This window comes from Sarcophilus harrisii, chromosome 5 (genome assembly GCF_902635505.1).
Source record: "Sarcophilus harrisii chromosome 5, mSarHar1.11, whole genome shotgun sequence".
NCBI lineage: Eukaryota > Metazoa > Chordata > Mammalia > Dasyuromorphia > Dasyuridae > Sarcophilus > Sarcophilus harrisii.
The window spans coordinates 106405036-106538805 of NC_045430.1; the positions used below are offsets into that span (position 1 = coordinate 106405036).

The 133770-nt window shown below is 37.5% G+C and overlaps 3 protein-coding genes across 7 annotated transcripts; 2 read left to right on the forward strand and 1 right to left on the reverse strand.

Moving 5' to 3' along the window:
- Nucleotides 1-2114: 2114 nt before the first annotated feature.
- CLSTN3 (calsyntenin 3) lies at nucleotides 2115-82208 on the reverse strand. Of its 2 annotated transcripts, XM_031938243.1 has the most exons (22): nucleotides 82135-82208; nucleotides 79572-79641; nucleotides 79104-79276; nucleotides 42325-42419; nucleotides 32243-32373; nucleotides 28873-28995; nucleotides 28255-28450; nucleotides 26925-27133; nucleotides 26403-26552; nucleotides 25899-26084; nucleotides 25130-25411; nucleotides 23945-24057; nucleotides 22704-22866; nucleotides 21982-22038; nucleotides 21144-21301; nucleotides 20883-21031; nucleotides 17148-17374; nucleotides 16653-16823; nucleotides 13032-13177; nucleotides 12673-12808; nucleotides 3218-3420; nucleotides 2115-2974 (listed from the first exon to the last, which is right to left on the reverse strand). In XM_031938243.1, exons 5-22 carry the CDS (start codon nucleotides 32304-32306, stop codon nucleotides 2834-2836), a joined length of 2874 nt encoding a protein of 957 aa, XP_031794103.1. In that variant the 5' UTR covers nucleotides 32307-32373; nucleotides 42325-42419; nucleotides 79104-79276; nucleotides 79572-79641; nucleotides 82135-82208; the 3' UTR covers nucleotides 2115-2833. The 2 variants fall into 2 exon arrangements, with proteins under 2 accessions (XP_031794103.1, XP_023360335.1); XM_023504567.2 differs by lacking the exons at nucleotides 42325-42419; nucleotides 79104-79276; nucleotides 79572-79641; nucleotides 82135-82208 and adding an exon at nucleotides 32467-32577.
- Nucleotides 73426-92203, forward strand: C1RL (complement C1r subcomponent like). Of its 3 annotated transcripts, XM_023504531.2 has the most exons (6): nucleotides 73427-73538; nucleotides 79882-80020; nucleotides 81020-81205; nucleotides 81910-82065; nucleotides 82181-82255; nucleotides 90952-92202. In XM_023504531.2, the coding sequence occupies exons 3-6, from the start codon at nucleotides 81115-81117 to the stop codon at nucleotides 91719-91721; spliced, it is 1092 nt and encodes a 363-aa protein (XP_023360299.1). In that variant the 5' UTR covers nucleotides 73427-73538; nucleotides 79882-80020; nucleotides 81020-81114; the 3' UTR covers nucleotides 91722-92202. The 3 variants fall into 3 exon arrangements, with proteins under 3 accessions (XP_003771308.2, XP_023360299.1, XP_023360298.1); XM_003771260.4 differs by lacking the exon at nucleotides 79882-80020 and having other exon boundaries at nucleotides 73426-73538; nucleotides 81090-81205; nucleotides 90952-92203; XM_023504530.2 differs by lacking the exon at nucleotides 79882-80020.
- A 21992-nt stretch (nucleotides 92204-114195) lies between these two features.
- Nucleotides 114196-127064, forward strand: C1R (complement C1r). 2 transcript variants are annotated; one of them, XM_023504529.2, is made up of 11 exons: nucleotides 114196-114296; nucleotides 114945-115173; nucleotides 117107-117299; nucleotides 117979-118131; nucleotides 118249-118445; nucleotides 118703-118850; nucleotides 118997-119118; nucleotides 122691-122769; nucleotides 123700-123855; nucleotides 125835-125906; nucleotides 126184-127064. In XM_023504529.2, coding segments are annotated over exons 1-11 (2124 nt in total). In that variant the 5' UTR covers nucleotides 114196-114294; the 3' UTR covers nucleotides 126957-127064. The 2 variants fall into 2 exon arrangements, with proteins under 2 accessions (XP_023360297.1, XP_031794105.1); XM_031938245.1 differs by lacking the exon at nucleotides 114196-114296 and having other exon boundaries at nucleotides 123700-123840.
- The last annotated feature ends 6706 nt before the right edge of the window (nucleotides 127065-133770 follow it).

Consider the following 133770-nt stretch of genomic DNA (forward strand, 5'->3'; position numbering starts at 1 on the left):
AGGCCTTCTTGGAATGCCCATTTTGTTCCATCACAATTTTCCTGTTTCTGCCATACAAATAAATGCTGAGAGTTACGGAATTAAGTTCCTATTGACATACTTCTACCCTTGCAGTTTGGTACTTTCTTTGCAATTTTCAATGGTAAGATGATTGCCTAGGACCCCGAGAAGTTGTGACAGCATCAGTAAATGTCAGGGATAGAATAGAATAAAGATCATTACAACTCTGAGGTCTGCTCTCTACTATCTGTGTCACAGTGCTTTTTGTGTTATGGTCCATACACTTAATAGGCATTTAAGTTGGAAGAAAGATAAATATTTCTCCATTGTCTCCTGTTCATTTTGAACCTGTAAAAATTCAAATCAGAAAACTGGAAAGTCATTCATTTACATATTATATTGCAAAATAAATTTTCAAGTCTAGATGAAGAATTATTTCTCAACAATGCCCCATAGTCCCTCAGGAAATTTAGTTGTTAACAGCTGAGATTTCTGCCCACGTAGGATTGCCTCAGACATTGAAAGCTTCTCTGAGTCAGGGAAAGTCTTGTTACACTCCTAGAATGTTATAGGAAAGTATTTTTTCCATTATTATTCCCCTGCGTTTCCTTCCCTCCCTTCCCCTAAAGCTTGCTCCCCCAGAATCATTGAACCTTGGAGCTTAGGAAGGACATTAAGATCATGCATTTCAATACCCTTTATAGAACATCAAAAAGGCTGGTTAATTGACATTCCTGCACCTGAAGTGATTGGAGAAACCTGAGCAGAAATTGCCTCCCATCATCCCAAGGTTTGCTAAATCACTCCCAAATTTGTCCTTCTGTCCAGTCTCTCGTCAGGTTCCTCAGATGCAGAGGTAAGGTCAGGGTACAGTCAAGAGGCAGTTTCGAATGGTGATCTGAGAGCTTGAATACCACCTCAGATACTTACTAGCTGTGTAACTAGAGTTAAATCACTTCACCTCTGTGCCTATTTCCTCACTAGGTCACTTCTCTGAATCTATTTATCTCATAACCTATGGTAGGGAGGATTGTGTTTCTAAGTCACTTAACCTTTGTGTCTCAATTTCCTCATGCCTCTGACTCCATGCATGGCAGGCAAGGCTGTGTGTCTAAGGCGGCAGTTCTCAAACATTTTGCTCACATGAGTCTTTTATATTCTTAAAAATTTACTGAGGACTCCAAAAAATTGGCTGTAGCTTTCAATGTTTACCATATTAGAAATGAAAATTTCTTAGTATTAGGAAAATATAATTTTGACCATGTGGATTCCCTGAAAGCATCCCTAAATCATGCTTTGAGAATCAATGGTCTAAGGTCTGGCCAATGAAAAAGGCGAAAATTGTACATTTTAAAATGGAATAGCTCTTCAAGGTCATCAAGTCCCCTAAACCTCATTTTACAGATAAAAAAACTGAGACCTAGAGAAGTTTAAGTAACTTGCCTATAATCATACAGATAGTAACAGAGCTGAAATTTTACTCCAGACCCTTTGACTCCAAATCCAGAATTTTCAATCAAACTTGTTCCTTTGGGAGGTAAGAGTAGAAACAAAAAAATAAAGAACTCCTAACTGTGACTATGGGAAGAGAACCTTCTTCTCAGTTCCCCTCCAGAATATCAAAATCCATTGGACATTTGTCTAGAGGTCTGTGACCTTAGTTTACTTTTTTAGACTGACATGAGGAGGAAAGCATCATTATCATGCTCCTATTGGAAGCTTGGTCAAGTGGTCTAGCATCATGGGAAATTGTCTGGAAATGATCAAGGGAAATGTTTTGGAAGTCATCAGAAGCTATTCGCACCATACAATGTAGTATCCTTGTCCCCCTCTCCACCATCCCTCCCTGGGAAAGTTGGAAGGCCATTTTTCCTTCCTTTAACCCCATTTATCCAAGATCAGGCAGGCAGGATGCAGCTCATGGGGTGGAATTTTTTTTTTCTGAGTTTTTATTTGAAAACCCCAGGAGGTGCCCCACCCTCACCCAGCCCACCCCCTTCCCAGACATGATGGCTGTGAGCTGACACATGATGACAAGTGATACAAGGTTGTGAGCTGCTCACAGGAACACAGGGGCTGTGTTCAGTATAACATTGAAAAAATATACATTATATTATAAGACACCCAGGGCACCTCTTCCACCATTCCCTGACCCATCCCTATGGAAGCAGGGAAAGGATGTAGAGAACCCCAAGACTAAAGGAGGAGATTGGGTGAAAGTTAAATGGAGGGACCTTGGAAAGAGATAGGGAAGAGGAAGGGGAAGGGGAACCTTCTCCCTCCCCCAGTGGAAACTGGGAAAAGGGAAAGAAAGGGAGTGTCCACATTGAGGGAAGAAAAGCTTAACAGGGGAGAAGGGTATGGAAAGCAGGGGTTTTCTCTTATCACTCCCTCAATCCCATTGCTACTAGTCTTTCCTGAAGTACAGTTTTTCACGTGAAATATTAAGCCCAGTTCAGCAGTAATGAAGGGAGAGAAACACCATTAATAGTGTTGGCTGCCATAGGGAACAAATAAGTAGCCCATGAGGATCCCTTCATCCCCCTTCCTAATATAAGCAAACTGGGTTCCTACAGGGGAAAGAAGATTCTTGGGGGGGGGGGCGAGGAGTGGATGTTCAAGAGGAAAAGCTTAACAGGGGAGGGGAGAGACACTATTTGAGGGAAGGGAGGAGAGCAGGGTTCCAAAAATAGCTCACTCCAGGGACTTCCCTGGAGGACTCGCTCTTTCAGACTCAATTGTCCTTCTTTGCCAAGATGTCTCTTTCTTATTCTGTGTGGGTATCTCTTGCCTCTTCTCTCCTGGGTGGGGTGCTCTCTCTAGGGAAGGGGCTTCAGTAGCGGTGTGGGGCTGACTCAATGATACACCTCTCATCATTGGTGGGAGAGTCAGCTGCTTCAGAATCACTGCTGTCCTCATCCTCCTGCTGCCCTCCCGCAGCCCCTGCCACACATGCCTGACGATTCTGGTAAGACTGAAGGGGAAGAAAAAGCATGAGGGAGAGAAGAATGAGTGCTCCTATCCTATACTCCAGTGCCCTAGTCCACTTCCAGCCTCCATCACAGTCAGGATGCTCCCCTCTCCCCTTTCTTGGTCACTCTGGGTCGCCAGCTCTTGGCCCTTTCCTTTCTGAAGAGCCCAAGTTCCAGCCCCAATCTTTGTTCTTTAGAATTAACTTTACCCTTGAGCCCCCCCCCCCCACAGCCTTAGCCCTCACCTCCATGGGGTTAACAATGATGGTGAGGGCTGAATCATCCCAGAAAAGGTCAGGGTCTTTGGGGTCATCTGAGGCTCCCGGTGAACCTCCGACTCCTGAGACACGCTGGTGCAGGGAATGGATCCGTACCAGGCCCAGGACAACCATGAGTGCCAGGAACCCCACACATACCACAATGATGAGAGTTGCTGCACTAGGAACCACTGTGGGGAGAAAAGGGAAAGAAGATCCTGGAGATGGAAGCATGGGGCAATTCCCAGAGTCAGAAAGATATGAGGTGCCAAAGGGTAAAGGAAAGAAATACTGGTTTGAAAAAAAAAAGATAAAAGATAAAATATAGATACAGAAATGAGTTTGAATCCAGGTTCTATCAATAATTACCTCAGTTGGGCAACTTGGTTACCTCTCTGGGACTCAGCTTTCTCATGTGTAAAATGAAGTGATTAGATTAAATGATCTCCAAAGTCCTTTCCAGGTCTAGATGGATGATTCTATGACCTTCAGCTTGAGATGCACAGATGTAAATAGGACTAAATTAGAAAATAAGGTGAGCTAAAAGACAGGCCATAGCCACTGCTGAATCAAGATCTCATTGTTGGAAGGAATCTTGGAAATTTTCTATTCTAAATGTCTATCCAACACAGAAGTCTACTTTACAATCTCCTAGATAGATAATCATGAAGTTTCTGCTCAAAAACCTCCTTTGATAAAAACTCACCATCTCACAAGGTAGCCTACTTTGTTTTTAGGTAATGCTAATTCAAGAGTTCTTAACTTTATCTTGTGTTATGAACTTCTTTGGCAATTTAGTGAAGTTTTCTTGGAATAATATTTTTAATGTATAAAATATGTAGAATTATAAAGCAAAGCCATTATCTTGAAATACAGTTTTAAATAATAATAAATAGAAACAAAAAAAAAGTCCACACACTTCAGATTATGAACGTCCTTTACAAGGACTCATATGTGCAAAAATGTTTGTAGCAGCTCTTTTTGTGGTGACAAAGAATTGGAAAATGAATAGATGCCCATCAATTGGGGAATGACTGAAAAAGTTGTAATATATGAAAGGAATGGAATATTATTGTTCTATAAAAATGATGAACAAGATGATTTTAGAAAGACCTGAGCAAAACAAGCAGAAACAGGAATATATTTTACACAGTAACTACAACATTATACCATGGTCAAATATGAAAGACTTGGTTCTTCTCAGCAGTTTAGTGATCCAAAGCAATACCTTTGGATTGAAAAGGGATAAACTTTGGATAGAAAACATCTACATCCAAAAAAAGAACTAAGGAGATTGAATGCAAATCAACACATGCTATGTTCACTTTTTTTTGTTATTTTTTTCTTCTGTCATGGTTTTTCCCTTTTATTCTCATTTTCCTCTCCCAATATGATTCATAAAGAAATGTGTATTTTTTAAAAGTTAATATACATGTAAAAAATAAAATAAAATACATGTGTGGTGGTGGTGGGGAAGAAAGTCCTTTACATTGAGTAAAAATTTCCTTTCCTCTAACTCCCTGTACCTGTTTATAATCTGAGGCTATATAGAACTGATAACTTTTTCAACTGAAAACCTTTCATCTTCAATTCTCTGAACAATTTCTCCTCTGACATTTTTTCAGTCTTTTCACCATTCTGGTCATCCTCATCTGGATGTACTCTAATTTATCACCTCCTCAGGATATCACCATCCAGAACTAAACAATATTCTATTTAAAGGTATTCTGACCAGCTAGCTGCCCAGGGATTATGACCATTCTTGCTCTAAAAAACTAAAGAGAGCAATGATTTCAGTAGTATGGATAAGACCACAGGATTTAGGGATCATAGAGATCATCTAGTCTAAATCTCTCATTTTACCTGTCAGGAAAATGAAGTCTGGAAAGGTTAGAATATTGCCAAAGTTTACAGTTAAATAACAACAAATATTTGAAAGTAAGTCCTCCATTTTTCTCACTATGCCACGTGACTCATTCCTTCCCCGTTTGGGGTATTGTACTTCTAATAAAGCAAACCAAAATTTAATGAGCTTTTTTGATAGTCATAATCACAACTGATTGAACTTTTGATCAAATAAAATCCTTAGACCTGTATCTTCTTTCCTTTTAAATTTTCTTTTTTATTCTGAATTTGACAAACACCAGCAAATATGAACTAGTCTATGTAGGATGAAGAACAGGAAAAAAAGATTATAAATAAAATGACAAATTGCAATTATGTAAAGTCTAAACTTTTCTTCTTACAAACTACTAAGTCAAATCTTCCCCCAGCTTGCATATACATTTAAGCTTTAAATTGCATTAAGACTTTTGGGACATACTTCATAGAGCTGATTATTAAAATTTAAGTTCAAGATCTTATATTTGTTCATATTTTTAGATCTGGACCATAATTCTTGCCTGTATAGATTTTTTGAAATCTTAATTTTCTCAAAGGGAGGTAGGTGGCACAGTGGATAAAATATTGGGTCTTGGAGTCAGGAAGACTTGAATTCAAATTCATCCTTAAATACTAACTGTGTGACTCTGGGCAAGTCATCTTAACCTTAGTTTTGCCTTAATGTGCTAGAGAAGGAAATGGTAAATCCCTCCCATATGTTTGCCAAGAAAACCCCAATGGGGTCACAAAGAATCAGAAACACTGAAAAAACTGAACAACAACAATTTTGTCAAGTCATATAAGCATTATATCATTTACAAATTGGTGGAGCATGGAAAGTTAAATCTTTATCTAAATCATTGACAAAAATACTCAATAGGGCTAAAAAGCAAAAGAGACAGACAAAAAGAAAGCTGAAGAGCTTTGTGAGCAAATGAAAGAGGAAGAATTCCCAATAGAGGAACACCCAATCCATCCAATTTTCAGGGTGTTTATGAGCTAAGGAGGACAATCACTTCCCACCTCTAAAGATAGACACAGCATCAGTTTTTCTGTGTCTTCTCTGGAGGTGGTATAGCACAGGAAAAGAGGCCGAGCAGAGTGGGGGAAAAGGGGAGGCAAGCAAAAGTACATGTTACTTTCTCCTCAAGTCAACGTCGCCTCCACATAAAACCTAGCTAGAACTGAGGGGACTGGGAGCAACTTTTGACGTGAATGGAAAAATCAGGCTGAAGGTATCTTCAACATGAGAAGGAACACAGCTGGAGGAGAAAGAGAATGGCAACTCTAGGTTGAAGAAAGGAAAAATAGATGTGTACAAGACAGGAAAAAAATTAAACAATGGAGCAACAATCCATTCCATTCACCCACCTGAAATGGACTCCCTCTGGAATCTTGATGGTTTCTGTTTTCTTGCAAACTGGGGATTTTCTGAGATCTGAAGCTCCTGGTTACCCAAGGAGTAACCCTGAGAAGTATCCAGCTCCCTTCTGTCTCTCCCTAGCCTTTTGTCCCTTCGCCTCAAATTGACTTTCAAGTTCACTGGGGTGTGGAATCTGAGGGGCAGTGAGAAGCGGATTGGGGCATGGACCCTCACTGAGACCTTCGAGCTTATAGTAGCAAAGCACACGTGTAAGCTTAGGCCGATGCCCACCAAGATTGTGTGGACACACATCCCAGCAAAGAGCAAGACTGGCTTTACCTGGGACAAAATACATATGGAATATCTGCTAACCTGCATGACTGTCAAAAACAGCTGGGCTATAACCTGATTAAAGGAAGACTTCATGAGAAAATCCTTGAGTGATCTCAGCATGGCCCAGCAGATTTGTAAATGCAATATCATCAAGCTTGTTAACGCCTGGATCACCCAGGCAGTCCCTAGCAGGAACATGTAGATACAGCCAACATGGGTCATGTGGGCCACATGATAAATGCTCAAGCCCACAACTCTAGCTCCTGACCGTGCATATGCATATGGCAGATGAAGAAAGATATAGAAATACAATCTCCCTACCCACAGCCCCAGGTCCCAGAGTTTCATACACATTTCTAAAATCCAAAAATGGGGAAGCATAATGCTTGTGAATCCACTCGGACTCACAGAGACCCAACTATTTGCAAAGGAATTCATTAGGCCCAGAATTTAGTCCTGTAGGGACAGGAGACACAACATATATATTTCACCCCAAATAAATGGGCACACAGACCTATATATAAGTAATATACATTATATCCTAGTACACATCTATACCTTGAGAAGCAAATTCATAGAGACAGAGGTCTGGACAGACTACCCCTTCCCACAGCGCCTGCAAAAACTCACTCAGCAACACACTTCCAGATCAATGGATGCAGCAGAATATAGGAAATAATCCTCTGCAGTCTTGCCCTTGAACACACATGCTCAGTTCCACACCATGGGGGAACAGCCAGTCAAGCCAGGTAAGATTTGACCCATCCCACAACCCACAGACATGTCCTTCCTCCAGTTAGATTAGACTCTTCAGAGGTAGCTCCCCAGGGCAGTGATATCACCTCTCAGACAAGAGAGCAGATGGATAGATCAATATGTCCTAACTACGCTGTGATGTGGGGGAGGGACTAGGAGGGAAGAGTTACTCTTTTCTGGGGCCTCCAAGAAAACATCAGGATTATTCAAAAATGTTTAAATGTTCTGATGGACCAGGCCATCCTCAGCAACGAGATCAACCAAATCATTTCCAAAGGAGCAGTAATGAACTGAACCAGCTATGCCCAGAAAAAGAACTCTGGGAGATGACTAAAAACCATTACATTGAATTCCCAATCCCTTATATTTATGCCCACCTGCATTTTTTATTTCCTTCACAAGCTAATTGTACAATATTTCAGAGTCTGATTCTTTTTGTACAGCAAAATAACGGTTTGGTCATGTATACTTATTGTGTATCTAATTTATATTTTAATATATTTAAACATCTACTGGTCATCCTGCCATCTGGGGGAGGGGGTGGGGGGGTAAGAGGTGAAAAATTGGAACAAGAGGTTTGGCAATTGTTAACGCTGTAAAGTTACCCATGCATATAACCTGTAAATAAAAGGCTATTAAAAAAAAATGTTTAAATGTGGCTTTGTAAGATCCATGGGATTTTTCCTCCCCACCCATCCCAACCAGCAGCAATTTTATTCTCACAATGTGGTTTGGCTTGAGCCAACACCAATGTATTTGCTCTCTGACTACACATAGCCACTGGATGGTGACAGCCTAAGAATGTGTTTGATGTGTTCAAAATATAACTCATTATCATTCCACCCCCTTCTCCAAACCCTCTCCTCTTCCAAACTTCCCTTTGTTATCAAGGCTATCATTATCCTCCTAGTCTCCTAGGCTTGAAACCATAGTGTCTTCCTTTACTTCTCATTCATTCTCATCCCACATAACTAATCAGTTTGCCAAATCTTGTCTTTTTATAATTCCCTGACATCTCATATATATATCCCACTTTTCTCCCCTCAGAGCCGCCTCCATGTTTCAGGGTCTCATCACCTAGAGTACCACTTTAGACTTCTACTGCTCTCTCTGACTCATCCTCCATCCTTGATTCAATTACCAAGATCATATTATTAAAGCACAGATCTGACCATGTCACCCTTCCCCTTCAGTTCACTGGGACAGCTCCCATTTACCTCCAGGATCAAATATAAAATCCTCTTTTTGACATTGAAAACTCTTCACAATCTGGCACTTTCCTAATGTCCTGTCTTCTCACACTGTATGTCCCTCTGTGGCCTCTATGATATAATAACCACACTGTCCTTGCAGTTTCTCAATCAGGAGACTCCATCTGTGTTTTTTCTGGATCACTCACCTTTCTCATTCCTACCTTCAACTCACCCTGGCTTTCTTCAAGACTCAGTGGGAATATCACTTGCCATAGGCCCATCCTACTGTTGGGGCCTTCCCTGTGAGATAATCTTCCATTAATGCTTTCATTTATTTTTTAAATGTACAGTTTTTTCCATGTCATTTTTTACCTTAGAATGTCAACTCCTTGAGCACAGAGGTCATCTTTCTGCCTTTCTTTGTATTCCCAGCACCTAGCACAGTTCCTAGAACACTGTTATTGTTCAATCATTCAGTCAAATCCAACTCTACATAATCCCATAGACTTTTGTCCATGGGATTTTCTTGGCAAAGACACTGGAGTGATTTGCCATTTCCTTTTCCAGTGTGTCTCCATTTTACAGATAAGGAACTAAGACAAATAGGGTTTAGGTACTTGCTCAGGATCACAGAGCTACTGAGTGTCTGAGACCAGATTCAAACCCAGATTTTCCTGATTCCAAGTCCGGTGTTCTATCCACTGTACCACCTGACTGCCCAATCTGGAACACAGTAAATTCTTAATTAATGTTTGTTACCTGACCTACTAAAAGAAGGAAAATAATCATCAGAAGTAATCATGGACTGACCAGAAATACAAAAAATAAAATTTTTTAAAAGTTGATTTATTTGTAGATTCTCAGGATTTAATCATCATAAAAATAGATTTATATTACCTCTAATCACATGCAGGGGAATGTGGAGAGAGGTAGCCAGAAATATGCTGAGTAAAGGCAAGGATGATAACAAACTTTTAAAGTTGGCTATAGATAAGAGTTTTAAAATCCACAATTGCCCCCTCTGCCCATAATATGGAGTCTGAACTCCTAATTCAAAAACTTATTCAAAATTCCTAATCTTAATTCCCACCACTTTTCAACAGATGCCCTTAGCTTCAGTCAGAGAAGGGTCCTTCCTGTTCATTACCTTCCTCCTCACACACATTACACTTGTTCTGGCCTCTATGATACTGCTCCACTTAGACTGAACAATGAGCTTCCATTCACCACCTTTTCCTATCTGTCCAAATCCTGCTACACATCAAGGCCCAACTCAGATCCTATTCTCCTCCCCAACTACTCTAACATAAATCTGTGATGACCAAGTTAGCACCCTGGATGCCTTAGACTCAGCCGGAGTCAGGATAAGCAAAAGTCCTTGGTCTTTATTCTTGGTCTTTAGATGTAGGAGTGAAGGGGATGGACACAGGATCTCCATGACCTTCCTTCTCTTCGTCTACTGCCAAAGTGACTCTGGTTTGTCTTATTCCACCCCCAATCCCTCCTACAATTCTCTTTATACACCAAAAGATAGAGCCAGCACAGAATAGTGGGAAGGGCCATTTTCCAAGCATATGCTAATAGAGTATTGTCCAATCGGTAATTAGCCTCAAGTGCTCCATTGTTTGATTCTAGTACATCAACTCAGAGTTTCATCCCTTTACATAAATTGACTCTTCCCATTTCTGAAGTTCCTACAGTATTTAAAAGTGGCTACAAGTACAGGAATAAAACCAATTTTTACTTTTTAAAATATTCTATAATTCTTGACTCTTTATCATGAACTTATCTCAGTGAAGTTGTCATGACTCAAAGTTCTGAAACTCACTTTATGCAATTGCCATCAAAGTCCTTAACATGCAATTTTAGAATCAAGGAAGATGCAGAAGCCATCTAATTCAATTCATTATTCTGCTTCTAGTAAATTTTTATCCCTTGGGGTAGTTTGTTGTTATTGTTGTTTTTAAAAGATTCAAAAGTCATTTATATCTTAATCCAATGGGAAAGGTAGGTGATCAAGCTAATATTATTTTTGGATAAAAGACATATGAAAAAAAAAAAAGAGGGTAACTGTGTGTGCATGTGTGCAACTCATAAACTGATTCTAAAAGCAAATCCAAAGAGAAATTATTCCAATTATGTTTTGAGTAGTGGCAGATGTTTAATCATTTTTTTCAGTCATGTCTGATTCTTCAAGACCCTTTTTGGAGTTTTCTTAGAAAAGATGCTGGAGTGATTTGCCATTTCCTTTTTCAGATCATTTTACAGATGAAGAAATGAGGCAAACAAAGTTAGTTGACTTAAGCTAGTTAGTGAAGTTAGTGACTTCACACTGTCAGAAGTCAGATTTGAATTCAGGTCTTCCTAAATTCTGGTCCAGCAGTCTATCCACTGAGCCACATAGCTGCCCCTATCAGAACAGGCCATTTAATCTAACCTGTATTAGAGGATCTGAATTTGAATTCTAGCTCTACTATCTGTATGACTTTAGATAAGTCATTTCCCTTCTCTAAGAGGATTGGAATAGAATAATCTCTAAGGCTTTTTAAAAAAAAATTTATTATTTGATAAGTATATAGCCTCCCAGGTTTGAAGGACAACAATCATTCAGATATATAAGTTTTGGTTTGTTTTACAAGTCTTTCATATCATGAAATAGGGTAAAGAAGGAAGAAGGAAACATTTAATGTTCTCTCTGTCTCTCTCTAGATATATATAGATATAATATATAGAGAGAAAGATAGATAGATAATATATATAGATAGAAATAACAAATAAATTATATATATATATATATATATGTACTATATGCCAGATTTGCCAAACATGTTACAAATATTCTCATTCGAATTTTACAACTAGGGAGAGAGGTGCTAATAATATCCTCATTTTATAATTGAGGAAACTGAACCAGATGGGGTTAAATGACTTACTTAGAATCATACATCTAATAAGTGTCTGAGGCCAGATTTGAACTCTAGTCTTCCTGAGGCCCAGCACTCTATCCACTGTGTTACCTAAGCTGTCTAGGAGACATTCATCATGTCAAAATGCCATATGCTCAGCACTTGATCATTCTCTATTTCTTTTTCATGTGTCCGAGTTTTATCTTGAATGTGAACCTCTTAAAGACAGATTTGTTAAGGATGAAACCCCTAAGCTGAAAAATGTGTTGCTTGCATCCCAAACTGGACTCTGGATGTGTTTTTGGGAGTCAACAGATACCAATCCGTTTTCCACTAGGTTGAGAAATCATTTGTGCAGTTGGGACTCTTGTAGATAAGCAGACAGACCATTCTACCTAGCCAGCAGTTCCCAAGGGGAAAGAATGCTAATTTTGCTATTACTTGATCCTCTCCTTCAGGAAGGATTTTGTCCTTTTCCTACCTTTACTGCATCTTTCCCCCTTCCTTGCAATGTCCCTTTAGGTAGAGATTTATGTTTCCTCCTTCTCCCTTTGTTGTATTGTCATAAATATGCAAATTTCTGTATGCATTGTGAACTCTTCATTTCTCTTATAATAAACCTATTTTTTCCCATAAGTTGTGATTACCTATTGATAGATCAAACTTTATCTTATATCTCTCCCTAAGGAGCAGGTTCAGAGCACATATTAAGTGTTCAATAAATATGATTGATGGGAGATTTTTCCAGGTCAAGGATTGTCATAATCTGATGGAGGGGAAACAACAGCAGTAATAAAGAGCTCGAAATCCCAACCAGACCTCATTGTTCTAGTGATGAAGACAAGGGAAACTAATGACCCAGAAAGAGGAAGGGTTTGGCCCAAGGTTCCAAAGTAAAACAGACCCAGAAAGGATGAAAAATCTGGACATCCTCACCCCCCCCCCAACAATTCCATCACTTGTCACCCAGTATCCCCCTCTATTCATCCTATCCCACCCTTTCTTACTTACTGGAGTTTTGGTGAGCACTGGCTATGCTGTGTCCAGCCATCTCTGCAGGTGGTTGGTGCCCATGATGCAGAAATTGCTGGGAGCTTAGTACATGGCTGGGGTAGGCAGCCCGATTCATGCTGTGTAGTACATTTGCCTGGAGATAAGGAGTCAATGACCTTTGAGTGTCCTTCCTCAGACTTCCTACCACTCCCTAGCCCAAACCCCAGCTTATATTGTCTCAACTCCACCCAAAAAAGTGGTAGGACTGACAATGTTAGGACTCCCAACCCCACTAACAAAAGGGTTAGCCCATGCCATCCAACCCCACTAGGCTCTCCAGCTAAGAGCTAAGAGAGGGAGGGAAAGTCATCTTGTACCTCTACAATGAACTCATTGCTGGAATATCGGCCATTCATTTCAGAACAGGAAAGCCTGAATTTCCTTGCATAGAGGGCAGCCCCATGTTGTAACTTGTAGCGTGTTTGTCTAAGCACCTCCTCATACACTGTGATGCTTTCCACTCCTGGAGAGGTAGACAGGTGATTTGACATAATCCAGATGGAACTTACCAGTTTAGCAACCCAAAGGTGATTCTTTAGCTCATATGTATAATTCCTACCCACAAGGGAGGGAGGGAGGGAGGGAAGGAAGGAAGGGAAGGAGGGAGGGAAGGAGGGAAGGAAAGGAAGGAAGGAAAGGAAGGAAGGAAGGAAGGAAGGAAAGGAAGGGAGGAAGGAAGGAAGGAAAAGGAAGGAAGGAAGGAAGGAAGGAAGGAAGGAAGGAAGGAAGGAAGGAAGGAAGGAAAGGAAGGAAGGAAGGAAGGAAGGAAGGAAGGAAGGAAGGAAGGAAGGAAGGAAGGGAGGGAGGGAGGAAGGAAGGAAGGAAGGAAGGAAGGAAGGAAGGGAAGAAGGAGGGTAGGAAGGGAAGAAGGAGGGTAGGAAGGGAGGGAGGGAGGGAGGAAGGAAGGAAGGAAGGAAGGAAGGAAAGGAAGGAGAGGAAGGGCAGGAGTATAGAAGGAAGAAGGGAAGGACAGAGGGAGAGAGGAAGGAATGACCTCATTGTACAAAGAATTTATAAAAATACATTAGAGTTATGAAGCAAGAAATCCAAAGCAAGAAGCTCAAGATCTAGCTGTCCTGGAGGCCATTTAAAAACTGGGGGAGCCCTGCAGGTGGAGAGTTTTTATGAGACCTAATCACAAGCTTGAACCAGCTTGAGTAGCACACCTGTCCCCTTTTTTCCCAGCCTCTTCCTGCCTTCCTCTGAACCATTACCCTGCCCTATTTTGCTCCTCTTACTTTCTCTTGCCCTTCTGACTTTAGAATTTGTCACACCTCTCTTTTTAATGAGGCTGAAGTCCCTTACTGACTTACCCTGACTTTGGAGTACTGTTGCATGACTAGAGCAGCATGGAGCTGCCCCTGGGCTGGTGGAAATGAACACTTGGTGCTGGGCCTCCCTTAATGTTTTTGGAAATTTTATATTTCATTGTAATGCTTTTCTGCCTAGTTTCTACTGATTTGACTTTATAGAAAAACAGAAAGACCCAGGCAGTAGTATGTGCATGTGTAACGTCTGCACCTGGAAGGGCCATCAGGTTCCTGGCCAGCCATGAGCAGGCTCTGACTGCTCTTATTCCCAGCTTCCCCTTCTTTGGCACTGCCCATCTTGAATGAAAACATTTGTGGGATGGGAGAAGGAGATGAGTCACAGCTGCCTTGAGGCTCCAATGACCTTAAGCACAGTCCTAAAGGCCTTATGAAGCAGTGTTTTCCACTGTCCCAGGAGAAGCTGGGCTGCCTCTCCTAGTCCCCATCCAACGTCGCTCGCTAGTGGAGGGCAAAGAGTATCAGTTGTATAAGAGGAGGAATGATCCAAATGGTGACCTCTCTGAACTCCTTAGGAGGGGAATCATCCCTCCTAAAACTTTTTCTCCACCTTATTTCTCTCATTTTCCTTATGATGTGAGTTATATTCTGAAACTTCCTGAATGAGGTCAGAGCCCCAGGACTCTCTTTCACTTTTAGGTAGTTTTGCTGCTTGGAGCCTTATAGTCTTTCCCTAACTCTGCTCAGTACAGACTACATATTCTTAATTTTGTATCAAGCTGACTGACACAAACTTTTTTTTTGTCAGTGGAACTTCATAAAATATGATGGGGATACATGATCTAAAGGGAGTAAAAAAAAGGAAAGAGAGAGGGAAGGAGGGAGAGAGGAAGGGAGAGAAAGAAGGGGAGAGAGAGAGGGAAAGAGAGGGAAAAAAAGAAAGAAAGAAGAAGAGAGAGAAAGAAAGAAAGGAAAAGAGAAAGAAAGGAAAAGAAAGAAAGAGAAAGAAAGGAAAAGAAGGAAAGTTAGAAAGGAGGGAGGAAAGAAATGAAGGAGGGAGGGAGGGAAGGGAAGAAACAAGTCTAAGTTACTAACAATGGATCTAGGATCTAGGATACAATGTTCTGTTTCCATTATTCTGCATCATACTATCTTTGCAGCTGTGAATGCTTTTTGCAAAACTCTATTTGTTATAGGTGTTATTGGGAAGTGACAGTGATGTTTAAAAAAACCTGAAGCATCAACAAAACACAAAAAGCAGTATGTTTTTGAGACAGATAAACTCTACTGAGTTGACAGAAATGATAGATTAATAATTCTTTGACCTCAAAGAAGAGAGAGAAGGACTGGAAGATGAAAGAAAAATAGCAAAAAATGAAAAAGAGGATAGTGAGATGAATTAATGAATAGGGAGACAGGCTGATATGCTGGTTGGTCCCTGGAGAAACAGGAATCTATCTTCAAAAGTCACAATGCTGTGCCTTTTTAAATTTTTGGGATTGAACTAATGACTCTATTGAAACAAGGAAAGCCCAATGAGGAAACTCTTGCAGATTGGCAACTGCTCTGCAATTTATAGTCTTTGAGAATTAACTAGGGCACGGAGAGATTTGAATCAATCAAAAAGCATTTTATTAAGTGTTTGCTAATACCAAGCACTATGTTAAGTGCTGGGGATACAAAGAAAGGCAAAATAAAACCTAAAACTATAATCTGTGTTTCTGTTAATCTGTAGGCAAGATTTGAACTCAGATATTTCTAATTCTAATTCTAGTTCTCTTACCACCATAATATCCTACTGCTCTGTATTTCTGCCTTTAATCTGAGACTACGGCTATAATTTTGGGTTATGCTATAACAGATCCTTTCAGTTTTATTAAAAAATCAAAGATAAATAGGTAGACTGATATAAATAGGTGGAATTTATTAGATAATGTAACTGATATGGACCAATGAACTGAGCAAAGGAATAATAAAATTTTGTAGCTGAAAAGGACCATGGTGACCCATTAGACCAACTTTTTTCTGAGTAAGAAGTCTACTTGGCCTCGTGATCAACAAGTATTCCCATCCAGTGTTCCCTTAGGATTCTCTAGTGAAGGAGGCCCCTCACTACAGCAGGACTCCTATATCTCTTAGCTCAGATACTATTCATTTTTTAATGCAATCTGCCCACACATTAGTTTTTTCTGGATGCCACAATACCCTCTTGACTTATGGCACTTGCAGTCCATTAAGATACTCAGATCTTTTTTATTTTTATTTTTTTCTGAGAAACTGCTATCTAGCCACACTCCCTACCTCACCCTCTGGTTGTATTTGTGATGCCGGGTTTTTTTTAAGGTACGACTTGAAATTGATTCCTATGATTTTCATCTGATTTGATTCAGTCCAATATTCAGAGCCAATATTTGGCTCAACCTAAAACCTGGTTGAGGTTTTTTTTTAGATGCTGACTTTTGCGTCAAGCATTATCTCTTCTAGCACTGTGTCACCTGCAAATGTGACCAGGGAGAGGGAAGATGAAAGGTGACTGATGAAATAACAGATTGTTTTGCTTTTGTGTTTGTGTCCTTGGGATCTGCATTTTGTCCTGAACTGAATCTATCCCCAGGCACAAGAGTTCCTGGTTATGATTCTAAGTAGAAATAATCCAGGGACGCCACTGACCAGAAATGGTGATGTAGGCAGAGGTATTGCTGATCTCCAGTCCTCGCTGCTGCAAGGATGCTGCATCTAATAACAGGCTTTCTCTCTCTGGGTCCAGGTCATCCCCAACCAGGGAAATTTCACAGCCATCCAGATTGTGCACAATCTCATCAGACATTCGAGTGTCTGTCACTGGAAAAAAGGAGAGTTCACAGATGAAGGAACTCCAGAAGCATGGATGCCTCTAAATACTATGGAGACAACTCTCCTTTCATGGCCTGATTTCTTCCTAAATCATTTCTTATGAAGATAATCACCACCTAATGTTTTCAGAATCTTTTCCAATCCATGGCACTCCCTTCAATCCTCTTCCCACCATTATTTCTGAGGGCCACTTGCTCATGCTAATTCCTCTTTTAAAATCAAACTACTTTCTTTTTATAATAAATTTGTTTTCCAAATTTACTTAAAGACCTTTCATTTTTATTTCTGACCTTGTCTCCATGGCAGCCTTACCTGTACCTTGCCAGCTCTCATCTTTTTTGGTCTCCACCTGGTGGGAGATGGAGCAAGTAATCTGGAGCTCAGGGAACAAAGGGACTCCCTCGGGCCCCTCAAAGTCCACAGCAGGGTGTGCTAAATGGGTCATACCACTCAGCAGGATCTGGGGGGCATCTGGCTGGAGGACCACAACATAGCCCTCCACATCAGGGATGGAGACACAGGACTCCTCACTGAAACACCTATGTCGAGAGGGATGGTAGGAGAGAATTAGCTATATTACAGTTCTTTTATATCTTCTTTCTAAACCCTGTCCCTTCTGGGGAAGACCTCTCACAAGGAGGAAGAGTTAGTAATTCCATCTACCCTTATCAGTGTAATAAAGCTAGGGAAAGAGACTTCCCTTCCTGGTATCATTCCAACTCTAGGAAGGTTCTAGCCTAGAATTTGTCACTTGCTTCACCACTCTAGCCTTCACAGGGGACCATGGCTGAATGTGCTTTCTTTCTATTTCTCTTCTATTTTCCTTATATTAACCTTACATAAGCCTAATAATGAAACCTAATAATTCTATCAAACACAAGTGAAAAACAAAATTGGCTTAACACTAACCTGAAAAAATAATATGCATACATGTTTAATAGATATTGGATTATCTGCTTTCTAGAGGACAGGGAAGGAGGGAGGAAGGCATCCAGTCAGCATGTTTGCTATTTAAAAGATTCAGATAAAAAGGTATATATCACCCCCTTATATTTTCTCAGAAAGTGTCTCATCTTCCTGGGTATAGTGAGTTTGTTCTGGTGAGGAGGGACTTCCTGTGTGCTAATAGAGGCCATTTTGCTTAGAGAACAATTATTGCTCGTGTTTCTAAACAGGTTTGATGTAACTGCTAAAGCCAATGGAGAAAGGGCAAAGTAGGGCAAGAAACAAAGCTTGGAGGGATGAATAGTCTGGTCTTGTCTTAGCTAGGAAGAAAGAATCTTCAGTTCCAGAGTCACTGTGACATTTAGGAGTGGGATTCTTAAGTTCTAAGATCCACATCATTATCCAAGGCAGCCTAAAAACAATGCAGTTTAGGAAACAGTCTAAGATAACAGATCGGAGCCATTTGAATGTTGTTTAGGATAGGATTTTACCAAGAAGGTGAATTGGCCATTTAACTGATCCCAGACTGAGACACTAATTTCCTCCTGAGTTTCCAAAGTCACTTATTTGATCTGTTGTCTATACAGCAGAGGGAAATTTGTCAATTAGCAAACTTAGGAAATATCTGGAAAATATAGGCTTGAAGATTACTTTGGCAACTGTGAAAAAGGTGGGTTGGAGAGCAGAGACTGGAGAAAGACCATTGAAAAGGCTGTTTAACAATAGTTCAGGGAAGAGATGATGAGGATCTGGCATAAGGTGATTATGTGAATGGAAAAGTTGGGATATATAGGGGAGATATTTCTGAGACAGAATCAACAGAAGTCATCACTACAGGGGTTGAAATTTAGAGGGCATTGGCAACAGTTGTACTTCTCCAATGTAGAAACAAGTACTCTTAGCAAGTAGTTAGAGAGGATAATTAATTAAAATAAGAAATTACCAGATGATGCACTCCATCCCTTGCCCTACTATCCCAAACTCCCTCATAGTAGCTTCTTCAGCAGTAGTCTTGTAGTACTGTAGGATCATATCCCTTCCCATCTTCATACTGCTTTCAATTGAATTGCCTATATGCCAAAATAGCTAGTTGTAGCTGACTGCACTTGGTGACTTGTTGGTTGTTTGAGAGAAGTTGATTGAGAGGATAGTGGTACCATTAATAGAAATATGGAAGTCAGGAAAATGGGCAGATTTAGGGAGCTGACCTGAGTTTTGAACATATTAAATTGGAAAAGACAGTGGGACAATGGGATAGAAGTAATAATAATTATCATTCATATAGAGTTTTTAGGTTTACAAATTTTTTTATATATGTTATCTCATTTAATTCTGTAAGGTGACTGCTTTTATTATATTCATTTTGTAGATTAAGAAATTGAGGCTGGGAAAAGTTAAATGACTTGCACATAATAAGTATTGGAGGCAGGATTTACACCTAGACTTTCCTGACTTTATTGTACCATCTGCTTGCCTACAAGTAGGTACCTGGAAAAATCATGACCAAAGATAAAGATTTGGATTATGTGATTGAGATAATCATGAAAGGCATGAGAGTAGAAGAGATAATGGAGGGAATCTCAGGAAAAATACATGTAATCAGTCAGGAATCCACAATTCTAGTGACCAAAACCTTTCCTCACTCCCCCCCAAGTAGGACAACCCTAGTGTTCCCACTTCTACCTATGATATGATGAAAATAACACTGAATTTGGAATCAAGAAATGTGGGTTCAAATCTTAATTCCATTATCAATTACTTTGTAGCCTTGATAATAAAGGTTACCCTCAAATGGCCTCAGTTTCTTCAATGTATAAAATGAAGGACTAGATGGACTAGATTCCAACTTTAAAAATATGATCCATGATCCCATGATTTACTTGTAAAGGAAGGTAAGTCAAGGATCAGACCCAGAAGAAAAAAATCCATCCAACAAAGAGAAGGTTGAAGCTACCTTTGACCAGTGTGCTGGTCAAGGCTTTCATAAAGAACTCTGAATCAGGACAGAAGATATGATTTTTCCATCCCAGAAGTTATGATTTTTCCATCCAAAAACAAATTCCAAAAACTCTTGAGGGAAGAAGATAGCTTTGTTTCCAGAGACTAATTAGGGTTTGTTTTTTTTTGTTTTGTTTTGTTTTTTATCTAGAGAATAAGAGACCTCATCTTGTCCTATCCCCGAACTAAACTGAATTGTCCCCAGTTTAACTTTAACTATACTTGCCCTTGGCCAAACCTTGGACATAACCTGATTCTCTAGCCTGGTTTCCAAAAGCCCCTCCTCCCACAGCTCTAACATGAAGAGCCCACTATAAATTAAAGCCCATCCTTATTCTCCCTAGGAGATGGGAAATAGTTAGGAATGTTTCCTCTCAGGTTGCTTTTGGAGAAACTAGGGCACAGCAGGGGAAAGGGATTTGACAACCAATGGGGGTGGGGGTGGGAGCACAGAAAGGCAAGGGGGAGGGGGAGTAAAAAGCCAGTCCTTTCCACTAGATGGCAGTACATCCTAAAAATAAGTGTTCAATCGGACTCGACCATAGAATAAAACGTCCAATGTGTGTTTGGCACTGTGATCTGATCTTTCCCTTGTTTCCTATTTAAAAAACCTCCCCAAAATCCCAAGGTCAAAATGTTTCACCTGTGGGCAAGCAGTCTCACAATACATTTTATATTGATATGGTGAGGCAGGATTTATTAGAATAAATGAGGAAAAAGGAAAAAAAAAAAACAGAGTGAAGTGCCTTGTGTTCAAGGTCACACTGAGAGTCAATAGTCTGGCAGGACCAGGAGCTAGGTCTCCTAACTGAGCTCATAGCTAACTGAAAGCACCCTCCCTAATTGTCCTTTTTTCTTTTCCTGCTTAGAGAAAGGAGCAAAGAAATAAATGGAGACAGAGAAGGGAAGAGTTTTCCCCAAAATGGCATTGCCATGCAAGCCACCGAGTCCTAGTGGTGTCTAGATTCTGCCCCTAGCTACATGGGTGACATTGGACAAGTCACTTAATCTCTTGGGACTGTTTCCTATCTGTAAAATGCAGACTTAGGGCATTTCTGGGGTCCTTTCTTAGTCTAAAATTCTATGATTCATCCCCACACTCACTTGACAGCAGTGGCAAGGCGCAGGGGCCGGACACCAGGTGTTGCAAAGCGCAGAGTGTTCATGTAAGCCACATGCTGCAGGGCATGATTGAAGGTCTCCACGTCATCTCCCTCCAGGGTGAGTAGCGACTGCGAGGGATTCACGTGGACCTGGGCCCCAGACACAGACATAGCCGTGAGCAGGACCAGGGGCAGGAAAAGGAGGGGCCAGATAGGACAGGGGGCAGGAAGACATGCTAGGCAGGTGAAGGAAGGCCTGTACCTTCATGCCTTTGCCCAGGCTCTCGAAGTCCCTATAGTCCAGCCCCTCCCGACATGCATAGAGGCATTCGATAACCTCACGGCTCTCCAAGCGGCCTGAGCGCACGCTGAAACCAGCCAGGTAGCCATGGAAGTAGTGATGAATCGGCAGAGGGTCTCCTAGGGCAGGAACATAGGAGCAGGAGCAGATGAGGGAGATAAAAAGAGAGAGGAAAGGGAGAAGTGGAGAGAAAGGAAGAGGAAGACAAAGGAAAAGGGCAAAATGGAGGAGAGAAAAGGACAAAAAGGGGACATGGGAGAGGGAAGGAAGAAGGAAAAGGGATCAGGAAAAAAGATGCAAAGATACAGAGGGACTACAACTAGAAGGGAAATAATAAATTACCAAAAGCCAAAGGAGAAGCAATAGGACCAAATGACAAGTCCAATGGAGCAAGAACAAGGAAATCAGACTGAGAAGGAGAGAAGAGGGAAGGGAAGGAGTCTAAAGGTCTGCCAAGACACAGTCCAGTTCCCAAGCCAGGCTGAGCACCTCCCTTCCTACACAGCTCAGCAAGACTACTCAGGATTGTGTTAGCTTCCAAAGATGCTCAGATTCACCACCAACTCTTCCTCCTCTACCTGGCACCTCTGCCCCAATCAATGTCAGGCTAATCAGAAGACCAGCTTACCTGCTTCTGTGGAGGTACACCACAGAGATCAATGAACCCTGCACTGCTATCTTTGTTTAGATCATGCTCCCCTAGAAAGGGATGGAGTAGTGCCTAAAGGGGCTAGAGAAGACATGGGGAAAGAAGTAGACATTGTTCCAGTTGCCCAGTGAAAACTTGCACATACCATACCTTGGTTCACATCTGTGCTGTTGTCTCCCCCTTTTTCCTTCTCTTTGCTTTTTTCCTCTGCAAGGAAGAGAGCCTGTGAGCTCAGGGTGGTAACAATAGATGAACCAAAAGAAATGAAGGAGAGGTCCTGTCCTTCTGTATCCAGAATCCTAGCCCCAACCACATCCTACTTAGGAATCTCTGGACAGCTTCCAAATTGAACCCCCCACCCACTACTCAACGCCAATGCCTCAGACCTCATTGTGACCTGATGAAATTTCAAATGTGATGCTCTGGAATCCACATCCTCAAGTAAGAAAAGTAAAAGGAGAAAAGCTTTATGATGGTTTCTGAAAGGTCCTTCTCCAAAGGAGATTCTCTTCTTCATTTACACTAATGATAGAGCAAGGACCAAGCAGGCAAAAATTATAGGAGGATTCAAGTGAGGTATTAGGAAGACTTTTCTAGCAGTCTGAGATGCTGATCAATTTCCATGGCTATAGAATCTCCTTCTCTGGAGTTCTTTAAATAAAGGAGATTTTTGTTTTTCTGAGCTCAGAGTTTGTTTGCTCAGATGTAAGGGGATGCATGAGATACCTTCTGTCAACCCAGCAAGTACAGACTACTGTTTCCCTATCTCTTTTCATTAAGCCTAATTCACTGATCCCCACTCCTGGTGATCCTCATCTTGGTTTTGTCCTTGAGTGGCTTCTGGATTGGGGTAAGGATACAGTAGGACTCACCAGTCCAGCAGGCTCCAATCATGAGGGCAGGCTCTTGGCGAGGTGGGTGGATGAGGCCGTTGTCATGGATGAGAGCAGGGTCAAAAGAAATTCCATCTACGTAGAGTGTGACTGTGGGGAATTCAAGGTTCAGGGCATAGTGGTGCCATTCATCATCACAGACCTGGAAGAGGTTAACAGAGCCAGAAAATGAATTAAGGCAGAACCATCCTCCCTAGTTAGTCTCTAAGGAAATCTCAATAGCAACAATCCCTGCCTTCTGGGTAAGGAGGGAGACCTTAATTCTCAGTGATCGCCCTTTAACATCAAGTTGGTATTAAATATATATATATATATATATATTTCTGGTACCCAGGTATCACAGTGCTTGAGTTTCTACCAGTAGAGATTTCTTCTTTTAAGTATTGTCCATTCCAAGTAAGTATGAGTTCTTATATCATAAAAGTACTGACCACTGGGGTGTCAAAGGGCAAGGAAGAAGGAGGAAGAAAATGGGGAAACCTTAAAGACAAACTATCTCTTTCATACTTTATAGTTCTGACTGCATCTGGAATCAAAAGGCAGAGAGACTGAAAGATGGAGAAGGGCAGAGGTGGCAATACAAAACCTTTGAGAGATTAAGAAAGGAGAAATAGCATTCCCTATTCTCAGCCAAAGGGGAGACATGAAAAAACTCTAATTTATCCAAGGACTGAGAATCTAATTTCTAGATTATCAAGGCTTTTTGCTTTCCTTCCAAAATCTGCCCATTTTTCACAGGTGACTATTTAGCCACTTGACCAACCTATACATAAGAACTATCAAAGGAGGGGGAAAAAATAGATTCAGCTGCTTCTTGTGGTCAGCTACAGATAGATTGGTTGAAAATGGCTCTTGGCTCTAATTAGCTTTTAAATATATCCACTGATTTTAAAATTATACATGGTCTTTGTCACTTATAGTCATAGACGATCAAAGGTCAGTTGTCTGAGAGCTATATATAGAAAGAATTAAGACTCATTTGAGGTTAATGGTAATCTACTCTCTACTACCTCTCAATACAGGAAGGCTTTCTGCAGGAGTCAGTCTATCTAAGAAGAAAACAAGAGAGAATGGTGACTGTATATAAACTTCTATAAGCAGAAGATGCAGCATTGGAAGAAATGGATGGGAAATAGGGGGTGAAGAGCATTTCTTTCACAAATTTTTCCTGCTCATCGAGTGTCTCCAGAAGTATGAATTTTCTATTGTGCCATCCTCACCTGCTCCAACTTCCAGAGGAACTTGACGGGACGGGCACTTTCCAACAAAGGCCAATAAAGGAAAGCAATTCGGCAGCCGTGAACTGTCAGCCAGTAGTGAGAGAAGCCATCCTCTGTGAGGTGAGGTGAGAGACAGATTTCAGACACCAAGACTCGAGACAAGAGTAAGTTAAGATAAAAGGAGAGAGTAGACATTTGAATCCTCTCCAGGTCAGTAACCAAACTAAAGGAAATATTTTGTCTGCCGGGTGGTGAAAGAGTAAAAAGGCAGATGTATATTTATTCCTAAAGACATTCCATTATAATAATGAAGGAAAGGGTAGAGTCAGCCCATACTGGAGGAGGAAACTAAGAGTGAAAAAAAAAAATTAAATTCTACTATCTGCTCATTCATTTACCCATTTAGCTTCTGTTGTTATTTAGTTGTTTTTTCAGTCATGTGTGACTCTTGCATTTGGGGTTTTCTTGACAGAAATTCTGGAGTGGTTTGGCATTTCCTTCTCTAGCTCATTTTATAGATGAGATAATTAAGTCAAACAGGGTTCAGGGACTTGCCAATAGTCACATAGCTAGTAAGTGTCTGAAGTTAGATGTGAATTCAAGAAAATGAATCTTCCTGATTCCATACCCAGCACTCTTATCCATCATGCTACTAATTCAGCTAACATTGATTAAATATCTTTATGTACAAAATATTGGGCTAAGAAGTGCTTTGGGAAGGATGGTACCTACCTATATGTTGATAAAGGTGAACATTTCAATGTATTGCACGATTATTTGTCTCTCTACCTACATTTATAGATAGAGATGGATTGTATATTTATTGAGTTAGAAAGGACTTGAAAAACCCTTCATTTTATGGATAAGAAAATCAAGGCCAGGGCAACTAGGTGGCACAGTGGATAGAGCACAAGCCCTGAACTCAGGAGGTCCTGAGTTCAAATCTGGCCTCAGATACTTAACACTTTCTAGCTGTGTAACCTTTAAGAAATAAAGAAAGAAAGAAAAAAAAGAAATAAGGAAGGAAGGAAGGAAGGAAGGAAAGAAGGAAGGAAGGAAGGAAGAAAGAAAGGAAGGAAGGAAAAAAAGAATATCAAGGCCCAGAGAGTTCAGTAACTTGTTGATTTCTCAGTCAACTTACTACAAAGCAAGATCTAGAACCTCTGCCTCTGGTTTGATGCTCACCATTCTGGACAGTGTTGCACACAATGGTTTCCTCCTCTTTCTTGCCCTTGCTAGGGGTCACTCCATGTTTCATCCAGAAGGACAAAGTGAAATGGTCACTGAGGCCATCTTGGGAGCCAGACCCAATCCCACCACCACTGCCCAAGGGAACTTGAACAGCCTGGGTACCATTGAACCAGTAGATGAGGCTACTGTCCTGGCTGTAGTGCACAGAGAGCCCTGCTGTCCAGTTAGCGTTGGGGCCAGGCATGGGGAGCAGATCCACCTCCCCTGTGGCAGCACCTGTAGGATCCCCACCCACCCCCAGAAAGATAATTATTAGAACCAAGTTGTGAACTGAGTTGACTTGAGATAATTCTGATATTAGAGAGTGGAACGAAGAAAAGCTTTAAGTAGCTTTTCCAGCCTGCCTTACTATAGTCATCATCCTGCTCTTTTAAGGCCATCTCCACCCAAAAGCTTCCCCAGCCTTCCCAGCTTCTGCAATCCCTGCTTGCCTTCAACACACTTCAGCCACTGGCGTGTTGTATTAGAATTGCCTCTATCAATATGTCCTTCTCTCCCATCTCAACTTTTTAAGAATAGGGAGTAAATCTAATCTTTCCTGTATCCCAAGCACCTAAAATCTATGAATGGATACTTAGCACGAACTTATTGACCCCTAATGGATGATTCAAGGAAGGATTTTTAGGAAGAAGGAAACAAGGTCAAGGGGTACTGAGGAAGAGCAAAAGAACATGACAGGGTTGGGGTGGGGAAGGGGGCACACCACAAAGTTTTCGAAGGGCCCTTTCTGAATAGTTGTCCCGATCACAGCCCTTGGCCACATGACTGGTCTGCAACTCAATAGTGGCCTGGATGTTCCACAGCGGCTCATCACAGGTTTCTAGACGGATGCCAGGAAATAAGGCCAGACTCCCAGCTCCGGGTGCATACTCAATTCTTTTGCTCCAGCCTATAGGGAATAGGGAGCAAAGGAAAGTAAGACATTTCACCCAAATTTGCCCTCCTATTTCCAATTTCCCACAGCCATGTCCTCATATGCCATGGACTGCACCTTAGTCCATGGTTGGCCTGCTCAGTCCATATATAATACTGCAAAATCCCAGGCTATTGCCATTTATGCTTTTTGTCCCTCTACTTGCGTGTCAGGCTTCCCCAATGTGAACATCATGAAAGCTCAGAGATGGGCAAAGTGAGCCAAATATTAAATTTACTTCATTCAAGTTAGGATGTAGGGCCAAAGGATTATGATAAGGTCTAAGTTGCTCACCTTGCCAGCTGGGCTTGCATGTGGGCTTCACTTGGATCTCTACCTCAGCATCATCGGCTGCCCTTTTCTTCCCACAGTCATATGCTGTCACTGTGAATTTATAGAGCTTCTCCCCACTGTATTGCAATTTCTCTGTGTTCTCAATGTTTCCTAGAAGATAAGAAGGAAGAAAGGCAAGAAAGAAAAAGAGAAAGAGGGAAAAGGAAAGAGGGAGGGGAGCAAGAAGAAGGGAAAGGGAGAGAGGAAGGACGTTGAGAGGAGATGAAAGAGGAAGAAGAAAGGGACAGGATGAGAGGAGGAGGAGGAGGAGAAAAAAAAGAAAGAGGAGAGAAGGAGAAGAAAGGGACAAAGAAGAAAGAAAAAGAGAGAGAGAGAGCAATGGACTCAATAATGAAGAATAAATTGCATGATAGGAAATTGTCTAGGAAGATAGAGAATGGAAAATGGAACCTGGGGTAAGCAAGGAATTTTGATCCATTTGAGAGATCTGAGGGACAAGGATAGAAGTAGGGATGAACTCACCATCGTTGTCAATGAGAAAAGGAGTGTTGGGGGTGAGAATCTCATAATAGCAGATCTGACTGTATTGTGGGGAACAGTCACCATCAATAGCCTCCACTCTTAAAATTCGGTCATACAACTTCCCCTCTGTCACTGATGCCCGGTACAGCCGCTCCACAAACACTGGGGCAAACTCATTTACATCATTTACTCTCACATGCACAGTTGCCCTGTTCATACCAGAGAAAGGAGAAGGGTTAGCATTGCCCCAACATCCAGAGAATGAAGGGTGCAAAATCTTGGACCAGAGAAGGAAAGTTATAGAACAGAACTGCATCAAAGCAGTTTTGGGCCTGTAGTAGGATAATATTCATTCCCCACCCGATCTCTAAGTGTCCAGTCTGTGTTACCATAACCCTTAGTCAGACTCTATTGTAAAGAGCATGAGCCCAAATGGAACAGATGCCCAAGGGAAGAAGTGAAGCACCCACCTCAGGGGAAGGGGTTAAACGGTTTCCTAAGAGATGAGGTACTTAGCCTCACAAGGGGATCATGGAGAATCTGGGCTCCTAATATGAGGCTGGAGATGCCAGACAATGAACTGGAAAGAATTAAGAGTTCTCCTAAGGCTTCAAAGCATTTGTTCTCATGAAGAGTTGATAGTGAGATAGCATAGTAAATAGAGTGCTGGGTACAAAATCAGCAAGACTCATTTTCATGAGTTCAAATCTAACTTGAGACACTTACTAGCTCTGTGACTCTGTTTGCCTCAGTTTTCTCATCTGGAGAAAGAAATGGCAAACCAGTATCTGCTAAGAAAACCCCAAAAGGAATCATGAAAACTCAGACATGACTAAACAACAAGAGTTGACAATCAAGTAACTCCATCAGGAAAAGTGTGATATAAAACCAAGAATAAAATCCAAAGTGAAAAAAGTAAAACTAACTATAAAAAGTGATGGGAAATGTATATATGTATATATACATATTAGGGAAATGTGCTGTATAATGTGTATGTATATATATATATATATATATATATATATATATATATATATATATATATTATATGTATGGGGGAAAATGTCAGTAGGTCATGTATTATAGATCTGTGTGCTTTGCATGTATAAAGTATATAGTCTATGGGACATTTGTGCCTATGACTGGAAGCTTTTGAGGACAAGGACCATGTATATCACCAAATGTTCTGATCATCTGTCATTATTGTGAATATCTCACATTCACTGAATAGAAGTCGTATGGAGGTGTGCTAGCTTAAGCAAGGAATCAATATGATTTCAGGAGAAGGGACAGAAGAGGGCTCTAGTAGTAAAGTGAAAGGCTCCCTCACTTGTGAGATTTCTTGGTATTGGCTCCATCTGGACCTTCGCCACAGTCATAAGCCTGAATTGTGAAGCTGTGCTCTTTCTGAGCTTCACAGTCCACTGGTTCCTTGGCTCGGATCAACCCTTCTCCAGTCGCCTTGTCCAGGATCACAGCCTCAAAGGGAACCCCAGCCCCATGCAGTCGGAACCCACAGATTTCACCTGGTCAGAAAAGAAAAAGGAAAGCTGTATTATTCCCATCAGCTTCTTCTCTAGCTTACCCCTCCTACTTTTAAGCTCTGTGACCAGATCTTTATAATTCTAGTCCTTTCTCCCCTCCTCATGTTAACAAGAACCCAGTCCCCTTCTTCCTGGGCTTCCACAATGGAGATCTTCATCAGTCATACTGTCTCCAACCCTACCTATGCCCTTCCCTCTAATCCCCCTTTCTCCTGCTTTTTCCTTAAGTTCCCCTTTCCTTTGCCTCTATTCCCTCATCTTTAAGTTCTCCTATTCTATTCCTTCTACTCCCTCTCTCCTTTCCCCCCCCCCAATGCCTTTCAGTTTCCCCCATATATATTCCTATGTCTGTTTCTGCTCTTCCTTGTCTCTGCCTAGCCCACCCCTGCTTTTCCCCCCATTACCAGCATAACGAAGAGGAGCATCCTTGTCAAGGGCAAAGAGCGGTGGATTGAGTAGGACAGTGTTGTCATTCTCCATAACAATGCCCTGGTATTCTGCTTCAATCCATGGTTTGTGTTTGTTGGCTGACACCCCAGGGAACAGAGAGGAAGACCATGTGAGTCAAGACCCCTGTTCTATGAACAACCCTTCTAGACCCAGGCTTTGGCTACCCTTAACCACCTTCTTCCCCCACTCCCAGCCCTTGCCTCTATTGTCAACCCTCTATATTGGCAAATATAATCTTTTTTAGAGCTGGAAAGGGACCTTGAAGTCCATTTAATTCATCTTTTATCATTTTTCTCCTAAGAAAGCTGAAGACCAGAGAGATTAATTGATTTCTATAGAGTCAAACAAGTAATAAGTAGCAAAGGCAGTATTCTAATCCTATCCAGTGCTCTTTCCATTATACTATTATATCCTGCTGGAAGGGCACCAGCCCAGCCCCAGAGAATGGAGTGAGGACATGACAATAACTATGGAGGTGAAGGGCAGAACATATAATCTGTTCTTTCTATTTCCATGGCAACCATCTATACATTGGAGACCCAAAGTCTGCTCTGAATACCAGGGACAAGAAAATGGGGGACTCATCTCTATAAGACATCTCAGATCCTTGGGAGAGTAGCAGGGAGGGGGTAGATGGGATAAGGAACACCAGGAATTATGAAAAAGCTCTGAAAAGAGCATAAGGAGAAATTGAAGTCATAACAGAGAGAGGGAAGGGGAGAGGAAAGAGTTCAAACTCCACTTCCTCTGAATTTCAAATTAAATTACCTCATTTAATGTCATGTCATCTATCCAGCCAACTCTCAATCCAGAACTATACTCTCAGGGGAAAATAAAAGGGGATGTGGAAAGAAAAGGATTTAGGGCAAAGGAGGAGGGGAAATTCCATTTTAAAGATTGGGAATAGAGCAGAGAGATCAATGCCAATGATTGGACCCAATGGTAACAGCATCCTAGAGAATTATTGAGCTGGCCTACATACATCACTAATCCTCCCTGCCCCCACTGCTAAACACACTCACTCAGTACACATCTGCCAGTCCTCAGAATGGTAGATCCCACAACTCTTGTATCTAACCCTAGTCAGGAGTTAGGATCCGAGTCCTATAAACTTTTAGTAAGCCAGTGCTCCTGCTGTTTTGTTTCTTAATCACACCTACTGTTTTGTTTCTTAATTACACCCAACATCTAGTCTTCATTCTTTTTTCCCATCTGAGACAATTCCAAAAGGGACATAGCCTTTCCCCGCATTTCAACCCAAAGGGCTCAGGGAACATTTCCCCCAGTCCTCCCTTAAAGATCATGCTGGCTCTGCAGTGAGGGATTTAAGGCATAAGATAGGTCTTTTGGAAGAGCCATATCAGTGTCCCAGTGGGCCCAAATTTCCTAACAAGAAACTTGGTTTAGAATTTCATCTTCTGTCCAACCTCCCTCACTCTTTACTCAACCAAAATACTCCACTGAGGAATAGGCAGCTCTATCTGTGTTTAGCCCTTCTTCACCATCAAATCCTTGGCTCTTAAATTATATTAATGAAGTTACAATTTCCCTTGCATGGGAGGGAGAGATGGAATTCGTGTCACCAAAGAACAATTGAGTCACTCAGAGGAAGTTTATCTGAAATGTCATATAGGGAGTATGCTGCTGAATCCAGAATTCCTGACTGCCAGTATTTTGAGGGGGCGAAGCAGTCACCTGAGAATAGAACTCTCATGTACTGGACCCTGAGTCCATGTTCACTGTAGACATCATGCCCCTCCCTATTCCCCTCCTCAGCTGGGGGATGAACCACAAGATGGTGAACAGGAAAGAAAAGGATATGGCAGGACACCAAAAAGCTGAGGTTGAGACAGGAGATGAAAAAAGAAGAGGAATAGCAGAGCACAAGAATAGGCGAGGCAGAGATGGAACACAAGATGGAGGGGAACAGGTGGAAAAAGGGCAATTTCTCTCCCTGGTTCTCCCCTTTTCTTCTCCCCCTTCAGTTCTCATTCCTTTCTTCTTATTCCTTTTTAGCTATTTTATCTTTTTTCCTTCCTCCCTTCCCCACTCCACTCTCTCCTCTTTCCTTCTTTCCTTCCTCCTCCTGGACCCCCATTTCTTTCCTTCCTTTCTCTACTCCCCTTTCTTTTCTCCTCACCAGTTCTTCCCTTCCCTTTTCCCCCTGTCTCTTTCTCCCCTCAGTTCTCTCTTCTCCCTTCAATTTTCCACTTCTTTTTTCTCCTCTCTTTTCTCCCTCCCCACTCCAATTCTTCCTTCCCTTTTCAGGTGTCCCCTCCCTCTTTCCTCTCCTCTCCTTCATTTCTCCTTTTCCCTTTCTTTTCTTCACTTCTCATCTTCTCCTCAATTCTCTTTCCTCTTCTTTTCTCTCAGTTCTCTCTTCTCTTTTCCTCATTCCCCAGGTTTTCTCCTTTCCCCTCCCCCCAGTTCTTCTCACCCTGTATCTTTCCTTTTCTCTCTTCCTATCTTCCTTCTGTACCTCAACATGTCTACTCTGCTAAATGAGTGTCTACCCTATCTCCTAATTTTTCCCTCTGTTTTTTTCTCTTATCTCCCCCTCTTTTTCATTTCCCTTTCACCTCTGATAACTCTTTTCTCCCTTTTCCTTCCTCAGATTTTTCCCACACCTGTTTCTCTCATCTTCCTCCTACGTTTCTCCATTAGCTTTCTACCCAAAACCTCACCTTTTCTTCTTCCCTCCTCTTTCCCTCTCTCTTTTTCTCCCTCCCTTATCCAGCTGAATTTATGAATTTATCATCTGCCCTTTTGCTAAAGGGCTTCTGGGCTCTGATAACTCACAGCCCAGCTGTGTGCCGGCAGAAGAACATATACGCACATGAACATGCAAAAACATACGTGCTCTGAATGGCTGAACTACAGAGAACGGTTTCTTCCTGGGACTGGATAGAGAAAAATCAAATAAATTTGCCACACACATAAAAAATACACCCCCCCCGAGAATTGTATAGATATGAAGAAAGATATGTGTCACCCCTCAGATACAACTTCTCCTGAGAGCAGAGAAATCAACATACAAATACAAGAAGAGACAAGCAATTAATATAGTATGATCAAGAAATAGAGATAGGGAAGGACATTGGGCTAAAGAAGAAAAGAACAACCTAGAGGGAAAAGAAGGGGAAGAGTGAGAAACACATGGGTCTAGAGCATGTGAAGAAGCATGCAGCACTGGGGAAAGGGATGGAGAGAAGGATGGATGGAAGGAAAGACACAGGTCATACTCAACTAGCCTTAGCATCTCTTGCCCACCTCCCAACTCCCTATACCTCTTCCCCCACCGGTGCCCACCCCCCCATCACTCACCTTTATTACAGAAACTGGTGGGGAGCAGGGAGGTCAGAAGGAGGGGGAGCAGCAAGGGGGCCATGGTGTGGGGTAGGGCAATTGCTCTCCCTTGGGAGCTTCCTTCCTTATTCCACCTTCAGGAAAGGATGCTGTGGGGAGGAGGGTCAAAGGATAAGTAAGGGAGTGACAGTGGAGGGGAACCTCATGGATTAATCCTTCGGAGCAGACCAGGGCAGACCGACCTGTGTAGATAAGGTGGTGGGGGAGGGGGGCTAGCAATGGCTCTCTTTCCCTCCCGCTCCCCGGGTTTTCTCGATTCCTCACTCACTCCCACCCCATCCCTGCTACTGCAGAATGATGTCAGCACAGCCGGGTGGGGATTGATGGTAATTCCAGCCAATGAGGTGACTGGGGGGGCTGGCGCTGCAGGGAGGGAGGGGACCAATGGTGCTGGAGAATGTGGTGGAGCTTTTTTTTCCGTGACTGCAATTTGGGGAGTAGGGGAACTGCAGGGAAAGCAGGAGAGCCATGGAATGAATGGAAAATCAGAGCAGCGTGAGATGAAGGAGCTGTACATCAGGGGGTGGGGATGCGAACCTTTGGAAGATTGGTGAGGGAGCTGTCTCCTAAATATGGCCCCTCCTCTTCACCTATGCTCCCTCTTTGCCCCCTTTTTCCCAGTGTGATCCTTTTCTATAAACCACAGGGACTAAACCCACAACTCCAGTCAAGGAGACCCCAACAGCCCAGCTCCCAACATCCTGGAAGACATCCTGGGCTTTTCAGTATGGAAGCAGAGAGAGAGAACTCCAGGGTTAATGTCAGAGAAAAATGTTCCCTTTCCTACATCCTCCTGCTGGGACAATTCACCTGTAACACCTATAATCCACCTAGAATGTTGGGAAATTCATCCTGTGGATCAAAAATGGACACAGACACAACGATATCTATGAATATCGACGTTTTTTTTTCTTTTTTTAAGTCAAGGCTCCCTTCTAATGCCTTACCATTATTTCCTCCACATTCAAAACTAATCTAATATCAAATCTTGTTTACTCCAGCACTTAGGAGTCTGGGAAAAGCCTATGTAAGAACTGAGGTTGGGACTCACAATAAAACTCACAGCTTGGATATAAGAGAGATTCTAGGGGCAGAGATGTATAGACAAGGCTAAAAGAGGAAGGAGCCATTGCTGTGGGAGGGGGAGACAGGCTTTTCCTTGTGACAAAAGGGAACCCCTGTGTTCCAAGCTGGAAAGTGGAGAATTCCTTTAAACACCCAGCCAAGCTCATCATTCATCCTTTATCTAGGGCACTGGAGCTGTGGCCCAATTCCTCCTCAAGATGCAGGTTTCTCCTTTAGGGTCCAGTGATTGTCACCATTCCCCATAGCCTTAACCAAATGGAAGGAGGAATTGTCATGGTGAGGGGGAGCTGTGTGATGAAGCAGATATACTGATTTCAATTCCCCTCAATAATAGCTGGCATTATCTTCTATATTTTGATTCTCTTGGATCTATGACTCAGTATTGGACTGTCAGGATCTTGTTGTCCCACATCCCAGTTGAATGCTGGGTGGTCCCATGAGATTCCTCTGTGCTAGCCACCTATACCCAGGAATAGCTGTTCTGCCTACGGAAAAGTCATACTCAGCCTTCTAAGGCATTAGTGGGAAGAAGGAAAGACCAGTTTTAAATCAAGAAAACTTCAAGTACTCTACAACTGGCACTAACACCCCAAAACTTATTACCTTTTGCCTAATTTCTCAGGAAAAACTGAAGTCAAGAATAACTTGGCAATATCATAATTAATCAATAAGTAAATATATCTTAAGAATCGACATGTTGTAGACATATTGCAATCCGATTCCAATCCCTAGCTGACACTGGCTTCTGGTTTACTTGTGCTTTCCTTTAGAAGAAATCTACAAGGAGACCCCCAGCCTCCATTTTATCAATCCTATTTATATAATAAATAAGAATACTTCACATACTCCCATCTGTCTGTCTGTCTGTCTGTCTGAAAGAGGGGTTTTCTCCATTTACTCCTTTTTGCTTTATCATCCCTACCCCTTCTACATCTTCCTTCATCCTTTATTCTCTTGGACTTTTAAATTACTTTCACCTCCCCTTTAAGGAGCATTCCCCAAGTCTTCTTAATATCTTAATTGGGATAGATAAATTTCTTTCAGTTCCCTTCATGCCACTGGCTATTAGCACTGGAGCCATGTAGATTATTCTAGAGCTAAAGGGACAAGATGGAACTATTGACCTATGTCCTGCATTCCTAAAGCTAGGAATAAATACTTTTTCAAATAAATACTTTTATTCCTAGAATATGTAATACCTCTAAGTCACATAAAATACAAAGGTAATTTTTTTATCAGTGCACAGCATAAAAACTCATCAGTTGCACAGTACATAACATTCATGTTATAATTACATGTGGAAGACTAGATACACTACCTGCTGAAACATAATATATATAATACATAGAATTGCATATTACAAACCAAATGTATCAATCACTTGTATTACATACCTCATAACATATTACATAGCCAGATGACATCTTGCAGACCATATTCATAGGTCACATGCAAATGTACAGCATTCAGAGACAAATTACCTACTGTAGATCAAATATAAAGTTCATATGTGAAACACAAAGTGTTACACATTGAAGCTATGTGCATATTACATGCTGAACCAATGGGAATTATCTGATTATATGGGTAACTTTTTCTATCATTATATTCAAAGTATCACAATTTATCCTGGTCACTGACCAAATAGATGCCTTAGATGTAGATAGTGCCTAAGATGTAACCTGCTTTGCTGAGATACAGTAACCCATAGTCCCAGCCCTATTCCATGGATGGCTCAGTCTCTCTCAGATTTCAGTCATGCACAAAACAATTTTAATAAGCATACTCAGGTGTCTTTAGGCCTCTATAGAGGAATATATTCAGAAAAGAGGCAGCTCTAGGAATTAACCAATTCCAATTTGTGCTGTGGTTCCCCTTTGATCAGGGAGTCAATTGAATTTACTGACTCTCTGAAAGATTCCATTGTGCATTTTATTATTCAGCTAAGTGACATTGTGGATCCTCTCCCTATGAAGCAATATCTGGCATGCAAGTTTTAAAGACTAGCTGTTAGTTATACTCCCCAGGTAAGTAATACAAATTGGTAACCAAGCAAACTTCTTTGAACATTTCACAAGCACAGTCTCATGCTTCCTATTAACACGTGAAGCCAAATTTAGCCAGTAGCATATATTTCTTACCAGCTCCAGAGCTATCTCTTGACCCAAGTGACTAAAATCACCATGACTATGTAGTAGTTTGCTCATGGTAGAACAAACTATTTTTTTTAAACATCCTATGTTGAATCAATCAACATTTGGCATAGTGCATAGTTCCACATCTGCCATTCTCTCAATAGTGAGCTGTCTTCTAAGGAATAAAGCGTGAATACTTAAGGGTCATGATCCCATTTCTTGGCTTGTATAATTTCCCAAATGCCTTCATTACACAGTTGCTCTTGTTGCCAGCCATCCAAGAATAAATGGAATAAAAAGAATGGTACGATGCAATGAAATTTACATCTACTGATGATATACTTCCCAGAGGAAGTCCTCAACATACCTAGTCATACTATGTCACAATTACCTTCACCCCTTCTATAGGCACTGCCATAATTTTGGACATATGGAACCTATTAGCAATGGTTTCTGCGTTCACTTTAATCTTCTCTGACAGGTAATGAGTACTGAACTTATTATTGGCTATTACCACTGACTACCTGACAAGCAACCTTACAAGATATAATAAAGGTCAGTGGGTTCTTTTATACTTAAAACTGAACTTTGTATGCAGACTTGAAATTTATCAGTGAAGGTCTACTTCAAAACCAATATGGGGATAGAATAATGAATATCATTATCTAGTAAGTATTCTATTGACATATGCAATTGGTGATTAGCAAACTGCTAAAATAATACTGGAGGCAACTAGATGGCTCAATAGGAGTGCTGGGCCTGGAATCGGAAAGACCTGAGTTCAGATACTTCTTCAGACACTTACTGGTTGTGTAACTCTGGGCAATTCATTTAATCTCTTCTTGCCTTAACCCACTGAAGAAGGAAATTGCAAATTACTCCAGTATCTTTTCCAAGAAAACCCCTTGGACAGTATTGGTGTGATATGGTCTACAGGTCAGAAAGAGTCAGACATGACTAAATGATTGAACAATATCAGCAACAACAAAATAAAACTGCTCCCCAGCCCTCCCAGGCATGTGTTAGTGTACTACACAAAGGATGTGCATTTACCCTGGTTTATGGGAAAGTTAAGTAGTAACCTATAATATAAAATGCTTTAGATGAAACCAACAAAGGAGAGATGGGAAATTCTCAAGGACTAAATTCTGAAGACACAAAGGAAAACAATTCCAATGAGAAAGAAAAATGAGATTTGTTTGAAAGTACTTATGTGGATGCATGGAGAACTCACCAACCAATTTCAGTTTTCAAAAGAAGATACACAGAAGTCAGAAGCAATATCAGAAGCATAAAGGGAATCTGAGTACAGAACAGTCTTATTTAAAAAAAAAAAGTGTTAGGCATACGAAAGCTCAGAATGAGCTAAATTGGCAAAGGAACCTAAGGACAACTAAAAAGTGTGTGTGTGTATGTGTGTGTGTGTTTAATCCATATTGGTAGGAAAAAGAATTAAATAAGGTAAAGTTTTGGATTGAGGTGAATGAGACAACTGACAATAAAAAGAAAGCAGAACTGCTCAACTTTTACTATATTTCTATCTTCTTTCAAAGAATGACAATGTTTATGTTAGAAATGACAGGATAAAAATGATTCATATAGACTTGATACCTATAATAAATAAGGAGTGAGAGAGTACCTCATAGCTTTTGACATATTCAAGTAACTTGACCCATATGAACTACATCATTAGATCCTGAAAGACCTAGTAAATATGATTACTTATCCATTGCCAGTGATATTTGAAAGAAATTAAATAGACAAGGATTTGCAGGACAAATGTTCTTCCATTTTTCAAAAAAAGGGAAAAGAATAGAGCTTGAAAATTCTAGGCCATTGACTTTGACTTTGATTCCTGGAAAAACTCTAGAATGGATTTAGATGGGAAAGTGGTGATTTTGTGAGGAATAACAGGTCATTCCAGATGAATCTCATTTCCTAGTAGATGAGAAGAATTCTATAGATAGAGTTTATTTAGGTTTTAGCAAAGTTTTTGATAAAGTATATTATGCTATTCTTGTGAAAGATATAGATTAGAGCAGAGTTTTGAAAGAAATGAGGGATTCTAAAAAGCAAAGGTGAGACTGGAATGCATTCCAGGCTTGGGAGTCAGCTAATGTAAAGGCACAAATATAAAGTGTCACATGTAAGAAACAGCAAGGAAATTCACTTGACTAGACTGTACAGTGTAGAAAGGAAAGTAATGTATAAATTTGAAAAGATAGGTTGGGGCCAGGCTGTAAAACACTTTAATAACTGAAAAGGAGTGCTTGTATTTGATCCTGGATGCAATAGGGAGCCACTGGAATTTATTGAGTAGGAGAATAGAATTGTCAGACTTTAGGAAATCATTTGAAAGCTGCATGCAGGATGGATTAGAGAGGAAGAAATAAAGGCAAAGAGAACTTTTAGGCAGCTACTGAAATAATACAGATGAGAAGTGATAAGTGACTGAGCTAGACTAGTAGCCATATGAGTAAAGAAAAGGGGACATTTATGAGAGATGATATGGAGGTAACAACAACTGATTGGGCATGTAGAATAAGGAGTCAAGGATAATACCAAGTTTTTGAACTTAGTAATGGAAAAGATGATGGGAACCTGGACAGAAATAGGGAAGTTCAAAAGTGGGGCAGGTATAGAAAGAAAGAGAATGAATTCAGTTTTCAACATGCTGGGTTTGAGATGCCTACAAGACATCTGGTTGAAATATCCAATAGGCAGTTGGAGAGAGTAATTAAGACTCTGTGGGTGAATGAGTGGGTATACATATATATGCACATAAATGTATGTGTGCATATGTTTATATATACAATAGGGTATACATATTATATATGCTTGGGAGTCAATCCATAGGAGAATGAGGTCAATAAGTGATAAGTATAGGAGAGAAGAGGGTTCAGGAGAGAGTATACCCACAATTAGAGAGTATGGACAATGAGTCAGCAAAGAAAACTGGTAAAAATATTAAGCAGGTAAAAGAGAACAACATCCTGAAAACCCAGAAAGAAAAGAATGTTCAAAAGGAGAATATGGTCAATAGTTTTAGATACTGTAGAGATCTTGAGAAGGATGAGAATTGAGATTGGGGTGTTTGATTTGGCAATTAAGAGAAAACTAGTAAATTTGGAGATTAATGAAGTTGAAAGTCAGAATTTCAGTCAAGAATTGAGAAGTGAGTGAATAAGAAGAGAAGTAAAGGCAATGGAAGTAGACAATTCCTTTTTTCTATGAGTTTGGCTGAAGTGGAAAAAGAAATATAATATTAGATAGTGGTTTGTCCTCTACTTGATTCTCTGTGAAACCCCCCTGAGGGAATTGACATGTACTGAGGAGCTGTTTTTTGTCATCTTTACATATTTCCCATGTTTTTCAACAGAAGGGAAGAATGGAATAAACATTTTTATTTAGCACCTAATACAAAACTGAGGCAAATAAGAAATTAAATTATTTATTCAGGATCTCATAGTAGTAAGTGCCCTGAGTCCAAATTTGTAGTCAGGTCTTCCTAACTCCAGACTTTTCACCACACCACCAGCTACCTCTGATACCTCTAGAATAACCTTCCTCTATTTCATGAATTGGCTCTATCAGTTCTGAGTAGCTGGGGATCTGTTTTCTCTAAACACTAATATCTAATAATGATGACCTATATCACTTTTCTCAGCATTTGAGTCAGTATAACATGATCTATGTATTTCATAGCTACTGTAACCACTGGATTTTTGACCTCTCTGTAAGTTTCTCCATTAGAAGGAAGTTGTATTCTTTCTTTTCATTTTAATAGAACAGGAATTTCAAATGGTACTTATTGGTACTCAGTACTTATTGAACTACCAAAATGTTTTGTCAGCATCACATTATTCAAATAAAAGCTATCTACATTCATTGTCTTGAATTACTCTCCTCTCAATCGTTCCACAACCCTTTGAAATTTTGTTTCTGACCTCAAATAACTCAACTGAATCCACTCTCTCTAATGATCTAATTACCAAACCTAATGGCCTTTTCTCAATCCTCATACTTCTTGGCCTCTTTGCAGCATTGGACATTCTTGACTACTTTTCCCTCTACACTTTCTCCTTTGGATTTTCATGACATTGTTCTCTTTTGATTTTCCTTCTAGCTGTCTGAGTGCTCCTTCTCAATTTCATCTGCTATCATCATCCATATCATTGTCTTTAAATATGGGCCCTTTTCTCTATACATACAGTTTCTCCCTTAATGACTTCATTAGTTCCTAATTCCTACAGATTTAATTGTTATCTCAATGTGGATAATGCTCAGATCTATATATCCAGCGTAGGAATCTCTCCCAGGCTCTAGTTCTTTATCTTTGGTTGATTATTTGATTTTTTTCCAACTGCTCTTATATCTTGGAGACATCTCAAACTCCACATATCCAAAACAACTTATTATTTTTCCACTCAATTCCAACCTTTGCCAAGCTTTCCAAATTTTTGTTTAACATCTCCTCTCTTCTGGTTTCCCAGGTTCCTAATTTTGGTATTATCCTCTACTCCTCACTTTCCATTTTGCTATTTCTACCTTTACATTGTTATGCTTTTAGCTGCAACATTTCTCCCTTTGGATCCCTTTTCTCTACTCACATAAAATTCTATCTTGTTTCACATCCTTATTATTTCTTTCCTGAATTCTTGCAATAGCCTCCTAAATAGTGTCTCTGCCTCAAGGGTCTCCTATGTCCAAACTATATTCCACATAGCTTCCAAAGTGATTTTCTTAAGAAGCCATCAAACCATATCATTCCCTTAACCAAATAAACTCCAAAGTTCCCTCTTTCCTTTAGGATCAAATATAAACTTCTTTGGCTTTTAAAGCCACATCTTCCACAACCTGGTCTCAATTTCATTATATAGTATTCTTCTTTCTGCATTTCTAGTCCAACCAAATCAATCTTTTCCCTAATTCTCACATAAGGAGAATAGAATTGTAGACCAACTTTTAGGAAAATTACTTGGAAGCTGCATGCAGGATAGATTAGAGAGGGAGAGATGAAGCAAGAGGACCTATTTAGAGTCTATTGAAATAGCACAGGTGAGAGGTGATAAGAGACTGAACTAGAATAGTATGAGTAAAGAGAAGGGGACATATATGAGAGATATCATGTAGGTAAAAAGGATAAGACTGAACAACTGATTGGGTATATAGAGTAAGGGAGGGTAAGGAGTCAAAGGTAATACCAAGATTTTGACCCTAGTAATGGAAAAGATGATAGGAACCTGGACAAAAATAGAAAAGTTCAAAAGTGGGGTGAGTATGGCGGGAAAGAGAATGAGTCCAGTTTTCAACATACTGGGTTTGAGATGCCTACAAGACATGTTATTGAAATAGCCAATACACAGTTGGGGAGATTAATTAAGACAAGTAAGACTGTCTCCAGTGTCCACTTCTCCTCCACTTCATAAAATTCCTAACTTCTTTTAAGACAGCTCAATGCTAGCTTCTATACAAGCCCTTTTTTTATCTTTCCACCCACTAATGCCCTTCATCCCTAGCTACCTGGAATTTGCTTTATGAATGTAACTGGCATTTGATGGGAAAGAAGCTATATATATCCAAACTATTTATTCAAGGCTTAACAGTCTCCCTATCCAATTCCAGTTCCACAAATAATAAGCATAGCAAGTAAACCCATTTATCCAAGATGATAGAAAGCAGAAACCAAAAAAAGGAATACACAAATGAAAAATATATGCCACACAAGAAGATAGGGAATAATTTCTTCCATTGGGAGCCAAATAGCTCAATCAAGAGTATCAAATCTCATCTAAGAGGAAATTCCCAATGTCTCTAGTGTAGTAAATTTAGGATAAGAGACATAATAGAGGTAAGAGCTCTTCTACATGTCAGTTTCTTCCTAGCATCTTTCTCTTCCTTCAGGAACCTAAAGAGAATGTGGAAACGTCTTTTCTCTGGAAACCAGAAAATCAAAATTTCTCTTTTCCCAAACTTTCACCAACTCTTTCTCTCATCATACATAGGACATTAAATAATATATGTCACCAGTCAGGAGAATCTTATGGAATAGACTTTGAGGCAGAGGTAACATTTATTCTATAATAATATTGTATATAATGTTTTTTCTCCTGATCGAATATAAACTCTTTGAGACCAAGCACTGTTCATTTTCCTTTTTGTGTTCAAGCAAATTGTCCATCATATAATAAATGCTTATTGATTAGTTGGTTGATTGGCTAACATCACAATCAAAATGTTGTCAAAAACAGATGCCTGGAAGCTCTCTAATAATCATAAATGTTTGTCCACATAAGTCTCCTAACGCCTTTGTATCACATCAATGGTATCTTCCAACAAGATATTAAAGGCTTCCTTTCCTGGTGGGCAGAGACTCACCCCTGAGGACAGAAAATTTCCATATTGAGTTTCATGTAGCAAAGTAGTTAGGCTAACAATATATCATCATATAATAACTATCATCAGAGGAGAATTCTGGTTGCTGGGGAAAGCATAAATCCAAAGTTTCCCAGTTATCCAGGCTCATTTCTGTTATCTTTGACTCATTAGTCTAACAGTGAGTGTCTCTCTACCACTCCATAAACTCCAATGGATTGCTCTTACTTCCAGGATCAACAACAATAAACAATTATTAAGCTCTTGATGTTTTCCAGGGAATAAAAAAAAAGACAGAAACATAGTTCCTGCCCTCAAAGAACTCACATCCTAATAACGGAAATAACATACAAATGACCATTAACATGGAAGATATATACAAAGTATATGGATGGTAATCTCAGAGGGAAAGCATGGCAGCCAAAGGGAAATGGAAAGACTTACTGCATAAGAGGTCATGTGAACTGAGATCTGAAGGAAGCCAGGGAAGTCAGAAGGCAGAGGAAAAGTGGAGGAGCACTCCAAGTTTGAAGGACAACCTATGAAGACAGAATCGAAAGACAGAATATTGTGTTAAAGGATCAGCAAAAAGGCTAGAGTTGCTAGACAATAGAATACTTTTGTTATTAAGTCATTTCCCACTCTTTGAGACCCCATTTGGGGTTTTCTTGGCAAAGATACCAGAATAGTCTGCCATTTTCTTCTCCAGCTCATTTTACAGATAAAGAAATTGAGGCAAATAGGATTAAATGATTTTCCCAAGGTCACACAGAGAGTAAGTATCTGAATCAGGATTTGAACGCTGGAAGATTTCTTCCTTATTTCAGTCCCACTTCTCTGTGCATTATGGCACCACCCAGTGTCTCTATTACCATACAGCAATATTGTCTTGCTGCCCCTTGCAAACAAGATTCCATATCCCAACTTGGTCTTTTCACAGGGCTTTTCCCTGATACCTGGAATGCTTTCCCATTGATCTCTGTCTCCTGACTTAGTTCTCAGCCCAAATGTCACCTCCTTTAGGAGGTTTTTCTCATTCCCCTCCACTGCTGTGCCTTCTTTCTGAGATTCCCTCCCATCTACTCTGAATATATCTTCTAAATTCATAGTTGTTTGCATGTTGTCTCTTTCATTATGATTGTGAGTTCCTTGTTTTTGCTTTTTTATCACCAATGCCTACCATGATGCCTAATAAATGATTGTTGATTGACTATCTTGGAAAGTGTCATTGCTCCTAAAAGCACATCATCTTCAATTACTTCTCTCACCAGGAATTTTTAAAACCATCTCTTCATCAGCATGAGGAGATTGTTAAATAACTAGTTTCCCAGTCTATTAATAGTTATCTCATTGGGGATGCTAGAATGTACTACTATTTCAGGAAATTTACATTATACCACTATAATGTCTCATTCCTAGATTTCTTAACCCATCCATTACATTCTTCCAAAGTATCCATATAATATTTTCACCATCCCAATCAATAGATATTACCCAAATGAATAGTTTTTGAAAAGGGTCATATCCTGCTTAAAAAAACAGTTTTTCAATATCTGTGTGGCTACAGAGACTTTATCTTCAAACTCCAACATGCAAAAAATATATAAAAATATAATAGTGTAACAACACACAACCCCTTTCATTAGCACACAAAAACTTGCTAGCTATCATAATTAATTAGTTGGTGAGGGGGGTCAAGAACAAGCATTATTAAATACCTACATGTTTCAAATATTGTATTAAGCATTTTTATAAATATTATCTCATTTATTCCTCATAATAATCTTAGAAGATGAGTGTTTTTATAACTCTCATTTCATATTTGAAGAAACTGAGACAGACCAAGGTTAAATGACTTACTTAAGATCACACAGCTAGTAAGTGTCTAAGGCTGGTTTTGAACTCAGGTCTCTGTGACTCAAGGACCAGTATTATAGTCACTCCTCTGCCCATGTTCAAAGTTCAACATAGCATCTCTTCAAAACCTTTGATTCAAGACCCATTGGATGTATATTTTTACAGACCGGTAAGTCAGTAAGCATTTATTTAGTATTTACCATTTTCCAGGTACTGTGCTAAGTGATGGGGATACAAAATAAGCCAAAAAATAGTCCCTTGTTTCTAGGAGTTCTCAATCAAATGGAATAAACAGCATAAATACAATTATGTAAAACAAAATACATATAGGATAATGGAGATAATCAATAGAGGAAGCCTTCCTCAGGGAATCAAGAAAGACACCTCAGAAAAAATCAGAGTTTAGTTGGGACTTTAAGGAGAAACCAAGAGTTAAAAATGGAGATGGAGAGAATTCCAACCAGGAAGACAACTAATGAAAATAGCCAGAGTGTTTTGTTTGAAGAAAGCAAGGAGGCCAACAATATTAGAGGGGGAAAATGTAAAGTATAAGAAACAGAAAAGTTGGGTGGTGGGATATAAAGATCTTCTGAATGCCAGAGGATTTTATATTTGATTCTAGAAGTGATAGGATGCTATTAGATTTTATTGAGTGAAGGGATTGCTATGATCAATATTTTGCTTTAGGAAGATTAACTTGATAGCTAAATGGAAAACAAACTGAGGTGAGGGGAGAGTTGAGGCAGGCAGACCCAGCTGTAGCTATTGCAATAATCCAGATGTGAAGTGATGAGTGCCTGCACTAGGATAATGACAGTGTCAGAGAAAAGATGGGGGCACATATGAGAAATGTTATCAAAATAGAAATGAGAAAATGACCCTTAATTTGGATATGGGATGGGGGGAAGTGAGAATGAGAAGTCAGGATAACTCCAAGGTTTCAAGTCTGGGTGATTAGAAGGATGATGGTACCCTGAACATTAATAGGTGAGAGAAATTATTATTAATAGCCAATAAAAGAGAGAGGGGAATATGCATGGTTTTTCCCCCATTCAGCAACCAGACCCTGCAGGTTATCAGGCAGTCTCTGAAGGACAGGGCTGATGATGATATTGGGCTAACTTTCTCTTCAGTCTTTATCTGGCCTCTACCCAACTGGGAAAACAATCCAATCAAGGTAAATTCTGCCATTGTTCAATTATATTAGAAGATTAGGTGAAGATGAGTCTTTGGTTAACTACTAAGTGCAAGTGTCTTTGGTTTCTGGAAGAGCCACTGAATCTCAATTTGTTGATTATTTGTTAGCCACAATTAACAAATTAATTATTAATAACCCAGAAACTATTTCTCTCAGACTTTTCATCAATAACATAGGGAATTTAGAAAGAGGGGAGGATTTTGAGAAAAAGTTCAGTTTTAGACATATTGAATTTAAGATATTTAAAGGAATCCAGTTGAAATGTCTAGTTGGAGATGTGAGATTGGAGTCAGAAGAGGTTAGGGCTAGAAAAATGAATCTGAGAGTTATATACCTAGAAATGATAATTGAAACCATAGTTAATGAGGTCATCAAATGAAATAGAACAGAATGAAAAAAGAAGAGGGTCTAGGAACGGAGCCTCAGGGAATACCAATATTAGCAGTCATGACATCAATAAGGATCCAGCAAAGGAAATAAGGAGCAGTTGGACAGCTAAAAGGAGAACCTAAAGAAGGTAGTCATGAAAACCTAGAAAGAAGAGAGTATCAGGGAGAAGGGGGTGATTTATAGTGTCAAAGGCTGCAAAAAAAAAGAATCAAGAATCAGTCAATAAGTCATTTATTTTGTGCCTAGTGTCTACCAGGATCTATCTGAAATTCTAGAAAATATCAATACAAATAAAAAGACAGTCTGCCTTCAAGGAACTTAGAATGTAACAGGGAAGATAATACACAAAAAGGAAGCTAAAGGGGTTGAGGAAGAAGGGGGAGAAAGTAAAGAAGGTATCCTATGGAAGCGTGTTGTTGTTGTTGTGGTTGCTGTTTGTCCTTCATTCTCTTGAAATGGTGGTACCACTACATGCAAGTGGAGGAGACTAAAGTCCAAAAGCAATATACCCAGTGAGAAATGGAGAGAAAACTATGTTGAGAACCCCTCCTTAAAAGGTTTTGAAGCTCATGGCTGTGCCCTACAGTCAGAGGGATGAGGATTGGAAAGGACCACCTGATATATAACACTAAAGACTGAATTAATAATTTTGGAGAGAAAGGCTTCAATTGGCGCTCCACAAAAAAAGTCCATCATCTTGAAGACACAAAGACCCATAGATGTGCATAGAATATAGGTCAGGCAGACTGGTACAATGGGCACTCCTGGCCCATTATCTGGACATGGCTATATAACTACCTTCTGTTACTGACAGCAATGAGATAAATATAGTTCATAAAAATCGGGGACACAGAGGCGGAGTACCAGAGATTTCAGAGGAAGACTTATAAGATCATGACCTACATATTCACAAGCAGATCTACTCTATAGAAAACTCTAAGCATGCCAAAATAGGCATTGGGGGTGGGGAAAGGAGAACAAGCATTTATTAAATAACTACCATGTGTCAGGCACTGTGCTAAGTGCTTTTATAAATATTACCTCAAATTAACCTTACAACAATCCTATTAGAGAGGTGCTGTTATTTTCACCACTTTACATTTGAGGAAACGGAGGCAGACAATGCTTAAATGACTTGCCTTGGATCACACACCTAGGAATATCTGAAACTGGATTTGATCTCAGGACTTCCTGACCCCAAGTCTAATGTTGTATTCGTTGTGCCAACAGATACTTCTATCTCTTGAGTATTATAAATAATAACTAGCAAGATAAAGAACTCACTTGTGGCTGCCAAGAAAAATTTAGAAGGGAATATGGAGTTAGACAATTTTGTTTAAAAAATTCTGATTCTGCTACCTGTATGACTTTGGGCAAGGTATCATAAGATGATTCTAAGATCCCATTTGACATTGAATCTACTATGATATGCTACATACAATGCTACCATATGTATTATCACCATGATAGGTTGAGACTTCTATGATACTGGTTTATTTTCTCAAAGCATCAGATACCTGAAGCTTCTGGGGCCTCAGCTATGTCAGCACCATGGCCAACATACCATGGTTTACTTAGCACTGTGTAAGGAATTAAAGGGGACAGAAAGAATGAAATGAGGACTATCAATGATCATGATTTTAATGATATGACTAAGTCAGGAGGGAGTACAGTGGACCACTCCTATGATGATTATAGATAAGTTAGGATACAGAATTTAAGCATACACAAAATGCCAAAATTGCAAAAACAGTTTGAATCAAGTTAACAGTCAACTGTTAGAGTACACTCACCATTTTGCTGTGTAATTTTTAATCCTTCAGACTCTTCAGTCTTCTATGTTTTATCTTGGTCCTTTGCATTTGGGTCCTTTGAAATCCTTGCCCCAACCTGACCTTTTGGTTTAAGCTTCCTAAGCTCCACATCCCCCCTTTCCCACCTACTCTGTTTGCCTACTTTTCAGCATCTATTCTTGGTTACCATCTCCACCTTACCCCTAGTCCAAGGAGCAGAAAGAGCACACAACTGAAATCCTAGAATAGTATGTCCAGTGTTACACCTTCTGCCCTCAGGATGAGTGAGTTGCCCTATAACCCAGAGAATTCTTTTTACTAATTAGTTTCCCCTCATCTACCCTTCTATTTAAACAAATTTAAACTTTAAACAACAAAATATCTTTGGTATTTCACTCTACTTAGGCACTATAATTCTTAGAGTCAGTAGCTATTGCTTCTGGCATACCCCACAAGCAGCCAAAATCAGTTATAGATAGTGGGCTATCTATTGTTATATTCCCAGGGGAGACAAGTACATTTGTATATGTATATGTATAGTCATAGGTATAGATATATATGAATGTGTATCTATATAGTAGATAGATATTATGTAGATTATTTGCATGCACACATTTATACACATTTGCATGTGTGTGCATACATGCATTGTATATATATATATATATATATATATTATACCATTTATTAAACTCCTACTATGCTGCAGATACTATGCTAAGTGCTTTGTAAATTTTACCTTATTCAATCCTTACCCTATGAGGTAGGTGCTGTTATTATCCCCATTTTACATGTGAGGAAATTGAGGCACACTTATTAACTGTCTGAATCCAGATTTCATCTCAGCTTTTCCTTACTCCAGGCCCAGTGTTCATCCATGGGACCACCTAGTTGTTCCCTATCCATATGGAATGTATATATGCATACATGTAAATACATATATAGACATATGTGTACCAACAAAAATATACATACACAGGTGTGTATGTAAACATATAAGCCTACGTACAAATAGGGAAAGAGATGGCACTGGACCTACTCCCACCACCTAGGTTGACATGGTCTTCAAGGCATGCTTCTGCTATTATTTCTTTTGTCCCTATTGTATTTCTTCTTTCCTATTCTTAAGTGAATGAGTATCAAAATGAACCAAGCTGTGATTTTGTGACTTTTAAAAGTTTGAGAGCCGCTGAGTTTAGCAGTGTAGCCCAAAAAGGAGCTGGCCCTGATGTGTTTCCTGCTTGAGCCAGATCAAAATATAAAGGATGTCCAGTGGAGTGTCCCAATTTGAGGGGAAGATTTTATTTTTAATAGTATTTTATTTTTCCAATGTCATGTAAAGAAAGCTTTCAACATTCATTTTTGTAAAATTTTGAGTTCCAGTTTTTCTTTTCTCTCTCCTTCCTTTATCTCCCTATTCCCAAAGACAGTAAGCAACCTGATATAGATTATACATGTACAATTATTTTAAACATATTTCTATATTAATCATGTTGTAAAAGAAAAAGCAGAACAAAAGGGAAAAACTACAAGAAAGAAAAATCAAATTTAAAAAAGTTAAAATAATATGCCCCGATTTGTATTCAATCTCCACAACTCTCTCTGGAGGTAAATGACATTTTCTTCCCAAGTCTATTGGAATTTCTTGGATCATTATATTGCTGAGAAGAGTCAAATTCATCACAGTTGATCATCACATAATATTTTGTTGCTATGTACAATGTCCTCCTAATTCTGTTCACCTCCCTTTACATCAGTTCATACAAATCTTTCTATGCTTTTCTGTAATCAGTTTGCTCCTCATTTCTTATAGAACAATATTATTTACATTCATATACCATAACTTATTCAGCTATTCCCTATCTGACAGGCATTCACTCAATTTCCAGTTCTTTGCCACTACAAAAAGGGCTACTACAAACATTTTTGCCCACATGGGTCCTTTCCCAGCTTTTATGCTGCTCTTGTGTTACAGACCCAGTAGTGACACTAGTAGATTAGAGGGTATGTACTGTTGTATACCCCTTTGGGCATAGTACCAAATTGCTCCCAAAAAATGGCTGGATTAGTTCACAATTCCATCAACAATGAATTACTGTTCTAGTTTTCCCACATCCCTCCAACATTCATCATTATCTTTACCTGTCATCTTAGCCCATCTACTAGGTGTGAGGAGATACCTCAGAGTTAGGGGGATGTTTTTGTATTATGTGTATTGTTATATCTTTTCAATAAATATCCCTTTGTAGAAGCTAATTGATATTAATTAGTTAATCAATAAAAAGCAATCAACTTGCTAATCACAGGGACACTGATAATAAGGTGATATTAACTGACACTGGGTGATTGATAGTGAGAGGAACACATAGTGATTGAGGCCCTAAAGTAATACTATTAGTAAAAGAATTATCCCAATGCCTCAGTGTTGCTTCTAGAAACTTGACGGCTACATGTAGCTGTATTCTGCTGACATGGTTTGCCATTGTGCTTGTTCAATAATGGCATTATTGTATAAATTTATCTTTTGGCTCTGCTTACTTCACCCTGCATGCATTGATACAAGTCTTAGATTTCTCTGAAACCATCCCATCTGTCATAAGAATCATATGTTAATATTCCTTTTCATTCATATACCATAATTTCCCTCCCATCTTCCAACTAATGGACACTTTTTTAGTTTTCAATTCTTTACAACTATAAAAAGCTCTGTTAAAATTTTGTACATGTGTCTTTTCCCCTCTTTCCTTGGCCTTTTTCGGGGTATTAACCTAGAATTGGTATTGTTGGGTCAAAAGGCATGTACACTTTAGTAATATTTTGGGGCACAGTTGCAAATTGTTTTCTAGAATGATTGGATATTCCACCAACAATTCCACCAACAACATCTTAATGTGCCTCTTTTCTCTCAGCCTCTCCAATATTTGACCTTTTCCTTTTTTGTCAACTTTGATAATCTAATGAATATGAAATGGAACTTCAGAGTTGCCTTAATTTGCATTTCTCTAATTAATAGTGATTTGAAGCATTTTTTCATATTACTATTGATAGCTTGGATTTCTTCAATGAAAACTGTTTATTGGCCTAATGGCTTTTATTCTTTCTTTTTTATTTTATTTATTTTATTTTGAACTTAAGAAATAAAACAAGCATTTGCATAGCATAGTAGGGTCTGAATTCAAATACATTTTTAAGTTTAATCTGCATTATTAAAATTTTCTATATGGCTTTCTTTTTTAAATAATATTTTATTTTTCCAAATATATGTAAAGAAAGCTTTCAGCATTCATTTTTGTAAGACTTTGTGTTCCAAATTTTTTTCCCTCCCTCTTTATGAATCTGAACCCATTTCTCATATACTTAGAAATGAGACCTACTATTTAGACAGTAGATTGAATAAAGTCAGAGAAACTTGAGTGCAATCCTGCCTCAGATACTTACTAGATATATAACCCTAAGAAAATCACTTAATCTCTCTCAGCCTCAGACTCTTCATTTGTAAAATGGGGATAAATATCTACTTTGCCATATTGTGATAAGGATCAAAGAAGATTAACACATGTAAAATACTTTGCAAAGCTTAAAGCTAATGTTAATTTAGCTTACTGCTAAATATTGTCATTTATAATAATACTATTTATCAGGGAAACTAACTACAAAGATTTTCCCCAGTTAACTCTTTCCCTTACAATTTTAGCTATGTTGGTTTTATGTTTAATTTTATGTGATCAAATTTGTCTATTTTATCTTCTATGAAACGCTCTATTCTTTGGTCATGAATTCTTCTCCTATCCATAGATTTGAAAGGTAATTTCTTCCTTGCTTCTCTAATTTGTTTATGATGTAACTTTGTACTATGTGTATTGTTATATCTTTTCAATAAATATCCCTTTGTAGAAGTTAATTGATATTAGTTAGTTAATCGATAAAAAACATCAACTTGCTAATCACAGGGACACTAATAATAAGGAGATATTAACTGACACTGGGTGATTGATATTGAGAGGAACATTGGTATAAGTTGTTGGACTAAACCTAATTTTTTTCCAGACAGCTTTCTATTTTTTCCCAACAGTTTTTGCCAAATACAGAATTCTTACACAAGTACTTGCAGTTTTTAAATTTATCAAACACTAGGATACTAGAATTTTTTGCATGTTATGTAAACAATCTGTTTCACTGACTGACCTCTTTATTTTTAACTAATGTCAATCAATTTTATGATTAATGCTTTGTTGTATAATTTGAAGTCTGATACTGCTAGGCCCCCTTCCTTCCCAATATGTTTCATTATATGCCTTGAAATTCTTGACCTTTTCTTCCTCCAAATGAATTGCATTATTATTTTTTCTAGTTCCATAAAGTAATTCAAAGTTTAAATGTTACATGCTTCCTCCTTGTTTGTACAAATTTAGGGTTTACTGGCTAGAGCTATGTCTTAAACCTAAACCACTCTGTCTCTCACTGATTGGCCAACATTAGATCCCAGCCCAACTTCCACTTAGTCATTGTTTGGGCCCTGATTAACTGAGAGTGAGTGGAAGTAACAATTGTTTCTGTTTTGGCCAGAAACCTTGAGGGTCCTCCCCTTTCAGATTGATGTGTTGGTTTTTGTTTGTTTGTTTGTTTTGAGTAGGTAAAAGAAATTATTCTTTGCCTCATTTCTTCCTATCTAGCCTTCATCACTGAGTGGGCATTGCCTCAGTCAAACTAAGACTTGTTAAAGACCTTAATTTTAAAAAGTCAAGACCTCATTTGTGATAAACTATGCCATCACAAAATCACAGCATCTTAGAATCAGAGGCAACCTCAGAAGCCCTCTAGTTCAACCTGCACCTATATGTGACATCTCTCCCTCTGTCTTTCTTCTCAGCTCCTCCCATAATCTGGAATTTCTCAAGAAATACCTATGTCTCATGCCTATAAATCTGAGTCTTCAAGCCAAGAGAATTTCTGGTATCTGCCTGTGGTGTCAGAGACAGGGAATTAGTTTGGGAATTAAAAGGATATGGCGCAAGATGGCAAAGCAAAAGGAAATAGTGAGATGCACTTCCCTCCCAAAGCTTCTCCAAACAGTAAAAAATATACCAGACTTAATCCTGATGGGGAAATGCAGAAAAAATCACAATGAGTCATTTGTCCAACACAGCTCAGCAGAGGGACATAGAAAGGGAAGTTTGCAGGCAATAGTTTGTCAGAAAGTGGTCTGAAAGAATGGGTAAACAGAAAAAAAAAAAAAAACATACCATAATGAGCTATTATGGTGGCAAGGAAGCTTAAGGCTTTACAAATGAGTGAAATGGTAAACTGAGGACTTCTAAGAATAATAACTTTAAGTAATTTAAGACTCAGCACCAAGGATCTGTTCATCATTAAGCCTCTTGCTCTTCCAGCAGAAAATGGCTAAGAGATAACTCTTTGACCTTTATTCATCTGCTTATAGAAGAACCTGACATAATTTAATGGCCTGGAGATATTGGAGAATCTCCAAACTAGCTAGGTCTATTTGTTGATTGAAAAAGCCTGAGATAAACTAACTCTTCTTAGTTATTCTAGAAATCTTTCACCCCTCTGACTTAATTATTACTTCCCTCTAAATAAATCTCCTTATTGTGAGAGATTTTGTGATTTCTTATAAAATCATTAACTAAGGTAGATTGAACCTATAACCTAAATTTTAGTTTACGAAGGTCTGATGGGTTTGGGAAAAATGAAAATCTTTGCACAAACATTGCAATAGAAAGCTCATATCAGCTCAAGTAAGCATTTGCAAACATTGCCTAAATTTACTGTGGTCAGCTTGTTACAAACACAACTGCAGTAAGTCAACTATATTGGCTTGACTAGAATTTAGCAAACCTTTGTTACTTCCATCTGAGCAGGCAGTGAAAATTAACCAGATGAGGGGAGGGGGTCATGGGTTCCTATGACTATTGAATCACTTCTAACTCTATAATCAGCAGCCTCCTCTCTGTGAGAACCCAGTGTGATAAACTGTTCCATCACAAAATCACTGCCTGCTTCTCTGAGATTTTAATAAAACTTCTTATCTTCACTTTGAGAAATCTCTGAATAATCATTTTGAGTAAGGAATTGCATTACCATTCCACACACAAATTATAGATGAAGAGAATGACTTAAAAACACATACAAGTGATACCTCAGAGAAAAATACAAGTTGGACACATATTCAACAAAAATTCCTATTGGAGATGAAGTTAGAATTTTTTAAAAGGATTTTTAGGTGTGAGATGGTACCTCAGAATTGTCTCAATTTGCATTTCTTTTCACACCTATCAAATTGACTAAGATGACAGGAAAAGATGATGATAAATGTTGGAGAGGACTGGGAAAACTGGGACACTAATGCATTATTGGAGGAATTATGAACTGATCCAACCATTCTGGAGAGTGGTTTGGAGCTATGTCCAAAGGGCTATGGAACTGTGAATATTTTTTTGATCCAGCAATGTCACTACTAGGTCTACATCCCAAAGAGAAAAGAGGGGAAAGGATCTACATGTACCAAAAAAAAAATGTTTGTAGCAGTTCTTTTTGTAGTGGAAAGGAATTGGAGATTGAATAGGTGCCCATCAGTTGGGGAATGGCTTGAATAAGTAATGGTATAGGAATGTAGTGAAATACTTTTGTGCTATAAGAAATGATAAGCAGGCTGATTTCAGAAAAGCCTGGAAAGACTTCTGTGAACTGATGTTGAGTGAAGTAAACAGAAACAATAAAACAGCAAGATTATATGATAATCATTTATGATGGATTTGACTCTTCTCAACAGTGCAGTGATCCAAGACTATTCTAATAGACTTGGAATGGAAAATGCCATCTGTATCAAGAGAGAACTATAGAGACTGAATATAGATCGAAGCACAGTATTTTCATCTTTTTGTTTGCTTGCTTGCTTGCTTTTTTTTTCATGTTTTTTTTCCCTCTTTTGGTCTGACTTTTCTTGTATAACATGACAAATATGGAAATAGGCTTTAAAGCATTGTACATATATAACTTACAAATAGGCTTTAAAGCATTGTACATATATAACTTACACCAAATTACTTGCAGTCTTGGTTGTGGGGGGAGGTAAAGAAGGAAAGGAGAAAAAAATGGGAACACAAAATCTTGCAAAAATGAAAGTTGAAAACTATCTTTACATGTACTTAAAAAAATAAAATGGAGCAGCTAGTTGGTGTAGTAGATAGAGCACCAGTCCTGAAGTCAGGAGGATCTGAGTTCAAATCTGACCTCAGACATTTAACACTTCCTGGATGTGTGACCCTGGGCAAGTCACTTAACCCTAATCACCTAAGCAAAATAATAATAATAAAATATAAAATAAAATATTATTGAGAAAAAATTTAAAAATGCTTTTATAAATAAAATGAAAATATCTGAGAAAAAAATCAAAAAGAAATGAGAGCCATGGGGAAAAGAATTGGAAAGGGAATTCACAACTTGGCACAAGAGGTATAAAACCTTGCTCAAGAAGTAAACCTTCTCATAATTAGAGTGACCCAAATGAAAGCCAATGACTTTAGGAAGCAACAAGAAATATTAAAATAAAGTCAAAAGGCAAAACAAAAATAGGAGAAAATGTAAGTTTTCTCATGGCAAAAATAACTGACCTAAAAAATAGATTAAAGAGGAAAAAAATGTAAGAATGATTGGACCATCTGAAAACCATAACAAAAAAAAAAAGCCTGAACTTCATATTTCAAGAAATTTTAAAAGGAAACTTCCCAGATTTCTTAGAATCAGAAGACAAAGTAGACATGGAAAAACATATCAGCAATCTCCTAAAAGAACCCCAAAAAGAAAACTCCCAGTAACATCATAGCCACCCCAGTTTCCAGGTGAGAGGAACCACATGTGTACCATATAAAGATTTCAACTGCCTATTCTAGCATGGAAATTGCTGTCCTGATATGAAGGAGGCAATATTTCAGCTACCTCCCATGTCTATTAGGGATGATGGATCTGGTGACGCTGGGCTCCCCATGGTGAAAGTACAGTCTCTCCACAGAGCTATTGTTGAATCCCTCCTCCCCCCCTTTATCCTCCAGTCGTGACAACAAAGACCTAGCAATTGCTCTGGTTGTATCTTTCTCTCTTTGCCTCTGCCCCTAATGTTTCCACCCCATGTTCCCCATACCCCTTCACCTCACCATTCAAGGACTCTGTGTATCAGGTTCTAAGTCTTCTCTTGTGTGAACTAAAATGTGCTAAATAACAACCTATTAATTTTAGCATTCACTAGCCAGTCTGAGTTTTTTTTTTTTTTTTTTTTTTTTTTTTTTTGTGAAGTCCCTTTATGTCCCTTTATGGAGGCAAAGCTGCTATAATGAATTGAGACAATGATTTAAGTTTGTGTCAAACTAATTCAGTAACCTGAGACCTAGAATTTACCTATTCTGCATGGTATTTGTAATTCCAAATGCTCTCAAACTATAGTATAACCCCCACATAAATAGCCCCTCTCACACTTTTGTTACTGATACAGCATCTTTGAGAGGGAATAGAATTGTGGGAAGTGCTTCTCATGATTTTGTTCTCTCTGCCTTAAAGATATAGTATCAGTAATCAAAGTCTCTGAGAGGAATTATTTAAACAGAGGTTACAATAGCATCATTGTTGTGTACTTCTAAATGTCCATCTGTTAATGCTGTAGTGAAATGAAATAGTTGGGAAGAGCTATTAAGAATAAGGAGAAAGGGCTTGTTTTTGTAAAGTAAAAGAATAGGGAGAGATAATGGAACGCCAGCTAGGAAGCTAGGAGAATCTGCTGTGTGAGGATATCTATGAATGCTTTTTTCTTGTCATCCATGGAGTTTTAGGATCCCTAGAAAGAAGGAAAAGAGGAATCAGTCAGGTTGAGATATGTGGTTGTTCTGAGCTAGTCAATCAATTAGTATTCACCAGGTGCTTATTATGTGCCAGACTGTGCTAAGTTCTGGGAAAACTAAGACAAAAGGCAGTCTCTGATTTTAAGAATCATGACTATCACAGGGGAGACAACATGCAAACAACTATGCACAAATAAAATGTACACAGGATGAGTTCAAAATATTCAACAGAGGGAAGATGTTGGCTAACATTAAGAAAGACAGGAAAAGCTTCTTACCAAAAGTGGAATTTTAGCTGAACTAGGGAAGCTACGAGGTGGTGCTGAGGAGGAAGTATCAGGCATGGAGGAGAGCCTGAGAAAATACTCTGAATTAAGAGACTTCACATGCTCCAGTTTAAGAGAAAGTTTGGAGTTAGGAATAGGATAAAAGGATGTATATTTAGAAATTATCAGAGTTATAGGAAGAAGACATAGGCATCTGAAATAATTGTGAGGGTATAAATATGCTAGAAGAGGGAGATCACAGGTGAAGTAGTCCTGAGATTCCCTGATATCATCTGATGTGAAACTGGTAAAGAGGGAAGCTCAGAATATTATTCTCATTAGGCTTATCTTGCCCTGGCTCTAATTTGCCTCAAGAGCTTATCTATATTATGTCTCGGTGTGTATAAATTATGGTATACGTTTATACATTCTCCTATTTGTGGGAAAGGGCAGCTAGGTTGGCCAGTGGATAGAGTACTGAACCTGGAGTCAGGAAGACTCAGTTTCCAGAGTTCAAAATTGGTTTCAGATACTTCCCGGCTATGTGACTCTGGCCAAATAATTTAACACTGCTTTAGTTGCTCATGTGTAAAATGATCTGGAAGAATGAAATGGCAAAGCACTCCAGTATCTTGGTGAAGAACACCCCAAAGGAAGTCACAAAAAAATCAGACATAAGTGAAATGAATGAATAACAAAAATATATGGGAAGTTCATTTTCCCCTCCATATGATGATATTATGTATTTTGCTTGTGGAGAATCCAAATGAGAAATAGGTCACCTCTACCCTGGATCTCAGTCTCATACTAATAGAGGGATAATGTCTTCTGTCTTTTTAAAAGAGTCAGACCTCTTTCCAGATGTCTGTTAATGCCAGTATTAATTACAAAAATAAAAAAGTAGGTTTTTGTCAGAGTTTTCACTTACAATCAGAAATATAGACATATATTATAATGCAAAAAAGCAACTGACTGGGGAGATAAACAGTATGTATCAAGGCTTTTAAGTTTTCTCATCGACAAGTATTATATGTAATAGGGATAAGCTAGAAGCATTCTCACTAAAACCAGGGGTGAAACTAGGTTGCCATTACCACCACTACTATTCAATATTGTACTAATGTTATGCCACAGTCTCCTTGAACTGTTCTCCCTCAGTTTCCCTGCATTATTTTCCCTGAATTATATCTCCATTATCCTGAGTGCTGGTATGCACTCTTTTTCCTGTCCATTAAGGCTGCATTACTCCCTCTAAACATTCCAAAAAATAAGACTATCCCGGATACCTAATTGATATCTTTACTTCTGTTTATTCAGAAATCCTCACTCTGGCTTCCTAGTAAGAATTTTTCTTACTAGTTTTCCTCATATCCTGCTAGAACCAAATTTATGGTCCTGAAACTTTCCGCTCTTTGCTTCCTGCCTTTATTTTTCTTCTTACTAGAGTCCTATTAAAAAAAAAAAAACAACAACAACCCTGGGATTCTCACATTCACCACTGGATATTTTGAGATGAGAGTCCTGTCCAATCAATCAATTAAGCTCTCCAATAAATAAAATATTAAAAATCTCTAATCTCTATCTTGCCTCAGTTTCTCTGGCATTACATTATAAATGTTAGCTATAGCAGTAAGAGAAGAAAAAGAAATTAAAGGAATTAATGTAGGTAATCAGGAAACAAAACTATCACACTTTGTAGAGGCTATGATGGTATGATTTAGAGAATCCTAGAGAATCAATTAAAAAACTACTAGAAACAATTAACTTTAGCAAAATTTCAGGATATAAAATAAACCCATATAAATCATTGGCATTTCTATGTGTTACCAACAAAGCCCAGTAGCAAGAAAAAGAAAGAAAATTCCATTTAAAATAATTGTAGATAATACAAAATATTTGGTAGTGTGTCTGCCAAGACAAAGCCACAAGCTGTATGAATACAATCATAAAACACTTTTCACACAAAAAGTTAAATTTAAATAATTGGATCAAGTACATTTGGAACACAAAGTTTTATAAAAATGAATGTTGAAAACTATCTTTACATGTATTTGAAAAAATAAATGCTATTAAACCATTTGAAGAATATCAAGTGCTCATGGGTAAGTAGAGCTAATATAATAAAAATGACAATTTAATCTAAATTAATCTAATTATTCAGTGCCATACTAGTCAAACTGCCAAGAAATTGTTTTGTAGAGTTTGAAAAAATAACAACAAAGTTTGTCTGGAAGAACAAGAAGTCAAAAATTTCAAGGGAATTAATGAAAAAAAAATGCAAAGGAAGGTAGCTTAGCTGTACCAGACCTAAAATTATGTTATAAAGGAGAAGTCATCAAAACCACTTGGTACTGACTTAAGAAATAGAGTGGTGAATCAATGGAATAAATTAAATTCACAGGACACAATAGTCAATGACTATAGTAATCCAAAGATTCAGGTTTCTGGGATAAAAACTCACTATTTGACAAAAAAAACTGCTGGGAAAACTGGAAAATCAAATGTCAGAAACTATGCATTGATCAGCATTTAAAACCCTATACAAAGTTAAAGTCAAAATGGATTCATGATATAGATGTAAAAGGTAATATTATAAGCAAATCAGGAGAAAAAGGGATATTCAACCTCTCAGGTCTGTGGAAAGGGGAAGAATTTATGGCAAAAGAACTAGAGAACATTAGAAAATGTAAAATGGATAATTTTGATTACATTAAATTAAAAGAGTTTTGCACAAATAAAACAAATGCAATTAAGATTAGAAGGGAAGCAGAAAACTGGGAAGAAAATTTTAGTCAGTGTTTCTGATAAAAGCCTCATTTCTAAGATATATAAAGAATTGACTCAAATTTATAAGAATCCAAGCCACTCCTCAATTAATAAATGATCCTAGGCAAACAATTTTGAGATGAAAAAACTAAAACTATCTATAGTCATATGAAAAATACTCAAAATCACTGTTAGAGAAATATAAATTAAGGCAATTCTGTCTTAAGGCAACACTTCAAACTTCTCAGATTGTCTAAGGCACAGGAAAAGATAATGATAAATGTTATGGACCAGAACTCTGAACTTGAAACAAAGGATTCTTATAAGGTACTAAGTCAGTGGAATTGATAGAGACAATAGTTATCTAATTTAGCATGGTTCAGTATGATTGATTTAATCCTACCAGGGGATGTCATGGGCCAGAACTTGAAACAAGGTACTAAGTGGAATTGAGGAGACAATGGTTAAATCTAGTTTAGCATTGATTTAATCCTACAACAAATAATGGTTTCCTAGTGATATAATGATCGGTGTATACTCAGTATGGGGCATATAAACTAGAAACCTCAGCCAGGGAGATTCAGAGATTCAGAGACAAGTGGACAGAAGGCTGGAGGCTAAAGGTTGGAGCATAAGCTCTTGGACTCTCACAGACAGACATCTCACACCACCTTGGTGGCAGGTCTCCTCCTTCTCTTCTCCACTAAAACCAAAACTCTGGAAGGCCTCCAGAAGACTAGCCAAGCTCCAAGTGAAGGAGATAGGACTTTGAAGGAAACAATAAAGAATTTGGACTTTAACCCCTGGCTACTCGTGTGGTGATTACTGAACTGAAATGAAGGCTGCTGCCTCCAGAGATTCCAAAAAAAACTCAACAGAGAACATTACATTTTGGCAAGAACATTACAGATAAATGTTGGAGGGAATGAAGGGACCATAATGCACTGCTGGTGGAGTTGTGAACTGATCCAGCCATTTTGGAGAGCAATTTGGAACTATGCCTAAAAGGCTCTACAACTGTGCATATCCTAATCCTGCAGTGTCTTTACTGGGGCTGTATCCCAAAGAAATCATAAAAGAAGAATAACCCACATGTATAGCTCTTTTTGTAGTGTCAAGGAATGAAAAATTGAGTGGATGCCCATCAATTGGATAATGGTTGAATAAGTTATAGTTTATGGATATAATGGAATATTATTGTTCTACAACAAACAACAAGCAGGCTGATTTCAGAAAAGTCTGGAAAGACTTACATGAACTGATGCTAAGTGAAATGAGTAGAATCAAGAGAACATCATACATAGCAACAACAAGATAATGATCAACTGAGATGGGCTTGACTCTTTCAACAATGAGGTGATTCAAGGTAATTCCATTAGTCTTATGATGGAAAGAGTCATCTGCATCCTGAGAGAGAACTATGGAGACTAACTGTGGATGAAAGCATAGTACTTTCACCTTTGTTATAGTTGTTGATTGTTTGTTTGTTTTTTTTTCTTTCTGGATTTTTTTTTTACTCTTTTGATCTGATTTTTCTTGCACAGCATGACAAATATGGAAATATGTTTACAAGAATTGCCCATTCAAGCTATATTGGATAACAAGTAATCTAAGGGAGGAGAGAGGGAGAAAAATTTGGAACACAAATTTTTTCAAGGATGAATGTTGAAAACTATTTTTGTGTGTATTTGGAGTAATAAAAATCTATTTAAAAAAAAAAGAAAGAAAATCTTTGCAAATAGTTGGAAAAATAAAATACTGTTGAGGGGGAGGGAGAAATAGTAATCTATAAACCTGGGAGGGAAAAGATTTTAGGGATCCTTTACTCAACTGGCAAGTTGGGTTCTGAGAGAGAGGTTGCACATCTCTCTCAAGGTTCCATGGGTACCTTTGAGAGTTAATTGTAGAGGGTTACAGTCAGTGGGGAAACTCTGGGTAAGGAGATCCTTAAGTCCAGAGGGAACCTGCTAACAATGTCTGGTTCAGCTCCCCATCCCCTCTAAGGGCTCTCAGCCTTCCTGAGAAGTCAGGGGGTGGTGACAACCTGTGCTGAGATTGAAGCAGAGCGATACCAGGTGGCAAACTATGTACAATAGCAAATTGTTTGTGTGGTCCCATGTGCAATGTTGGTTTTGTTATATAAAGGGGAAAGCCCTTGAAATAAATGGACTCCATTTTTCCACCATCCTCGAGAGTCCCTCCTCATCACTTCTCCACTAGGAAGGTATATTTTAACCACCCTGGTGTGGGGGCTCTAGAAAGCAATGGTATGTTTTGTCACCCCAACTTGGAGGCTCTAGAAAGCAGGACTCAATATTTTAATCACCCCAACTTGGGGGCTTTAGAAAATAGAACACAACAGAGAATCTTTCTAATGCTATTATTCCAGCCTTCATTCCAGTATATTCTTCTCAATATTAATACATAAGCCTGCTAATCCTCAGCATCATCAATACAATTGATTAGTAGCCAACTATCAGTTTAGCCAATTGATATGTCCTTGACATCAAAAAAGCAATTAACATCAATTAGCTTTTACAAAGGGAGAGTTACCAAGAAGATATAGGATCAACAAAGATATTCCCTTAAATCTGTGGTGGACTCTTCCCTTTAGTATTCCAGTTCCTTGAGAGAGATTCAAACTTAATGAGGTCTGCTAATAAAACATTCACCCCATCAAGTTCCTAAAAGTGGTGTAGTCAATGAATGGAGTTATCCTTCTGCTTACAGGATATGTCTCAACTTCTGAGTCAATCCATTACTGCTGTGGGTTAAGTAGGTCTTTAATCAGACCTCCTGGTTCCTTTCCAGACTTGGTTGTTGTACATCTGGTAGCTTTTCCAATTGTTTGAGATCTCACAACACCCTGTATCAGAAAAAGAAAACATAAACAGGTCCATTCCCAGACATAGATTTTCCTAAAAAAGCCATATGCTCATAGGTTAGTCTACCGAAGTAAGGATAGGCCTCTAGGAGTCCTCTGGAGCTCCAAGTGTCATCCTAAACCTAATAGCCAGAAGAAAATAAAGAAAAATATTTTTGTGTTTTGCCTATGTACACTCCATTCCAGCTCAGCAGCCAGGACCCACATATGCAAAAATGTTTGGAGCAGCCCTTTTTGTAGTGGTAAAGGAACTTAAAACTGGGTGGATGCCCATCAATTGGAGAATGGCTGAATAAATTGTGGTATATGAATGTTATGGAATATCATTGTTCTGTAAGAAACAGTCAGCAGGATGATTTCAGAAAGGCCTGGAGAGACTTACATAGACTGACATTGTTTTACTCAAACTTGGGTGGAAGTAGTCTGAGTATAGAGATATTTTGCCTGTCCAAGGTGACATGAAGTCACTCTCAGACCTTCATTGAACACCTACTTTTGGAAGGGTAGATAAACTCTGAGCCCATTGATAAGATAACTTTGGTCTAAGAGAGAAGACCAAATTTTGTTCATGCTTTTGTTCATAATATGCTGGCCTTATTAAAATAATTAAATTACCCAGAAACTAAGTCCCTTGAATGTTTTTAATCATCACAATTTTCAAACATGCTTTTGGTGATGGGTTAAGAGTTTGAAGGCAACCCCACCAAAATCTTAAAGTATTCTATTTGATCTTGAATAGTCCTAGAGAATTAACAAATCCCATTCTTTAATTTTAAAGAGGAAGAAACTGAGACCACAACAAATGGAAGTGATTTGCCCAAAGTCACACACAAAAAAAGACTCAGACAACACTTACTGAAATTGAAGCTGAGCTGAGGGGGAGTCAAAGGACCACAGACTCATAAACTGTTGGAACTTGGAGGGAATTTAGAGACTGTTTTCCAGATCCCTTCTGATTAGTTTTGAAGACAAAGACTAAAACCCAATTCTCCTTAGTAGCGCTTTTTAAATCAGCTTGATAGAATTTGGCTTCCACCTGGAGCACTAGTCCTTCTGGCTCATCAATCCCCTAAACTCATCATTTAGGACAAGCAGATAAGCAAACTGGGGGAGGGGAAAGGTGCCAGGTACAACCTGGCACTAAGCTCACTCTTCCCACACAAACTTCAAGTTGGCAGGAAAGAAGAGGGCCAGACCTAGAAGGCAAATAAAGGGTCAGATGACTGAAGGACTGACTTCCTCTCTGCCCCATTCCAACTGTTCTACCACCACTATCACTTTTTGCCAATGGACTATGCTGAGAAGTGACTGAAAACTCCTATCCCAAGGGAAGCATTTTTCATCTCCTAAGTAGTCAGTTTCCTCTCTATAGACTTTGGACCCATAAAAACCCATTGCTTTCCCTGACCTTTGGTTTGTAGGGCACAATATTGGCACCACAGTTTCAGCCAGATCTTTCTGCCCCTTCTTGTCCCCCTTTCCCTGGTCATTCCTCCAAGATCTGAGCCAGGAAAATTTGTGCCTGTTTGCCCTCTCCCATATGAATAACTGTTCATGCTTCTTTCCAGAAGCAAATTGAGTAAAGGAATCAATCCTTTTTTATTTATGGTTCCAGTCATTACCCAATAACTATCTGCCCCCCTTTTCTGGGCAGAGCCTGCTGTGAGGCAATCTCTGAAGAGTTTTTGTATTGACACTAAGGGAACTAGCTTGCTGGGCCAGTATTGAGTCTTTGCCTCTTGCCTAAATCAAATTTGAATCCTAAAGTGCTAATCTCCACTCCACTCCTTTCCAATGTACTGCTCCCCCATCTGTAGAAGTCCTTCCTGCCCTGACTGCTAACAGTCTTTTCAGCAGTTCTGTCCCACCACAGTTCTACCCAATACCAGGTTTCCTGCCCATCTCCTCCTTTCTTTCTTAATGGACAAGTGCTGTCAAAAAGCCTTTAAATTTTTCCTGGCACACAAATACCTGTTGGCAGAGTTGTTAATTTAATTGACCATTTTGGAAAATAATTTGCAATATTTTAAGAAAAGTAATTTAAATATTTATACCTTCTGACCCAAAGAACTGACATTTTGACCAAAAGGAGATAAAAGACATTAAAGGTCCCATACAGAAATGTAGAGACTTCTCTAGGATACCACACACACACACACACACACACACACACACACACACACACACACATAACATATACTCTTCTCTTTTTTCCTCTCTGCAGTCTCTCTCTCTCTCTTCCTCTCTCTTTCTCTCTCTCTCTCTCTCTCTCTCTCTCTCTCTCTCTCTCTCTCTCGTGAGCACTTGAAAGTGTGGTAGATGTTTACTCTAGGTTCAATGTACTCTGTAAGTCCTCACAGCTAAAACTGTAGCTTATAAGCTTCCACCAGTGTCTTTACTTTTCTCCCCATTAACCAGGGAATACGATGAACTCCAAACAAAGATATCACTGCAATGGATTAATAAAAACTATAGCAACAAATCATCTTTCCCATAAGCTCCCACAAATACACATGGATCAGCATGAAGAAAGGACACAGTTCACAAAAGGAGAAGGACACACACATATACACATGCAGACAAGGAACTGAAGTGGTTAAGACACAAATGAGCCCAGGCAGCTCACCTCCAAAGCTACAGGCTCAGTGATGCTTTTAGATTGTTCCTGATGTCCTTTTAGTAAACAATTTTTAAAGATGGGAAAGATCTAGAGATGTATAGCATTTGAATGCTATTGAAATGAGAGTTCCTTGAGTTAAAGGAATTTAAAAATGAGTAAGAGATCTGATCAGCTTATTCTACCCATTTCAATTCCTTTAGTGGGAAATGCCTCTCCAAATGATTGATTATGTAATCATTTAAATATCTATATTGGAGAGAGGAATAGAAAACCAAAAAACATGACTTATATAGGCAAAGGACATTATTAAAGGATTTTTTTTACAACTTGTGGGCCTCTAAATCTATACAAATTGGGGCAATGATTTGGCAACATCCCAGGTTGTTGAGGTAGCTCTAAAGATTTCATTCAAGCTTTTTGTTTTTTCTTTAATATGGAAAATGTTCCATCTCTGTCATTTACAAGAGATGTTCTGTCCTTTTTTTTTTGTAAAGTTCCAGAATGATGATGGTGATTGGTACAGCAAGGAGTTTATATACTACCTCTACTTCCAGATCTGTGTTTTGGAATTGTTGAGCAGGGTAATTAGTCGAGGGGGATTGAAGAAAGGACCCTGAAACTCTAAAAATCCTTGAAGGAGAAAATCTTCAACTCTGCCTCAGTAAGGGACCCCAACTGAGGGAAACAAGACAAGCAGTTTCATTCAGTTATCTAGGTAGGGTTGGTTCAAGCCTGAGCAAAAAAATTCCAACCCTATTCAATTAAAGAAACATTTAATTCTATTCAAATTCCAGCCCAAGCTGAAACCCAGCTTGTAGATGAGCCAACTTGGGACTCCACCCACTAGCCCCCCTTCAGCTTGTAGCCAAAGCTCCCATTATAAAAGAGCCAATCTAAAATCCTCTCTTTGCAGAGGTTCTAAACATACCATGCTATGCCATGCCATGCTATGCCATGCTATGCCAAGGAAGCCTCTGCGCACTGGAATATTTTTTTCCAGTGTTATCCTCTCTTTACTCTCACCTATTTACCTAACCAGACTTTATGCCTCTCTGTCAAGATTTCCAACCTTACTTCCCAATCCCTATAATTAAATCTCTTTTATCAATCTAGGTTTTCAGGTTTGTAAATTCCTTTACAGAGAATCCCTGCGCCACCAGAAAGGGGTTCCCCAAAACTTCCTATCCTTGTGCTGAATCCCAAAGGGGTGTAAAGGAGCCAAACCTCTTCATTTGGTTCCCTGAACCCCGAACTATACCTTATTTAACTCCCTGACCAGAAACCCTAATCTCATTTTGGTTCCTTAAATCTAGATCTTATCATTTGGTTCCCTACTAAAGGGAACTCCCAAACCTAAACCTCATCATATTTTTGGTTCCCATACTGGGAGCCCCCAAAACTAAGCTTCACCTCATCAGGATGAGCATATGAGAGTAGAACATTCCCAGATTTATTCAAGGTTGGCTAACATGAAGGCTATGGAAGATCTTATTCATGATGTCAGATGCAGATGGATATTGATCTATGAAGTTGTCATTGGATAAAGAAGGGAACACTACTTAGAGGCAGCTGGATGGTGCAGTAGAGAAAACAGTGGGCCTGGGAGTAAGAAGAGTTTAGTCCAAACCCTTTATCAGAAAGTTCCTGACTGTGTTATCCTAGCCAAGTCATTTTATCTCTGTTTGCCTCAACTATAAAATGTGAACAATATCATTTATCTCCTAGTGCTGTTGTAAGGATCAAAGGGATATTAGCAAAAAGTTAGCACAGTTACTGGCACATATTAAGTCCTATATCAATGCTTGTTCCCTTTCTCTCTCTGGGATGATTTTAAAGGCAATAACAAAATAAAAAAGGTGGGTACAATTAACATTAAGTACATCTCAGTTATCAAGTGATAATCAAGAAACCTTCAGTTATTCTCTCAAAAGAGAAATCAAAAGCTCCCTAGAGATAACTGTGGGATTTTTACTCTTGCTCTGACTACAAGTGAAATGCTAATTCTGATTCCAAAGAGGAAGTGAATAAACTTCCAAACCACAAACATACTGACAAGGGGATAATAACCTTACTTATGAAGCAGGAGACTGGCCAATGAGCTCAGCGCATATTAGCAAGTGTGAATGGCTGATGCAATCCCCAGGTGAACTTGAGAGCCTGCACAGACCTTCTGTAACTGGTTCTGATATACTAATCACATAGAGAAAAGACACCTCTTTGGTTGGCTGCCTAGCCAGAAACAATACATTTCAAAGGCAGTTGTTGACCAGACTGTCACTTCATTTGGTATGATTTCTTGCCTGGCTGCATTCCGGTGAGAGAAGAGATAATGCTGAAATGAGAGAAACATTAGGCCATCGCCATTCTGTTAGGCTGTGAGTTCCTTGAGGGTGGGGAGCGTCTTTTTTCTTCTTTTTATATTCCCAGCCTTTAGCACAATGCCTGGCACATAGTAGGTACTTAATAAATAATGATTGATTGATTGATTGATGTGGCAGATCAAGTAATGATTGTGTGGCCTCAATTCTTTGTCATGTTGGTTATTCTTTCATTTTAGGTGAAGGAAAATGGAAAAGGTCTGGGTGTAGAGCCCAGGCTAGTTCAGCATCATGCCTCAAGGAAGTCTTTGGGTCTTCTCCCATATTAATTGAAACTGGGATTCATCTATATGTGATGGCCTCAGGCCAGAAGAATGAATGGAAGGACTTTCACTTTTTCTCTTTTCACTCTCTTTTCTCTCACCAGAATGCTGCCAGTAAGGAAAAAGTCAAACAAAGCAAAGAGGCAAGTTCTATTTGATTTGAACTTTTAAAATACACTCTGGTTTTGTTAAATAGCCAGCCAGTCAAAGAAGTTCTTCTGTGCCACATGTGCAAACAGGAACCATTTGCAGAAAGGGACAGAATAAACATTTATAATAATGAGTACTATGTGGCAGGCATTGTGCTAAGCATGTTCTCTTTTTTTAAAGTATTTTTTATATTTTATTTTTATTACTTAATAATAATGTTACCAATAAAAATAATTAATTAATAATTAAAAGTATTTACAAGTATCTCATTTGATTTGATTTGATTTGCAAAACGTTTACATACAAAATTCACAGTGTGTCAACAGAACACTCCATGCATGAGTATAAGAGCTAGGGTCATTGGTCAGTTCCATATTATACTTATCGTGTCCAACTCTTTATGACCCCCTTTGGGGTTTTCTTGGCAAAAAAAAAAAAAAAAACTGGAGTGGTTTGCCATTTCCTTCTCCAGGTCATTTTATAAATGAGGGAACTGAAGGAAGTAAATACAGTTAAGTTCATTGCTTAGGTTCACACAGCTAGTAAGTGTCGAAGGTCAAATTTGAACTTAAAAAGATGAGACTTCCTCAATTCAGGCCTGGCCCTCTATTCACTGCACAACTTACTTGCTCCCTTATGAAAATATTTATGTTCACATGTATGTATGTATGCAAATCCATGACAGAAAATACTATTAATTAATTTGCATTCCTCAGAGTTAGAAAGGGTATCACTTGTAGTTACAAAATTTTAAGAAGCAAAATAATAGCATCATACAAAAGAAAGTGATATAGAACTACAAAACCAAACATTATAAATAGTCTTGCAGAAGTATTGGTCCTGCTATCACATGTTTATAGGTAATGAGAACCGGTAGATATGGAGAGATTAAAGGTGAGACAAAGAGAAGGAGTGATTGAAAAAGTCACGCTCTCAGAGAAAACAGGCAGTCTCATACTAATGGACACATTATCTCGGGCTTCCTAACTAGCCACTAAGAAAGCAAGAAAAATCTAGACATGAAACCAGGATCTGTAACCCAGTGCTCACATTTTGAGGGTTCATTCACAAATGTCTGTTAAACCATATATTTTCTTCATTTATAGAGGATAAGCTAAATTAGCTTCATAGCAGAGAAAACAAGCTTCTGGGGCAGGTACTAAATGACCACAGTAGGCAAGACACCTTGGAGAAGATGGAACAGAAACGCCCTCCCCATCATTTGCCAGCCACCATTCTAATGGGCCAGAATACTGGGAGTACCCCAGAGAAAGGCACAAAGAAAAGCATCCCTTAGTATTTATATGATGCAGCTAATGCCTTTCCCCCACCCACAGACTGATTTGGTTCTGCTGCTAAGTCAATTTTGCCCAAAGATAATAGTGTGAACTCAGTCTTACATCTGTGACTCCGATACAAGGCTGCCTGTGCCTTTGGTGAGAATCCCAGGGAAGAAATAAGGGGCCCACCCCAGATTCACGTTCCACTTTCTGCAAGCCCATAGAGAAGCAAGCTGGGACCTTAATTAAATTAACCAGGGATGCAGTGGTAGCCTGTAATTTGGACAGCAGATGGCACTGTCTTCAAACCACCAGAAAAGCGGGTCTAACGGAGGAGAGCCATTGCGCCTGCCCAGGTTTCCATAATAGATGCAGTTTCCCAACTGTTTGTCAGCTTTCACTCTGCCTACAAATGCTTAGGTATCTCCCAGCCTCATATCATGAATCAATATTATTTTAGCTGAATGGAAATAAAATTATATGAAATCTCGATTTCACGCTATTTCCCATCCCTGCTAGTCTAGGAAGTTTTTAGGAAGTTAACCAATCTCATTTGTAAAATTTGGAGGTCCATAGGGCTTATAAAAACATAGTAAAGTAAAAACTAAGGGAATCTTCCCCAAACTTCTGAGATGGTAGGTGTGGGGAAAAGATAAAGAAAGAAATTACATTTGGAACTTTCTAGGATAGGCTCTGCAAACAAATGAAGAAAATGGGAAGCTCCATCATGGGGCAAGTAGTCAATGATTTGGAATTAATCTTCCTGGTTCAATCCCATCAACTACTATACATTGGTAGTTTTCAGTCTAGGCTAGTCTCATCCTGCTTACTAACCCTGTTTAGTCTTTGGTCTGTTTCTCAGTTGCTATACATTGGTCCCATATCCAGCCCAGGTCTCAACTTTGGCCACTGCTTTTCTCAAGGATCTATTCCAGATTTGCCTTTCACTAGTCAGTGGTGACTCAACAGTTAGTGGTGACCACCTGTTCTGTCCTGTATTTTGTATCAGTACCTTCTCCTTAGAGGAAAAAAAAAACTTGGAAGGATCAAGATAACCCCAAGCAAAATTTCATCTTGCTTTTTCATCAACTTTATTCCTGGACCAAATCTACTCTTTTAAAGTCCAATGAACTGAATTTCTCCTACCCTGAAAATGCCCCCAAGCTCATTCTAGTTCAATGGAGGTAAAATACATCACAAATACCATCACAGGACTATAGAAAATACTAGTAGTCCCTTTACTTCCTTAAATGCTCTAGGCACCTGTATAGCCCCAGTCTTTAGCTACCAGGTCACTACCAATAGAGCATGTGTAAAGAAATTTTATGGCTCACAGCCTTTCTCTAGTTTTTTTTTGTTTACAATTTTTTGTTTAGAATCTAGTAGAATGAATTCATCTAAATAATTCTTAATTCTCCTTACTTAATGTATTCCACTCACTTGGACTACCAGTCTTACTTCCTTTCTTACTGCAATACCAAAAAATTCACTTAGTATAGAGACTAAATTCTTATATATGAAGGACAGTTAAACTACTTCATAGCCACATCATTACCATGTTTGTGTGACTGATATTCCATAGTCCCTCCAACATTGACTGTTCCCTTTTATTGTGATCTTTATTTTTGAATGGTATAAGATAAACTTCAGAATTGTTTTAATTTTCATTTTTCTTATTGGTGGTAGTGATTTGGAGCTCATTTTCATATGACCATTTACAATTTGTGATTCTTTTAAAAACTTACTGTTTGTGTTCTTTGACCACTTATCTTTTGAAGAGTGGCTCTTGATCTTACATATCTATGTCAATTCAGTATCTGAAATGTCAGACTTTTAGTGGTAATTGTTCATAGAAGTATTTTTCCCACTCTATTATTACTCATTTAATGATATCTCTATTGATATTGTGCATGCAAAAGCTTTTAAAAGTCAACCAACTCTATTGAATATTATTTCTAGGATCAAATATAAAACCTTCTCTCTGGCTTTTAAAGCCCTTAACAACTCAACCCCTTTCTTCCTTTCCAGTCTTCTTACATTTTACCACACTCTTTACAATCCAACTACATTGACCTTACTATTTCTCAAGCACAATTCCATCTCCCAACTTTTCTTTTTTATTGACTGGTCCCCATGCCTAGAATAGTTTCACTATGGCTTTCCTTGTCTTCCTTTAAGACAATTCAGATCAGACTTTTTGCAAGAGATCTTTTCTGGTCCCTTTTACAGACAGAAGAAACTGTCTAATATGATGTGCTCACTTTACTTCCCTTTTTAATGTGTGTGTGTGTGTGTGTGTGAGAGAGAGAGAGAGAGAGAGAGAGAGAGAGAGAGAGAGAGAGAGAGAGAGAGAGAGAGAGAGAGAGAGAGAGAGAGAGAGAGAGAGAGAGAGAGAGAGAGAGAAATTGCTCTTTGCAGGTCATTTCCTCCATTACAACTCTTTGGGAAAAGGGATTGGGTTTTCACTTTTCTTTGTATCCTTACTTAAGATGCCTGACATATAATAAAAACTTCATAAAATGTTGCTAATTGGTTATTTATTTTATCTTTTCTGATACTCTTTATCTCTTGTTTAGTTAGGAAATCTTTCTCTACCCAGACTTGAAAAGTTTCTGATCTAGTTTCTTTCTATTTTGATCCTATTGAACTACACACACACACACACACACACACACACACACACGACATAAACTTAACTTCTGGCAAAACTGCTCTCTAGTTTTCCCAAAATTTCTCCTCAGAGAGTCCTTCTCCCTCTAGTTATGTTCTTGAAATTAGCAGACACTGGAACAACTAATTTTGATTTTTTATTTAATTTCTTTCTTTGATGTATTCTTCTTTTTTTTAAGCAGTAACAAATGGTTTGGGCTTGGGTTCTTTTATATATATATATATTGGCAATGCTTTGTCCCCTACGTGCATATGTTTTCTTATTACTTCCCTTGATATTTCAAATCTTTTATTTTTTTCCAAGTGAATTTTATTATATTTTTCTGCAGTTTTATAAAATATCCTCTCATTAATTTCTATAGTTATCTATTCACAGAAGCCTTCTTTGTGGAAGCAAAGAATTATAAACAAAATGAGTGTCCATTAATTGAAGAATGGCTGAATGATGATATATAAATGCAATCTCCACATAGCTACCAAAATTTATAGATTTGATGAGCTACCAATTCCAGTAACTCCCTTTTACATCCTGGTTAAAAATCTAAAGTCCTTTGTTTGGCATTTAAAGCCCTTCATTGCCTAGGCCAAACCTGCCTCTCCTACTTTATTATATATTACCCATACTCAATCCAGCCAAATTGGCCTTTCCCCTGCTAGGTGGTGACATGAATAGAGTACTGGGCCCGGAGTCAGAAAGACTGGAGTTCAAATTACTTATTAACTATGTGACCTCTGTTTGCCTCAGTTTCCTCAACTATAAAATGGGGGTAATAAAAGCATTTATCTCTACCTTCAAGGGTTGTTGAGAGGATCAAATGAGATAATATTTGTAAAACACTTAGCACAATAGGTGCTATATAAATGCTGGCAAAGAGAGTGATAATGATGGTGTTCCTTCACAACATTCCCCCCTCTATGCTTTTATACTGGCTGGAATACATTTCTTTCTTACTTCCCACTAAGGTCAAGCACCACCTGCTACATTAAACCTGATACATCATCATTTTGTTTTTGTCATTTTTCTCTTTCACTTTGTGGTTGGAGGAATTTTATCTACTGGAGTACTCCCTTCCTCTCCCCACCATGGAGGCTGAGCTTTTCCCAAGACCCTCTACCCCTATGCAGATATAAGGGTTGTTTGAGTCAACCAATCAATCAAATTACCTCATCCCATTTAAAGAGACAAGATCCTACTCTCCGATAGCTTTTTTTAGGTGAGAAAATGTCTATCTTATTCACAAGGTCTGAACAAGGCCTAGAAATTTTCAACATAAATATGGGAGATAGTAAATGGAGGGACTTGATCATACCTCGTGGGACTTGTATAAAACCAGTAAGCTCTTTTGAGATTTGTGACGATCATAGACACAATTGTTTTCTTCTTTTTTCTTTTTTTCTAATTGCTACCAAAGCATTTTCGGATCTCAATATCAGTCAGTAAGCATTTATTAAAAACCTATTATGAGCCAGGAACTACTGGGGATTGAGTTTATAGAATAAATTTCTCCCTCTCTAGCCAGCTTAGAAAAAAAATTCCCTCTGAGTACCCCTAGAGGGCAGTGGGGAGAGGTAATTTACCTGGCTCTGGGAGAATGAGGTCAGAAGTATTCATTACATTGGCTGGTATGGAGGTAGACTCCCCCCGGTTCCATTTTTTTCAGACAGATCCCTGAAGGAAAGGAATAATAGTTCCACTCAGAGGATAAAGGAGACAAAGAATCAAGCCAGAGGAAACAAAAAAGACAAAAGCTGAAAGAGACTCTGAGATAGAAAAGGAAGGAAACAGCTAGCTATTTTACCTTTTCCCTATCTTCTCACCTTCAAGTTTTCTAGCAAGAAAATTGACTATAGGGGAGAAAAGCCAGAGATTTATGTGATAACTTCATAATATATATTTGAAAGAGATATTGTACATAATAGATTTCCAGTTTCGTATGCAATTTTTTAATCATACTATGTTATGGAAATGCTTGTTTTATTTCATGAATGAAAATTAAAATTTAAAGAGAACATTGACTAATCTTGAGGTTTCTCTACTGCCCTAAACCCAATATGATTAAAAACCTAGACTCCAAAAACCTTGCTATTTCCTTTATTTCAACAGCAGGTGTCGCCTTCTGCAGGTATTTCGAAAAAAAGGAACTTGATCTAGCATAGAACTCATTTCCAGTAATTCTCCTCCTAGTCCTAGCCTGGCCCCACCTACTCTTCCATTGCCAGAGACGAATAAATTCACTTGCTGGGCCTACGGAGCACTCACGGGAAGCCTGTCTTATAGCCTGGATTTACCAGATGTGAGTTCTCTAAGGGAGGACTGGTAGGGGAGGAGTGCTTAAGGCAGTCACTTGGAAAAGAAACGGCAAAGTTCCAGAGGTAGCCCATCTTCCTAGAGGCTGTTGGAAGGCCTGGAAGTAGAAATCTCTGTGCTGCAAAATTAGGAGCAGGTAGTAATGGTCTGTCCCAGGAACTCCACTTCCCAGGCTGGCTCTTACTTCTTGTTAGCCGATATCTGTTTTGGGGGAGCCCTTTACAAGGCTATACAGTATATCTCTCTCCCTTCTGCACCATTCAGAAGCTTCACTGAAGTTAAGGCCCCTGAATCCTCTCAGCTAAACTTTGATGTCCCAGGAAAAAGCATGAAGGACATGAAGGTTCTGTAGTCTGGCTAGTGAGATTTTCACTATAATAATAATGGCTTTCTATTCTGGTATTTGCCTTCAAATTGGAAATTAGGAGAAGCGATCCATAGTTGCATAGGATTTAGAGCTAGAAATGATCTGACAAATCAAATTAGTCCGACTTTACAGATCTCTTTACAGAAAAAGAAACTGAGACCCAGAGAAGTCAAAGAATTTGCCCAAGATCACTGATCAATTAGCAAGCATCTCTTAAGTACTTATGGTGTATCAGCTGCTATGTTAAGTGCTGGAAGAAAAATACAAAAAAAAAAAAAAATTAAGGAGTTCATATTCCATCTTGGGGAGACCATAAGTATACATGTAAGCATATGCAGAATAAATACATAGTTAAATGCAAGATACTTAGAGGGAAGGGCACTAGTAACTGAAAGGATCTGGAGTGTGTTCATGTAGAAATTGGTATTTAACTTGCCTTTTGAAAGAAGTGAGGAATCCTTGGAGGTGAAGATTTTCGGCACTGAGCTAATGAAAGAGCATAGAATAAGGAGATGGAATGGAGTGTGAGATAAATTGAGAGAAAGCCAGTTTGACTAGACCATAGAATATGAGGGGAGGTGGGGGGAGGGGAAGGAGATCCTTTACAATAAGACTAGGAAGATATATTTGAGACAAGATTGTGAAAACTTTAAATGCCGTTTGGAGGAGTTTATCATCTTATTCTAGAATCAATAGGGAATTGATTAATTTAGAGCAAGGGATCTCAAACGTTTTGGTAGTCGGGTGAAATTTATAACCCTCTTTTCAGGATATTGTTTCCTCTTCACCCACCCACTCCCACCCTTATCTTTTAAATATTTTTAAAATCTTTATTATTTTTGGTTATATTTTGAGTTTCAAACTGTCTTTTTCCCTCCTTCCCAACCCTACACTAGAAAAGGCCAACATTTAACACAAATATATATGTGAAACCATATATAAGTTCTTTCTCTTGGAGGTGCTAGCATCTTCCTTCTTAGGTCCTTTGTAGTTGATTTGAATATTTATATTACTCAGAATTGCTTAATCATTCACCATTACTCTTGGAATAATATTGCTGTCACTATATACAATATTCTCTTGCTTCTGCTCATTTCACTTTGTACTATTTCAGACAAGTCTTTGCATGTTTTCCTAACATCAACCTGTTCATTTCTTATGTCATAGTAGTATTTCATCACAATCATATGCTACAATTTATTCAGTGATTCCCCAATTGATGGACATCCCCTCAATTTCCAGTTCTTTGTCATCATAAAGAGAACTGCTATAAATAAGTTTAGTACATGTAGATTCTTTTCCTTTTTCCCTGAGCAACTTGGGAAACAAACCTAAAAGTTGTATTGGTGGATCAATTTTATAACTCTTTGGACATAATTTCAGATTCCTCTCTCAAACTTTCAAATCAGTTCCCAGTTCCACCAATAGTGTGTTAATGTCCAATTTTTCCACAGTATAATGTTTGTAAATGCATGAAATATCCATAGGATTACAAAGGAAACCTATCATACTAAAATAATTATTAAAACATTTAAAAATTCATGGAAGTTAGGTCAAGAACCTCTGGTTTAGAGAGACATGTATGGAGGATAGATTGACATAGGGAGACACTTGAGCCAGAGGGACCAATTAGTTGGCCATTGCAATAGTATAGGCAAGTAGTATAATCAGGTCTTGAAATAAGGAAGAGGCTTTGTTTATAAAGAGAAGGGTTCAGATATGACATTTGTTATAAAGGTAGAAAAGGCAAGATTTGGCAATTGAGTGTCTATATCAGATGAGAGAAACTGAGGAATGGAAGCTAACCTGGTAAAAAACTTGAAAGACTGCTAGAATGATGATATCTTTAATAGGGAAAGGGAATAAGCATTTATAAAGTGCCTACTATGTGCCAGGCAACATACAAAGTGATTTATAAGATTATCTCATTTGATCCTCACAACAACCTTATGAGTTGGATATTGTTATTATCACCTTTTTACAACTGAAGAAAGATTCCTCAAAAATAGGGAAGCTTAATAGAGAGGAAGCTTTGGGAGAGAACAAATAAATAGCAGAACTAAAATTCATATGAAGATCTTCTGCCTCTAGATCCAATAATGACCTTTTCCACTAAATTATGCTGCTGCTTCTGAATCTATAAATGTTGTGAACAGCTTCATGGGCACAACTCCCTGAAGGCTAGATGGGGTCTCATAGAAACAGAGCTGGAAGAGAATTTAGGGGTCATTTCAGATTAGGAAACTGAGACACAGATGAGGTTAATTGAATGTCTGAGTCAGGATTTGATCTTCAAATCTTATTCCAAGTCCAGCCACCCAGATGCCTCAAGGATAGCCTGGCATAAGAATCCTACGATCAGAATTAGGGCATTAGATGAAACATAACAAGATTGATGGAAAAAAAAAAAAACCCACTTGTTGCAAAATAATAAAAAATAACCCTCTGAGGATTGCATTAGGAAGTGCCTGACCTCTAGTCTCTCTTGAGAAAGAGCGAGGAGACTTTTGTCAATATGTTGTTTCTTCATATCAGTATCCAGATCACAAGAAATAGGGGATTAGAAGTGGGGTATGAGTATCTCCATTTCCTTTAAGGAGTGAATTACTTCACCAGGATCAAGTACATCTAGAAAGAGCTATATTCAATGCTCCTTTTACCCTTCAAATTCTCTTTATTTTCTTATTCCTCCTGACTATAATCCAGAAGAATCTAAATTTCTTTTATAAAACAGGGATGTTTTGGGTTTTGTCTTTATACATCCAGCACCAAGAACAATGCTTAGAATGTAGGATGTGATTAATAAAGACATGATGCAAAGGACAGCAGGGCAAGGATACAAAGCCATTCCTAAATGGGAAGCTAGAACAAGGTGACATCTGTTTAAAGAGCCAATGTATAATTAACATTGGAGCCATCTCTTCAAAAGGCTTAAAAGGCATAAAGAATTACATTTCTGGTATGACTTGGTGATAATCATGGTGTGAAATGCTGTAGTTATCCATTCAATATTTTAAGCATTAGTATATTGCCCTGGCAGAAGTACTGGGTGCTATGATGAGTATAGTTCTAGAGAGAGAGATGGAGCCATGTTAAATAAAGTTATTATTTACAGGAAGTTGATTCGTGTTACTAGACTACAGAGACTAGTGTTTTTAGAGTGAACAAAGTCAATTGGATTGTGAAATACTGAAAAGGCAATTCTACATTAAAACCTGAAACAAGATCACTTATGTCACATGTGTCTTGTTCTATTTTCTACACTGGACATAGGAGAGAATAGCAAAAATATTTTGGAAACATGGTTCAGAAGTAGGAAATAAAAGACCAAAGGTTTGTAGACTAAAGGATTATATCTATCATGAATATTTTCTTTGAGAAAAAAATTGAGAACTTCTAGACAGACATCATAAACCCTTGAATAACATTGTAAAAAATTAAATTGATTATACTCTAAGAGTCAAGAAATGACAGACTAAAGATATGAGTCATTTCTAAGTCAATTATTTGTTTTTAATAATAATAGCTTTTTTTTTCAAAATACATGCAAAGATAATTTTCAACATCCACCCTCCAAAACATGCTTTCCAAATTTTCTCCCCCACCCCCAGACAGAAGGTAATTCAATATAGATTACACACGTGCCATTCTTCTAAACGTATTTCCATATATATTATGCTGAGCAAGAAAACTCAGATCAAAGGGAAAAAAATAAGAAAGAAAAGAAAAACAAGCAAACAACTACAACAATAAAGATAAAAATATTATGTTATGATCCACATTCAATCTTCATAGTACTCTCTCTAGATGCAATTGCCTCTATCATCGCTTTGAATCACTTCATTGTTGAAAAGAGGCAACTCCATCACATAATCTTATTTCTGTGTACAATTGTTCTCTTCCATTTATGCAGCTCAACCTGACATATTTAAACAACCTATTGGTGACCAAAAAAAATGGGAAATGGAATTAAAAAATAGATATCACTGTCGAATTTCACCACTTCCTAAGGAAGTTTAACTAAGTATATAGCAATCACCACAACAGAGAAACCAAAAGAGACTAGAAATAATCTTACTAAACATTCATTCTTATCAAGTGGACAAATATGGTAGTCAAGAACAATATCAAGATTTAAAGTCAGGAAATTTGGAGTTCAAATCTCATTCTTGCTATAAATGTGATCGAGGCAAATCATTAAACATTTCAGAGTTTCAGTTCCCTTTTCTGAAAAATGCCGATAATACCAGTAATTGCTTTATGAGGTTGTAGTGAGAATCAAATAACATTGTATATATGTAAGAGTTTTATAGTCTTTTAAATATAATATTTTTATTAGGATCAGATATCATTATTAGACCATAGACTTATCAATAAAATCTTCCAGAGAATAATGAACAATTATGCAAAATAACAAGATGTATAGGAATAAACAAGTTTGAAAGAAGCTTAGTTAGAGCCAGTTAAGCCATATCATCTTGAATATATTTGAATGTAATTGTAAAGAGAATAATGAACAGAATAATGAAAATGAAAATATATGTAAAAGAAAGCAACCAGTAAAGTTAAGGGCCTTGAATTAATAGCATAATAAGGATCAGTTGACTGAATGGGATGCCTTGCTTGGATAAAAGAAGAATAAGATAATATAATACCTATCATCAGGTACTCATGTTAATTTTGATTGGCCCCAGAAGGCAGAAAGAACCAGGACCAAGGGGGGAAGTTTTCAAAGAACCAAATAGAGGATTTATAGAAGGTAGAACTACTGAAAGTTACCTAAAAGTGAAATGGGTCATCTTAGGAGATTTGGGGCTCTCTTCTCCCTGGAGATAATGAAGTAAAGACCGAATGCTTCAAATGGTTGTTGGGTATATTGCAAAAGAGATTTTTGTTCAGGTACAATTTTCCCCTAACAGCCCTTCCAACTTTTGCTATCTGTGATACTGAGAAGAGAGTTTCGTAGGACTTTGGATAGATCTTCTAAAGAGAAATAAGAACAAGAATAATAATAACTAACATTTTTATAGCACTTTACTATTCTGATTTGCCTATAGTCACAAAGATATTTAGTGTCTGAGGCTGAATTTGAACTCCAATTTTCCTGACTTCAGGTCCAGGGTTTTATCCACTATGCCATCCATTTAGCTGCCTCATGTCAAGGTATAGATGGGAAAAACTCACATTGATGAGATGATAGATCCAATGAGGTACTAGGACATTGAAATCTATTGGGAGGGAAATGAATCCCTGAAGCATGTAGTCAACTCTTGATCAGATGCATTAAAATTAATCTCTAAGTGAATTCTTTGCTGCAATTGTTTTACCGAAGGCTGACTCTTCCCCAAACCTGTAAACTGAAAGAAACAAAATCATTGATTATGAATCTAAGATTGCATGATTAAGAAGGCAAGTCCACTGCTAAAGCAATCATAAAGATTGCATTTCAAATATAATTAAATGATGATTGAATTATAAATTTTTTTTAAAACATCCTGCTGTTTTTTTGAACTAATGTTCCCCTCCATTTTAGTGGATAACAGACAACTGAGATCCCATGGGGCATCAGCTCAAAAAGGGACCATAGAAATAATCCAGTTTATTTTACAAATGTGGAAACTGATCTCTTGAAAGGGAAAGTAATTCACTTACCTCAGGTCACAGAACTATTATGATAACTTCTCTTCAACTTATGCAGCTCAACCTGACATATTTAAACAACCTATTGGTGACAAAAAAATGGGAAATGGAATTAAAAAACAGATATCATTATAGAATTTTTTATTCCATTTCTTTTGATTCCATTCAGTTTTCCCACCCCACTACACTGTTTCTTCTTCAGTGACTATATTTAGTTGACTATATTATATTTATAGGGAACATTTATGATTATCACAAGATCATAGATTTAGATCTAGAAGGGACCATAGAAATCACCAAATTCAACCCTTTCATTTTACAGAGTAGGACTACCAGTTAAAGCGTTTACCCAAAGACAAGTGACAAGAAACTGAACTTAAACCTCAACTCCAAAGATGCTGCAGGACCTGGACACCTATGTCTGGTTAGGATTCAGTTGATGAGAAAATTTCTCAGAAGAGGTACTAGAAAGAACAAAGTTTATCTGCTCATTTGTTTTAAAAGAAATATTGATTGGTAGATTCTGAACCAATATTAAAATATGATATGGAAAGGAACAATGTTAGAGCATTATTAGTCTCTATGTGTAGGGTTTTTTCCTTTACAAGCTTGAATTCTTTGTTAATGTGATCCCTGTGAGAAAGTGTGTGTGTGTGTGTGAATGTGTGTATGTTGGAGTGAGAGGAAGATGGAATAAAGTAGGGGGGGGGCACAAATGATGTGCTGATTGGAATTAAAAATTTAGTTCAAAAGAGCTGATTAGAATATGTTCTGTACACCAAAGTGGGAATTTCTATGACTATTTCAGATTACAAAGGTGAAATTAGGGAAATTGAACAGAATAGTGAGAAAGGAAACTTAATGGACAGAGCTTTCTACTTTGAGGTGTCCTTGCACATTTATTTTGACACTGGTGGGAGCAGATTGAAAATAGGGAAGGATGCAATACAGTTGACTAAAGGAACTTTAAAAAAACATATTTCCATGTTTGTCATGTTGTGCAAGAAAAATCAGACCAAAAAAGACAAAAACACAAAAAATAAAAAGTATACATATAAAGGTACAAATGCTATGCTTCAATCATATTCATTCTTCATAATTGTCTCTCTGGATATGAATGGCATTTTCCATCTCAAGTTAAGGGAACATCCTAAGCACTTGATAATGTTTGGATGACTTTGGAATCAGGAGTGGGCTAGGAAGATAAAAGAATATATAGAAAGTAGACAATTATTGGCTTTTAATACTGAGCCCTTATGCCACTCCAACTAATTTCTAGATAGATGAGGTAAGTGGGCCTGGGAGAATGCTAACAAACTGCAGAGAGAGACTTAAGTGCTAAAGTATACCATGGAGTCTATTTCTATTTTCTTGAAACCAACATGAAATTGAGATTGTCCATCTTAGGTCTAAGCTATCCCTCCCTTTTTTTCTTCTCCTCCTCCCCTTTCCGGTCTCAGTCAATTGGACCCACATGATCCAATTTAGTGGAGAACTGGAATTTGTTTGAGGGAATTATCTCAATCACAGGAATTTTGCACCCTGGCAGAAGAAAATGAAGTTGTCTTTCTACACAGTCTTCTCCAACCTGGAAAATTGGACTGCCATCTTCTTCAAGGGTTTCCTGGTCTACTATCAAGTTGTGGGTAAGCATCCCTATCAAGAGGGTTATAAAGAAAGGGTGATCTTTGCTACAAAATACATTCTATGTGTAGCTAGCTATGCCTGAATCTGGAGCAAAATCAGTCAAGGACAGCAACAACGCAAAGAATACAGACTGAAGGCAAATGTAATCTCATAAGGAGAAAGGATGGTCTGTTCATAGGAAAAATCAGTTGTTGTCCCCAGAGGGTTTAAGAGGAAAATAAGCTTCAGTATTAGTAGACAATAATTGTCTACTTATGATATTCTCTTTTATCTTCCTGACCCACTCCTGATTCCAAAGACAACCAAACATCATTCACCATGGGAAAGGGATGCTAAGAATAGTAAGTCGATCCATCATGCCATTTTTAGCCAGGAGAACCAGAAGTAAAGCATGGGAACTGTAGTCACTTTGAAGAGGAAATTCAACCACTCTTTCCAAATATTGTTGAGCTGGGGCAAAATCCTGTCCAGTGGACCAGGTTAGTATACCCAATCTAAGAAATGTTGAGTTATAACTAGTTCTCAAGAAAGAGCTCAACAACTAAAGATCTGTTACAAGTTCAAAAGGCAAAGAGATCTCCCCCAGATAACCACCCCATGCTGAAAAAAAGGATAATAGAAGATTTTCAGGATGACTTAAAAGAAATTCTTTGTGGGGGAGAGGGCTAATGGAAGAGATTACAGATCTTTTTTTCCCCTATAGTCATGACTTGCAGCTCTCCCCAAAACCTGTCCTGTTGTGGTTTTGAGAATGTTACTGAGTCTGGAGAAGATACCTACCAAGATAAGATCTCTTTCCCATGCCATGAGCCATATTACAAGATAGTACCTGCCATGGACAGTAGCCACCCTTTACCTGGTAAGGAATCAGTCCCTGATTTATCCAGCCCCCCAAAATAAGAATCTTCTGTGGATATGTCTCCCTCACCTTCCAAATTCTGAACACCTTTGTTTATCTCATGTTGTCTCCTAAGAAATTTCCAACGATTCAACCCAGGGCATCTGGAAAGATAGAAAGGGAAATGGGAAGATTCCTCAGTGTTCACCTGGTAAGCAAAACCCTCAACAGCTTTATCTTTACTGCTCTCCCAACCCTCCACCCTTATCCCCACCAAGTTAACCCTCAGACACTGAATTAATATGTAGTAATTAAAAAGAGAGTTAAGGTCTGAGCTTAGCATAATGTCTAACATATAGGAAGCACTTAAATACATGTTAACTTGATTGAAGGAAAATTGACAACTTCAGGTGGCTATTTTTTGTAATCTCAAGGTAAATCCTTCTACCTTACAGAACTTTGATTTATGAGGTTTACCCGTAAAATGAGACAACGGGCTAGAATATAGCTGCTAAATGATCTCTAAGGTCTTCCTTTCTTCCCTCTGGTTCTGACATTTTTTGTATCAGTAAAAGAAAGGAAAGAAGCAAAGGAATGAAAGAGGAAGTTTGGGGAAGGAAACATAAAAAAAGGACTTGAAGTCAATCTCACTAAACATTCAAAGTATCATATAAGAATTAAAAGGGATCTTAAGGATCATCGTTTTTATAGGAACTAAGGTCACAGGGATGGGAACTGGCTTGTCCAAAGTTGCAGAGGGAGATTTGCTCAACTCCTACTGAAAAAGGCTGACCTGAGATGGAAGCCAGATAGTCTAGATTCACAGATTAGTGCAGGATCCTTAGAGACAAGATGTGTTAGAGCCAGCTGATAAGGAAACTGACTGAGAAACTTTCAGTATAAATGTTTAGACCTAGGAAATCTGCAAATGCTATCAATTAGGACTTGCTATATTGTTTTTGATGATTGTCTAGATTTAAGAAAGTGATGGAGAAAATTTTAATGATGAAAATTAAACTTTAAAATAAATAAAGACTACCCTATCATTCAGCAGAAAGAGCACTAGCATCAGAAGCCCCTGATTCAAATCCTGCTTCTGACAATCTTGTGCAACCTGAGGCAAGCTACACTCTGTCCCCATCACCACTCCCACAAAAGTTCAAACATCTAGAATGCCCTCTGGTCCACCCTCTGCTTTAGGCAATTGCCTTTCCTAGGGCAAAAATCTCCATCTCTTCTCCTACCCTCAGTTCACTAGTTTCTGCTGTGCGAGCAAAGGAATCAGATTTGAACTCAGGTCTTCTCTTTCATGCTATACACAGAGGGCTCTTCCCACAATGTGATACCTTGCCTCTATCTTCGTATAGACACAAAATGTCCTTTAGAGTGTTTTGATTGAATGCCATTGGGATTCTGTATAGGTTCTTAAGATACAGGAGCAATATTGAACAAATTTGCATAGGGTTTACAAAGGATTTTCTGTGCTATCTCATTTGATCTTTACAACTGCATTGTGAGGTAGGGGCTATTATTATCCCCACTTTACAGGGAAGGAAAAGAGAATAAGCATTTGCATAGCTTTTGCTATAAGTCAGGCATTCTGCTAAGTGTTTTACAAATATTATTGAATTTGATCCTCACAACAACTGTGAAGATAAGTGCTATTCACATACATTGTATCTAGGATATAATATGACATATTCAACATCACATACATTGTATCTAGGATATACTACGACATATTCAACATATATAGGACTGCTTGCCATCTAGGGGAGGGGGTGGAGGGTGGGAGGGAAAAATCGGAACAAAGGTGAGTGCAAGGGATAATGTAAAAAAATTACCCTGGCATGGGTTCTGTCAATAAAAAGTTATTATAATAAAAATTTTAAAAAAGAAGATAAGTGCTATTATTATCCCAATTTTACAGTTGAAGAAACTGAGGCAAACAGAGATTAAATAGTTTGCCAAGAGTCACACAATCTGTATTTATCAGAGGTGACATTTGAACCCAACACTCCATCTACTGAACCATCAGCTGCCTCCGAGTAAATTTAAGTCAGATAATTAGTGTCTAAGGCAGCATTTGAACTGAGGTCTCCCTGACTCTTTTCACTATGCCATCTAGCTGCCTAGGAGACAAAGCAGAACATAAGGTAGAGATTTCAAACTTGATGTCCGTTAGCTACAAACAGTCCAGAAAATTACAGAATATGGATCAGAACCAAATTAAATATAAATGCAAAATATTTAACAAAATAAAGAAAAATTCAATACAACACAAATTATGTTAACTTGTGGTTTTCTAAATCAATATATACCTGCAGAGATTTCTCTCTGTCTTAGTTTGACAGCACTGAATAAGGAACAAGTCTATTTCCCTAAGCTTTGCTCCCAGAGCCCCTCTATCTGCTCTTAACCCCGAAACACTCCTAAGCCTCAGTCCCTACTTTCAAAGAGGCACAAGCTGCACGATAATTGCACGGGTTTTGCAAGGGCTAATGTTGAAGAATTGTCCACACGTGTGTTTTTAAAAATAAAAAGCTTTAATTTAAAAAAAAAAAAAAAAAAAGAGGCACAAGTTTTTACTAGCATAATAACTTTTGCATATTAAGTAGCTAACCAAATTTTATTTCTAAAGCTGTTGATGCAGAGAATTCCATGAGAATTGTTCCACCTTATTCACAGTTTAAATGGTACTTGATCAGTTAGACTGGAATTTTCCAACCTCAATGTAACCAAGTCCAAAGTTCCATTAATGACTTGACCTCTGATTTTACTACTGTAAGAAATCTCATTCTTCTCTAGATCAGCATCTACTATTAAACTTGAAGCATTAAATAATTTGCCCAGGATCACATAGTTAATAAGTATTAAATATCTGAGGATGAATTTGAACTCAGGTCCCCTGACTCCAGAACCAATACTCTATCCACTGCAACCATCTAGTTGCCCCTACAACTCCTTCTAAAATGTTATTGATGTTTTGTTTTTTTAATATTACCTCTATTTCTTCCTTTATGTCTCCTCTTTCTCAAGGAGCCGTCCTTTATATTTTTTAAAATTCTCTCATTAGATGATTCAAACCAGTTTCAATTGTTTAGTGATGAAGAAAACCATCTACACCCAGAGAGGGGCCTGTGGAAACTGAGTGTGGACCACAATGCTTTCTGTGGATGCTTGCTTTCATTTTGTTTTCCTTCTCAGGTTTTTTTTTTTTTTTTTTTTTTTTTTTAAGATCGGATTTTTCTTGTGCAGCAAGATAACTGTTATATATATATATATATATATATATATATATATATATATATATATATAGGATTTAACATATATTTTAACATATTTAACATGTATTGGATTACCTGCCAGCTAGGAGAGGGGGTAAGGGGAAGGAAGGGAAAATTTGGAACAAAAGGTTTTGCAAGTGTCAATGTTGAAGAAATACCCATGCATATGTTTTATAAATAAAAAGCTTTAATAAAAAATAAAATGAGAGGGATAGATTAGAAAGAAAAAAGAAATCTAAAGCAAAATAAAAATTATCTCATTAATCTGTCCTTCCTGATATCTTTATTGGATATATTTTTTAAATTTAAAAACAAAAACAGGGGACAGGTAGGTGGCACAGTGGATAGAGCACCAGCCCTAAAGTCAGGAGGACCTTAGTTCAAATCTGTTCTCAGACACTTAACACTTCCTAGCTGTGTAACCCTGGGCAAGTCACTTAACACCAATTGCCCCAGCAAAAATAAAACAAATAAACACAAAAACAGAATAAGAAAAAAAGAAAAGCAGAAAAGGTATACAAAACAAAATGAAACAAAACAAAGGAGAACATTGTCATGTGCCCAGCAGAACATAAGGAAAGATTCAAAATATATAACAATGAATTATTAGTTTAAGAGAGTACATATATTAGTACAAGAAATTGTATTCATGAGTGTCCATCTTTTCTTTACTTCCTTGTAAATTGTTCTTTTGGTCTCTGCTGTGCACCTTTTTTTACTTTATTCTCTTTTTTCCCCCTTTCATTCCTCCCTCCTCTCCCCCAAGCAGGTTATACATAAGAAAGGATACATTTATGTATACATATAATAGATAGATATACACACTCATACACCCCACTCTCCTCCACACACACATATATATCCACACACATAGCTTTCCTAATTCTCCTGGCTGCTTTAATTCTTCTCCTTAACTTGCCTTAAGCATTACTTAACCTCCCCCCACTCATGGATTCCTCCCTTCTCTTCCTTCCACACCCTTTGCTTCCCAGGCTGCCCATCCCTCTTCCACTTATTTCTTTATAGATTTTGGAGTGTACTATACCTTCATGGTATACATGTAGTATTACCTACTTAGCATATTCCTGATGTGCATAGCTTTTTAGAACCACAAGCCCTTCTTCCCCCTCTAATGCCTCTGTGTCTATTCTTCCTCTATACCTCATTTGTATAACATTATTACTATTTTTACCTAAAACTTTGCCCCATCTTTCTTTTGATCTACCTTACTGCTTATGTCAATCTTAAACATATAGTATACATTTCCATTGTTAAAAAAAAAAAAAAAAAAAAAAATTTGTCTATGTTAAGTTATTTGAAACTGATCTTTGATATTGGCTCTTATATGTTAAATTTTCTATTGAGTTTGGATTTGATTGATAGAAAGTCCTCAAAATCTACAAGTTAATTGAATGTTCATTTTTTCTCATTCAAGATTATGGATAATTTTGCTGGATATGATATATTTGGCCACAACTCTAGTTCTTTTGATTGTCATTAGATATGATTCCAGGAAAGTGCACAGCAGAGAACTAAAGAACAGTTTACAAGAAAGTAAAGAAAAAATGGACACTCATGAATATAATTTCTTCTCCTAATATATATATACTTTCTTCACCTGGTAATTTGTTATGTCTTGAACCCCTCCCTGATGTTCTGCTGGACACATGACAATGTTCTCTTTTTTTAACTTTATTTTGTTTTGTATTATTTTTCTGTTTCTTTTTTTTTCTTACTTTATTTTTTCAAATAAAATAAATTTTAAAATATGTAAATAAATAGAGAGAGATGATTCCAGGACCTGCAGTCTTTTATTGTGGCTACAATACAACACAAGTCCTGTACAATTCTAATTGTAGCTTCAGTGTATTTGAATTGTTCTTTTGTATTGTTTTGTTTTTGCAAAATTTTAATTTTCTCTTTGATCTGGAGGTTTCAAAATTTGGCAATAATATTCCTATGTGTTTTCCACAAATGATCTTACTGAGCAGGTGATTAGTGGATTTTTTTCTTTTCTACTTTCCCCTCATGTTCTATCACTCCAAGACAATTTTTTTGAATTATTTCTTGCATTATTGTATCAAGGTTCTTTTTTTTAGGTCACAGCTTTCAAGTAGTCCAGTTATTCTTATATTTTCTTTTTTTGATCTGTTCTCCAGATCTGTTGTTTTTCTTATAAGTTATTTCATATTCTATTCTATTTTTTCATTCTTTATAATCTGTTTTGTTATTTATTGGTCTCATACCTTCACTGACTTCCCCTTTCCCAATTCTAATTTTCAAAGAGTTATTTTCATCATTGAGATTCTGTATTTCCTTTTCTAGTTGATTAACTTTTTTTCATAATCTTGTTTTTTCTTGGATAGTTTTTATTTTATTTTTAAAATTTTCCCTCTATGTCTCTCATTTGATTTTTTTTTAATTGTCTTTTGAGTTCTGTAAATTCTCTTTGGGCAGGGAGCCATTTAATATTATTCTTTGGGGTAGAAGTTGTCTTTTTTTTTTTTTCTTAACTACAGTCTCCTCCTCTGAAGATGAACCTTGGTCTTCCCTGTTCCCATAGTAAGTTTCTATGTTTGGGGTTTTTCTTCTTTACTGGTTCATAATTTAAAAACAAAAAATAATTATTAGTGTAAACATCTGTAATTGTGGGAGAGGGGGAATAGTGCCTCTAGCTTCACTTCAGCTCTTTCCTCTGACCTGGAGCCCTAACCAAGAGCTACACCCTTCTGCAAGTGCCTATAGCCAGCAATGTCTCTGTCCCCCTACCTCTGTACTTCTGGTGTACTGCTTCTTCTCACCCAAAACCCTGTCTCTGCAGCACAGCCAGGCCTGGCATTCCTAATCAGGAGAGGTTTCCTCAGTCTTCCCAGACTCAAATCCCAGACTCCACATGCAGTCTGGGAGGTGGAAATTCTTGTGGTTCCTAATGAGGCTCTGGTCAAACCCAGCTTGTTCCAAAGGCTCCCACTTGGTGTTTCGGTGGAGCTAGCCTGGAGGTGTTTGCACTTCACTTGGGTTAATTCTGGGCCTGCGGGCTTTCTTCTGATCTTCTTGAGTTGTACCAGGAGGATCCCTGTTAGGCCCCAACTCTTCTTGATTTTTCAGTCTATGTTCCTCTGAGACAGAAATTTGTTCTGTTTGGGGAGAAATCTGGAGAGCTTGAAATTTACCTGCTTATTCCTACCATCTTCCCAGAATCCTCCTTGGAGTAAAAAATTTTAAAACCCCCAAATAAAATCAATAAATGCATATATGCATAGTCCACCCCTCCAAAAAAAATCACATTGTCCATTTCTAAAAATTCATGTCTCTCACAAATTTTCTATTTCAGATTGTTCCAACATGATTGTCAGTGTCTCAAAGGGGAAGAACTGGGAGGAGGAAGTCAAGGGTGGGAGAAATATGATGCAAGAAGAAAATGCAGATGGTTTTTAAGATTTATAGATTTTTAAGAAGAATCTTTGGTAGTAAAAGATTTTACAAAGCACTAAAAGTAAGGTTGGCCCAATAGTGGTCCACAGTATGATACTTAGCTGTCACTGAACTAGCCTATGGTCCCAGACCAAGGGGGAGATCTCACATGGGACGTTTAGAAGAATATTCTTGTTTTAGGATTTTAAAAATTCTAATACAGGATGAAAAAAGTGACAAAGGGACACAGCAAGAGAATGTCAAATAGGGTAAAAGAAGAGAAGAAACCCAAATCAACCCAAGACTAAGCAGCACCATTTGATTTAAGACATTTTCAACCCCTAAAAGAATTATCCTTGATCAGATGCCTAAAATATTATTGTTAGACAATTCCTCTGTCATAAGGTCCTTTCTTTAAAAATAACAATACCCCTGAGAGGAGTAACCCAGCAATATGTCTAGACAAATGAATTGTTAATCACTTTCCTTATGAAATTGGAGAAATTCCCATATGAGTCAGATGGAAAAGATGGATACATATTGAAATGGAGAGAAAAGGTTATAAATCAATATACTTCATTATTTTGCTCAAAATTTTTCCTTCTGGACATTCAAAGGGCAAGGTTCCAATGAAGCAAGAGATAAAGGAGAATATTAGAAGAATAGGAACAGATATTGAACTTGTCATTTTATTAGCATTGGAAACTCCTGGATTTGGAAGCTCCTTCTACCAGTGTAGGTTGGCTTCCCTTTCCAATTCATAGTCTTAGAAAAATGCTTAGAGGACTGAGAGATAATGACATACATTCCAGAATATGCCAGAGGTGGCTCTTCCTGGCCTCTGAGATTAGCTTTCTTTCTGTCATACCCTGTTGTTTCTCCTAGCAAGAAAGTCAATCCCAAAATAAGCAATCAATTCTTGCTCTCTAATACTCAGTTCACTTCTCTGTGACATACATGATTTTGTCTATATTTCTTTGTTGTTTGCATTATTACTCAAGATTTACACCTATCTTAAATGGTCAAAGGATATGAACAGACAATTTTCAGATGATGAAATTGAAATCATTACCACTCATATGAAAGAGTGTTCCAAATCATTATTAATCAGAGAAATGCAAATTAAGACAACTCTGAGATACCACTACACACCTGTCAGATTGGCTAAGATGACAGGAAAAAATAATGATTGTTGGAGGGGATGCGGGAAAACTGGGACACTGATACATTGTTGGTAGAGCTGTGAACGAATCCAACCATTCTGGAGACAATCTAGAATTATGCCCAAAAAGTTATCAAACTGTGCATACCCTTTGATTCAGCAGTGTTACTACTGGGATTATATCCCAAAGAGATTATAAAGAAGGGAAAGGGACCAATATGTGCCAATATGTTTGTGGCAGCCCTGTTTGTAGGGGCTAGAAGCTGGAAACTGAGTGGATGCCCATCAATTGGAGAATGGTTGGGTAAATTGTGGTATATGAATGTTATGGAATATTATTGTTCTGTAAGAAATGACCAGCAAGATGAATACAGAGAAGCTTGGAGAGACTTACATGAACTGATGCTAAGTGAAATGAGCAGAACAAAGAGATCATTATATACGTCAACAACGATACTGTATGAAGATGTATTCTGATGGAAGTGGATTTCTTTGACAAAGAGACCTAATTCAGTTTCAATTGATCAATGATGGACAGAAGCAGCTACACCCGAAGAAAAAAACACTGGGAAATGAATGTAAACTGTTTGCATTTTTGTTTTTCTTCCCACATTATTTCTACCTTCTGAATCCAATTCTCCCTGTGCAACAAGAAAACTGTTTGGATCTGCACACATACATTGTATCTAGGATATACTAGGACATATTCAACATATATAGGACTGCTTGCCATCTAGGGGAGAGGGTGGAGGGTGGGAGGGAAAAATCGGAACAGAAGTGAGTGCAAGGGATAATGTTGTAAAAAAAATTACCCTGGCATGGATTCTGTCAATAAAAAGTTACTATAATAATAATTTAAAAAAAAAAAAGATTTATACCTATCTTAAATAGTTATTTCCCTGAACCTCATCCTTAGCAGAGGGAAGTAGCTATATGACTCTCTTTATGGTAAACAGCTTGCCACAGAAATATGTCCTTCATCCATGTACCTCGGTTATGATGATATAAATGACATTTTTTTTCCTTCTCTCTCTTGAATTCCAGTGTGTGGACAACCATCCATACCTATTGACCAGGATCAGGGGGCCCTGGATACATCCAAAGCAAAGCTGGGAAACTTTCCATGGCAGGCACTCACCATCATTTATGGACGTGGAGGAGGAGCTTTACTTGGGGATCGCTGGATCCTCACAGCTGCCCATACTATCTACCCCAAGGACAGCTTCTCCCAAAAGAACCAAACTGTGGAAGTTTTTCTAGGACACACAGACCTAGAGGAAATCATAAGGCTGGGGACTCACTCTGTCCGAAGGGTCATTGTACACCCAGACTATCGTCAAGAAGAGCCAAACAACTTTGAGGGTGACATCGCACTATTGGAATTAGAGAACAGAGTCTCCTTGAGCCCCAACATCCTTCCCATCTGTTTGCCAGACAGTGAGACTCTCTATAATAGTGGCTTGATAGGCTATGTCAGTGGCTTTGGTATGGAAAGAGGCCGACTGGTTAGCCAGCTGAAATATGTGCGACTGCCCATTGCCAAGCGAGAGGCTTGTGAGAATTGGCTTCTGGAGAAAAATAGAACTGAGGTATTTTCTTCAAACATGTTCTGTGCTGGAGATAGGACCCTAAAGCAAGATGCCTGCCAGGGGGACAGTGGAGGAGTCTTTGCTGTGTGGGACAATACTACAGAGCGCTGGATGGCCACAGGCATTGTGTCCTGGGGCATTGACTGTGGAAAAGGTTTTGGCTTCTACAGCAAGGTCCTCAATTACATGGACTGGCTCAAAGGAATAATGGAAGGGGAGGCCTGAGACTCTAAGTTTGCTCTAGTCTTGACTCAAAAATCACCATAGGTTTGAGGTTATCAAAGTGTGGTTTCAGGGAGTCCTCAAAGTCAAAACTATTTTCATAAAAATACTAAGTCATTTGAATTCTAATATGCAAATATCAATAAATATAACCTACATAAAATTATTTGAGGGTCTCAATAATTTTTAAGGTGCTAAGACCAAAAACTTTGAGAACCACTGCTATTAGGGGCGGAAAAATGACTCTTTAAATAATAATTGCTTCCCAAGCAGCATCCACATTAAAAATAACTGATATACTCAAAGGTGTAAAATAAGTTATCTTCTCTGTCTCCATCCACCTCCTGAAGTGAATAGTATTTTATAGCCACTTTCTCTCAATAGTTTGTCTGTCTACTGGTTTCTGTAATTGCCTGTGGGGCCTCCATCAAGGGCACTCCCCACATTAGAGAAGGTCACTATTTGACACAGATTTATAAATATATGTAAAACTATACTATGAGTACTTTTATTTATCAGTTCCTTTTCTGGAGGTGGATAGCATCTTCCTTCACAGTTTCTTTATAGTTCCACTTGTTCTTAACCTCTTTTTAACTTCCTATTTCATCTTAACACTGCAGAACTAAGCAATTCCCAACAACCCAAACTCCTCTTCTCTAATAAAAATTGCTAGCTGGGAAGTGAAGCCAAGATAGCGGAGAGTAGACAGGCCTTTATCTGAGCTCTTCCTGTCATCCCTCAGATCAAGCCTCTGAACTGGTTTTGGATTACAGAACCCACAAATATTTGGAGTGCAACAAATTTCCAGTAGAAAATATTTTGGAAAAACTTCAGAGAAGATTTATTTCAGGGAAACAACCAAGGGCAGGCACAATGCAGGGACCTAAGACTGGGGAGAAGCTCTTAGCCAAAATACACCAGCATTGGCTCTTCTGTCCTGGTTCAGGAGTCAGTGGATTATCGTGAGACATCCAATGCAAATACAAAAGACAAGTAGTGAGCCTCTAAACCCCAGAATAATGGGGACTTGGCCACCCCTACCCAGCATGGGAAGAAAGTCAGCAGCATCAACTTAGGACAGCATAAAGCCTCTGTTGCCTGTAAAGGAAGCTTGGGACAATCTCCACTTTGCCCTAAGAGCAGACCTCAACCTTTAAAAATTGAGAAAAAAAGCAAAAAAAGAATTCTGACCATAGATAGTTTTTATGGAGAAAGAGAAGAAAAGACCTCAAACTCTAAGAACACTAAAGGCAAATTATCTCCAGATGAACCCCCAAAAGGTGATATGAGTTGGTTCCCATATCACAAGGCTCTCTTGAAAGAATTCAAAAAGGATTTTTAAAAAGAGAAGAAAAATGGGCAAAGGGAATAAGAACTTTGCAGGAGTGTTTGGAAAAGAAAACACATAAATTATCTGAAGCAAACTCCTTTTAAAAATAGGTTTAATGAAATGGGAAAAGCATATAACTCTTTACAAAATAGATTTGACAAAATGAAAAAATCATATAACTCTTTACAAAATAGATTTGAAAAACAGAATTTGTGAAATGGAAAAAAGAATTGCTAGTTGTCCAAAGAAATCCTAATAGACTTTGGACAGAAAATGCCATCTACATCTATAAAAAGAATATCCAGTTCAAAGAGCTATGAATAAGTTAGAGTAACTGAATCACATACTGGGTGGAGGAAATAAGATATAAGATGACTGAGAATGTAGATAAGGGCTTTATATTGATCATGGAGGTGATGAGGAGTTCTAGCTGCTAGGAGAGGGACAAATGGAGCTCATCGAGTGGGTTAAGGATTTCACATGGGAGTGAAATGATTAGAGTTCTACTTTAGAAAACTCACCAGTCAAAGTGAAACTCAAATTTGTCTTAGAAATGGAAAATGAATATGGTGGTAGGAACTGAATATTCCCATTAAATATGTGAATAAAGAATAATATATGATATGATTATACCTAATGATGTTCAATAAACCAGCTGGAGCAGGTGCATATGCTTTATCCTCAAAAGCCAGTCACAACTAAGATGCTACAGCTAATTTTACTTATTGGAAAAAATATAATTTTTAATGTATCTGAATGTTAGACTAAAGATTGCAATTTTAACTTTTAATTTGCATTAATTCTTTTAGCAATATTTGAAAGAGAACTTAGTTCTGAGATCTCAGAACTCAGTGTTAACCTAAAGAATTATTGTAATCTTTGCCATGATTTCAGTGATTAGGAAAGGAAATGGCTTTTCTTTTTAAAAAGAAAGAAATGTAGCAATCCATGAAGTATAAATGCATTTTAAGAAAACTTTATACATAGCATGAGACTATTTTAACTAATTCGAAATTGATTCAATTCTACTATATACAGCACCAAAAGCAACAATCAATAGGGAGAAAAATACTAGCTTCCACATACATCTAACATGCAGTTTTCTTTGCTGTTGTTCAGCCATGTTTAACTCTTCATAATCCTGTAGAATTGTCCATTGCAAAGATACTATAGTAAATTTTCATTTTCTTCTTCAAGATGTCCCTTTTTATATATGAGGAATTGACATCAATAGTAATTAAGTAGTAAGCATCTGCTGTTGGATTTGAACTCAGATATTTCTGATTCCAGGGACAGGGGTCTATCCACTGCATCACCTACCTGCCTCTTTCCCCTCTTGGAAAAAAATTTGTAAAATTCAGTTCACAAACTTAGCCTAACCCTGAGCTGAATCTTTACAAAGTACTAAGGAGGATAAATCATCATACAAAGGATCCACAACAAGAAAAGTTACATACCACATATATTTTTGAGCTGCCATGAGAATGTTTATGTTTAAGACTTGATGATGCACTAGTATACTCATCTACTCAGGACTAAGAGAAGTCCCAAGAAAATGACTATTCTTTACTCAACATCTCCCCATGATTGTCTATCCACATATACTACAGTATAATCTGCTATTTCACTACCCAACTACTTCCAGTAAACTTGAATTTTGCTTCAACCATTAGGAAGTCAATGGTTAATTAGAATCAGATAAAAATATAAATTTTGGTAAAACTCAACCTAAATGATAGTAAATTTCTTATTGGAAACTCAGAGCAATTGTTAACTAAATTCATAATCTTTTGTTTAAAATAAACTTACTAAAGCTAAAAAAGGAATAAGGCATGTGGACCTTTAGACCATTTAGGCTTAAGATGAAGCCTTAAAAAGAGTGTTACATTTGTCTCTCTCCTAGCAGCTAGTTTATAGAAGGTACATTTCATAAAGTTCCCCAAATGAATGGAATCCCTAGGTCATAGAATATTAATCAGAAGCTATCAAGACTAACTTGTACATGAAACCTCTTCAACATCCAACATTGTCATCCAATCTTTGTTTAAACACTTCCAAGGATGGGAAAACTATGATTTCCAGAGTGAGCTCATTCAACTTTAGACACCTGGAATTTAAGCTTAAATCTCCACAACTTCGAATTAGTGCTACTTGTTCTGCCCCCAGGGATCAGGTTAAAAAGACTCTATAGCATCTTGAAGTTAGGAATGTTTTGTTTGAGCATAGGTTTGAAGGGAGCTTTTTTTAAAAAATAATAAGCATTATTTATCTAAAACCTTCAACAAGCATTATTTGTAATGGAGAGAAGCTAGATGCATTCCCAGTAAGATCAGGAGTGAAACAAGGATGCCCATTATCACCACTATTATTCAACATTGTATTAGAAATGTTGACTTTCCTAGCTGTGTGATCCTGGGCAAGTCACTTAATCCCAATTGCCTTAGGGGGAAAAAAAAAAAAAAGAAATGTTGGTTTTCCAATTCCAATAATCTTGCGATGAAGAGAGCCATCTACACCCAGAGAGAGGACTGTAGGAACTGAATGTGGATCACTTCATAACATTCACATTCACATTGTTGTTATTCACTTTCATTTTGTTTTCTTACTCATTTACTTTCTTTTTTTGATCTGATTTCTCTTGTGCAGCAAGAGAATCGTATAAATATATTTATACATATTGATTTAACATATATTTTAACATGTTTAACATATATTGAATTGCTTGTCATCTAGGGGAGGAGGTGGGGGAAAGGAGGAGGAAATCTGAAACACAAGACTATTTAAGGGTCAGTGTTGCCAAATTATCTATGCATATGTATTGAAAATAAAAAGCTTTTTAAAAAATAAAAACAAAAAAAAGAAATGTTGATTTTAGTGATAAGAAAAGAAAAAGAAATTAAAGGAATTAGAATACGCAATGAGGAAAGAAAACTATCATTCTTTATAGATGATATGATGATATACTTAAAAGAATCTTTTAAAAAATCATTCAAAAACCTACTGGAAACAACAAAGAGCTTTAGCAAAGTTGTAGGATATAAAATAAACCCACACAAATCATCAGCATTTCTATATATTATTGACAAAGCCCATTAGTAAGAGATAGAAAGAGAAACTGCATTAAAAGTTACTAAAGAAAAAATAAAATACTTGGGAGTCTACCTGCCAAGACAAACCCAAGAACTATATGAACACAATTATAAAACACTTCTCACACAAATAAAGTCAAATTTAAACAATTAGAAAAATATCAATCGCTTATGGGTAGGCTGAGGTAATATAATAAAAATGACGATTCTGCCTAAATTGATCTACTTGTTCAGTGCTATACAAATCAAACTGCCAAAAAATTATTTTATAGAACTAGAAAAAATGATAACAAAATTCATCTGGAAGAATAAAAGGTCAAGAATATCAAGGGAATTAATGAAAAAAATACAAAGGATGGTCACTTAGCAAAACTACATTGTAAAGTAGCAGTGAACAAAACCATTTGGTAGAGGTTAAGAAATATTATGGTGGATTAGTGGAATGGATTAATCTACACATGACACAATAATCAAGACCTCTTAATAATCTAGTATTTGATAAACTCCCAAGTTCCAGCTTCTAAAGTAAGAACTATTTGGCAAAATTGCTGGAAAAATTGGAAAATATGTCAGAAACTCTGCATAGACTACATCTCACACCCCATAATAAAGTCAAAATGGTTAACAGATCTGGGTATACAGAATGACAGTATAAACAAATTAGGAAAGCAAGGAATAATTTACCTATCAAATATTTGGAAAAGGCAGGAATTCGTGACAAAGAACTGTAATGTCAGAGAAACTGAGGCAAGATAGAGATTAGAGAGTTTTTAATATTTTATTTAAATTTCTGAGTGGGAGAGATTGTGCTGGGGGCATGCTGTCCCCAGGGATGATGTCCAAAGCATCCAGCAGCAAATGTGAGTTCTCCATGAAATATATATTCTTGGCTCCAAGCTTGGGTAGCTAAACAAAGGCAAGGGGTGGGGGGTGGAGTCCAAACTCTGGTGAGCAAGAATCTCCAGGCAGGGACGATCAATCCAATTCTGACAGATTGGGAGGTAGGACCATAAATTATTGATGATTTAGGAGGAATTAGGAGCCAGAAGTCAGAACTCCCCCTTAATCTTGAGTTTACACATTTATAATTTATAACGTTAGAGTAACTAGCCCTAAATTTTATCAGTCCTAATGATCAGGAGGGGGGTTAAACCAGGGGATTAAGGCAGAACAATTCAGGGAAACTGAGGCAGGACAATTAGGGAAACTGAGGTAGAACACTAAAAGGGAATTGTGGAACAACAGAACTAGAGAACATTATGAAAGGCAAAATGGATAAAATAATTGTATTAAGTTAAAAAGTTTTTGCACAAACAAAACCAACAGAAACAAGATTAAAAGGAAAGTTCAAAGCTGGGGGAAAAATCTTTACAGCCAGTGTTTCTGAGAAAGATCTAATTTATAAAATATACAAAGAATTGTGACAAATTTATAAGAGTATAAGTCATACCCCAATTGATAAATGGTCAAAAGTTATGAGCAGACAATTTCCAGATGACAAAATTAAAGCCATATATAGTTATGTGAAAAAATGCTCTAAATCACTATTTATTAAAGAAATGCAAATCAAAACAACTGTGAGGTACCACCTCACATCTCTCAGATTGACTAAGATAACAGGAAAAGATAATGATAAATGTTGGAGGGGATGTGGGAACTGGGACACTAATGCATTGTTGGTAGAATTGTGAAATGATACCGTTCTAGAGAACAATTTGGAACTATACCCAAAGGCCTATAAAACTGTACATACCTAGCATATCCAGCCATTTCTGAGAGTTTGTATGCCAAAGAAATCTTAAAAGAGGGAAAAGGACCCATGTGTACAAAAATGTTTGTAGCAGCTCTTTTTATGGGTAGTAAAGAATTGGAAAAATGAGTGGATTCCATCAATTGAGTAATGGCTGAACAAGTTGTGGTACATGAAGGTAATGGAATATTATTGTTCTATAAAAAATGATGAACAAGCTAATTTAGAAAGGCCTGGAAAGATTTATATGAACTGATGCTGAGTGAAACAAGAAGAACCAGAAATACATTGTACACTATAACAGCAAGAATGTGCGATGATCAACTATGAAAGACTTGGTTTTTCTCAGTGATTCAATGATCCAAAGCAATCCCAATAGACTTTGGACAGAAAATGTCATCTGCATCCAGAAAAAGAATTAAGGAGACTGAATGTAAATCAATACATTCTATGTTCACTTCTTTTTTTGGTTTTGATTTTTTTTCTCTCTCCCATGATTTTCCCTTTTGCTCTGATTTTTCTCTCCCAATATGATTCATAAAGTAATGTGTAGTAAAAATAAATAAGTTTACTAGGAAAAAAAAAAAGGAAGGCCTCTGTTCAAATCCTACTTCAGACACTAGCTAAACAATCAGGGCTAACTCAATTTAACCTCCCTCAGTTTAGTTTCCTTATCTGTAAAATATGGATAACAATATCTATTGCCCTTATTTCAAAGGATTGTTTTGGGAAGTTAATGAGATATTTTATTTTATAAATTGGAAAGCTCTGTTTAAATGCCAATTATTATTATAATCACATTGTCCATTTAATTCATATTATTTACATCTGACCATTCAACCAATTCCAAATCTGTCTTTCTAGCTGACATCTTTTGATCTTGATCATAGAGAAAGAGTTTATTAAAGCCTTTGCTAAAATCCAGGGAGATAGATTTTTCCATATCCCCCCACCCACCAAAAATTAGATTACTTTTTTATGACCTGTTCTAAGTAAAACCATGCTGGATTTCAGAGCTTGTCAAATCCTTTGCTATATCCTAGCTATATTGATGGTATTTCTCTGTTCAAAAATAAAGCAATTAGATTAGTTTGATAAGACCTATTCTGAGAAAAGTCATGATGGATCTCAGGGATCATTTCCCTTTCTAGATGTTCACAAATTACCCTTTTAATAATAACATGTCCCAGAATGTTTCCATTTACCTAAAATTTGAAGACTTTTTGGCAATTAGTATGATATTTTTCTGTCTCTATTTTTGTAACACCAGCTTGAACTGGTTCACAAAAGCCAATTCTTAAATTTTCAGTGTGAGCATTTACACTTCAGAAATCAGCAAACACTACAAATCAGGTCTGGATTTTTTTGTTTTGTTTACTGTGTAGTCTTAAGTATTGGATAAAATATTAATAATACAAATGATACCTAAAAGTGTGGGGTGGGTTTTTTTTGGATATCCTGTTGTTAAACCATCATTCCACTGATGAAACACATCCCATTCAGTTTTTCAAAGACTACACAGGAGAAACTGAACAATTATTTCTGTTCATTCTTTCAGACACTTCATACTTCCTAGCTGTGTGACCCTGGACAAGAGACTTAACCCCAATATCTTGCCCCAAAACAAAACAAAACAAAAATTAAGTGAGCCTATGATACTAGTACCATGTGGGGCCTTTTGGTTGTGTGTTTTGGGTGTTGTTTTCCTTAAACCTACATAAACAAATATAGGAGGCATTGACACAGTACTTGGCTAGACTTGGGGTCAGTAAAATCTGAGTTTGAATCAAGAACTTACTAGTTGATGTTCAGTTCAGCCATTTTCAGCTGTGTCTGATTTTTTGTGATCCCATTTGGGGTTCTCTTGGCAGAGATCCTGGCCCTTGGCAAATCACTTAATTACCCTGTGACTCGGTTTCCTCATTTGTAAAAAGGAATAATAGCTACTTCCTCAAAGGATTGCTGTGAGGATCAAAAGAGATAACATACTCACACATTTGCAAACCTTAAAAATTATTTAGATGCTAGATATAAAGCCAGCTATTGTAAAGACAATGTGTCGTGATGTTAATTATCTGCCAAGGAAGTTTAATTGGCTGAGTTCAATATTTCTGAATTGCCCACAAGGTGACACTTTATTTCATCCACCAGCCCAAGTTTTGTCAATTATTCTCTGATACTCATTAGACCAAGAGTCCTTACCCAAGAGTCACTAAATCACTTTGATTAAGCCATCCCTTATTGGCTAGGTCCCAATTTAATTTGGAGAATGGAATGGAATATCATTCAAAATATTAAAATATGGATTTTGCTATTTATCTCTTGCTCAGAGCCCTCACCCCATAATGGATTTCACTGTCTTAGATCACTTTACAATTCAGTCATAGATTCAGAGGCTTAACATGCTGTGATCACATAATTCGTTATACATATACAAAAAGACTAAGGTTTTTACTGGCCATCATACAGGACCCAAATGCTCCAGCTTTGCTACTTATAAATGCGTGCATAAAAAGACATTAATTCAGTCTACATGGATGGAGAACAATGACCATAAGAATGCCCTCAATGTGACTGAATGTGTCTAAATATAGCTGAATGTCTCAAAAGACATTTATTTTGCATTTTAATTTAATTGCACATATTTTTTTTTTGTTTTGTTTTAAAGCATTATGTAATGAGTTCCAAACTACATAATATAAATATTGTGGAAATATGTAAAAACCCACATTTACTTGCAGCTCCCATCTGGGTTGCCTGCACATCAGCTCTGAAAATTCACAACTCCTCAATACCCTCTGCCTCTGGAGTCTCCTCTGATCCTCTGATTAGCAAATGTAGGAAGCAGACACTGGAAAGCTCTGTTCAGATCTTCCATTTAAAAAGGACAGCCAAAATGTCCATCTCCTCATTTCCTACCTGGCTACAGTGCTCTGGACTTCATTATGCCTTCATGCCAAGCCTTCTCTCTTATTCCTCTCCCCAGATCCTTTCATGTGTTGCCTTTCCCCTTTCAGGGGTCCTCAAACTACGGCCCACGGGCCAGATGCGGCAGCTGAGAATGATTATTCCCCTCACCCAGGGCTATGAAGTTTCTTTATTTAAAGGCCCACAAGGCAAAGATTTTGTTTTTACTATAGTCCGGCCCTCCAACAGTCTGAGGGACAGTGAACTGACCCCCTATTTAAAAAGTTTGAGGACCCCTGTAAATTTAAGTTCTTTAACGGCAGAATTTTCTTTTGTCTTTGATTATATTCCTGGCTCTCAATCCCTGACATTTAGTAGGCCAGACTCAATAAATGTTTATTAATTGTGACTACTCTGTATGTCATTGGTCCTCCCCTTCCCTTCCAATTATTGTTTTAGAAAAGCAGCTATATTAGTTTTGCCAGTATCAACATATAAATTTTTTTTTAATTTTGTTGCATATGATCTGCTACCATACTATGGCAAATGTGTGGCTTCACATTTAGTTTAATCATATGGTTTAGTTCAGTGGTAAAGTTAAGATAATGAATATACTGATAATAGTGTAGATACCTTGAATTTTTCAATTAAGAACTAAAATGAAGGGGCAGGTAGGTGGTGCAGTGGATAGAGTACCAGCCTTGAAGTCAGGAGACCTGAGTTCAAATCTGATGCCAGACATTTAACACTTCCTAGCTGTATGACCCTGGGCAAGTCACTTAACCCCAACTGCCTCAAGGAAAAAAAAAAAAAAACTAAAATGAAAATAATGGGGCAACCACTAACATTGCATGCAAAAAACTGAGTAGTGTCCATCAGAAGCAAACTGGTTCCTTAGCTCAGGTCAGTGTAGACTTATTCAAAACTATCAAACATTTTATCAAACTTGGTTTATAAGTACAAAAATTGGATTAAAAGACTAGTGTTGATTATCTACAGATTCATAAGAGCTTAGATGAAAAATATTATCTGAATGTGAAATTGGACTAAATAAAAAAGTGTCCAGTCCAATTAATATATAAACTATAAGTAATTAGAACATATAGTCCATCAAAAGATGAAGCACTTTGCTTTTATCATCATTTCTTCACTTCTAATAATTCAGCAAAAAAAAAAAAAAAGGTTACTCAAACCTTTATTGTTGTGAGAAATAATTCATTTGGACCCTACTTTATTCTAGTCAGTTTGATATGATTCTGTAAGGGTAGTGATTATAATAGTGTATATTAGATATACTGTATTTATAGTGCATATTAGCCCTTTGATTTATTTTTGTCTGTTGTTGTTTTTTCTTCCAATCACTGTTTTTTTTTTTTGTTTTGTTTTGTTTTTAATTGTTATTATCATTTACTTTGAAACACACAATCTTCCTTATTCCTTTTTGGATTAAATATAAATTCCTAAATCTTTCATGTAAGATTATTTGTCCACAGTCTACAGTGTGTTATTCCAAAAACATTTCATTCCTAATTTCACCTCTTTCCTAAATCCAAATGGCTCTATTTTGTTCATATAACTATTTAGACATATAAAATTTCCCCTAAGAGCTACTTTGACTGCATTCCATAGGTTTTGTTATGTTGTCTCATTACTGTCATTATCTTGGATGAAATTATTGATTGTATCTATTATTTGCTGTTTGACACACTCATTCTTTAGAATTAATTATTTAATTTCCAATTGGTTTTTAGTTTATCTTTCCCTGGCCCTTTAATGAATATAATTTTTATTGTATCATGGTTTAAAGAGGAAGCATTTACTATTTCTGCCTTTCTGCATTTGATTGTGAGGTTTTTATACTCTAATACATGGTCAATTTTTGTGTCTCAGCATGTGCTACTGAGAAAAAGGCATATTCCTTTTTGTCCTTATTCAGTTTTATCCAGAAGTCCATCATATCTAAGTTTTCTAGGATTCTATAAACCTCCCTAGTTTCTTTCTTGTTTATTTTGTGGTTAGATGCATCTAATTCTAAGAGGAGAAGGTTGAAGAATCCCACTAGTATAGTTTTGCTTTCTATGTCTTTCTGTAACTAGCTTAATTTCTCTAAGAATTTGGATGCTCTACCACTTGGTGCATATATATTTAGCATCGATACTACTTCATTGTCTATGGTTTCCTTTAACAAGATGAAGTTTCCCTCCTTATCTCTTTTTATTAGAGCTATTTTTACTTTTGCTTTATCTGAGATCAGAATTTCTAGCCCTACTTTTTTTTTTTTTTGCTTTGGCTGAATCATAATAAATTCTGCTCCAGCCTTTTACCCTTTCTCTGTATGTATCTCTGTTTCAAATGTGTTTCTTGTAAACAATATATTGTAGGAATCTGTTTTTTAATACACTCAGCTATCTGCTTTCATTTTATGGGAGAGCTCATCCCATTCACCTTCATAGTTATGATTACCAGCTCTGTATTTCCCTCCATGGTATTTTCTTCCCTATATATACTTTTGTTCTCGCTATCCTGTCCTTCCTTAGTAGTGTTTTGTTTCTAACCCACCCCACCCTCAACCTGCCCTTCCTTCTATCATCCCTCCTTCTTTCTCTTAGCTCTTTCCTTATTGTTTCTGTCCTTCCTTCTATCTAACCCCTTTCTTTTCTTTCCCCTTTCTCCTCCTACTTCATTATAGGGTAAGATAAATTTCTATGCCCAACTGAGTGAATATATTATTCCCTCTTTGAGCCAAAACTGATGAGATTAAGCTTCAGACAATGCTTACCTCCTTCCCTTCTTCCCCTCTATTTTAATAAGTCTTTTCTGTCTCTTCATGTGATCCAATTTGTCCCTTTTAACCTCCCCTTTCCTCTTTTCCCAGTACAATCCTTCTACCCTTTAATGTATTTTTCTTTGATTTCATCACATCAGAGTCCATTCATATCCACACCTTTTGTTCATATATACTTCTAACTGCCTCAATATCAAATACAGCTCTTAAGAGTTATAGATATTATTTTCCCATCTAGGGATATAAACAGTTTAACTTTTAAATAATATATTTTTCCCCTGTTTACCTTTCTATACTTCTCTTGAGTCCTGTGTTTGAAGGTCAAATTGTCTATTTAGTTCTGGTTTTTTCAATAGGAATGACTGAAAGCTTCTTACTTCATTGAAGATCCATCTCATCCCCTGAAAGATGATGCTCAATCTTTTTGGATAGTTAATTCTTGGTTGTAATACCAGGTTCTTTGCTTTCCATTTCATTCCAGAGGTGATGGAGTCTTTCAATGACTACTTCACCCTCTAATTCTAGTATATAAGGACAGTTTTCCTTGATGATCTCTTGAAGAATGCTATTCAGTCTGATTTATTTTTGTACCACTAGACCATGCTCTCTCATCCAACATGAGCAGGTGACCATCTTATGCCCAATGTCTAGATATCTAGCCCTACAAAAATTAGGTCCCTGGAAGGAGAGTGCACCTCAAATTGTGAAGAAAATCTGTGGTTTACTTCTTTAGAGAAGACCATGAATCCTTTAATAAAGTGCCATTGACTTAGAACTCTGACTCAGTCTCATTTATTATAGGTAGGACAATTTTAATCCCCACATTGTTAAGACATTTAGAAATTGGCATGGGGCTTATGAATGTTTTAATAATGTCACAATATCATGGAATATTTTTCAAGATCATTCATGATGAGTGATTTATTGACATATTATTAGAAGAGCACAAATAGGGTTATCTATCAAAAAAAAAAAAAAAAAGAATGTTACCATAGCTAGAATAACATGGAGCAATTGATTGATATTATCCTTTGTTTGCTAAAAAGTGCGAAACAATTCAAAGTTCACAATGAAAAATCTCACAGACTATTTCTAAATTTGGCCAATATGCCCCGAAAATAAGAAAAAAAAAACCTGATAATGGCAAAGCAAGTAAAATAATTTTTCAAAATGCTACCTGTGAAATATGCAAACTTCTGTAGTTTTTGTTTTGCACAACACTGCACAACAAATTGTCATGAATTCCCCCACTAGAAATAGTCTTAATAATCACTGATGATATTTCTGACTATGGACATTATGAGCAGCACCATTGAGGTGCAATGTTTTGACAATGAGAAACATTGTCTGGGTGAAAAGTTTGGTTATGTTCCATGCAGTGACTTTTAACACTTGATGCTTTTTCAACCAATTTAATGATGTCTATGATATTCCTAAGATAGACTGATCCTCAATGACACCTATCAGTTCTGATGGTATCTCTGTATAGCTGTTCAAATGAAGTATAGAAAAATAATGACAATATTCAAGTACTCAGATATATATTGTTTGAACCCCATCCTAGTGAATATACACACTTAAAGTAAAGAAGACAAAACTGCTTTTGATATATTTTTTAAAAATATCCATACAAGGGGCAGCTAGGTGATGCAGTGGATAGAGCACCAGTCCTGAAGTCAGGAGGACCTGAGTTCAAATTTGACCTCAGACACTTAACACTTCCTAGCTGTGTGACCCTGGGCAAGTCACTTAACCCCAATTGCTTCAGCCAAAATAAACAAAAAAAAAAAATCCATACTACTTGGTTCTTGGCAATGTGGTGATTCAAGACAATTACAATAGACTTGAGAGGAAAAATGCCATCTGCATCCAGAGAGAGAGAGAGCTATGGATCAAAGCATAGTATTTTTACCTTTTTTGTTTGTTTGCTTTTTCTTTCTCATGGTTTTTCCCTTTTGATTCAATTTTTCTTGGACAATATGACAAATATGGAAATACGTCTTTTAAAAAATTCATGCTTTTGGAAATATGTTTTACATAACTATATATGTATAACCTATATTACATTGCTTGCCTTCTTAATGAAGGGAATAAGAAGGAAAGGATAGAATTTGGAACTCAAATTTTAAAAAAATGAATGTTAAAAATTGTTTTTATATGTAATTAAAGAAAAAATAAAATACTAAATAAAAATGTTTTTTAAAAAAATCATACTTTCCATGTCTTCATGAAGAGGAGTCTTGGTTGATATGCAGTAATAAGGAAGAAGGATGCCAGTTGAAAACCTTTAAATCACTGCCAAACAGAAGAAGGGAACAAAGAACTGTAAAATAAACCTACTTCAGCATTTTTAAAGTTTTACAATAAGTGACTGAAGCAACTTGCCTTGCCATGATCAGAATAAAAAAGTCTTCGTCATGAACTAAATCCATTTAAGCTAAACTTTGTCCTTTTCATGATGCTTTCTATCCTCCAAATGTAGGTAAGAGTTAGGCTGGTCAAGCTAGAGCTTGATCTCAATTGACTAAATACTATAAGAGGGGTGAAAAGCTTACATAACCTTTTGACTGTGCTGAAAAATGGTCCAGAAGGTCTCCTTTTTCTTTATTTAAAAAACAAAACAGGTTCTATAAAGTAAAGAGATTATATATTGGCCCTGTTCCACTGCTTATTGGGATGAGAGTCCTAACCCTCTCCATTTCTCGCCTGGGCCAGTTCATCCCTGCTTCAGCAATGTTTTGGGCTACTTGTCTCTGAGGATTCACCATATTGATGATACCATTATTGCAGCTCATATCGCCCAAACTTAAACAGTCTTCAGACTTAGCCTCACAGGTAATTGGGATTCAAGAGTGTGTCAACATAGAGGAATATTTTAATACAGTAATTCCTCCCACATTGCTGTGCCTAGCAGTGCCATGCCCAGCATTCTGGAAAATATGTATAAAAGTTTTTGGCCCTCCCTTCATATCAGAGAAGAAATTTGAATTATATATTAAGAGGTAAAATTTTTATACAATACCATACATATATTTTATGCATTTCTGAGTTTCTAAACTTTTCTCTGTCATTGGTTGTCCTTTGCATGACATCTACAATTTCCACAAAACTCCCCCCAAAATTCCCATTTAATTTTCTATGTCAACCCATGAATTATCAAAACTGTGATGGGCAAAGTCACTATGTGGAAAAGATAACTGTATTTTAACTTCATTATTCAATGAAAGTGTGAATATTTTTGTAGAAAATTTTTGTGCCCGTTCCCCCAGCTTAAAAAGAAAAGGAAAAACATTTATTCATTTGGGTGAAATGTCTGAGTTCCAGCCTGACTTTGATACAAAAAAAGGAGCAAAAGGGAGTAATTTCATTTTGTCCACTCCTGGGCTCAGTGGTTAACAGCATTCACCAATAATTTGAATGGAAGTCTCGTGAAATTGAGTCTGCAATGAGAAAACTGCTGAGCTTAGACATGGCCAACAGACTCAAAGTGTTCTTGGACAGAATAAAAAATGAAATCAAAATACTTTAGGATTAAGAGAAGTCTTTTCCTAAAAGTAATTCTAGGAACACCTCCAGAGAATGACCTGCTTATCTAAACAAATTGGATTGATTTTCCATCTTCCAAGTCTTTGATGGATCTATTCAGTCTTGATTATAAGCAATTAATATGAAATGACTTTTTAAAACTAGCACCCATAACAAACAAACTGAGAAGTACAGTATCCCAATAATACCCCAACTCCCTCATGATTTTGTACATTGAACAAGAATGGGTTTCATGAGTTAAATACAATGGTGTAATGGAAAACTTTATGTCCATAAATTCTTAATGAGCTACTTCTCATTTTCTAGGACAGGAAAAAAAATGTATTCTATATCAGTTTGGGTTAACTCATTATCAGATTAAAGATTAAAATCATGGAAACTTTATACATGTCTGGTTATCATAAAAGCAAAATTTTTTGATCTTCTATATCTAATTTTTTTTGTTCATTTTTTTTTTTTTTTTTAGATACACATACACAGATCTCTATCAATTAGCTGAAAGGATGTCTCTCCATATGCAGAATTCTAAGAAGATGTCTTTTGGGAGATGACATGTCAGGGAAATGCCTTGGAGAGACCATAAAAAATGCATGAGCATTCTATAAATGGTTCTAGCTGACCAATCACATGACTGATAGGAATCTTTTTTAATTGGGAATGTAGCCAAAACTGTTGGCATCCTCAAAAAGTCCTGAGTCAGCCTCATACAGCTCTCTTTTTGTTCCATTTATGGCTAAGGGAACTCAGTGACTCTTTTTCTTATATCCAATGAGAAACCATCTGAGAAGGGGAGCAAGTTTTGGGATCATCTCCCTTTGAGGCCATATGATCCCGAAAAATTGTCCTGGATCCACAGGGTTTTTTTCCTTCACTCTTTTCTATTCTTAAGCACACTTAAACTGTTCTGGCCATAAGCTTCAGGAATCCAGGAGTCTTAATCCAAGCTGGGTTTTGCAGCTTGTTGATGCAATGAAGGATTTTTCAGAAGTGACATTTGGGACTGCAACCCAATGGAAGAATTAATCTGGCAGTCTACATGATAGTAGGACCAATGCAATATAACAACTGAGATAAATTTTGAACCTGTTCCCTAAGAGACCAACATGGTTTTGGGGAATGTATGTCCTCATGGCATTAGGAAAAATGTTTATATGTTGTTCTTGCTCTCTATAAATTTAGTGAAAATCTCTTTGTAAAAGCCAGTCCTGGCTAAATGGTTAAACAGAAACAGGGAACTAATAATAGGAGTTTCCCTAATAGGAGGAAAACAAGCCAGTGAGTGCTCCAGATAATGGAAGACAAAACAGATGTCCACAAATCTCTCGGGGGTACTCTAGAGAAATATAGCCTGCCTGACCCTAAGAATGGAACCAAAGTGATATTCTATATAAGTAAAGTTTACTTTTTAATTTAAAAATCATTAAGTTTAGTTGTTTTAATTTTTTAGTCTGATTATTGAATAGAAATATCTTCTTCATGATAAACCATGCAACAAATTTTTGCATTTAAAAAATAAAGTTCCTTGGGTGCACATAGTGACAAAATGTTCTGTGCATGCCTATGACTCTGACATTGCTTCCTTAATCTACTTTTTATTCTGTCTCAAATTCATTTTCAGGGAAACCAAAGATCATTTGAGAAATGTTTTTTTTAAAAATTGTCAGAACCTTGTTAGTTATGTGTAATAAAACCTTTGATCTCTGTCTCAGTCAGAAGAATCACAAAGGTTTAATTTTAGTCTAGGGACATTCCACCTGGATTTTGCTATTTGTCATTTGTCATTTGACTATTTGCCTTCCTTTATCAGGGAGTAGTTCTAGCTACTAAAAGTATTCATGTAGTATGAAATGAGTAGAATGGTGAATCTCTTGTTAGGAAGACCTGAAATGGATCCCAAAACCCAGACACTGGCTTTATGATCTTGTCTTTTTGTCTCAGTTTCCTCATCTATAAAATTACTACCCAGGGTTGTTTATGGATCAAATAATATAATATTTATAAAGCACTTTGCAAACCTTAAAACACTATATAAATGCTGTTAAGCAACAGCTTACTGCTACCATACTCTAGCAGAATGAAACTGGAATGACTGAGCCAACCTTATAGAAATGAACCTAGTAAAAAGAACTAGGAAGACTTATATGAATTGATACAAAGTGAAATGAACAGAACCAGTAGAATGGTGTACACAGTCATAGCAATATCATATGATGATCAACTGTGAATGGACTTCACTATTTTCAGCAATACAACGATCCAAAACAATTTCAAATGACTTCTAGTGAAAAATGCTATCTATCTCCAAAGAAAGAACTGATGGAAGCTGAATGCAGATTAAAGCATACTTTTTAAAAACTTTCTTTATTATTTCGGGGGTTTTGGTCTATGCTTTGTTTTACAATATGACTAATATGAACATTTTTTGCATAACTTCATATACATAATACATATCAAATTGCTTCTTGAGAAGGGAGGGAAGGGAAGAAGAAAATTTAAAACTCAAATTTAAAAAGAAAACAAATGTTTAAATGTTTTGTTTATATGTAATTGAGAAAAATTAAATTGAAGTTAAATTTTAAAAAGAAAGAAATGAAACTGAAAGATACTAACAAGGTGCTAAGTAGCGTATCACTGGAAAGGAAGTAGTGAGATCAGTAATGAGAAGGAGAGTAGAGATGTCAAGTCCAATGAGGAGATACCTAACCCAGTGAAGAGCAGATCCATGAACCCTATGGAACAATACACCTAGCAACGATGCTACACCCAGCAAAGAGCAGCCATGGAAAGACTAGAAAATAATATCACCAGAAAACATCAGGGATCCTGTAGCAAAAGAGATATGAGGATCTCATGTATGATCCCTACATATGTTCATTCTACTGACTGGTTTGTATAATTGTGAGAGAATATGCCTTAGGTTTAAGGTGAAATGTTCTGTTGTAAATCTTCTCAGATGAGAGAATGTCTTTAACTTCTGTCCTCTGACTGACATTGGTCTAATTTTGCAATTTGTCATTTTGAGTGTTTATGGACCCACAGAGAACCGTGCATCTGTGGCTATTCTAGGGTATCCATATATAAGAGAGAAATGTCATCTGTATCAATCACAGAAAAAAAATGAAAAGTAAACTAGACCAAACAGTCCTACATGAAGACATCTGCCTCTTAACCCTCTTCCTACTCTACTCACTGATTGTTGGATATAAATAGGATGTAATCCTGACTGTATACATCTATGATTGTGAAAAGATGTGTAGTAATATGCACTGCTCATCTAAGACAATGGACTAAAATGAGAAATTTAACACCTTTTCTGCACACCTAAGGATCATGAAAGAGGGGAAGCTTATTCCCAACCTCATCAGTTAAGTGGGATTCATAACAGACGGAGCAATGTCAGATCTCCCTTCCTCCTTCTGCCTCCCAGCCACCATCTTTACTCTAGGATTATAATATTATATATTAATTATCATGTTATTTCAACATAATGTTAATTAATATATATTAATTATTATGACATTTCTAATATAATAATGTTATATGAGTAATGTATGATGTTATATAAAATATTATAATAATTACAATATATATATATATTGCATTTATACTAGTATTTTTCAGTCATCTCCCTGTCACTAGACTGCAGCATCCCCCCTATTCTAGAATCCTTAGTCATCTAAGCTATAAAAACCTTCATCTCTTCTGGAACTCCAAAAAACGTCAGAGGAAAACAGAAAGCACAGACTGATTGCATCTCTTGATCTTATTTCTGACTAATTTCTAAATCTTTCATCTCCAGATGCGGAGTAGGTGGTATCTTGGATCCAGAACAACATTGTTCTGAGAAATATTTCACAAGAGACTCTATAGGAAAAGAATATATGTGTGACACACTTTTAAATTTAATCTGCATTATTTTCATGACTTTCTTAAGTCTAGACAATCAACAAAACAATAAACCAGCAATGGTTTGCAGCTTTTGTCAAATGAGTTGTAAATGTTCACTCTGAAAACTTAATAGTTGACTTTCTAAAACTGGAAAGTGCTGGATCCACCACATCACTGGCTGAAAAGAAAATCATTCAGAAAGATTACAAGGCATTAGGGTACAATTCAATCAATAAGCATTTAATAAGTGTCCATTGTGAGCAAGTTAGGTAATAGGGATAAAAAGACAAATTTGAGATAGTCCCTGCACTCAAGTTGTTTACATTGTACAACGCGGAAAAATAAATAAATACAATTTATATTCAAAGCAAAAGGAGAGGAGATTTGCTATTTCAGCAACTGGAAGTTTACATATAATTTAAGTCAAGTAATAAGCATTTATTAAGCATCTACTATGTACTAGGCACTGTGCTAAGTGCTGAAAATACAAAGAAAGGGTTATATATAATACCAGACAAAGCTCTGATTGACACCACTGCTGTAGCTGGTCCCAACTACTCTCAACTTATTTGCATCTGTTCTGACCTGAGACTCTCATCTCTGCTTTCCTCTGCCAGGAACTGCCAGGTCACCAATTGATGCCAGTCATTAATTCTGCCTCCCTGTTTGTGTGTTCCTGAAAGGGAGGGGTCCTGGTCAAAAAAGGGTTGTGGAATAATATACTTGTCTCTTCCTCTGTCTCTCATCCTCATGTTTTCTGTGAACAAGTTTCTTTCCAGGTACAGGAAACCCCAAGGACCCAAGGCTTCCAGGTCCTGCCTTCAAAAACTCTAGCTTGATCTTCCTTCAATTTAATGATATCTCTAGGTGAGGAGTTAAAACTAAATTAATATTAATTGACTTCCAGGGTGACATCTCTATTTCAGTGTACAAGAAAACTAGTATAACATTTCTAAGATGCTGGAGACACTAACAATAGAAAGGATAAGGTAAGGACTCTTCTCTATATCACAGACCAGTACAAATCACACAATAGCTGCTTTAACATGCCTATCATAAATGTGGAAATATGTTTAGAGAATTGCACATGTTTAACCTGTATTGGATTACTTGTTGTGTAGGGGAGGGGAGAGAAGGGAAGGAAGAAAGAAAAACATGAAATATTGCAAGGGTGAATGTTGAAAACTATCTTTGCATACATTTTGAAAAATAAAATAAAATATTTATCATTAATTGATTGTCATTTTGAATTCTAAGATCCAAGGAAGAATACAATGGTTCTATTCCCTTCCCATGTGTCCCTCTCTTCTAGTAATTCAGATCACTATCCAAAGGCCTGAATGGCTTAGCATGTATCCAGAAAAATAACCTTAAACCAACTTTAAAGGCAATTCCAAATTCAATAACACTAGATCTGACATATTTAATTAAGTTTTTGAAAACCTACAGTTCTGGTTCAACCAAACTCTATTCTTTTCTCTCTAGTGTTCTAGGTTTGTGACCTTCACAATTTGCCTTTTCTGCACACCTCAAGATGATGAGGACAATACAGCCTCGCCCAGGAGAGTGAACATTAAAATGTTCCTTTCAGATGTGCACTTTTTGGATGCAAACCTATCCCAAGTATGTCCCTTTCAGATGTAAAACCTATGCACCTTTTGGATGCAAACCCATCCCAAGTATGTTCCTTTCCGATGCAAAACCCAAATTGTTTTGTTTCTGTATATAAGTAAGCCCTGAGAAAATGTCTCTGCAATTCTCTGATATTGCCCACTAAGAGAACATCTTAGAGTCTTTCTCTCTTTAATAAAGTGCTTTTTCTTATCACAGCAGCCGACCAACCCATATTCCTGCCACGTTCCATACCTCATCAAACCGACCCCATGTGTTGGAGTAAGTGCTGCATCTGTAATTAAATTTTCAGGAATTTTGTGAGCCAACTGCACAGTTTAATCATTTCCTTAAAATCTAATATTATTTATTGATTTTAAAGAATTGGTGTCAACTGCAGCAAAGTGTAGTTTCAATATATTTTGATCTACTTCAAGTGAGTTTGGCCTTAGTAATAAATATTTGAAGTGAATTTAATTGCATTTTGTTCTGATTGGTGCTAATACAATGATGAGAAGAAATTGGAAATTTTTCTAAAATTATCATTTGCTGGGGCAGCTTAGTAGGGCAGGAGAGTTAATCATTTTTAAATATTTCTAAATAAGATTTATCCCATTTATCACCAACTCAAAAAAAAATAAAACCAGACTAGAAAATAAATCAAAGTACTTGAAATTGAAATGATTATAGTAGGTTGATTACTGGGACTGAAATGGAAAGTATGTAGTTAATGAGCTGCTTTTGCTGTATGGTGCATATATCCTCTATTATAGGTGCATTTTTCTCACTCTTCTTTGGTTTAGTAAAGAGATTAACTAAAAATAATTTCTTGCTTTAATCATTGACATTCGTGAAGAATTTTCATTACTTTAAACTTCAAGTTTAAGCTGTCAAGATCAACTAACGTTCAAAAAGCAGAAAAATTAATTAAATGTGTCCTACAACCTTGGAAAATTCTAAAATTGATACTAGAAAGCATGACTTTCAAGAGTCATTGAAGATAAAGCCATTAATTTTAAAGATATTCTATTAAATAAAATGATTTAATGTTCTTCCTAGGCATAAATTACTAGAAAATATAATTTGACACATGAACTTAACATCTTTGTCAAACAGAAACAATGGAGAATGCATTTGTAATTATCTGGATTTATTAGAACCATCTATTTGGCTTTCTGAAGAGCTAACTTTGCCATAGATAGCTACTGAAAAAATAATCATGTCGTTTAAGTGAAATTTTAAAACATGAAAAAGCAGATGATGTGGTTTCGAATTCTATTTGTTAACTGTGTGACCTTGGTTTAGTCAAAATAACTTTAATATGGCGGAGATTTGATCTCTAAGGTGGCTAAGGTTCTAAATCTGTTTCTCTATGAAAGGGTCCACTGGGAAACCCTTCTCTGTACAGGACAGCAGATGGCACCACAAGCGGGGATTTTTAAAAACAAAACCAAAAGAAAAAAAATCAAAATTCCGCTTTTTGTTTATGCAAATAGCCAATTCCCCCTAAATTTCCCTGAAATGGCTCTCTCCCTCCTCCCCACATATGCCCTCCTCCTTCCCTCCCCTTCATGTCTCCCCCCATCACCCTCCCCGCCCCAATCTCTCTCATTCCAGAGTGCAGGAAGCAGCTGTGGGGAGAGTCACGGACCCCTGCGCAGGCTTAGAGAATGTGAGTGGAACTGGCTGGGGAGAGGGAAGGGGTACTCACTGGATAAAGAGGAGGTAGACTTTCTCCTGCCGCCCTCATTTTCTCCCTGCCCTCATCCCCAAGATGAAACAACTTCTGACTCAGTGGTCCCTGAGGACTACAAGGATCAAAGATCACATTTCTTTTCTGTCCCACATTTGGTGGCAGACAACAGTGAGGGGGCAAGTAGCATGGTAGAAAGACGGGGCACCCAATTTTCCCAAGTGAACATCATCCATGTAGAACTTACCCTCGCTCCCAGAGTCCTTTGCAACAACCAGCAGAAACCATTATTTGAAGGATTTGGCTTAGAAATCTAGACCCACCCATCTCCCCCCTTCCCCGCCCCAGCTCCCTCCTTCTATCTCCAACCTAATATTATTTTGTTTCTGATTCACCCCTGTTCTGGGAAAACGAAATCTCTGCCCTGGATGGAGGAGGGGCAAGTGAAAGGGAGGAAATCAGAAAGTAAAGAGGAGGTCAATGATCTCAGGACCATTGTACCATCCACTGTGGCACTGACCAAAATGACAATGTTTCTTCTCCACCCTACTCAACACTATAGGGAAGATCATTATCTAATTCCCTTGTCTCATCTCTAGCCCTGTGTTTTCTTATTACATTTAACAGGTCACTCTGGTGCCTTTTGGGATTCCTCCTACTCTGTAAGATGGGAAGCTCCAAACCCCTCATCCATGAACTCTATGGAGAAGTGACATCCCCTATGTATCCCAAGCCATACCCTAACAACTACGATTACACCAGAGAGATCGTGGTCCCCAAGGGCTACACTGTGAAACTTGTCTTCTGGCAGTTTGATCTGGAACCATCTGAAAATTGTTTCTATGACTATGTCAAGGTATTCAATTGGGGAAGGGGATGGTGAAGGGGATGTCAAGGTGAAGAGAATTCAAAGAATCATGTAGACTTCAAGGACTGAGGATCCTCCCCCAACCCTCACCCCCCACTCTCTGATTGGGATGGGGGTGGGAATTACAATACAAAGGTCTCTCCTCTTAATATTCACTTAACATTTACTGAATCCTCATGAAATATCAGTCATTGAATAAACCTTCAGTCTCTGCCTTCCAATAAATAAAATCCAAGACAGAGAGGTAGGTTGTTACTGGTAAAGAAATACTATTATCAGAAATAGTCACTATCAAATATTATTAGATAGTGACTTCCAAAGAGAAGGGACTCTTTTATTCTCCTTCATAAATGACTATGATATAATCACCAAAGGCATCAAATTATATATATATATAGAGAGAGAGAGAGAGAGAGAGAGAGAGAGAGAGAGAGAGAGAAAATCCCACCTCAGACACTCACTAGCTGTATGATCCCAGACAGATCACTTAATTCTGATATCTTAATTCCTCCCCAAAAATAGTCTGTCAGTCAATTAGTTATTTGATGCCATGGATCAGATATATAGAAGTCTCATCAAATGAAGAGGGTAACCAAGGGACTTCTGAAAAATATACCAGATTAGCAATCAAAATTTGGTTCAAATCTTAATTCTGTTACATAAAAGCTGTGATCTGGGGCAAATCAATTCATCTCTCCAGGGCTCAGTTTCCTTATATATAAAATGAGAGAATTGAACTAAGTGACTCCTAAGGTCCTTTTTAGATCTAAATCTCTGGCCCTGTGGTTTTAAATAGCATTGTCACCCCATATTTTCTACTAGCTAGCTAAAGGGACCTTAAGCTTGATTTTCTCTACATGAATTAATCCCCACACCAGCCCCCTTCCTCTAGCAGGACCTAGAGAGATCTATATGATTCACTCTGTAAATGTGTCTAACCACAGGTGGATGATCTTTTAGCAAATTATCCCCTCATCTTTGTGCCTTTCCCTTCTGTTTTCAAATGAGATGGAGCCTGTGACATTCCAAGAGATTTCATTTTAGGAGATAAAAGATAAAACATATTGATTTTGGTTCCTTGTTTTCTGTTCCTTGATCTTTTTTAATGTAATATTAAGTGAAATCTGGGATATAAGGAAAGGGGCTTTAAAAAATTCCCCTTTCCAAGTTTTTAGAGAGGTCTTCAGAAAAGTGAGTGAGAAAGTTGGGTAAGTGGGCTACCGGAGACAGATGGTTGCTGTATATATATACCTGTATCAGCCTGTAGGAGGATGTAAGAAACATTATGCTGATTTTACATAACCAGGGTAAGTGACCAGAGGTTGGAAGCCTTAAAATTTAGATTTGTGTGAAGTACATTGTGCAGCCTTGGAGTCCTTAAGTCCAGAAGTATCCTATAAATTAAAAGATGAAAAATGCAAGAGTACATTAAGTCTGGTAGAAAAGTAAGGAATAAAGGAACCAAATAGAGGGGAAACAAAATCCGGGGAAGGGAAAGAATTGGTAGCATTAAAATATGACGAGAGGGGAAGAAAGGGGAATAATGAGAGTTGGGAGAAGCTCTTATCAAGGGCTCCTGAAATAGGTTAGTATTATGTAAAGACTATTAGTAAGACATATGGCTGCTTGATCTTAAAGAGAAAAGTCAATGGAAGCTACTGAAGGATGAATTTAATATCATCTTTGGTCCCTAGAAGTCATAGGTTCTTAATTTAGAGCTAAAAGGGATCTTTTTAACATTTATTCACAGCAGCCAGAATATGGTGGTGGGAAAGGCGGGTGGGGGTTGGGGTGGCAGTGATGATTATCTGTTCAATTAATCAAATGGACCCTTCAAGTAGGACAGAAAGGGAGAAAGGGAGTGACCCTCGCTGACTTGCCAGTTGGTTGGGAATCTTTTCTTTAATTTCTCTTATGTTAGATCTCTGCTGATAAGAAAGACTTGGGTCGATTTTGTGGGCAACTGGGATCCAAAGCAGGCAATCCTCCTGCCCAGAAGGAGTTTGTGTCCCAGGGAAACCGTATGTGGCTAACATTTCATACAGACTTCTCCAATGAAGAGAATGGCACCAGCATTTTCTACAAAGGTTTCCTGGCCTACTTCCAAGCTGTGGGTGAGTATGTACCACTATTGGACTTTAAAACCAACCATGACATTAGGGGGTCAATTTTCCTGGACTAAAGGGTATCCATGGTAACAGTTTGAAAAAGAGGTTCAGGAATCTGTCATAAACCATAGAATATTGAAGCATGATATTGGTTCCTTTCCCCAATACACTTGCCTCTAGAGAGCAACAGAAAATCTTGATGTGTCATCAGTAGTATTGCCCATGGGATTGAGATATCATTAAAAAGCTCCATTACCAAGAGCAAGAACCAAGATTATGTTCTTAAGGTTTTCCATGAAAAACTCCTTTAGAAAGATTCCTTTTTCACAACATGGCATTTTCACTTCTTTTGTTGTTTGTTTGCTTGAATTTTATTTTCTTTTTCAGTTTTTTCCCTTTTTGATCTGATTCTTCTTATCCAGAAAGATAATTGTATAAATACATATGCCTATATTGGATTTACATTTTTTTATCATATTTAACCATATTAGATTATTTGCCATTTAGGAGAGGGGGTAGAGGAAAGGGGGAGAAATTGGAACACAAGATTTTACAAGGGTCAATGATGAAAATTTATCCTTCCATATGTTTTGAAAATAAAAAGGTTCAATAAAAAAAGAAAGATTCCTCCTCCAGTTCCACAACAAAAAAGCATTCAAACCTTTCTTTGCTGATAATCTTCCAGATATGGATGAATGTAGTATCCAGAGCAATGACAACGAGGAGAGCTCTAAGTCGGGGATTCGGTGTGAACATTTGTGCCACAACTCAATCGGCAGTTACTTCTGCTCCTGCCGCCCTGGTTATGAGCTCCAAGATGATGGACACTCTTGCCGTGGTAAGAACCAGGTGGTGGGAAGCAGGGAAGCTTCTAAGTTATGGAGGGAATGGTGACTAAAAGACAAAGCAGGAAAAGAGCCTTTTTGTGACCTTCCAACTGGTCTTATAATTGCAGCGGAGTGCAGTAGTGAGCTATTCACAGAAGAATCAGGGTACATCGCTAGCCTTGAGTACCCCAAGGCTTATCCCCCTGACATGCGCTGCAACTATAGCATCCGTGTGGATCGGGGCCTAACTATCAACCTCGAGTTCTTAGAACCTTTTGAAATTGATGACCATCAGCAAGTTCACTGCCCCTATGACCAGCTCCAGGTACAGCATCTTTTCCCTTACTTCCATATTTCTTCTCTGCTATTTCTCAGTCTGGGATATGGTGGGTACAGAACAAGACAATTTCCTGCAGTCAAAGCCTCAGAATGTCAGATCATACCAACTCCAAAGTATAGGTGACCCTACCTGTACACCAGCCAGAAATATCTACTCCATCTCAACATTGCAAGTTCATGCATATCCTTGGTAATAAGTCGGAACATTGACTTCTCTTTTTCTTCCCTTTTACATACCACCAGGTCTATGCCAGTGGGAAGCCCCTTGGAGAGTACTGTGGAATGAGGAGTCCTGGGATCATCAACACCAGCAGCAATGCTGTGGATGTGCTGTTCTTCACAGATGAGTCAGGAGACAGCCGTGGCTGGAAAATCCACTATGCCACTGAAAGTAAAGAACACCCCACCTAGTCCACCCCACCACCCAACCCCAACTTGGCATTCCCATTTGCAAAGACAAAACCTGAAAGGGAGAAGACAAAAAGTGAAAAGTGGATGGCTCTGAAATTCATACTAATCTCCATTGTTCCTCAACAGTTATCAAGTGTCCACAACCAAAGACCCTTGATGAGTTCACCGTTATCAGTAATCCCCAACAACAATACCAGTTCCGTGATTACCTCATTGTGACCTGCAAAACTGGCTATCAACTCACAGAGGTGAGAACTCAGGGCAGGGGAGAAAGCCTGATCTCAACAGAATTACTTAATTAGGATAAAATCCATTTCGGGCAAGTCTTCACTTCAAGGAGAGGTCAATAGGAAAGGGTTACCTCAACTCCAGGTTCTGCTTCTCTGGAAAAAGAACATGATTTAGTCACCCAATCCAGGGAAAACCAAGGCTTTGAGAGACTCATTCATACTAACCAAACTCACAAGGGAGCTATTAGCAAATCAGAATGCTAATTTGCTATTTGCAGGAAGGGGTATTAATAGATGCCTAGTGATTAATAGCAAATTAGTTTTTTAGAAAATAGACAGAAAAATAGCAAATTAATAGAAATAGTGTCCAAAAAAAGAAAGTTGATAGTCCCACTCCATTCTTCCCTAGTCAGACCAGTTCAGGGCCCCATATCTTGGAAAGAACAAGGACAAAGGTGAGGTAAACAACCAGGATGGCATGAATACTAGATACTATGTCTAATAAATATCAGTTCATGGAACTTAAGCTATTTAGCCTGGAAAAGACTTATGGAGGAAAGAATATGAACATTTATATAGCACTCACTCAACTAAGTGTTTTACGATTATTATCTCACTTGTTCTTGACAATAGCTCTGCAAAGATAGGTATCATTATTTATTTCGTTTTGTAGTTGAGGAAACTGAGGCAAAATCACAAAATAATAAATGTCTGAAGCTGGTTTGAACTCACAATTTCCTATCTCCAAGGCTGGTACTCTAACCACTTTACTACCTAATTGATGTGTGATTTAAGGAGTCATTTAAGTTTTTAAAGTTTTGAAGGGCTGTTACATAGAAGTAAATTTTTTCTGCTTGACTCCAGAAAGCAAAACTAGGATTAAAGAGTGGAAGCTAAAGAGAGACAGATTTGGACTTAGTTTAAGGAGAAATTGACTAACAATTAGAACCTATAGGGGCTCTTGAAATTCTCTGTAGAAGTTGGCATCTTAGCATTCACCAGTGATTCCTATGGGAGGTTGTTGTGGACAGGAATCAACAGTATGGTGGGATTGAATAGAAGTCATTCAAGGTCGTTTCCTCTGTCTGCCTCAGTTCCCTTATTTGTAAAATGAAGATCTTATAATCCCTACCTCTCAGGATTGTTGTGAGGATCAAATGAGATTATAAATGCAAAGCATTTAGCACAGTGCTTGGTACATAATAAATGCTATATAAATATTAACTGTTATTATTATCATCATTATCGTTATTGTTAGAGTCATGATTTGATTTCCCTTGTTCTAGCACATACTGAGGGCAGCCAGGAAGACCCAAGTTCAAGTCTAATCTCAGACATTTACTAGCTATGTGACTCTGGGCAATTCATTTAATCCAGTTTGCCTTAGTTTCCTTTTCTGTAAAATGAGCTAGAGAAGAAAATGGCAAACCACTCAAGTATTTTTATCAAGAAAACTACAAATAGGATCACTGAAACAAATGAAAAAAGTTACTGACTATACAATCCTGGTCCAGCCACTCAATTCTTAACCTAGATTTCCTTAGCTATAAAATGGGAATAATACTCCATGTACTTGTATTAGCCACCTCACATGATTGTGAGCAAAGTGCTTAGAAACCTTAAGGCAATATACAAGATATCCCAAAGTTTTAGTGCAGTTTTAAGCTATAAAAGCAATTTTAAGCTTCAATAACTTAAATAAATTTAATTAATAACTAAGTTAATTTAATGTTTACAATTTAATGGCTTAAGTTTTAATAGCTTTAAACTGTACTAAGACTTCTGGAAATCCTGTATAAATTTTAGTTATTATTGAGTATATAGTTAGAATAAAAGGAGCCAGATAAGTTGCTCTTCTTTCTTATAAGGAAATTTGTTTAATTGATCTGAATGGGTTTTCTAAGAATACCATTTTCTCTAGACTGAACTAGAGATTTCAGTGAGGAAGGTAAATGATCTACACCTGTGAAGATTGTCTGCAGAGAAGGGAATCCTTATTAATGCATTTGCATCTGATATTACATTTAAATTTTAGTCTTGAGGTCTATTTCCCAAATTCTTCATTTATTTCTTCTTGTTCAGTTGATCTTCATCATATTCCAATAACAATATCCTCTATTTCCCCCCTCCCTTGATTTTTACTCAAAAAATGTCTTTTGTACTTCTCCCCCAAAGGTTCTTATATGCAGTAATTTTGTTGAGATAGTTATACTCTTCAAATCTCCCCCACTATTTATCTCTTCCTTAGCTCCAAACTCAGAAAAGCAGTTATTCTCCTTAAGCTAAACCTAATGCCTAAATCTAAAGATTTTTTTAAAATTCTCATCTTCTCTGAAAGATTTAATACTATTTCTGTCAATAAAAAGTTATTTAAAAAAAAAAAAGATTTAATACTATTGATCACCTCTCCTAGATATTCATTCTCCTCTGGTATTTCATGACACCAATTTCTCCTCAATCTCCTCCTGCCTCCCAAACCACAATTTCTCAGTCTTTACTTTGCTAGATCTTCATCTATGTCATGCTCACTGACTTTTGGTATAGCCCAGTGCCTATATTCAATTGCTTTTCTCATTAGTTCTTATGAATTCAAATGATCATTTCTATGCAAATGGATCCCAGATCTATGTATACAGCTCTAGGCTGCTGCCTGTGTTCCAGGACCACATCACCTGTCCTTTATTAACCTTTAATGAGCCAGGAAGAGTACTAGGGGGACAGGATTAATGGGTTCAAGTAGCAGCATTTCCAATTCAATTCAATTCAACAAGCATCTATTAAATACTTGATGTGTGATTGATAGGGGCTGGAGCTTCAAAGACTTTTTAATATAATAATTAGTGTTTTGACAGATACACAAATAAGTGTTATAAAAGGGAGGAATGTGATATGGGCAAAGGAGAATCAGGCAAAGTTTTCTTAACACAAGTTACACAGGTGATGCTTACCTGCATCTTCCTCTATTATCTCTTTCTTCCTTCCTTCTAGCCTCACATAAATAGGTATTTATGAGAAATTTAGAAAAGGATGGTTAGAAAGTCTTTAAGGAGAAAATGGCACCTTAATTGGGCATTAAAGAAGAAGGGAATAAAAGATAAATTTTAACAGGAGTGGGGAGAGGTTGTCTATTCCAGTGGTTCTCAAACTTTTGTTCTTAGTATCTTTATTCTATTAAAAATTATTCAGGATCTATCCAAAGAGTTTTTGTTAATATGGGTTATATTTATGGATATTTAGCATATTAGAAATAAAAACTAATTTTGAATTTGTAGACCCTCTGAGAGGTTTTCAGAAACTCCCAGGATTTACTTTGAGAACTACTCCAGCTATGAAGGACAAAAATGGGGAGTAGAGCCAGGAAGAGGAAGAATTTTAGATAAGATTAGAAAGATCAATTGGAACCAGGTTGCTTTATAACCAGGGACAAAACTTTCTCATTTTGTGTCAAGTTGCTAGATTTGAAAAGGCCAGAGAACATTAGGGTAGGAGAGCAGCAGAAACAGTAACAGGAAATGTAATCACATCACTAATTTCTCCCAACATCCACTTTTGCTACTATTAAATGCTCTTCTCTTTCCTCCAAAAACCAGGGGAAACAGAAACTGAAGTCCTTCACTTCTTTCTGCCAGGATGATGGCACATGGCACCGAGCTATGCCCCGCTGCAAGAGTAAGTGACAGCTGGCAGGGACACCATCCCCAGTGAGACTTGCTTTCTTCACAGAAAGGGGAAATACAACTCAAAAGGTGAAGATAGAAGGGTGTCAGGCTAAGCCCCTTGCCATGACATCTCTCCTTACTGGTTCCACCGTCCCCAGCTCAATTCCTCAACAGTTATGGTCTAAATTGGAGAAGAAGCCTATATAATTTCAAATCATTGCTCACCAATAGTGAAAAGTTTGGTTGGCTCCTCCAGGAAGTTTCTTTCATTCTTCTTGCCACAAAAGTGACCCACTTGTAGGAAAAGCCTCTTTTTCCCAAAAACCCTCATTCAATAATCTATTCTTTGAGCAGAAAGCTCTTTATTCTCTTAATGAGACTGTTCAATCAACTCTTTATTTGGGACTTAAATGGTAATAGTACCATTATATTGGTAATAAGGATACAAGAAAAATTGAAATAGTATCTGCTTTCAAGAAACATTCTATTTAAAGAAATCACTTGTTTGACTGCATTTATATGCATGTATTATATTGTATATCTGTATATTTATGTATAAGTATACATATATACTTTATAAAAATAAAAATATTTTTTATTTTTTCATGATTTCATGAAAAAAGCAAATAGAAAAAAAGAGGAAGGAGTGGTAACTGACAGCCAGGGAATATCAGGAAAAGATCTTTCTTTCATATAGAAAATGTTTGATTCTAAAAAGATAGAAGTGAGGAAGGAAGGAATTCTGAGCATTGGGAACAGCCTGGACTAAGGAATAGACTTAAATATTAATCATGAGGAACAAGCAAGTCAGTTTGGATGAACTGAAAAGTGCATGAAAGGGAATGTATGTTTGGTAGGGAAGTTTGGTATCAGATTGCAAAACTCTCTATAAATACCCAACTATCCTTTGATCCCTACTTCACTCTGTTGTTTCCTACAGTTGTAAACTGTGGAGTTCCCCAAGATCTACCTAATGGGAACTTCAGTTACATTACTAAGAAAGGGGAAAATACCTACCAATCTGAGATCCTTTACACTTGCCGGGAGCCATATTATCAGATGGCAAATAAAGAGAAAAGTGGTAAGTCTTCATCAGGTAAGGACTTGTGGAAATCTGGGACAAGGTAGATTATCCCTTCTCTCTTCTACCATCTCAGAACAAAAAGTATCTCTTCACTTTGTTATTTGGGTCTTTCTCTTCAACAAAGGTGAATCTTAGAGGACCAGGCCCAGAGTCAGGAGGAGGAAATCTAGCCTCAGACAATTAACACTCACTAGCTATATCTGGGCAAGTCACTTAATCTCGATTGACTCAAAAAAAAAAAAAAAAAGTGAATCTTCTCCCATAATAGTCCAGAAAAAAAAAAATAATGTCATATTCAAAAACGTTCCTAAATTTTGATGAACTAGAGGTAATATATGGACTTTTGGATTGGGGGGTGGGGGGGATCTCATTCCTGGCTACTGGGCACTAACTCAGAACTTGCCCAACAGAAGAAAGAGGTGGTTCTTTTGGTTAATGCTAAAGAAACACTATCCCATCCACAACTACCAAGATGGAAATATATCACCCCTTCTCCCTTCCACAGACACCATTTGGTTTGTCCTTAAGAGTTGTTCTCATTTATTATTTTCACCAGTTTCACATATAAATTTATACAAATTCTATGTATGGTTCACAATCTGATTTTTGCTTGGTAATTCCTTCTTCCAAAGATGGCCATGGTCATGATTAATGGTCACCTATGTAGGCCTAGCCCTTTATCTGTAGAAAGTAAGGCTTTCACAATAAATGGTCTCCTATTCAACTATGAAGGATCTTCGAGGAAGTACATACCCCAGCGTCTCTCTTTTCTTATTCAAGTATTTAGATACTGCACATCACAATCAGGAAGTTCATCCTTAAGTCAGACTTAGTTTTTATTTACTGCTGTATAGCCAGCAAAGAGCCACATAGCAGGCATTTAATAAATGCTGAATGTTAAACAAATGAATACTATTCAATCCATTTGCTCTTGTTGCAGCTTTCACATATTTAGTCCCTAATAGTCAACCATTGTGTACTATACAAAGCTCTGTCCAAGGGAATACTTTTTGCATTCATATAGTACCTAACATTTTGCGAAGGGCTTTCCTCATAACTATGAGGTAGTTCATGCAGAGTATGATCCCATTTTAAAGATGAGGAATCTGAAACCAAGAGAAGTGAAACAATTTATCAGTATACAACTTTTAAGTACTGGAACTCAAAATCTTATCTTCAAACTCAAAGTTCGCTGCTCTATTCACTTCCTTATGCTGCCTCTCCAGAAAGACATATGAGAAGGAAAAGAATAGCTAACATTTTAATGTGAAAAACGGAAGACAGAGACACAAGTAAAGAAATTACAATTACAAAGAAAATACTAGTAAGTACAAATTACCAGTTAGATTCATATATGTATGTGTATATATCATATATGCTTGCATATATGCATATATGATGTATAAATATAGATGGATAGATAGATTTCTGAAATCTAGGATTGAGGCATCCTTCGACTATCAAAAAAAAAAAGCAAAATACTATCTATACCACTTTTCTGTTCATAAATTAATTATTGGGTAGTTTAACTAATGGCTTCTGTCCTAGAGAGCTGTAAATATATAAATTGCATTTGTTGAGTTCATAAAGTGTATTTGATTTTACTCCTTAATGGCAGCTAGGTGGCACAATAGCTAGAGCACTGCGCTTAGAATAAGGAAGACTGGTGTTCATGAGTTCAAATACTTCAAATACTCTGTTTCCCTATTTTCTCATATGTAAAATGAGTTTGAGAAGGAAATGGCAAATGACTCCAGTATCTTTGCCAAGAAAACTTCAAATGGGGTCACAAATGGTGGGACACAACTGAAATGACCAAGCAACAATTACTCCTTGGTTCTGAAAGCTGTGGTAATTCCTACTTTTGTCTTTATAAACTCTTTCACTTCAGTTCCTAATCTCTTCTTTTATCTTGAAGTTCATTCAGCAAATTAATTTTTCAACCTCTTCCCTATCAGCTTAATCATACCTTTTTTTTTTTTTCTCTTTAGTGACATATACCTGCACAGCCCAAGGTATCTGGAAAGACAGATATGGAAACAAGATTCCTCGGTGTTTACCTGGTGAGCAAAGACCCATTGGGATTTAGTATGAGCAATTCATAAGGACACCTAGCCTACCCCTTCCCATAAAGCCCTGGCATGGGAGAAAAAAGGGCAGAGAGGAACTGAGATATTAAGAAAAGAAGACATTCTAGTTGGGGAGAAGGGAGTCAGAAGAGAAAACAAGGAAAGGGTCAAGATCTTAACAGTGATTGGATGAAGGTAAGGTGAAATAAGGAAGAATGGGTTTGATGAACATAAGATGAATTGGCCTTCTTTCTTTTGCCTCTCTTTCCAGTGTGTGGGAAGCCAGTTAATCCTGTAATTGAAAATCAGCGCATCATTGCAGGGAAAAATGCTCGGTTGGGCAATTTCCCTTGGCAAGTTTTCACCAACATTTATGGACGTGGAGGTGGGGCACTACTAGGTGACAGATGGATCCTTACAGCTGCCCATACCATCAAACCTAAGGACAATCCTTCAGTGCAGAATACATCTATCCATGTATTCTTGGGTCATACAAATTTGGATGAAATCATGAAAATGGGGGCCCACCCCGTCCGCGATGTCTTCATCCACCCAGGCTATGATCAAAGTGATATGAACAACTTTGATAATGACATTGCTCTTCTAGAGCTGGAGAACAGTATCCCTCTAGGTCCCTACCTCCTTCCCATCTGTCTGCCAGATAATGAAACCTTATATGAAAAGGGATTTATGGGCTATGTCAGTGGCTTTGGAATAGAAGATCAAAAAATACACGATGATCTGAAGTTTGTGAGTTTGCCTGTGGTCTCAAGAGAGAACTGTCAGAATTGGCTCAATTCAAAAAGGAGCAGCCAGGTGTTTTCCAACAACATGTTTTGTGCTGGTGACAAGACTGCAAAGAAAGATGCTTGTCAAGGAGACAGTGGAGGAGTCTTTGCAGTGAAAGATGAAACTGGAAATCGTTGGGTAGCCACAGGCATTGTGTCCTGGGGTATTGGGTGTGGCAGAGGATATGGTTTTTATACCAAAGTCCTCCAGTATGTGGATTGGATTAAGGGAATAATAGAAAAGGAGAAGAGCTAAGATATTTCAGGAATATCTAAGTCTCAAATGAAAAAGAGAACACATCATTCTACCAGGCTGTTGTTACTTAGGCAGTTGCATCCACATTAAAAGTTACTGATGCAGAAATTCAGGTTGTGAAATTAGTTCTTTTCTCCATTTCTCAATCTATCTCCTACTTTTCAATCATCTCAGACAGATGGGAAGTTCAAAGTGTCCTGGACCAAGATGCCATGGCTTCTATTTATCTTTTCTCTGTTCCATCTTTCATTACTCCATAGTCAGACCTTCATTCCCATAGTTAATCCTACAATGGTGAAGAGAAGAAAGTTTATGTTCATCTTGGACATATTGGGAACCTAAGCCTTTCCTTGAGTTGAGACACTGAGAAATTAGTTTGACAAATATATAGAAATGAAAATAGTGATATCAAGACTTCTGGTTTTTTTTTTTCCTTTCTCAATAGTTTTTTTTTTTTTTTTTTTTTTCCAAATACATATAAGGGTAGTTTTCAACATGCATTTTTGTAAGATTTTGTGTTCCAAATTTTTCTCCCTTTCTCCCTTACCTCCTCTCTCTCCAAGACAGCAAGCAATCTAATACAGATTAAACATGTGCAATCCTTTTAAACATGTTTATATATCTGTCATGTTGTGCAAGAAAAATCAGACCAAAAGGGGAAAAACCATGAGAAAGAAAAGGCAAACAACAACAACAAAAAGATGAAAATCCTATGCTTTGATCCACAATGGCAAGGGTGCAGATGGCTGTTTCCTTCCCATCCCTTCTGTTCTACAACTGAATTTAGATAAGAGCAGAAAGCCTTGATTTAGGACTGACCCCAGGAAAAGTTGTGACAAGGGATAAATGGTCTTGGGCATTGTAAAATGACAATCATTGCCTCTTGGGAAAATGATGTCCATTTCTTTTCCTGTAGCATGTAAGATATTTGGGTATTGTGACCTGTTAGCCCTCAATCCCTTATTCCAACCCTGTTCTCCTTCCATCATGTCCCATGAAGGGTTGGAATTACAGGTTAACAAAGGAACTGGGATTATTAATTGTGCATTTCAGTTAGTCTTATTGCTTACCTCCATTTAGCAAAGATGAGGGAAACAAGTTTCATGATACTACTCAACTCAGTTCCCTAAACAGAAGTTTAGCCAGACCTTTTCTAATCCTCCAGTCTTTCACATCATGACACAGTCCTTTCAAATCTTCACAACCTTTATGTAACTCACATTTCTTCTCCCACCCCATTCCTACAGCCATCTGACTATTATAATTACATTTCACTTTTGTCCCTTTTCTGTAAAATGTAGACCATGCTAGGGTCTTCAAGAGATGTTTGCCAAGAAGATAAAAAAAGTCAATTTGAATGCATTAACCAAATTCTTCTATAAGATACCATGATTTGAGCTCTTGATCTTTGATTGCAACTGGTTTCTTGTATTGACACTTGTTTTTTCTAAGAGAACAGCAATATTCTATTGACCTAACCAAACTTACAAACAATATGCCTAAGTTTAATATGATGATAAACAGTAGGTTGACATAAAATATAGGGTAAAAGGTTCATAGATTAGACCTAGATAAATGTTAGAAGTAATCCAAGAGAGAGATAACATAGCATATGGTAGAGTAGAATAAATATTACTCCTGTTCCTCAGAGTTCCTTAGATATTGCAGCCTGGTCACTCCCACCATTCCTCTATCTATCCTCCTCTTTAGTTCTTCAGAGTCAGTGGTGTTCCAAGTCTCACTGATATACTGCAATACTTGTACAATATCTGTGTTAAAAAGATGGACCTTTCTTACTATGGGAAACTTGGAATCAATAAAAATGCTTTGTATTTTTTGCTGCAAAGATAGCTGATGGAATAGTGGATAGAGTGCTGAGCCTGGAGCCAGGAAGCCCTCAATTAAATCAGTCTAAGACTCTTCATTAGTTTTGTGATTTTGGACAAGTCCATTGAACTCTGTCTCAGTTTCCTCAACTGTAAAATAAAGATGACAGCACTTAACTCACAGGGCTATGAAAATCAAATGAGTTAAAAAGTGCTCAGCACAGTGTCTGGCACATAGAAGATGCCACATAAATGTTTATTCCTTTCCCTTCTCCAGTTCCCCAAAGACAATTTACCCCACTCTCCTTTTTCAACTCTGGGCTCTGCTTGTTTTCCATATATATGAACATAGTAGCATTATTTGTAATTGTTTCCAAACTGAAAACAACCTAAATGTCCAATAATAGAAGAACTGGTAAGCAAATAGTGATACATTAATGAAATAAAGAGCCGCTGTTGCATAACAGGTTCAAGGTCTGTCACTGTTATATGTTGACTGGAATCAATACATATTGATCCTGAGAGAATCACTTCAGTTCTCGGTCCCTGAGGCTACTCTCTAATTGTGGGACTCTTTCAGTTCTGCAAAAATAGAGAGTTTCCTCTTTAGGAGTTGCCATCATTAATGAAATCACAACTCTAGACCAAAGGGAACTGCTGTCTCCCTACCTTCTCACCCAAATATGATTATCCTTTGATCAACATTCCCACAATCCAAGTGGGTTATTGACAGAAAAAAAAAAAAAGGACCTGTCTGTATAAAAAACAAATCCTAGCAGCACTATTTATCAGTGAAAAAAACTGTAAATAAAGTAAGAAACAAATAATTGGATAATGAAGAAGCCTGATCTATGAATATAATGAAATACTATCGTCCCATAGTGCCACACATGTTTTGGACTGCTTCTTAATTCACACTCTCAAGTCCAATTGCTCTTGAATGGGTTCCAGTTGCATCTGGGTTCTAGTTTCAAGTGGATTCACACTCCTAACATTAGAGTACACAAATCTCACCAAAATGAGATATATTTCTAATGAAATCTCCTTCATCTCAGTCCCTGGACTGAGTCAAAGAACAGAGTACATGGGCATTCCCATGCAAGAATTTTTTTTTTAAGTTCTAGGTAACACGTAAAGATTGACAGACTTTAAGAAAGGATCCAGTCTGTGTTGCCACACAGATATAGAATCCATTTTTCTGGCTAAAGAGAGGAAAGATAGATTTCTATGACTCTCCCAGCAGTCATAGGCAAAGGATATTGGGCAGTTGAGGGTAAAGGAACTAAGGCTTTACAAATATTCATGAGTGGACTGGGTCTTAGTCAGAGATTGCCAAACTGTTGGTCCATGATCATGAGATGCCTAGATAGTCAAAGCCCCCTTTTTGACTGTTTTTCCTTAACTAAAGCTTTGTCACTGGAAATCATGTATTCCCCATTTAACAATCTTACGATTTCCTTCTTATTTCCTCTCAGAGATTATGAGAAGGGATAAGAGATAGGAAAGGAAACAGAAGGGACAAAGTACCCTGCCAGATATGGTAATAATCCATCCTGGAAATGGAAGTATATTCTTTGTACATGCTTATTAAAGTTTCTATATTAAAGCTGTTAATTGAGCAATGGTTTCTTTTTACTATATCCAAACTTGCAAATTTTCCTCACAGGAATAATAATTAGTCTTTATATAGTGTTTCACAAAGCATTTTACAAATATTATCTCATTTTATTCTTAAAACAAGCTGGGGAGGTAGATGCTATTATTATGCCCATTTTACAGATAAAAAAACTAAAGCAGATAGAAATCAATTGGTTGATTGTTATACTTCGTTCTCAAAGAGATTCAAAATGGTATCATTATGATAGCATTGAGTTACAGTGTGTCTGATTGTGACTGATCAGATTAATATGAGCTTAGAATGCTCTAACACAGGTCAGACACAAATAGTCCCTATGAACATTTGGGATGGCTTCTCTAACTTTGCCCATCTTACATTTCTTCTAAGCTAATTCAATTTTGCTTTGCACCTTTTCTGTTGAGATCATACTATGCTAGGTGGTCCTGTGTCAGTGTTTTCCATGCCATACAATCAATTCTAAAATTCTTAAGAGAGTCCTTGAGGGTACCTTTGTATCACTTTTTCTGATTACCTTGTAAGCACTTGCCCTGTGTGTTCTCCATAAAATAATTTCTTTGGCAAGTACATTTGGCATTCAAACAATGTGGCCAGCCCAACCGAGTTGTGCTCTCTGCAGTGGCTTTGGAACACTTGACAGTTTAGTTCAAGAAAGGACCTCAGTGTCTGGTATCTTATCCTACCAAGTGATCTTCAGAATCTTTCTAAGACAATTCAAATGGAAGCAATTCAGTTTCCTGGTATGACGCTGGTAGACTGTCTAGGTTTCACAGGCATACAACAATAAAGTCAAAACAATGATCCCGTAGAACTTCAGTTTGGTATTATCAGAGGCTTCATTTGAATTCAGATCTTGTTGATTCCAGATATAGGGCCTAATTTAGATTCCTCTAACTAGATTAATTTTTGATGGATCCAGAGCCAATGATTAAGAGTATATTTCCTGTTTTAAATAATTAAAACATAAGTTCATATATGCAAACCTCAGAACTTTCTTTCCTTTTTCTGAGCCTTATATAAAAAAATTCAGTGGAATTGTGAATGGATCCAGCCATTCTGGAGAACAATTTGGAATTATGCTCAAAAAGTTATCAAATTGTGCATACCCTTTGTTCCCGCAGTTCTACTACTGGGCTTATATCCCAAAGAAATTTTAAAGGAGGGAAGGGGACCCCCATGTGCAAACATGTTTGTGGCAGCCCTTTTCATAGTGGCAAGAAACTGGAAACTGAGTGGATGCCCATTAGTTGAAGAATGGCTCATTAAGTTATGGTCTATGAATGCTATGGAAGATTATTATTCTATAAGAAATGGTCAGCAGGATGATTTCAGAGAGGCCTGGAGAGACTTACATGAACTGATGCTGAGTGAAATGAGCAGAACCAGGAGATCATTGTACACAGCAACAACAATATTATACGACGATCAATTCTAATGAACATGACTCTTTCCAACAATGAGGTGACTGATACCAGTTCCAATGATCTTGTGATGAAGAGAGCCATGTACACTCAGAGAGAGGACTGTGAGAACTGAATAGGAATACCAACATAACAATCTCACTTTTGTTGTTGTTCACTTGCATTTTGTTTTCTTACTCATTTACTTTCTTTTTTTTTTTTTTTTTTTGATCTTGTACAGCAAGAGAATTAATTGTATAAGCATATTGGATTTAACATATATTTTAACATGTTTAACATATATTGGATTGCTTGCATCTAGGTGAGGGGGGGGAAGGAGGAGAAAATCTGAAACACAAGGCTATGCCAAGGTCAATGTTGTCAAATTATCTGTGCATATGTTTTGAAAATAAAAAGCTTTAAAAAGAAAGAAAAATATTAACATCAAAAAAAGAATGAAAAATAGCCCATGCATATGTTTTGTAAATAAAAAGCTTTAATAAAAATAAGAAGAAGAACAGACCCTTTGGTAGTTGGCAGAAGCCAATTGACCCCTTCTTAGAATAATATTTTTAAATTCATAAAATAAAATAAAAAGAAGGCAATTATATTGTTATTAATTTTTTAAAAGATAGTTCAGTGAGGAAAATTAATGAAGAAAAGCTCTGAAATTTTGCTGGTGGCTACACTCTTTAAGCAGAGTCCAGTTTAGATAACCAAGGCCTTTTGAATGCACCTAATTTCTGACTACACAGCTAGTCAGAATACTTCCACTTTATCTCATGATTAGCTAACCAAAGTTAAATTGTCCACACATGCTCTAAAATCCATTTGGGGATTGTGTTGGCTGAACATTCTGTACCCTCCTATAAGAGCTGGGCTCATTGCCCAAACTCCATTCCAGGGAGATCTCCAAAAAGAAGGAGTTAGTAATTCTGTAGCAACTATAAGCACACACTCAAAGGGGAGAAATGGACTTTTCACAAGGACTACATAAGTGCCTAAAGAAATGAAGCAAGAAAAAAAAAGGAAACAAAAATTCTGAAAGACAAAATTGAAAAAGAGTATAAATATCTTAGAACCAAATGTGGTAAGCTTTACTCATAAATGGACTCCTGGAAAATTTAGAATGCACAAAATGGAAGTAAATAACTCCATGAAATAGCAAGAAATATTGAGGAAAAAATTTAAAAATATCAAATATGATGTTAAAATAACTAATCTGGTCACAAATTCCTTCCTTCTTCACAGATCTGAGGGGTAAAATAGCCTATGTTTTTCTAATTTGCTTATAACATTGGTATTTATGTCTAAATCATGGACCCATTTTGACCTTATCTTGGTATATGGTGTTAGGTGTGGGTCAATTCTTAGTTTCTGCCATACTAGTTTCCAATTTTTCTAGCAGTTTTTGTCAAATAGTGAGTTCTTATCCCAAAAGCTGAGATCTTTGGGTTTGTGAAACACTAGATTGCTATAATTACTGACTGTTTTGTCCTGTAAACCTGACCTCTTCCACTGATCCACTACTCTGTTTCTTAGCCAGTACCAAACGGTTTTGATGATTGCTGCTTTATAACATAGTTTTAGGTCTGGCACAGCTAGGTCATCTTCACTGGCATTTTTTTTCATTAATTCCAATAAAATTTTTTACCTAAAACAACTAATCTAGAAAAGAGTTCAAAGAGAAATAATTTAAAAATCACTGGACTCCCTGAAAATCGTGCAAAAAGGGTGAAAAAAAATTTTTTTCAAGAAATCATAAACAGAAAACTACCCAGCTCTATTAAAGCCAGAGGACAAAATAAAATTAGAAAGAATCCACCATCACAACATAACATTCTCAGTCTTTCTGTTGTTTGCTTGCATTTTGTTTTTTTACTCATTTTCTTTCCTTTTTGATTTGATTTTTCTTATGCAGAAAGATAATTGTATAAATATGTTTACATATA

Coding starts and splice junctions, on each gene's coding strand:
- C1R (XM_023504529.2), top strand. Junction 118,446..118,702: donor GCCCCTATGACCAGCTCCAG/GTACAGCATCTT, acceptor ACATACCACCAG/GTCTATGCCAGTGGGAAGCC. Junction 123,856..125,834: donor AAGTGGTAAGTCTTCATCAG/GTAAGGACTTGT, acceptor TTTTCTCTTTAG/TGACATATACCTGCACAGCC.
- CLSTN3 (XM_031938243.1), bottom strand. CDS start 32,306: ATGGCCCCCTTGCTGCTCCCCCTCCTTCTGACCTCCCTGCTCCCCACC. Junction 28,451..28,872: donor TGCTCCTCTTCGTTATGCTG/GTAATGGGGGGA, acceptor TTTTCTGACCAG/GTGAAATCTGTGGGTTCCGA. Junction 13,178..16,652: donor TGCCTACATCACCATTTCTG/GTCAGTGGCGTC, acceptor CTACCTCTCCAG/GAGTGGAAAGCATCACAGTG.
- C1RL (XM_003771260.4), top strand. Junction 81,206..81,909: donor GGTCTACTATCAAGTTGTGG/GTAAGCATCCCT, acceptor TTTCCCCTATAG/TCATGACTTGCAGCTCTCCC. Junction 82,066..82,180: donor CAGTAGCCACCCTTTACCTG/GTAAGGAATCAG, acceptor TTGTCTCCTAAG/AAATTTCCAACGATTCAACC.